Source organism: Carassius gibelio, chromosome B5 (assembly GCF_023724105.1).
Source record: "Carassius gibelio isolate Cgi1373 ecotype wild population from Czech Republic chromosome B5, carGib1.2-hapl.c, whole genome shotgun sequence".
NCBI classification, from domain to species: domain Eukaryota; kingdom Metazoa; phylum Chordata; class Actinopteri; order Cypriniformes; family Cyprinidae; genus Carassius; species Carassius gibelio.
This window is the reverse complement of record NC_068400.1, coordinates 2,474,858-2,619,036: the sequence shown is the minus strand read 5'-3', so window position 1 is coordinate 2,619,036 and position 144,179 is coordinate 2,474,858. Positions and strand designations below refer to the sequence as shown.

Here is a 144,179-nt window from a genome sequence, read left to right as displayed (position 1 = left end):
GATTTCAGCCCTTTCAAGGAGAGCGTCACCTTGTCGGAGCTTTGCCTCGAGTCTCTCTCGGGTTTCTCTCTCCAAATGTTCTCTTTGGTCTGTGTCCAGACGAAGATTCTCCAGGGCATTTTGAAGTCTTTCCACTTCTTTCTGTAGTTCTGGATCTGTAGCGTTCTCTTTCTCGTGCTGGTCTTGGGTCTCGAGAAGTAGCTTATCTAGACGACTCTGGGTGTGGGCCTGATGCTGTAGGGCTTCCTCCACTCGAAGTCTCAGAGCCGCGGCTTCCTGCTCCAAGTCGTGGTTGCTCCTTTCGCTGATCCGTGCCTGGGCGATGAGGAGGTGAGCTAGGGTCCCTGTGATCCTGGCGAGTTCTTTGTGGGTGTAACTCTGCGTCGGATCGTTCGCCATCAGCTGGTCCATCTCAGTATCCAGTTGTCCCTGGCTCAAGTGCTGCAGGTCACTGGTGTCCTTTGGCAGGAAGGAGGTCGTCATCGTCTCCAGCCATGTCGCTAGCTGATCCCAAGGGACTGCGGGACTGGATGCACGCGACATCTTGGCTCACTGCGGACAAGAGAAGCACAACACACACACAAAGAGGCCAATGCAAGTTCGTTCTCTGGTTAACGAGCTATCGTACGGCTATGCCGTCTATAAGAATTTTGGCTAACTGATGCAGACAGTTAGACAGGGAGGCGGGTCCAATTAGGGTCGGCCCAAAATAGAGACTTGACAGGGGATAGCCTCGTGGGTCACCTGGTGACACCGGCTGCTCGGTTGTCGCTCTACTACTTAGCTCTCCTTGGGGTCTCTCGGTGAACTGCAAGAAACAGAATCACAACAGCATGCAAAAAGGTGAAGATAGGAAAGAGCACCGTGAAAACAAAACACCAAATAAATTGGTCTGCAATGAAATGGAATGAATAAGAACGCTAGAAGTGTTAGGTAGAGAATAAAAAAACTAAGCCTGCTGCTTTTCACAAGAGTTTCTGCTAGGGGCCTACAGCACGTGCGGCTAGGGGAGTAAGAGACCTAGGAAAAGGGGTGTGGCTTACAGAGGAAAATGGACCAAACACTTAACATAAATATCAGGGGGAATATCTAATATTCTGCGCCTTATAATAAGTGGATAGGTTTTATCACTTTTGGTTCACCTGGTGGAATCCAGCGGCACGGTCAGCCTCCCTGGCGCTCCCAAACACTCAACCGCAGTGTCCCTGGCCCTCCGTTACTCTGACGTTGCGCCCTCTCAAACAGCTTGTGACTTTTAACACAACCGGCAACACCAAGATGTCAACCGCCAGACAGCACTACAAAATTGGGCTGTTCCCCAGAACCCTCTCTTTAGAAAAGAAAGTGGGCCCCGATTTAGCCCCCGGTTTAGGTACTGGTCCCAGAGATTGCGTCGTGTGTCAGCTGGACTGATTGATCACCGTTGGAGTGCCAAATTGCTGATGTCTTCCACTGCGTGGCGCAAACGAACAGAGATAAGAGGGACCGAGTTTCACTCACGGCCAGTGTTGGCAACGCCGGTTGGCCCCCTTGCTCACTGGAAACCTGAGATGACTGTCCTATCACCAAAGGAGTTCTACAATCAAATACACAAAGGATGAACAAAGGAAACTTAAAGTGAATTAAGGTTTGGTTTGTTTAATCATCAACTGAGTAAATATATATGTAGAAATGAGAGGTAAACAGCTTTACCTAATGATGATAAAACAAAAACAAAAGCTTATGATAATGATGGTAATTATCAAAATAATCTAAGCAAAAAGAGAGAGGAAAGATAAAAACAAAAAGGGCTATATAGAATAAAATAAAATAAAAAGTTGAATAAAACTATAAAAAAAATAATAATAATAATAATAAAAATTAATAATAAAAAAAAATTAAAGAGGAAAAAAAATAAAAAATAATAATAATAATAATAATAATAAAACAAAAAATAATAATAATAATAATAAAATAAATAACAAAAGACAGGAATGAGCACGGGAGAAGAAGAAGCTGGTTTTCACCACAAAGGGGCGTATTCACTCTCTGTGGCTTAACCTGGTGGGCAGAAAACTTAATTCAAATTAAAAATTCAAAACTGGTTTAAATCTAAATTTAAAATAAGCAGGTGAGAAGAATTAATTGGAAAAATCGGAATAAATGCCCTATAATACCCAACGATAACAGTAATGTATCATTAATAATTATGAAATTAATCAGAAAGGGTAAAAGTAGATGAAGCAATTCAAAACAGAACCGAAAAGAAAGAGATCAGAGAGATGCAAGCTGTGAACTGACTTAACAGGTTACTGCCACTAGATGGCTTGCTCCCTTCTAAATGGGTTAATCAGTGGTTGGGCTGAGACACTTAATTTGCACTATTAAACAATTAAATTCTAATTCAAATCATGTTTGAACCAAATTCAAAGTAAATGTGAACAAAAACAGGCAAAAATTGTCTAATGCTGAAATAATATTCGCACGAGCAAAGCTGTTAATGCAAATAATTATTGATAATTTAGACAGCTAATTCAATAAATCACAGAGAGAAATAGAGGTTAGTAATTCGAGAGCCTTATCTGAAACGGCCAGAGATGGCACTCATGCAAGCTGGAATCAGAAGACAGGGCAACTTGAAACGTCTAAAATTCCCTCTGGTGTTTAGATAGCGGAATGACAGTCAGTTACACTATGATCTAATCTCTGTGCGCTCATCAGCGCTGATTCTCTGCATCAAAATCGCAACTCACAAACAGACAAAGGTTTTATGACCCTTGAGGTGCTAAATTAAACAGCGCGTGAGGCCGGAGCTTTTCTCTAACCAACACAAGACTGTTAATAACAGATTTTGTCCATCTGTTTTACCTCCCATAAACATTTAACAAAACAGCACTTATGATTTAAATGTTTTAGGTTTAAAATCGGGTAGCTAAGCCAATTTAGACCAGGAGTTTTTATCGTTTAAATTTTGAATATCACTGTGGCTCACCATGAAATTCAATAACGATACTTAATATGCAAGGCCTTTTTAACTGAATCAGAGGAACATCGCTCAGGTTCAGATTTACATATTACAATTAATAAAAGATTTCTTCATCTTTTAATTATTCATATGAAAATGTTGGTCTTCTCTTGACAGGAGACTTTTAACATTTACTGCAGTTTACTTTTATTAAAATAACAGTGACTATAGGTATTTTTAGAAACTGTTAGGCTGCTGTGCTGAACAGTTGCCTTTGTGCCAAATGAGTTCGCTCGAAGCGTGACTTAACTCACAATTCAAAAATGCGCATACATAATATTAACATCCAAAAATGCTCGTGAAAATGAAAATGAATATTGCTCACAAAAACAAAGTTTGAACGCTGCCCAAATTTAACTCCACCATTTAATGTAGCAACAATCACTTTCTGGGGAATAATTAACTCAAATGAAGTGAATATTCATGAGTCTATGAATATAACGTGCTTATTGCTTACAAATATTAAATTACCCAAAGAGGGAATATTTAATCATTTAAAGGTAACCTTTACTAGAATTAATTTAAGTTACTCTAGACAATCTGTTCGTCCAGCGAACTGGAAGCTAGACTTCCTTATCAAAATTCAATAAAAATACCCTTCTTACAAACTCCAAGAAATATTAATCTTCTGATCAGGAAAAAACAATATTTTCTGTGTCTGTACTACTAAGATTACTGAAAATTAATTCATATAAAACAAAGCTCGTAGCTAGATCACACGATTCAGGGACTTCGATCTCAATGAGCAATAAAACAATTCAATTCAAGCAAATTATAGGATTTAATAAAAACAGACTAAAGAGTACATAACTACAATTCACACGGAGTAAATATGAGTATATAGCAAAACGAAAATACAATTTAAACAAGGTAAATGAACAAGAATAATAATGAGATAAATGAGAGAGAGAGATAAATGAGAGAGAGAGAGAGAGGGGGAGAGAAAGTGAAAGTGAAAAGCAATCTCAGCGTGGCAATTTCAAACAGTTAACTTTGCAAGAGACCCCAAGTCATTGAATGATTTCACAAACATGGAATAGCCTAGACAACCTTAAACAGCAATTTTAGTTGCGATATAAGAAAGTACTTGCTTTGATCTGGCTCTTGTGCGTAGCTGCGCTCAAATTGTCCGGTCTGTGCGGCCTCAGCGTGGTTCTTTCCAGAGCAGATGATACGCGAGCTCGATGGTTAACGCGAAGGTAAACTTTGCCAAAAGATGACTAGACTTAAGTTCGTTTGGCTCGTGAAGGCAATTGAACGAAGTCAAATATCAGCAGACAATAAAGAAAAACTAGAATGAAACGAAAAGTAAAGAAGAATAACGGAGAACTTCTTGAAGTCCGGTTGCAAAGCTGGGAATCCTCTTTTCTCTCTGGCGGAATGCCCAGAATACAGGTTTCCCTGAGCTTTTAAGTAACTCTAGGTTTACACCTATTTTTTTAGTATGAGCCAATGAAGTGTAAACAAACTAAGGCGGGAAAAATCTTCTTTGTTTGCTGATCTCCGCCCACTGGTCTAATTTATGGCGATGTCAAAGTTACACATTTTCCTTAACCCTTTCGAGTCGATTAACGCATATATGCGTTTTGAGTCATTTTCACCTGATAACCCCGAAAAGAACTTAAATTACACTCTCAGTTTTAATCGTACAGATAAGAGCAATACATCAATCGAATCTGTAAAGGGTCTAGTTTTTTTTGGATACAGACATAATAACAAAAAACCTTTGTGCACTTATAAAATAAAGATAACAAACAAGGTGCGCTGTCTACAGTCTTTGTCTCCGCTGATCGTCATGTACAAACATTTCATTAAAATGAACTGTAACTCCGTGAATACTTAACGAAGAGACATGAGAGAGATATCTATAGAAAGCCTGGAATGTCTACTTTTAAACTAAACAAGTGCTGCCGAAAACAAATATTCTGAGATAAAGTAATCCATATGAAAACAGCGCAATGTCTGTTTTTCATATCTCCGCTCATTATATCTAATGTGACCACGCCCCCGCGCTTAACGCGCTATTCAGATTCAAACTGAAGCGCGCGGCTTGAATACGCCCACACAGAAGAAAAAGCAGCCAGACTATTCTTCAAGTTTTTATTTTATTTTACTGTTTGCTTCGCGATGAGAGGACTAAGACATAATTCACCCCAAAAAGATGTGATGTGGTTGAGGATTTGAGAAATGGATTTCCTCAGGATTTCCTCAGAAAAAAGAATGAAGCACTTTATTCAGCAGAGATCAAAAACATGAGTAAGTCTCTTTTTATTTATTTGTACTAGTTTTCACATAACGTGTAAACATTTTACTAGTTAGACTTTTTCCAAATACTTTTTCCAAACTATAATTCCTGACTAAATGTATAATCAAGTGAAACATTATGAAGTTTCAATAACAATATACAATACTATACCATTCAAAAGCTTGATGTAAATAATATAAATGTGACAAATAGAGATAACTCTAACAAATGTAAAAACAATGCAGTTCTTTCGATTTATTCCCCCTAAAAAAAACTGAAAAATATTATCAGCTCTTTTCAACATTAATAATAATAATAATAATAATAATAATGATGATAATAAATGGGGTTTATTTGGTAGAAAATAAGATTGTTAAAAGGATTTCTGAAGGATTGTGTGACTAGAGAAAGGATGCCAAAAAATTTGAATGTCAGCTTTGATTGTTCCTAATAAACTGTTTAACTGCTCCCCCAAGTGGATATTAAATTATGTTGTGGGATAATTAAATATATTCTTAATAAACTACAAACATAAAATTATATACTTTTATTTTGTTCTCTTTCTTGTAAGTCCTCCCTCACAGTGGCACAGTTGAATGAGAGGCTCATTATGCAGCTCATTATGCGGGCCTTTGTCTTCTCAGGTGTAAATCACAATGATATTCATGATAGTTGACGCCTACTCGCATATGACTTTTACCAACAAAAAGTGTTTTAGAAAATTTAAATCAATATATTGTTTTCTGTGAGTGAGTAAACAAGATGATTTTCACATCATTCAGAAAGAAAAATTCTAGGCTACAAGCTCCAGTTCTCAACTTTTCCGGCAACCAATTTTATGTATGTGTTTTATTGCCTTATTCAAGTGATTTAACATTTTTAGTTTTTCACTAACCATGCATAACATTTTTTTTCTCAAAAATACAATCATGTACATGCATGGGTTTCACATATTATTATAGCCCAGTTTGTGCTGATTACAGTGATATTAGACTTTACCCATTTAGATATTTATAAGAAACTGAAAAAAGCACAAATGTCAGGGCATGACAAAACTTCTCAAGGCCCCAAAAATACCCTTAGACTCCAGAGGGTTAAGCAAGATCGTTCCTCTGAAACAATGCATCTTTTTGTAATTTACTATCAAGATTCGTTAAAGTCGTGTTTTTACGATTATCCAGACACTAAGAACTATGATTTTACCAGTCCCGTATCCAACGATACAGACTTACTATTAACTAAATGCATCTAAAGTTTGCATTAAACACACAGTAACATTCATATATTCCACTATGCCGCATACATACATTTGAGCACAAGAAGGGAGACATTAAAATACATTTAGAGGTAGTTTAAGTAAAATAAGGTCCGTGGGCCAGCAAAAATGCTTGTGCCTGTTTTTGAGTGTATGTGCGTCTGTTTCACTGGAATGTGCGATCAAGAAGGGGGGTTGTTTGTCTTCCCTTTTGAAGTTCGATATCGCATCTCTGGATAGTCTCCAAGGTGTTATAACTCTCATCCCCGCCAGGACATTGCCGTCATGGCGGCGCCCAGGGTGGTGAGTTATGTCGTAAGAGGGTTGTAAAACGAAAGTCCTTGTTTTTTCTTTAACTCACGTTCTGGTCTTTGAGTGTAGAATGTGTCAACAGGGTCAAGATTCACTAACATGGAACAGATGGTTGAATACTATCCGCTCATTGGTGTTACAACCAATTTTACGAAAAAGGCTATAACTCGGGAACAAAATAAGATATCTTCACCAAACTCAGAACTCATATGCATGAACAAAAACTTTAGTCAAATTATTATTTTTTTTCCATATCTGCCACTTGGTGGCGCTACAGGATGAAAAAAAATCAAATGGCTATAACTAAGCAACCGTTGATCCAATCAACTTGAAAATTGATATGGCCCAATGTGGCACAAGTGCTCTATGAGGAATTTCACTTATCTTAAAAAACATGGCCGCCGTTGGCCAAACAACTTTAAGCACCTATTTGACAAGGTTAATGGAAGTCGATCGGAACGAAACTCGGTGGGCATGTTCGACTCATTGCCCTAAAGGTCTGTAAGTATTTTGAAAGAAATTGCCCACAACATTGTCACCTCCCACAGAACACAACAAAGCGATCTGATTACAGCGCCACCTATTTTCCAAAAATGATAATGCATCATTTTACTGGAGTTTTACTGGCTGTTTCAAATACACTCTTCCAATAATTGCTTTTCTTACTTGTTGCATTTGGTCTGATGCTCCATGCCATGCTTAGCTCCTCGCTGTGGAACTTTTATTAACGATTTCAGCCATTTCAATTACAATCATGCAATTATTAATTTCATTATTCATTGTTGCATTTGGTCTGATGCTACATATGCTTAGCTCCTGATGTTGCCGCTGGAATGCTTGGCCCCGTGATTGCTGCTTGCAGCTATATTTATTAGGGGCCAAGCACCGAAGGTGCGAAGGCACCTATTGTGTTCGTTGGCGTTATTAGGGGCCAAGCACCGAAGGTGCGAGGCACCTATTGTTTTTGTTCCGGTTCTTATTATTATTATTATTAGGGGCCAAGCACCGAAGGTGCGTAGGCACCTATTGTTTTCGTTGGCGTTATTAGGGGCCAAGCACCGAAGGTGCGTAGGACCCTCTTGTTTTTGTTGGCGTTCTTATTATTATTATTATTATTCTTCCGACTGGGCGTCTATGGCAGCCCATAGAACCGAATGCGGGAAAGTTTTAATGGCTTGACATTCTGATAGAGGACAGTGCCAACATTAAGTACACCAATTTTGGTGTGTCTAAGTCAATCCCTCTAGCGCCACCAACTGTCGAAAATTTCACTTTAATTTTGTTAATAACTTTTTAACCCTAAGGCCAATCAACGAAATTCTTTTTTCCTCTAATTTCTGAGCTCATGCCGATTCGATTGCACCCTACGAAGTCATTTCCGTCATAGAAATATGACCGCCATTTTGAATTTCTTTAAAAACCTACTTTTTCGAACTCGTCCTAGACGGTTTGTCCGATTCACACGAAAATTGAACCATATCATCCTCAGGCAGTGCTGACCAAAAGTTATGCAAATCAAATTGATTCGTCAAACCGTTTTCGATAAACGCTCTAACAAATTTTATGTAGTGCTTACAAAAACAGTCGTAAGGCTGTATCTCGGCAACGACTTATCCTATTCAGACCAAACTTGGTACATGTCATAACAAGCATGACCTGAGGCAACATGCTGTGATTGGGCGCAGCGCCACCTACTGATCCGGAGATATGAAAAACTGCTATTTTTGCTTATAACTTCTGAACAGTTTGTCCAAAAATCATAACATTGGTCTTGTTAGATTCAGGGCAACATGCCGAGTCGACTGATATCCAATTTGACCATTTCGGCCATTTTGACTGTCGGCCATTTTGAATTTTGTGCTAAAATGCTGTATTTTAAGAACGCATCAGCAGATTGTTACGAAACTTGGTATGGTTCATCAGCACAATGTCCTGAAGGAGCGTGAGAAGTTTCAAAACAGCGCCACCTAGTGGTGATCTTCTTTTTTTAAATGCTTATAACTTTGGGTGTGGTTGACTTATTTTCACGAGACTCATCAAATTGGACTCCGGAAACCTTACCGAGTCCTATGATACCAAACATGCTAGGTTTTGCCTTTCGGTTTGTGTAGCGTTGTGATTTAGCGCTTAAAAAACATTTGGCTATATCTTCGAAACCGCTTGTCTGATCGAGACGAAACCACCGTCAGAAGTTCGGAAACATAGGTCGATAGCTATACGCCAATGCCCAAATGCCAAAATATTGATAGTAAGGGGTAGTAATATTCAATCAAAGTCAAGAGTCAGTCATTTTTTACGTGCTTTTTCATATAAATGTCTATAACTCTGAAGTGAATTGAGATATTTTCACCAAAATTGACACACATATGTATGGGCTCACTCTGAGCACACATAAAAAAAATGGTGGGACTGAGCCTCTTGGTGGCGCTATAATAGAACAAAACATGAAATTCTCATTGACTTCAATACAGTTTTGTGAAATAAAATGCTATACTAAACAAATGCATTGGTGTAATATTACGAAACTCAGAATGTGCCAACAACACCATCCCCTGAAGGTACTCAAAATATTTTGAAACAGCGCCACCTAGTGGTCAAAAGTTATAACTCAATTTACATAAAGGCTAATAACTTTTGAATAAATCTGGCTATTGACATGACGCTGGTCTTTGTAGATTTCCTTGGGTCAAGTCGAGAACATAGATACAAAGTTTTCCTTATTTGGCTGAACTTCCTGTCCGCCATTTTGATTAATGTTGAAAACCTACTTTTTCGAACTCCTCCTAGACCGTTTGTCAGATTTTCACCAAATTTGACGTGGCTCATCTTCAGAACATGCTGGCAAAAAGTTATGGATTTCGTGTCGACATACGAAACGGTTCTCATTTAACGCATCAACAAATCTGCTTGAAAGGTGCCAAAATGCATTTGAGGCTGTATCTCTGCAAAGCTTTGACATATTTGCACCAAACTGTGTATGTGTCATCGACACCTCACACTGACCGTTCCAAACTAATTTGGTAACAGCACCACCTATTGGTTACACGTGATAAGCCAATAAATCCTATTACTAGTTGTTGTGTTGATTGTTTTCAAGCCATTTTGCCTAAAATAATCTTAAAACTGTCTTAATTACTCATTCCTGCCGTTCGTCTGAAGCTTGCTTCTGTAGTGCTTGGCCCCGTTATTGCTGCTTGCAGCTATATTTATTATTATTCTTCTTCTTCTTCCGCCGCAAGTCTATGGCAGCCCATAGAACCGTTTGCGGGAAAGTTGTATAATTTGGCACACTGATAGAGGACAGTCCCAACATTAACTATAGCAAATTTGAAGCCTCTAACTCCTACTCTCTAGCGCCACCACTTGTCCAAACTTTCAATGTTTGTATGCTAATAACTTTTGAACCGTAAGCCAGAAAATGGAAATTCTTTTTTCCTCTGAATCCTTGGCTCAGGCCAAGTCGAATGAACCCTAAAATTCAAAAATCGCAAGGTTTAGTTTTTTCGCTATTTTCAATTATTCGAAAAACCTACTTTTTCGAACTCGTCCTAGACGGTTAGTCCGATTGCCACGAAAATTGGCTCAGATCATCTTCAGACCATGCTGGCAAAAAGTTATGGAATTCAAGTTGATTCGTCCAACTGTTGTCGAATGACACGTAAACAAATTTGACGAAAAGCACGCAAACATGCACGTGAGGCTATATCCCGGCAACGGTTTCTCATATTGAGACCAAACTTGGCGTGTGTTATAACAAGCATGAACTGAGACTACCTGCTGTGTTTCGAAACAGCGCCACCTAGTGGTCAGGAGATATGAAAAATGCATATTTTGACTTATAACTACTGAATGGTTTGGCCAAAAATCACACAACTGGTCTCTTTAGATTCAGTGAGTCATGTCGAGTCGAATGATATCCAATTTTCCTGTGTCGGCCATTTTAGGCGTCGGCCATTTTGAATTATGTTTCAAAATGCTGTATTTTTTGAACGCAGCATCGTATCGTTTCGCAAATAATTACAAAAATATTCGGCTCCATGCCCTGAAGGTACTCAAAAAGTTTGGTGGCAGCGCCACCTTGTGGCCAATAGTTATAATGAAATATCACATAAACGCTAATAACTTTTGAATAAATTAGTCTATTAAAATTAAAATGGTCTCGCTATATTCTGTGGGTCATGCCGAGAGTATTGATACCAATAATGTGAAAATTGGCCTTACTTCCTGTCCGCCATTTTGCTTAATGTTGAAAACCTACTTTTTCGAACTCCTCCTAGACCGTTGCTCAGATTTTCACCAAATTTGACGTGAATCATCTTCAGACCATGCTGGCAAAAAGTTATGGATTTTGTGTCGATATACGTAACGGTTCTCATTTAGCGCATCAACGAATTTGCTGGAAGGGTGCCAAAATGCATTTGAGGCTGTATCTCTGCAACACTTTGACATATTTGCACCAAACTTTGTATGTGTCATCGCCACCTCACACTGACCATGCCACATAAATTTGGTAACAGCGCCACCTATTGGTCAAGAGTAATAAACCATTCATTATCCATGAGTAATTACACTTTTTAAAATGCTAATAACTTTTTAGTCCATTAGCCTATTGCAACGAAACTGGGCTCAAAATATTCCCTGGCTTATGCCGATAACATAGATACCAAATATGCCAGTGTTTACTGAAGTTCCGGTCCACCATTTTGATTTATGTGGAAAACCTACTTTTTCGAACTCCTCATGAACCGAATGTCCAATTTTCACCAAATTCGAATCAGATGATCTTCAGACTATGTTGACACAAAGTTATGGTTTTTGTGTCGATAGACAAAACCGTTTTCGCATACCAAAGCGACGAAGTTGAAACACAATGACAAAATGACACTTGAGGCTGCATCTCTGGAATGCTGTGGCATATTAACACCAAACTTTGTGTGTGTCATTGAAAAGTCAAACAGAGTACACCAAATTGATTTCATAACAGTGCCACCTATTGGACAAACTTTATAAGCCAAGTAATCATGCTACTAGAGGTGGTATTATGATTTTTTTTTTTGCCATTTCAATTACAATAATTCCAAAATTACTGTTATTGCTCATTAATGTATTTGGTGTGATGCTTCATGCCATGCTTAGCTCCTACATTTGCCGTTGGAGTGCTTGGCCCCGTAATTGCTGCTTGCAGCTATATTTATTCTTCTTCTTCTTCTTCTTCTTCTTCTTCCGCCGCAAGTCTATGGCAGCCCATAGAACCGATTGCGGGAAAGTTGTATAATTTGGCACACTGATAGAGGACAGTCCCAACATTAACTATAGCAAATTTGAAGTCTCTATCTCCTACTCTCTAGCGCCACCACTTGTCCAAACTTTCAATGTTTGTATGCTAATAACTTTTGAACCGTAAGCCAGAAAATGGAAATTCTTTTTTCCTCTGAATCCTTGGCTCATGCCAAGTCGAATGAACCCCAAAATTCAAAAATCGCAAGGTTTAGTTTTTTCGCTATTTTCAATTATTCGAAAAACCTACTTTTTCGAACTCGTCCTAGATGGTTAGTCCGATTGCCACGAAAATTGGCTCAGATCATCTTCAGACCATGTTGGCAAAAAGTTATGGAATTCAAGTTGATTCGTCCAACTGTTGTCGAATGACACGTAAACAAATTTGACGAAAAGCACGCAAACATGCACGTGAGGCTATATCCCGGCAACGGTTTGTCATATTGAGACCAAACTTGGCGTGTGTTATAACAAGCATGAACTGAGACTACCTGCAGTGTTTCGACACAGCGCCACCTAGTGGTCAGGAGATATGAAAAATGCATATTTTGGCTTATAACTACTGAATGGTTTGGCCAAAAATCACACAACTGGTCTCTTTAGATTCAGTGAGTCATGTCGAGTCAAATGATATCCAATTTTCCTGTGTCGGCCATTTTAGGCGTCGGCCATTTTGAATTATGATTTAAAATGCTGTATTTTTTGAACGCAGCATCGTATCGTTTCGCAAATAATTACAAAAATATTCGGCTCCATGCCCTGAAGGTACTCAAAAAGTTTGGTGGCAGCGCCACCTTGTGGCCAATAGTTATAATGAAATATCACATAAATGCTAATAACTTTTGAATAAATTAGTCTATTAAAATTAAAATGGTCTCGCTATATTCTGTGGGTCATGCCGAGAGTATTGATACCAATAATGTGAAAATTGGCCTTACTTCCTGTCCGCCATTTTGCTTAATGTTGAAAACCTACTTTTTCGAACTCCTCCTAGACCGTTAGCCCAATTTTCACCAAATTTGACGTGCATCATCTTCAGACCATGCTGGCAAAAAGTTATGGATTTTGTGTCGATATACGTAACGGTTCTCATTTAGCGCATCAACGAATTTGCTGGAAGGGTGCCAAAATGCATTTGAGGCTGTATCTCTGCAACACTTTGACATATTTGCACCAAACTTTGTATGTGTCATCGCCACCTCACACTGACCATGCCACATAAATTTGGTAACAGCGCCACCTATTGGTCAAGAGTAATAAACCATTCATTAACCATGAGTAATTACACTTTTTAAAATGCTAATAACTTGTTAATGCATTAGCCTATTTGAAGGAAACTGGGCTCAAAATATTCCCTGGCTTATGCCGATAACATAGATACCAAATATACCACGGTAAGCTGAACTTCCGGTCCGCCATTTTGATTTATGTTGAAAACATACTTTTTCGAACTCCTGATCAACCGTATGTCCGATTTTCACCAAATTCGAATCAAATGATCTTCAGGCTATACTGATTCAAAGTTATGGATTTTGAGTCGATAGACAAAACCGTTTTCGCATACCACATCGACGAATTTGAGGCACAATGAGAAAATGACACTTGAGGCTGTATCCCTGGAATGCTTTGGCATATTGACACCAAACTTTGTGTGTGTCATTGAAAAGACACACAGAGTACACCAAATTGATTTTATAACAGTGTCACCTATTGGTCAAGCTTGATAAACCAAGTAATCATGCTACTAGAGGTGGTATTGGTGTTTTTTTTTTTTTTTTTGCCATTTCAAATACAATAATTCCAAAATTGCTGTTATTGCTCATTAATGTATTTGGTGTGATGCTTTATGCGATGCTTAGCTACTACATTTGCCGTTGGAGTGCTTGGCCCCGTAATTGCTGCTTGCAGCTATATTTAGGGGCCAAGCACCGAAGGTGCGTAGGCACCTATTGTAATCGTTGGCGTTATTATTATTCTTCTTCTTCTTCTTCTTCTTCTTCTTCCGCCGCAAGTCTATGGCAGCCCATAGAACCGATTGCGGGAAAGTTGTATAATTTGGCACACTGATAGAGGACAGTCCCAACATTAACTATAGCAAATTTGAAGTCTCTATCTCCTACTCTCTAGCGCCACCACTTGTCCAAACTTTCAATGTTTGTATGCTAATAACTTTTGAACCGTAAGCCAGAAAATGGAAATTCTTTTTTCCTCTGAATCCTTGGCTCATGCCAAGTCGAATGATCCCCAAAATTCAAAAATCGCAAGGTTTAGTTTTTTCGCTATTTTCAATTATTCGAAAAACCTACTTTTTCGAACTCGTCCTAGACGGTTAGTCCGATTGCCACGAAAATTGGCTCAGATCATCTTCAGACCATGCTGGCAAAAAGTTATGGAATTCAAGTTGATTCGTCCAACTGTTGTCGAATGACACGTAAACAAATTTGACGAAAAGCACGCAAACATGCACGTGAGGCTATATCCCGGCAACGTTTTGTCATATTGAGACCAAACTTGGCGTGTGTTATAACAAGCATGAACTGAGACTACCTGCAGTGTTTCGACACAGCGCCACCTAGTGGTCAGGAGATATGAAAAATGCATATTTTGGCTTATAACTACTGAATGGTTTGGCCAAAAATCACACAACTGGTCTCTTTAGATTCAGTGAGTCATGTCGAGTCAAATGATATCCAATTTTCCTGTGTCGGCCATTTTAGGCGTCGGCCATTTTGAATTATGATTTAAAATGCTGTATTTTTTGAACGCAGCATCGTATCGTTTCGCAAATAATTACAAAAATATTCGGCTCCATGCCCTGAAGGTACTCAAAAAGTTTGGTGGCAGCGCCACCTTGTGGCCAATAGTTATAATGAAATATCACATAAATGCTAATAACTTTTGAATAAATTAGTCTATTAAAATTAAAATGGTCTCGCTATATTCTGTGGGTCATGCCGAGAGTATTGATACCAATAATGTGAAAATTGGCCTTACTTCCTGTCCGCCATTTTGCTTAATGTTGAAAACCTACTTTTTCGAACTCCTCCTAGACCGTTAGCCCAATTTTCACCAAATTTGACGTGCATCATCTTCAGACCATGCTGGCAAAAAGTTATGGATTTTGTGTCGATATACGTAACGGTTCTCATTTAGCGCATCAACAAATTTGCTGGAAGGGTGCCAAAATGCATTTGAGGCTGTATCTCTGCAACACTTTGACATATTTGCACCAAACTTTGTATGTGTCATCGCCACCTCACACTGACCATGCCACATAAATTTGGTAACAGCGCCACCTATTGGTCAAGAGTAATAAACCATTCATTAACCATGAGTAATTACACTTTTTAAAATGCTAATAACTTTTTAATGCATTAGCCTATTTGAAGGAAACTGGGCTCAAAATATTCCCTGGCTTATGCCGATAACATAGATACCAAATATACCACGGCAAGCTGAACTTCCGGTCCGCCATTTTGATTTATGTTGAAAACATACTTTTTCGAACTCCTGATCAACCGTATGTCCGATTTTCACCAAATTCGAATCAAATGATCTTCAGGCTATACTGATTCAAAGTTATGGATTTTGAGTCGATAGACAAAACCGTTTTCGCATACCACATCGACGAATTTGAGGCACAATGAGAAAATGACACTTGAGGCTGTATCCCTGGAATGCTTTGGCATATTGACACCAAACTTTGTGTGTGTCATTGAAAAGACACACAGAGTACACCAAATTGATTTTATAACAGTGTCACCTATTGGTCAAGCTTGATAAACCAAGTAATCATGCTACTAGAGGTGGTATTGGTGTTTTTTTTTTTTTTTTGCCATTTCAAATACAATAATTCCAAAATTGCTGTTATTGCTCATTAATGTATTTGGTGTGATGCTTTATGCGATGCTTAGCTACTACATTTGCCGTTGGAGTGCTTGGCCCCGTAATTGCTGCTTGCAGCTATATTTATTATTATTATTCTTCTTCTTCCACCCCAAGTCTATGGTAGCCCATAGAACCGATTGCGGGAAAGTTGTATAATTTGGCACACTAATAGAGGACTGTCTGAACATTAACGGTAGCAAATTTGAAGTCTCTAACTCAAACTCTCTAGCGCCACCAATTGTCTAAACTTTCAAAAACTTGATGCTAATAACTCTTGAACCGTAAGCCACAAAATGAAAATTCTTTTTTCCTGTGATTCCTTGGCTCATGCCGAGTCGAATGGACACCGAAATTCAAAAATCGCAAGGCTTAGTTTTTTCGCTATCGTCAATTGTTCGTAAAACCTACTTTTTCGAACTCGTCCTAGGCCGTTGCACCGATTGTCACGAAAATTGAATCAGATAATCTTCAGACCATGCTGGCAAAAAGTTATGGAATTCAAGTTGATTTCTCAAACCGTTTCCGAATAGCTCATGAACGAATTCTTCGAAAAGCACGCAAACGTGAACGTGAGGCTATATCTCCGCAACGGTTTGGCCTATTGAGACCAATCTTGGTGGGTCTTATAACAACCATTCCCTGGGACTACCTGCAGTGTTTCGGCGCTGTGCCCCCTAGTGGTCAGGAGATATGAAAAATGCATGTTTTTGCTCATAACTTCTGAACGGTTTTGCCAAAAATCACAAAAGTGGTGTCTTTAGATTCAGTGCATCATTCCGAGTCGAATGATACTGAATTTTCCCAATTCGGCCATTTTGGGCGTCGGCCATTTTGAATTTAGTTGTAAATTGCTGTATCTTAAGAATGAAGTTCCGTATCGTTTCGCAAATAATTACAAAAATGTCCGGCTCCATGCCCTGAATGTACACAAAAAAATTGGGGGCAGCGCCACCTTGTGGTCAATAGTTATAACGATTTTTTCGAAAAATGCTAATAACTTTTGCATACATTAGCCTATTGTAACAAAGCTGATGTTGATAGATTCCTTGGGTCATGCCGAGAACACCGATACCCCATTGGTCAATTTTGGCAAAATTTCCTGTCCGCCATTTTGATTCATGTTGAAAACCTACTTTTTCGAACTCCTCCTAGACCGTTGCTCAGATTTTCACCAAATTTGATTTGGATCATCTTCAGACCATGCTGGCAAAAAGTTATGGAATTTGTGTCGATACACGTAACCGTTTTCAATTAGCGTACCAACGAATTTGCTGGAAAGATGCCAAACTGCATCTGAGGCTGTATCTCTGCAAAGGTTGGAGATATTTACACAAAACTTAATATGTGACATTGTCACATCACATTGACCACGCCACATCATTTTGGTCACAGCGCCACCTATTGGTCAAGAGTAATAAACCAATCAATAACCGCTAATTATTACATTTCCAATAATGCTAATAACTTTTGATTGCATTAGCCTATTATCATGAAACATGTCTCAAAATGTTCCTTGGGACATGCCGACAACATGCATACCAATTATGTCATATTAAGCAAAACTTCCTGTCCGCCATTTTGATTCATGTTGAAAACCTTTTTTTTTAAACTCATCCTCAACCGTTTGTCCGATTTTCACCAAAATTGAATCAGATCATCTTCAGACCGTGCTGACAAAAAGTTATGGATTTCGTGTCAATAGACGAAACCGTTTTTGTACAGCGCTGCTTCAGATGTCAGGCATCTTCACAAAATGAGTCTGAGGCTATATCTCTGCAAAGCCCATTAGTGGTCTTCCAGTGACATCTAGTGGTCGTAAATGCAATTTATCATACAAGACTGTCTCTTTAACCTTTATAACTGTTATATGTTGTCTTAATTTCATTCCAAAGAAGCATACGCAATTTATGTATAATTTCACAGTCTAGATAATAGTACTGCACTGATTTTAAATAACCTAGATATGGCTGACAGTAAAAGAATAGAACAGAATTACAGACACACACAAACATGAAATGTTTAAACTAGTATATTAATACTCAATAAGCATGCTTAAACCCACACACAGATGCACACATTTTGTTATATATATAGATAATTAAAATAAATGATGGGTGATAAAACCTATTGCAAGTCTTCTGTTTTTATGGGCTTCTATGTCATTTTTCAGGTTTCATTGCAATCATAATCTGGCATAATTATAAACATTAGATATATCTGTATGAATAAATTGGTAAACTTTGACTCAATGTGATCTGAAATGCTTGAACAGTAATATTAAATAATAGTAATATACATTTTTTCTAGATGAATCCCTCAACAAGCCCATAAACTGTAATGTTTTAGTCTTTAGTGAGCTCATTAGTGGTCTTCCGGTGACATCTAGTGGTTATAATTGCAATTTTTTATTCAACACTGGGTTTTGAAGCTTTATAAATATTACAGTGTTCTTTTTTACCTAATCTCTGTTAAATTTTGCATGATTGTTTAGAAAAAATACAGATCTAATGCATGTGTGATTATATTACCCCCTTTTTTTTTTGCAGTTTAATGCCATTCACAACAGAAATCTTTTGTTTTTTAGGCCTGTTTAAATGTTATTTAACCAAAGGACAAAATACAACATATTTTTTCAAAGTTATTGATCTAGAGAGTCCTGAGAATATTACTGCAGTGGTTTGATCAAGACTGAACAAAAAACCAGGTGACCCAAAACATTCAAATTCGCGGACCAATTTTATGAAAAAGGCTATAACTCGGGAACAAAATGAGATATCTTCACCAAACTCAGAACTCATATGCATGAACAAAAACTTTAGTCAAATTATTATTTTTTCCATATCTGCCACTTGGTGGCGCTACAGGATGAAAAAAAAACTAAAATGGCTATAACTAAGCAACCGCTGATCCAATCAACTTGAAAATTGGTATGGCCCAATGTGGCATAAGTGCTCTATGAGGAATTTCACTTATCTTAAAAAACATGGCCGCCATTGGCCAAACAACTTTAAGCACCTATTTGACAAGGTTAATGGAAGTCGATCGGAACGAAACTCGGTGGGCATGTTCGACTCATTGCCCTAAAGGTCTGTAAGTATTTTGAAAGAAATTGCCCACAACATTGTCACCTCCCACAGAACACAACAAAGCGATTTGATTACAGCGCCAACTATTTTCCAAAAATGATAATGCATCATTTTACTGGAGTTTTACTGGCTGTTTCAATTACACTCTTCCAATAATTGCTTTTCTTACTCGTTGCATTTGGTCTGATGCTCCATGCCATGCTTAGCTCCTCGCTGTGGAACTTTTATTAACGATTTTCAGCCATTTCAATTACAATCATGCAATTATTAATTTCATTATTCATTGTTGCATTTGGTCTGATGCTACATATGCTTAGCTCCTGATGTTGCCGCTGGAATGCTTGGCCCCGTGATTGCTGCTTGCAGCTATATTTATTATTATTATTCTTCCGACTGGGAGTCTATGGCAGCCCATAGAACCGAATGCGGGAAAGTTGTTTTGGTTTGACATTCTGATAGAGGACAGTGCCAACATTAAGTACACCAATTTTGGTGTGTCTAAGACATTCCCTCTAGCGCCACCAACTGTCCGAAATTTCACTTTAATTTTGTTAATAACTTTTTAACCGTAAGGCCAATCAACAAAATTCTTTTTTCCTCTGATTTCTGAGCTCAAGCCAATTCGATTGCACCCTATACCGTCACTTTCCGTCATAGAAATATGGCCGCCATTTAGAATTTTTTTAAAAACCTACTTTTTCGAACTCGTCCTAGACGGTTTGTCCGATTCACACGAAAATTGAACCAGATCATCTTCAGGCAGTGCTGACCAAAAGTTATGCAAATCAAATTGATTCGTCAAACCGTTTTCGATAAACGCTCGAACAAATTTTACGTAACGCTTACAAAAAGAGACGTAAGGCTGTATCTCTGCAACGATTTATCGTATTCAGACCAAACCTGGTACATGTCATAACAAGCATGACTTGAGGCTACTTGCTGCGTTTCGGCGCAGCGCCACCTACTGGTCTGGAGATATGGAAAATTGCTATTTTTGCTTATAACTTCTAAACAGTTTGTCCAAAAATCATAACATTGGTCTTGTTAGATTCAGGGCAACATGCCGAGTCGACTGATATCCAATTTTACCATCTCGGCCATTTTGACTGTCGGCCATTTTGAATTTTGTGCTAAAATGCTGTATTTTCAGAACGCATCAACGGATTGTTACGAAACATGGTATGGGTCATCAGTACAATGTCCTGAAGGAGCGTGAGAAGTTTCGAAACAGCGCCACCTAGTGGTGATCATCCTTATTTAAATGCTTATAACCTTGGGTGTGGTCGACTTATTTTCTCGAGACTCACCAAATTGGACTCCTGAAACCTTACCGAGTCCAACGATACCAAACATTCTAGGTTTCGCCTTACGGTTTGTGTAGCGTTGTGATTTAGCGCTTAAAAAACATCTGGCTATATCTTTGAAACCGCTTGTCTGATCGAGACGAAACCACCGTCAGAAGTTCGGAAACATAGGTCGATAGCTATACGCCAATGCCCAAATGCCAAAATATTGATAGTAAGGGGTAGTAATAATCAATCAAAGTCAAGAGTCAGTCAATTTTTACATGCTTTTTCATATAAATGCCCATAACTCTGAAGTGAATTGAGATATTTTCACCAAAATTGACACACATATGTATGGGCTCACTCTGAGCAAACATTAAAAAAAATGGTGGGACTGAGCCTCTTGGTGGCGCTATAATAGAACGAAACATGAAATTCTCATTGACTTCAATACAGTTTTGTGAAATAAAATGCTATACTAAACGAACGCATTGGTGTAATATTATGAAACTCAGAATGTGCCAACAACACCATCCCCTGAAGGTACTCAAAATATTTTGAAACAGCGCCACCAAGTGGTTAAAAGTTATAACTCAATTTACATAAAGGCTAATAACTTTTGAATACATCTGGCTATTGACATGACACTGGTCTTTTTAGATTCTTTGGGTCAAGTCGAGAACATAGATATCAAGTTTTCCTTATTTGGCTGAACTTCCTGTCCGCCATATTGATTAATGTTGAAAACCTACTTTTTCGAACTCCTCCTAGACCGTTAGTCAGATTTTCACCAAATTTGATGTGGATCATCTTCAGACCATGCTGGCAAAATGTTATGGATTTTGTGTCGATATAAGAAACGGTTCTCATTAAGCGCATCAACAAATTTGCTGGAAGTTTGCCAAAATGCATTTGAGGCTGTATCTCTGCAAAGCTTTGACATATTTGCACCAAACTTTGTATGTCTCATCGACACCTCACACTGACCATTCCACACTAATTTGGTAACAGCGCCTACTATTGGTTACACGTGATAAGCCAATAAATCCTATTACTAGTTGTTGTGTATGTTGTTTTCAAGCCATTTTGCCTAAAATAATCTTAAAACTGTCTTAATTACTCATTCCTGCCGTTCGTCTGAAGCTTGCTTCCGTAGTGCTTGGCCCCGTTATTGCTGCTTGCAGCTATATTTATTATTATTATTCTTCCTCTTCTTCCACCCCAAGTCTATGGTAGCCCATAGAACCGATTGCGGGAAAGTTGTATAATTTGGCACACTAATAGAGGACTGTCTGAACATTAACCGTAGCAAATTTGAAGTCTCTAACTCAAACTCTCTAGCGCCACCAATTGTCTAAACTTTCAAAAACTTGATGCTAATAACTCTTGAACCGTAAGCCACAAAATGAAAATTCTTTTTTCCTGTGATTCCTTGGCTCATGCCGAGTCGAATGGACACCGAAATTCAAAAATCGCAAGGCTTAGTTTTTTCGCTATCGTCAATTGTTCGTAAAACCTACTTTTTCGAACTCGTCCTAGGCCGTTACACCGATTGTCACGAAAATTGAATCAGATAATCTTCAGACCATGCTGGCAAAAAGTTATGGAATTCAAGTTGATTTCTCAAACCGTTTCCGAATAGCTCATGAACGAATTCTTCGAAAAGCACGCAAACGTGAACGTGAGGCTATATCTCCGCAAGGGTTTGGCCTATTGAGACCAATCTTGGTGGGTCTTATTACAACCATTCCCTGGGACTACCTGCAGTGTTTCGGCGCTGTGCCCCCTAGTGGTCAGGAGATATGAAAAATGCATGTTTTTGCTCATAACTTCTGAACGGTTTTGCCAAAAATCACAAAAGTGGTGTCTTTAGATTCAGTGCATCATTCCGAGTCGAATGATACCGAATTTTCCCAATTCGGCCATTTTGGGCGTCGGCCATTTTGAATTTAGTTGTAAATTGCTGTATCTTAAGAATGAAGTTCCGTATCGTTTCGCAAATAATTACAAAAATGTCCGGCTCCATGCCCTGAATGTACACAAAAAAATTGGGGGCAGCGCCACCTTGTGGTCAATAGTTATAACGATTTTTCGAAAAATGCTAATAACTTTTGCATACATTAGCCTATTGTAACAAAACTGATGTTGATAGATTCCTTGGGTCATGCCGAGAACACCGATACCCCATTTGTCAATTTTGGCAAAATTTCCTGTCCGCCATTTTGATTCATGTTGAAAACCTACTTTTTCGAACTCCTCCTAGACCGTTGCTCAGATTTTCACCAAATTTGATTTGGATCATCTTCAGACCATGCTGGCAAAAAGTTATGGAATTTGTGTCGATACACGTAACCGTTTTCAATTAGCGTACCAACGAATTTGCTGGAAAGATGCCAAACTGCATCTGAGGCTGTATCTCTGCAAAGGTTGGAGATATTTACACAAAACTTAATATGTGACATTGTCACATCACATTGACCACGCCACATCATTTTGGTCACAGCGCCACCTACTGGTCAAGAGTAATAAACCAATCAATAACCGCTAATTATTACATTTCCAATAATGCTAATAACTTTTGATTGCATTAGCCTATTATCATGAAACATGTCTCAAAATGTTCCTTGGGACATGCCGACAACATACATATCAATTATGTCATATTAAGGAAAACTTCCTGTCCGCCATTTTGATTCATGTTGAAAACCTTTTTTTTTAAACTCATCCTCAACCGTTTGTCTGATTTTCACCAAAATTGAATCAGATCATCTTCAGACCGTGCTGACAAAAAGTTATGGATTTCGTGTCAATAGACGAAACCGTTTTTGTACAGCGCTGCTTCAGATGTCAGGCATCTTCACAAAATGAGTCTGAGGCTATATCTCTGCAAAGCTTTGTTGTAATTAAGCCAAACTTGTGTGTGCCATTGTCTAACATGGAGAATAGGCTCACAGACACTCACACACAGAAATGAAATGGTTCAACTATTATATGAATAATCAATAAGCATGATTACACACACACACACACAGAGAGAAGTACATGCCCACACATTTTGTTGTATGTAGATATTTGAAATAAATTATAGGTGACACACAACTCACAGAAAGACTTCTTTTCTTACATTTCTATGTCAGGTTTCATTGCATTCATATTCTGACATAATAGTAAACATTTGATATACATGCATGAATAAATTGTTGAACTTTCACTCAATGTGATCTTAAATGCTTGAACAGTAATATTAAATAATAGTAATATATATTTTTCTAGATGAATCAATCATCGAGACAATTAACTGTAATGTTTTAGTCTTTAGTGAGCCCATTAGTGGTCTTCCAGTGACATCTAGTGGTCGTAAATGCAATTTATCATACAACACTGTCTCTTTAACCTTTATAACTGTTATATGTTGTCTTAATTTCATTCCAAAGAAGCATACGCAATTTATGTATAATTTCACAGTCTAGATAATAGTACTGCACTGATTTTAAATAACCTAGATATGGCTGACAGTAAAAGAATAGAACAGAATTACAGACACACACAAACATGAAATGTTTAAACTACTATATTAATACTCAATAAGCATGCTTAAACCCACACACAGATGCACACATTTTGTTATATATATAGATAATTAAAATAAATGATGGGTGATAAAACCTATTGCAAGTCTTCTGTTTTTATGGGCTTCTATGTCATTTTTCAGGTTTCATTGCAATCATAATCTGGCATAATTATAAACATTAGATATATCTGTATGAATAAATTGGTAAACTTTGACTCAATGTGATCTGAAATGCTTGAACAGTAATATTAAATAATAGTAATATACATTTTTTCTAGATGAATCCCTCAACAAGCCCATAAACTGTAATGTTTTAGTCTTTAGTGAGCTCATTAGTGGTCTTCCGGTGACATCTAGTGGTTATAATTGCAATTTTTTATTCAACACTGGGTTTTGAAGCTTTATAAATATTACAGTGTTCTTTTTTACCTAATCTCTGTTAAATTTTGCATGATTGTTTAGAAAAAATACAGATCTAATGCATGTGTGATTATATTACCCCTTTTTTTTTTGCAGTTTAATGCCATTCACAACAGAAATCTTTTGTCTTTTAGGCCATTTTAACTGTTATAGCACCAGCTATTTTCTGATCTCAATGAAACTTTGCATGCTTGGTGGGTCATCTTTCACATGTTATAACCAAGTTTCATAAAGTTTTGAGTTTTTGTTTCAGTTTTATAGGCTTTAGGTTACATGTGGCCACGGCCCTTTCCTAAATGACCTCTTATAGCTAACCAAAGGACAAAATGCAACATATTTTTGAAAATTATTGATCTAGAGAGTCCAGAGAATATTACTGCAGTGGTTTGATCAAGACTGAACAAAAAACCAGGTGACCCAAAACATTCAAATTCGTGGACCAATTTTACGAAAAAGGCTATAACTCGGGAACAAAATGAGATATCTTCACCAAACTCAGAACTCATATGCATGAACAAAAACTTTAGTCAAATTATTATTTTTTTTCCATATCTGCCACTTGGTGGCGCTACAGGATGAAAAAAAATCAAATGGCTATAACTAAGCAACCGTTGATCCAATCAACTTGAAAATTGATATGGCCCAATGTGGCACAAGTGCTCTATGAGGAATTTCACTTATCTTAAAAAACATGGCCGCCATTGGCCAAACAACTTTAAGCACCTATTTGACAAGGTTAATGGAAGTCGATCGGAACGAAACTCGGTGGGCATGTTCGACTCATTGCCCTAAAGGTCTGTAAGTATTTTGAAAGAAATTGCCCACAACATTGTCACCTCCCACAGAACACAACAAAGCGATTTGATTACAGCGCCACCTATTTTCCAAAAATGATAATGCATCATTTTACTGGAGTTTTACTGGCTGTTTCAATTACACTCTTCCAATAATTGCTTTTCTTACTCGTTGCATTTGGTCTGACGCTCCATGCCATGCTTAGCTCCTCGCTGTGGAACTTTTATTAACGATTTTCAGCCATTTCAATTACAATCATGCAATTATTAATTTCATTATTCATTGTTGCATTTGGTCTGATGCTACATATGCTTAGCTCCTGATGTTGCCGCTGGAATGCTTGGCCCCGTGATTGCTGCTTGCAGCTATATTTAGGGGCCAAGCACCGAAGGTGCGTAGGCACCTATTGTAATCGTTGGCGTTATTATTATTAGGGGCCAAGCACCGAAGGTGCGTAGGCACCTATTGTTTCTGTTGGCGTTATTATTATTCTTCTTCTTCTTCTTCTTCTTCCGCCGCAAGTCTATGGCAGCCCATAGAACCGATTGCGGGAAAGTTGTATAATTTGGCACACTGATAGAGGACAGTCCCAACATTAACTATAGCAAATTTGAAGTCTCTATCTCCTACTCTCTAGCGCCACCACTTGTCCAAACTTTCAATGTTTGTATGCTAATAACTTTTGAACCGTAAGCCAGAAAATGGAAATTCTTTTTTCCTCTGAATCCTTGGCTCATGCCAAGTCGAATGAACCCCAAAATTCAAAAATTATTCGAAAAACCTACTTTTTCGAACTCGTCCTAGACGGTTAGTCCGATTGCCACGAAAATTGGCTCAGATCATCTTCAGACCATGCTGGCAAAAAGTTATGGAATTCAAGTTGATTCGTCCAACTGTTGTCGAATGACACGTAAACAAATTTGACGAAAAGCACGCAAACATGCACGTGAGGCTATATCCCGGCAACGGTTTGTCATATTGAGACCAAACTTGGCGTGTGTTATAACAAGCATGAACTGAGACTACCTGCAGTGTTTCGACACAGCGCCACCTAGTGGTCAGGAGATATGAAAAATGCATATTTTGGCTTATAACTACTGAATGGTTTGGCCAAAAATCACACAACTGGTCTCTTTAGATTCAGTGAGTCATGTCGAGTCAAATGATATCCAATTTTCCTGTGTCGGCCATTTTAGGCGTCGGCCATTTTGAATTATGATTTAAAATGCTGTATTTTTTGAACGCAGCATCGTATCGTTTCGCAAATAATTACAAAAATATTCGGCTCCATGCCCTGAAGGTACTCAAAAAGTTTGGTGGCAGCGCCACCTTGTGGCCAATAGTTATAATGAAATATCACATAAATGCTAATAACTTTTGAATAAATTACTCTATTAAAATTAAAATGGTCTCGCTATATTCTGTGGGTCATGCCGAGAGTATTGATACCAATAATGTGAAAATTGGCCTTACTTCCTGTCCGCCATTTTGCTTAATGTTGAAAACCTACTTTTTCGAACTCCTCCTAGACCGTTAGCCCAATTTTCACCAAATTTGACGTGCATCATCTTCAGACCATGTTGGCAAAAAGTTATGGATTTTGTGTCGATATACGTAACGGTTCTCATTTAGCGCATCAACGAATTTGCTGGAAGGGTGCCAAAATGCATTTGAGGCTGTATCTCTGCAACACTTTGACATATTTGCACCAAACTTTGTATGTGTCATCGCCACCTCACACTGACCATGCCACATAAATTTGGTAACAGTGCCACCTATTGGTCAAGAGTAATAAACCATTCATTAACCATGAGTAATTACACTTTTTAAAATGCTAATAACTTTTTAATGCATTAGCCTATTTGAAGGAAACTGGGCTCAAAATATTCCCTGGCTTATGCCGATAACATAGATACCAAATATACCACGGTAAGCTGAACTTCCGGTCCGCCATTTTGATTTATGTTGAAAACATACTTTTTCGAACTCCTCATCAACCGTATGTCCGATTTTCACCAAATTCGAATCAAATGATCTTCAGGCTATACTGATTCAAAGTTATGGATTTTGAGTCGATAGACAAAACCGTTTTCGCATACCACATCGACGAATTTGAGGCACAATGAAAAAATGACACTTGAGGCTGTATCCCTTGAATGCTTTGGCATATTGACACCAAACTTTGTGTGTGTCATTGAAAAGTCACACAGAGTACACCAAATTGATTTTATAACAGTGTCACCTATTGGTCAAGCTTGATAAACCAAGTAATCATGCTACTAGAGGTGGTATTGGTGTTTTTTTTTTTTGCCATTTCAAATACAATAATTCCAAAATTGCTGTTATTGCTCATTAATGTATTTGGTGTGATGCTTTATGCGATGCTTAGCTACTACATTTGCCGTTGGAGTGCTTGGCCCCGTAATTGCTGCTTGCAGCTATATTTAGGGGCCAAGCACCGAAGGTGCGAAGGCACCTATTGTGTTCGTTGGCGTTATTATTATTATTATTATTATTCTTCTTCTTCCACCCCAAGTCTATGGTAGCCCATAGAACCGATTGCGGGAAAGTTGTATAATTTGGCACACTAATAGAGGACTGTCTGACCATTAACCGTAGCAAATTTGAAGTCTCTAACTCAAACTCTCTAGCGCCACCAATTGTCTAAACTTTCAAAAACTTGATGCTAATAACTCTTGAACCGTAAGCCACAAAATGAAAATTCTTTTTTCCTGTGATTCCTTGGCTCATGCCGAGTCGAATGGACACCGAAATTCAAAAATCGCAAGGCTTAGTTTTTTCGCTATCGTCAATTGTTCGTAAAACCTGCTTTTTCGAACTCGTCCTAGGCCGTTGCACCGATTGTCACGAAAATTGAATCAGATAATCTTCAGACCATGCTGGCAAAAAGTTATGGAACTCAAGTTGATTTCTCAAACCGTTTCCGAATAGCTCATGAACGAATTCTTCGAAAAGCACGCAAACGTGAACGTGAGGCTATATCTCCGCAACGGTTTGGCCTATTGAGACCAATCTTGGTGGGTCTTATAACAACCATTCCCTGGGACTACCTGCAGTGTTTCGGCGCTGTGCCCCCTAGTGGTCAGGAGATACGAAAAATGCATGTTTTTGCTCATAACTTCTGAACGGTTTTGCCAAAAATCACAAAAGTGGTGTCTTTAGATTCAGTGCATCATTCCGAGTCGAATGATACCAAATTTTCCCAATTCGGCCATTTTGGGCGTCGGCCATTTTGGATTTAGTTGTAAATTGCTGTATCTTAAGAATGAAGTTCCGTATCATTTCGCAAATAATTACAAAAATGTCCGGCTCCATGCCCTGAATGTACACAAAAAAATTGGGGGCAGCGCCACCTTGTGGTCAATAGTTATAACGATTTTTTCGAAAAATGCTAATAACTTTTGCATACATTAGCCTATTGTAACAAAGCTGATGTTGATAGATTCCTTGGGTCATGCCGAGAACACCGATACCCCATTTGTCAATTTTGGCAAAATTTCCTGTCCGCCATTTTGATTCATGTTGAAAACCTACTTTATCGAACTCCTCCTAGACCGTTGCTCAGATTTTCACCAAATTTGATTTGGATCATCTTCAGACCATGCTGGCAAAAAGTTATGGAATTTGTGTCGATACACATAACCGTTTTCAATTAGCGTACCAACTAATTTGCTGGAAAGATGCCAAACTGCATCTGAGGCTGTATCTCTACAAAGGTTGGAGATATTTACACAAAACTTAATATGTGACATTGTCACATCACATTGACCACGCCACATCATTTTGGTCACAGCGCCACCTATTGGTCAAGAGTAATAAACCAATCAATAACCGCTAATTATTACATTTCCAATAATGCTAATAACTTTTAATTGCATTAGCCTATTATCATGAAACATGTCTCAAAATGTTCCTTGGGACATGCCGACAACATGCATACCAATTATGTCATATTAAGCAAAACTTCCTGTCCGCCATTTTGATTCATGTTGAAAACCTTTTTTTTTAAACTCATCCTCAACCGTTTGTCCGATTTTCACCAAAATTGAATCAGATCATCTTCAGACCGTGCTGACAAAAAGTTATGGATTTCGTGTCAATAGACGAAACCGTTTTTGTACAGCGCTGCTTCAGATGTCAGGCATCTTCACAAAATGAGTCTGAGGCTATATCTCTGCAAAGCCCATTAGTGGTCTTCCAGTGACATCTAGTGGTCGTAAATGCAATTTATCATACAAGACTGTCTCTTTAACCTTTATAACTGTTATATGTTGTCTTAATTTCATTCCAAAGAAGCATACGCAATTTATGTATAATTTCACAGTCTAGATAATAGTACTGCACTGATTTTAAATAACCTAGATATGGCTGACAGTAAAAGAATAGAACAGAATTACAGACACACACAAACATGAAATGTTTAAACTAGTATATTAATACTCAATAAGCATGCTTAAACCCACACACAGATGCACACATTTTGTTATATATATAGATAATTAAAATAAATGATGGGTGATAAAACCTATTGCAAGTCTTCTGTTTTTATGGGCTTCTATGTCTTTTTCCAGGTTTCATTGCAATCATAATCTGGCATAATTATAAACATTAGATATATCTGTATGAATAAATTGGTAAACTTTGACTCAATGTGATCTGAAATGCTTGAACAGTAATATTAAATAATAGTAATATACATTTTTTCTAGATGAATCCCTCAACAAGCCCATAAACTGTAATGTTTTAGTCTTTAGTGAGCTCATTAGTGGTCTTCCGGTGACATCTAGTGGTTATAATTGCAATTTTTTATTCAACACTGGGTTTTGAAGCTTTATAAATATTACAGTGTTCTTTTTTACCTAATCTCTGTTAAATTTTGCATGATTGTTTAGAAAAAATACAGATCTAATGCATGTGTGATTATATTACCCCTTTTTTTTGCAGTTTAATGCTATTCACAACAGAAATCTTTTGTTTTTTAGGCCATTTTAACTGTTATAGCAACAGCTATTTTCTGATCTTAATGAAACTTTGCATGCTTGGTGGGTCATCTTTCACATGTTATAACCAAGTTTCATAAAGTTTTGAGTTTTTGTTTCAGTTTTATAGGCTTTAGGTTACATGTGGCCACGGCCCTTTCCTAAATGACCTCTTATAGCTAACCAAAGGACAAAATGCAACACATTTTTGAAAATTATTGATCTAGAGAGTCCAGAGAATATTATTGCAGTGGTTTGATCAAGACTGAACAAAAAACCAGGTGACCCAAAACATTCAAATTCGTGGACCAATTTTACGAAAAAGGCTATAACTCGGGAACAAAATGAGATATCTTCACCAAACTCAGAACTCATATGCATGAACAAAAACTTTAGTCAAATTATTATTTTTTTTCCATATCTGCCACTTGGTGGCGCTACAGGATGAAAAAAAATCAAATGGCTATAACTAAGCAACCGTTGATCCAATCAACTTGAAAATTGATATGGCCCAATGTGGCACAAGTGCTCTATGAGGAATTTCACTTATCTTAAAAAACATGGCCGCCATTGGCCAAACAACTTTAAGCACCTATTTGACAAGGTTAATGGAAGTCGATCGGAACGAAACTCGGTGGGCATGTTCGACTCATTGCCCTAAAGGTCTGTAAGTATTTTGAAAGAAATTGCCCACAACATTGTCACCTCCCACATAGCACAACAAAGCGATTTGATTACAGCGCCACCTATTTTCCAAAAATGATAATGCATCATTTTACTGGAGTTTTACTGGCTGTTTCAATTACACTCTTCCAATAATTGCTTTTCTTACTCGTTGCATTTGGTCTGATGCTCCATGCCATGCTTAGCTCCTCGCTGTGGAACTTTTATTAACGATTTTCAGCCATTTCAATTACAATCATGCAATTATTAATTTCATTATTCATTGTTGCATTTGGTCTGCTTAGCTCCTGATGTTGCCGCTGGAATGCTTGGCCCCGTGATTGCTGCTTGCAGCTATATTTCTTCTTCTTCTTCTTCTTCTTCTTCCGCCGCAAGTCTATGGCAGCCCATAGAACCGATTGCGGGAAAGTTGTATAATTTGGCACACTGATAGAGGACAGTCCCAACATTAACTATAGCAAATTTGAAGTCTCTATCTCCTACTCTCTAGCGCCACCACTTGTCCAAACTTTCAATGTTTGTATGCTAATAACTTTTGAACCGTAAGCCAGAAAATGGAAATTCTTTTTTCCTCTGAATCCTTGGCTCATGCCAAGTCGAATGAACCCCAAAATTCAAAAATCGCAAGGTTTAGTTTTTTCGCTATTTTCAATTATTCGAAAAACCTACTTTTTCGAACTCGTCCTAGACGGTTAGTCCGATTGCCACGAAAATTGGCTCAGATCATCTTCAGACCATGCTGGCAAAAAGTTATGGAATTCAAGTTGATTCGTCCAACTGTTGTCGAATGACACGTAAACAAATTTGACGAAAAGCACGCAAACATGCACGTGAGGCTATATCCCGGCAACGGTTTGTCATATTGAGACCAAACTTGGCGTGTGTTATAACAAGCATGAACTGAGACTACCTGCAGTGTTTCGACAAAGCGCCACCTAGTGGTCAGGAGATATGAAAAATGCATATTTTGGCTTATAACTACTGAATGGTTTGGCCAAAAATCACACAACTGGTCTCTTTAGATTCAGTGAGTCATGTCGAGTCAAATGATATCCAATTTTCCTGTGTCGGCCATTTTAGGCGTCGGCCATTTTGAATTATGGTTTAAAATGCTGTATTTTTTGAACGCAGCATCGTATCGTTTCGCAAATAATTACAAAAATATTCGGCTCCATGCCCTGAAGGTACTCAAAAAGTTTGGTGGCAGCGCCACCTTGTGGCCAATAGTTATAATGAAATATCACATAAATGCTAATAACTTTTGAATAAATTAGTCTATTAAAATTAAAATGGTCTCGCTATATTCTGTGGGTCATGCCGAGAGTATTGATACCAATAATGTGAAAATTGGCCTTACTTCCTGTCCGCCATTTTGCTTAATGTTGAAAACCTACTTTTTCGAACTCCTCCTAGACCGTTAGCCCAATTTTCACCAAATTTGACGTGCATCATCTTCAGACCATGCTGGCAAAAAGTTATGGATTTTGTGTCGATATACGTAACGGTTCTCATTTAGCGCATCAACGAATTTGCTGGAAGGGTGCCAAAATGCATTTGAGGCTGTATCTCTGCAACACTTTGACATATTTGCACCAAACTTTGTATGTGTCATCGCCACCTCACACTGACCATGCCACATAAATTTGGTAACAGCGCCACCTATTGGTCAAGAGTAATAAACCATTCATTAACCATGAGTAATTACACTTTTTAAAATGCTAATAACTTTTTAATGCATTAGCCTATTTGAAGGAAACTGGGCTCAAAATATTCCCTGGCTTATGCCGATAACATAGATACCAAATATACCACGGTAAGCTGAACTTCCGGTCCGCCATTTTGATTTATGTTGAAAACATACTTTTTCGAACTCCTGATCAACCGTATGTCCGATTTTCACCAAATTCGAATCAAATGATCTTCAGGCTATACTGATTCAAAGTTATGGATTTTGAGTCGATAGACAAAACCGTTTTCGCATACCACATCGACGAATTTGAGGCACAATGAGAAAATGACACTTGAGGCTGTATCCCTGGAATGCTTTGGCATATTGACACCAAACTTTGTGTGTGTCATTGAAAAGACACACAGAGTACACCAAATTGATTTTATAACAGTGTCACCTATTGGTCAAGCTTGATAAACCAAGTAATCATGCTACTAGAGGTGGTATTGGTGTTTTTTTTTTTTTGCCATTTCAAATACAATAATTCCAAAATTGCTGTTATTGCTCATTAATGTATTTGGTGTGATGCTTTATGCGATGCTTAGCTACTACATTTGCCGTTGGAGTGCTTGGCCCCGTAATTGCTGCTTGCAGCTATATTTATTATTATTCTTCCTCTTCTTCCACCCCAAGTCTATGGTAGCCCATAGAACCGATTGCGGGAAACTTGTATAATTTGGCACACTAATAGAGGACTGTCTGAACATTAACCGTAGCAAATTTGAAGTCTCTAACTCAAACTCTCTAGCGCCACCAATTGTCTAAACTTTCAAAAACTTGATGCTAATAACTCTTGAACCGTAAGCCACAAAATGAAAATTCTTTTTTCCTGTGATTCCTTGGCTCATGCCGAGTCGAATGGACACCGAAATTCAAAAATCGCAAGGCTTAGTTTTTTCGCTATCGTCAATTGTTCGTAAAACCTACTTTTTCGAACTCGTCCTAGGCCGTTGCACCGATTGTCACGAAAATTGAATCAGATAATCTTCAGACCATGCTGGCAAAAAGTTATGGAATTCAAGTTGATTTCTCAAAGCGTTTCCGAATAGCTCATGAACGAATTCTTCGAAAAGCACGCAAGCGTGAACGTGAGGCTATATCTCCGCAACGGTTTGGCCTATTGAGACCAATCTTGGTGGGTCTTATAACAACCATTCCCTGGGACTACCTGCAGTGTTTCGGCGCTGTGCCCCCTAGTGGTCAGGAGATATGAAAAATGCATGTTTTTGCTCATAACTTCTGAACGGTTTTGCCAAAAATCACAAAAGTGGTTTCTTTAGATTCAGTGCATCATTCCGAGTCGAATGATACCGAATTTTCCCAATTCGGCAATTTTGGGCGTCGGCCATTTTGGATTTAGTTGTAAATTGCTGTATCTTAAGAATGAAGTTCCGTATCGTTTCGCAAATAATTACAAAAATGTCCGGCTCCATGCCCTGAATGTACACAAAAAAATTGGGGGCAGCGCCACCTTGTGGTCAATAGTTATAACGATTTTTTCGAAAAATGCTAATAACTTTTGCATACATTAGCCTATTGTAACAAAGCTGATGTTGATAGATTCCTTGGGTCATGCCGAGAACACCGATACCCCATTTGTCAATTTTGGCAAAATTTCCTGTCCGCCATTTTGATTCATGTTGAAAACCTACTTTTTCGAACTCCTCCTAGACCGTTGCTCAGATTTTCACCAAATTTGATTTGGATCATCTTCAGACCATGCTGGCAAAAAGTTATGGAATTTGTGTCGATACACGTAACCGTTTTCAATTAGCGTACCAACGAATTTGCTGGAAAGATGCCAAACTGCATCTGAGGCTGTATCTCTGCAAAGGTTGGAGATATTTACACAAAACTTAATATGTGACATTGTCACATCACATTGACCACGCCACATCATTTTGGTCACAGCGCCACCTATTGGTCAAGAGTAATAAACCAATCAATAACCGCTAATTATTACATTTCCAATAATGCTAATAACTTTTGATTGCATTAGCCTATTATCATGAAACATGTCTCAAAATGTTCCTTGGGACATGCCGACAACATGCATACCAATTATGTCATATTAAGCAAAACTTCCTGTCCGCCATTTTGATTCATGTTGAAAACCTTTTTTTTTAAACTCATCCTCAACCGTTTGTCCGATTTTCACCAAAATTGAATCAGATCATCTTCAGACCGTGCTGACAAAAAGTTATGGATTTCGTGTCAATAGACGAAACCGTTTTTGTACAGCGCTGCTTCAGATGTCAGGCATCTTCACAAAATGAGTCTGAGGCTATATCTCTGCAAAGCCCATTAGTGGTCTTCCAGTGACATCTAGTGGTCGTAAATGCAATTTATCATACAACACTGTCTCTTTAACCTTTATAACTGTTATATGTTGTCTTAATTTCATTCCAAAGAAGCATACGCAATTTATGTATAATTTCACAGTCTAGATAATAGTACTGCACTGATTTTAAATAACCTAGATATGGCTGACAGTAAAAGAATAGAACAGAATTACAGACACACACAAACATGAAATGTTTAAACTAGTATATTAATACCCAATAAGCATGCTTAAACCCACACACAGATGCACACATTTTGTTATATATATAGATAATTAAAATAAATGATGGGTGATAAAACCTATTGCAAGTCTTCTGTTTTTATGGGCTTCTATGTCATTTTTCAGGTTTCATTGCAATCATAATCTGGCATAATTATAAACATTAGATATATCTGTATGAATAAATTGGTAAACTTTGACTCAATGTGATCTGAAATGCTTGAACAGTAATATTAAATAATAGTAATATACATTTTTTCTAGATGAATCCCTCAACAAGCCCATAAACTGTAATGTTTTAGTCTTTAGTGAGCTCATTAGTGGTCTTCCGGTGACATCTAGTGGTTATAATTGCAATTTTTTATTCAACACTGGGTTTTGAAGCTTTATAAATATTACAGTGTTCTTTTTTACCTAATCTCTGTTAAATTTTGCATGATTGTTTAGAAAAAATACAGATCTAATGCATGTGTGATTATATTACCCCTTTTTTTTTGCAGTTTAATGCCATTCACAACAGAAATCTTTTGTTTTTCAGGCCTGTTTAAATGTTATCTAACCAAAGGACAAAATACAACATATTTTTTCAAAGTTATTGATCTAGAGAGTCCTGAGAATATTACTGCAGTGGTTTGATCAAGACTGAACAAAAAACCAGGTGACCCAAAACATTCAAATTCGTGGACCAATTTTATGAAAAAGGCAATAACTCGGGAACAAAATGAGATATCTTCACCAAACTCAGAACTCATATGCATGAACAAAAACTTTAGTCAAATTATATTTTTTTCCATATCTGCCACTTGGTGGCGCTACAGGATGAAAAAAAAACTAAAATGGCTATTACTAAGCAACCGCTGATCCAATCAACTTGAAAATTGGTATGGCCCAATGTGGCATAAGTGTCTATGAGGAATTTCACTTATCTTAAAAAACATGGCCGCCATTGGCCAAACAACTTTAAGCACCTATTTGACAAGGTTAATGGAAGTCAATCGGAATGAAACTCGGTGGGCATGTTCGACTCATTGCCCTAAAGGTCTGTAAGTATTTTGAAAGAAATTGACCACAACATTGTCACCTCCCACAGAACACAACAAAGCGATTTGATTACAGCGCCACCTATTTTCCAAAAATGATAACGCATCATTTTACTGGAGTTTTACTGGCTGTTTCAATTACACTCTTCCAATAATTGCTTTTCTTACTCGTTGCATTTGGTCTGATGCTCCATGCCATGCTTAGCTCCTCGCTGTGGAACTTTTATTAACGATTTTCAGCCATTTCAATTACAATCATGCAATTATTAATTTCATTATTCATTGTTGCATTTGGTCTGATGCTACATATGCTTAGCTCCTGATGTTGCCGCTGGAATGCTTGGCCCCGTGATTGCTGCTTGCAGCTATATTTAGGGGCCAAGCACCGAAGGTGCGAAGGCACCTATTGTGTTTGTTGGCGTTATTAGGGGCCAAGCACCGAAGGTGCGAAGGCACCTATTGTGTTTGTTGGCGTTATTATTATTAGGGGCCAAGCACCGAAGGTGCGAAGGCACCTATTGTGTTCGTTGGCGTTATTATTATTATTATTCTTCCTCTTCTTCCACCCCAAGTCTATGGTAGCCCATAGAACCGATTGCGGGAAAGTTGTATAATTTGGCACACTAATAGAGGACTGTCTGAACATTAACCGTAGCAAATTTGAAGTCTCTAACTCAAACTCTCTAGCGCCACCAATTGTCTAAACTTTCAAAAACTTGATGCTAATAACTCTTGAACCGTAAGCCACAAAATGAAAATTCTTTTTTCCTGTGATTCCTTGGCTCATGCCGAGTCGAATGGACGCCGAAATCCAAAAATCGCAAGGTTTAGTTTTTTCGCTATCGTCAATTGTTCGTAAAACCTACTTTTTCGAACTCGTCCTAGGCCGTTGCACCGATTGTCACGAAAATTGAATCAGATAATCTTCAGACCATGCTGGCAAAAAGTTATGGAATTCAAGTTGATTTCTCAAACCGTTTCCGAATAGCTCATGAACGAATTCTTCGAAAAGCACGCAAATGTGAACGTGAGGCTATATCTCCGCAACGGTTTGGCCTATTGAGACCAATCTTGGTGGGTCTTATAACAACCATTCCCTGGGACTACTTGCAGTGTTTCGGCGCTGTGCCCCCTAGTGGTCAGGAGATATGAAAAATGCATGTTTTTGCTCATAACTTCTGAACGGTTTTGCCAAAAATCACAAAAGTGGTGTCTTTAGATTCAGTGCATCATTCCGAGTCGAATGATACCGAATTTTCCCAATTCGGCTATTTTGGGCGTCGGCCATTTTGAATTTAGATGTAAATTGCTGTATCTTAAGAATGAAGTTCCGTATCGTTTCGCAAATAATTACAAAAATGTCCGTCTCCATGCCCTGAATGTACACAAAAAAATTGGGGGCAGCGCCACCTTGTGGTCAATAGTTATAACGATTTTTCGAAAAATGCTAATAACTTTTGCATACATTAGCCTATTGTAACAAAACTGATGTTGATAGATTCCTTGGGTCATGCCGAGAACACCGATACCCCATTTGTCAATTTTGGCAAAATTTCCTGTCCGCCATTTTGATTCATGTTGAAAACCTACTTTTTCGAACTCCTCCTAGACCGTTGCTCAGATTTTCACCAAATTTGATTTGGATCATCTTCAGACCATGCTGGCAAAAAGTTATGGAATTTGTGTCGATACACGTAACCGTTTTCAATTAGCGTACCAACGAATTTGCTGGAAAGATGCCAAACTGCATCTGAGGCTGTATCTCTGCAAAGGTTGGAGATATTTACACAAAACTTAATATGTGACATCGTCACATCACATTGACCACGCCACATCATTTTGGTCACAGCGCCACCTATTGGTCAAGAGTAATAAACCAATCAATAACTGCTAATTATTACATTTCCAATAATGCTAATAACTTTTGATTGCATTAGCCTATTATCATGAAACATGTCTCAAAATGTTCCTTGGGACATGCCGACAACATACATACCAATTATGTCATATTAAGCAAAACTTCCTGTCCGCCATTTTGATTCATGTTGAAAACCTTTTTTTTTAAACTCATCCTCAACCGTTTGTCTGATTTTCACCAAAATTGAATCAGATCATCTTCAGACTGTGCTGACAAAATGTTATGGATTTCGTGTCAATAGACGAAACCGTTTTTGTACAGCGCTGCTTCAGATGTCAGGCATCTTCACAAAATGAGTCTGAGGCTATATCTCTGCAAAGCTTTGTTGTAATTTAGCCAAACTTGTGTGTGCCATTGTCTAACATGGAGAATAGGCTCACAGACACTCACACACAGAAATGAGATGGTTCAACTATTATATGAATAATCAATAAGCATGATTACACACACACACACACACACACACACACACACACACAGAGAGAAGTACATGCCCACACATTTTGTTGTATGTAGATATTTGAAATAAATTATAGGTGACACACAACTCACAGAAAGACTTCTTTTCTTACATTTCTATGTCAGGTTTCATTGCATTCATATTCTGACATAATAGTAAACATTTGATATACATGTATGAATAAATTGTTGAACTTTCACTCAATGTGATCTTAAATGCTTGAACAGTAATATTAAATAATAGTAATATATATTTTTCTAGATGAATCAATCATCGAGACAATGAACTGTAATGTTTTAGTCTTTAGTGAGCCCATTAGTGGTCTTCCAGTGACATCAATCAATCAATCACCTTTATTTATATAGTGCTTTAAACAAAATACATTGCGCCAAAGCACTGAACAACATTAATTTGGAAAACAGTGTCTCAATAATGCAAAATGATAGTTAAAGGCAGTTCATCATTGAATTCATTGATGTCATCTCTGTTCAGTTGAAATAGTGTCTGTTTTAATTTGCAATCAAGTCAACGATATCGCTGTAGATGAAGTGACCCCAACTAAGCAAGCCAGAGGCGACAGCGGCAAGGAACCGAAACTCCATCGGTGACAGAATGGAGAAAAAAAAACCTTGGGAGAAACCAGGCTCAGTTGGGGGGCCAGTTCTCCTCTGACCAGACGAAACCAGTAGTTCAATTCCAGGCTGCAGCAAAGTCAGATTGTGCAGAAGAATCATCTGTTTCCTGTGGTCTTGTCTTGGTGCTCCTCTGAGACAAGGTCTTTACAGGGGATCTGTATCTGGGGCTCTAGTTGTCCTGGTCTCCGCTGTCTTTCAGGGCAGTAGAGGTCCTTTCTAGGTGCTGATCCACCATCTGGTCTGGATACGTACTGGATCCGGGTGACTGCAGTGACCCTCTGATCTGGACACAGACTGGATCTGGTGGCCACGGTGACCTCGGAACAAGAGAGAAACAGACAAATATTAGCGTAGATGCCATTCTTCTAATGATGTAGAAAGTACGGTGTTATGTGAAGTGTTCCGGTTCCAGTTTACCTAATTAATGCAGCCTAAAAATCCTTTAACGGATTTGGATATTAAAAGCATATTAGTATGTTATGTGTATGCCAGGTTAAAGAGATGGGTCTTTAATCTAGATTTAAACTGCAAGAGTGTGTCTGCCTCCCGAACAATGTTAGGTAGGTTATTCCAGAGTTTAGGCGCCAAATAGGAAAAGGATCTGCCGCCCGCAGTTGATTTTGATATTCTAGGTATTATCAAATTGCCTGAGTTTTGAGAACGTAGCGGACGTAGAGGAGTATAATGTAAAAGGAGCTCATTCAAATACTGAGGTGCTAAACCATTTAGGGCTTTATAAGTAATAAGCAATATTTTAAAATCTATACGATGTTTGATAGGGAGCCAGTGCAGTGTGGACAGGACCGGGCTAATATGGTCATACTTCCTGGTTCTAGTAAGAACTCTTGCTGCTGCATTTTGGACTAGCTGTAGTTTGTTTACCAAGCGTGCAGAACAACCACCCAATAAAGCATTACAGTAGTCTAACCTTGAAGTCATAAATGCATGGATTAACATTTCTGCATTTGACATTGAGAGCATAGGCCGTAATTTAGATATATTTTTGAGATGGAAAAATGCAGTTTTACAAATGCTAGAAACGTGGCTTTCTAAGGAAAGATTGCGATCAAGTAGCACACCTAGGTTCCTAACTGATGACGAAGAATTGACAGAGCAACCATCAAGTCTTAGACAGTGTTCTAGGTTATTACAAGTAGAGTTTTTAGGCCCTATGATTAACACCTCTGTTTTTTCTGAATTTAGCAGTAAGAAATTACTCGTCATCCAATTTTTTATATCGACTATGCATTCCATTAGTTTTTCAAATTGGTGTGTTTCACCGGGCTGCGAGGAAATATAGAGCTGCGTATCATCAGCATAACAGTGAAAGCTAACACCATGTTTCCTGATGATATCTCCCAAGGGTAACATATAAAGCGTGAAGAGTAGCGGCCCTAGAACTGAGCCTTGAGGTACTCCATACTGCACTTGTGATCGATATGATACATCTTCATTCACTGCTACGAACTGATGGCGGTCATATAAGTACGATTTAAACCATGCTAATGCACTTCCACTGATGCCAACAAAGTGTTCAAGTCTATGCAAAAGAATGTTGTGGTCAATTGTGTCAAACGCAGCACTAAGATCCAATAAAACTAATAGAGAGATACACCCACGATCAGATGATAAGAGCAGATCATTTGTAACTCTAAGGAGAGCAGTTTCAGTACTATGATATGGTCTAAATCCTGACTGGAAATCCTCACATATACCATTTTTCTCTAAGAAGGAATATAATTGTGAGGATACCACCTTTTCTAGTATCTTGGACAGAAAAGGGAGATTCGAGATTGGTCTATAATTAACTAGTTCTCTGGGGTCAAGTTGTGGCTTTTTTATGAGAGGCTTAATAACAGCCAGTTTGAAGGTTTTGGGGACATGTCCTAATAACAATGAGGAATTAATAATAGTCAGAAGAGGACCTATGACTTCTGGAAGCACCTCTTTTAAGAGCTTAGATGGTATAGGGTCTAACATACATGTTGTAAGTTTAGATGATTTAACAAGTTTATACAATTCTTCCTCTCCTATAGTAGAGAATGAGTGGAACTGTTCCTCAGGGGGTCTATAGTGCACTGTCTGATGCGAAACTGTAGCTGACGGCTGAATGGTTGCAATTTTATCTCTAATAGTATCGATTTTAGAAGTAAAGTAGTTCATAAAGTCATTACTGCTGTGGTGTTGGGAAATGTCAACACTTGTTGAGGCTTTATTTTTCGTTAATTTAGCCACTGTATTGAATAAATACCTGGGGTTATGTTTGTTTTCTTCTAAAAGAGAAGAAAAGTAATCAGATCTAGCAGTTTTTAATGCTTTTCGGTAGGATATGCTACTTTCCCGCCAAGCAATACGAAATACCTCTAGTTTTGTTTTCCTCCAGCTGCGCTCCATTTTTCGGGCTGCTCTCTTTAGGGTGCGAGTATGCTCATTATACCATGGTGTCAAACTGTTTTCCTTAACCTTCCTTAAGCGTAAAGGAGCAACTGTATTTAAAGTGCTAGAAAAGAGAGAGTCCATAGTTTCTGTTACATCATCAAGTTGTTCTGAGGTTTTGGATATGCTAAGGAAATCGGATACATCAGGAAGATAACTTAAAAAGCTGTCTTTTGTGGTAGAAGTGATGGTGATGGTGGACATCTAGTGGTCGTAAATGCAATTTATCATACAACACTGTCTCTTTAACCTTTATAACTGTTATATGTTGTCTTAATTTCATTCCAAAGAAGCATACGCAATTTATGTATAATTTCACAGTCTAGATAATAGTACTGCACTGATTTTAAATAACCTAGATATGGCTGACAGTAAAAGAATAGAACAGAATTACAGACACACACAAACATGAAATGTTTAAACTACTATATTAATACTCAATAAGCATGCTTAAACCACACACAGATGCACACATTTTCTTATATATATAGATAATTAAAATAAATGATGGGTGATAAAACCTATTGCAAGTCTTCTGTTTTTATGGGCTTCTATGTCATTTTTCAGGTTTCATTGCAATCATAATCTGGCATAATTATAAACATTAGATATATCTGTATGAATAAATTGGTAAACTTTGACTCAATGTGATCTGAAATGCTTGAATAGTAATATTAAATAATAGTAATATACATTTTTTCTAGATGAATCCCTCAACAAGCCCATAAACTGTAATGTTTTAGTCTTTAGTGAGCTCATTAGTGGTCTTCCGGTGACATCTAGTGGTTATAATTGCAATTTTTTATTCAACACTGGGTTTTGAAGCTTTATAAATATTACAGTGTTCTTTTTTACCTAATCTCTGTTAAATTTTGCATGATTGTTTAGAAAAAATACAGATCTAATGCATGTGTGATTATATTACCCCTTTTTTTTGCAGTTTAATGCCATTCACAACAGAAATCTTTTGTTTTTTAGGCCATTTTAACTGTTATAGCACCAGCTATTTTCTGATCTTAATGAAACTTTGCATGCTTGGTGGGTCATCTTTCACATGTTATAACCAAGTTTCATAACATTTTGAGTTTTTGTTTCAGTTTTATAGGCTTTAGGTTACATGTGGCCACGGCCCTTTCCTAAATGACCTCTTATAGCTAACCAAAGGACAAAATGCAACATATTTTTGAAAATTATTGATCTAGAGAGTCCAGAGAATATTATTGCAGTGGTTTGATCAAGACTGAACAAAAAACCAGGTGACCCAAAACATTAAAATTCGTGGACCAATTTTACGAAAAAGGCTATAACTCGGGAACAAAATGAGATATCTTCACCAAACTCAGAACTCATATGCATGAACAAAAACTTTAGTCAAATTATTATTATTTTTTCCATATCTGTCACTTGGTGGCGCTACAGGATGAAAAAAAATCAAATGGCTATAACTAAGCAACCGTTGATCCAATCAACTTGAAAATTGATATGGCCCAATGTGGCACAAGTGCTCTATGAGGAATTTCACTTATCTTAAAAAACATGGCCGCCATTGGCCAAACAACTTTAAGCACCTATTTGACAAGGTTAATGGAAGTCGATCGGAACGAAACTCGGTGGGCATGTTCGACTCATTGCCCTAAAGGTCTGTAAGTATTTTGAAAGAAATTGCCCACAACATTGTCACCTCCCACAGAACACAACAAAGCGATTTGATTACAGCGCCAACTATTTTCCAAAAATGATAATGCATCGTTTTACTGGAGTTTTACTGGCTGTTTCAATTACACTCTTCCAATAATTGCTTTTCTTACTCGTTGCATTTGGTCTGATGCTCCATGCCATGCTTAGCTCCTCGCTGTGGAACTTTTATTAACGATTTTCAGCCATTTCAATTACAATCATGCGATTATTAATTTCATTATTCATTGTTGCATTTGGTCTGATGCTACATATGCTTAGCTCCTGATGTTGCCGCTGGACTGCTTGGCCCCGTGATTGCTGCTTGCAGCTATATTTATTATTCTTCTTCTTCCACCCCAAGTCTATGGTAGCCCATAGAACCGATTGCGGGAAAGTTGTATAATTTGGCACACTAATAGAGGACTGTCTGAACATTAACCGTAGCAAATTTGAAGTCTCTAACTCAAACTCTCTAGCGCCACCAATTGTCTAAACTTTCAAAAACTTGATGCTAATAACTCTTGAACCGTAAGCCACAAAATGAAAATTCTTTTTTCCTGTGATTCCTTGGCTCATGCCGAGTCGAATGGACACCGAAATTCAAAAATCGCAAGGCTTAGTTTTTTCGCTATCGTCAATTGTTCGTAAAACCTACTTTTTCGAACTCGTCCTAGGCCGTTGCACCGATTGTCACGAAAATTGAATCAGATAATCTTCAGACCATGCTGGCAAAAAGTTATGGAATTCAAGTTGATTTCTCAAAGCGTTTCCGAATAGCTCATGAACGAATTCTTCGAAAAGCACGCAAGCGTGAACGTGAGGCTATATCTCCGCAACGGTTTGGCCTATTGAGACCAATCTTGGTGGGTCTTATAACAACCATTCCCTGGGACTACCTGCAGTGTTTCGGCGCTGTGCCCCCTAGTGGTCAGGAGATATGAAAAATGCATGTTTTTGCTCATAACTTCTGAACGGTTTTGCCAAAAATCACAAAAGTGGTTTCTTTAGATTCAGTGCATCATTCCGAGTCGAATGATACCGAATTTTCCCAATTCGGCCATTTTGGGCGTCGGCCATTTTGGATTTAGTTGTAAATTGCTGTATCTTAAGAATGAAGTTCCGTATCGTTTCGCAAATAATTACAAAAATGTCCGGCTCCATGCCCTGAATGTACACAAAAAAATTGGGGGCAGCGCCACCTTGTGGTCAATAGTTATAACGATTTTTTCGAAAAATGCTAATAACTTTTGCATACATTAGCCTATTGTAACAAAGCTGATGTTGATAGATTCCTTGGGTCATGCCGAGAACACCGATACCCCATTTGTCAATTTTGGCAAAATTTCCTGTCCGCCATTTTGATTCATGTTGAAAACCTACTTTTTCGAACTCCTCCTAGACCGTTGCTCAGATTTTCACCAAATTTGATTTGGATCATCTTCAGACCATGCTGGCAAAAAGTTATGGAATTTGTGTCGATACACGTAACCGTTTTCAATTAGCGTACCAACGAATTTGCTGGAAAGATGCCAAACTGCATCTGAGGCTGTATCTCTGCAAAGGTTGGAGATATTTACACAAAACTTAATATGTGACATTGTCACATCACATTGACCACGCCACATCATTTTGGTCACAGCGCCACCTATTGGTCAAGAGTAATAAACCAATCAATAACCGCTAATTATTACATTTCCAATAATGCTAATAACTTTTGATTGCATTAGCCTATTATCATGAAACATGTCTCAAAATGTTCCTTGGGACATGCCGACAACATGCATACCAATTATGTCATATTAAGCAAAACTTCCTGTCCGCCATTTTGATTCATGTTGAAAACCTTTTTTTTTAAACTCATCCTCAACCGTTTGTCCGATTTTCACCAAAATTGAATCAGATCATCTTCAGACCGTGCTGACAAAAAGTTATGGATTTCGTGTCAATAGACGAAACCGTTTTTGTACAGCGCTGCTTCAGATGTCAGGCATCTTCACAAAATGAGTCTGAGGCTATATCTCTGCAAAGCCCATTAGTGGTCTTCCAGTGACATCTAGTGGTCGTAAATGCAATTTATCATACAACACTGTCTCTTTAACCTTTATAACTGTTATATGTTGTCTTAATTTCATTCCAAAGAAGCATACGCAATTTATGTATAATTTCACAGTCTAGATAATAGTACTGCACTGATTTTAAATAACCTAGATATGGCTGACAGTAAAAGAATAGAACAGAATTACAGACACACACAAACATGAAATGTTTAAACTAGTATATTAATACCCAATAAGCATGCTTAAACCCACACACAGATGCACACATTTTGTTATATATATAGATAATTAAAATAAATGATGGGTGATAAAACCTATTGCAAGTCTTCTGTTTTTATGGGCTTCTATGTCATTTTTCAGGTTTCATTGCAATCATAATCTGGCATAATTATAAACATTAGATATATCTGTATGAATAAATTGGTAAACTTTGACTCAATGTGATCTGAAATGCTTGAACAGTAATATTAAATAATAGTAATATACATTTTTTCTAGATGAATCCCTCAACAAGCCCATAAACTGTAATGTTTTAGTCTTTAGTGAGCTCATTAGTGGTCTTCCGGTGACATCTAGTGGTTATAATAGCAATTTTTTATTCAACACTGGGTTTTGAAGCTTTATAAATATTACAGTGTTCTTTTTTACCTAATCTCTGTTAAATTTTGCATGATTGTTTAGAAAAAATACAGATCTAATGCATGTGTGATTATATTACCCCTTTTTTTTTTGCAGTTTAATGCCATTCACAACAGAAATCTTTTGTTTTTCAGGCCTGTTTAAATGTTATCTAACCAAAGGACAAAATACAACATATTTTTTCAAAGTTATTGATCTAGAGAGTCCTGAGAATATTACTGCAGTGGTTTGATCAAGACTGAACAAAAAACCAGGTGACCCAAAACATTCAAATTCGTGGACCAATTTTATGAAAAAGGCAATAACTCGGGAACAAAATGAGATATCTTCACCAAACTCAGAACTCATATGCATGAACAAAAACTTTAGTCAAATTATATTTTTTTCCATATCTGCCACTTGGTGGCGCTACAGGATGAAAAAAAAACTAAAATGGCTATTACTAAGCAACCGCTGATCCAATCAACTTGAAAATTGGTATGGCCCAATGTGGCATAAGTGTCTATGAGGAATTTCACTTATCTTAAAAAACATGGCCGCCATTGGCCAAACAACTTTAAGCACCTATTTGACAAGGTTAATGGAAGTCAATCGGAATGAAACTCGGTGGGCATGTTCGACTCATTGCCCTAAAGGTCTGTAAGTATTTTGAAAGAAATTGACCACAACATTGTCACCTCCCACAGAACACAACAAAGCGATTTGATTACAGCGCCACCTATTTTCCAAAAATGATAACGCATCATTTTACTGGAGTTTTACTGGCTGTTTCAATTACACTCTTCCAATAATTGCTTTTCTTACTCGTTGCATTTGGTCTGATGCTCCATGCCATGCTTAGCTCCTCGCTGTGGAACTTTTATTAACGATTTTCAGCCATTTCAATTACAATCATGCAATTATTAATTTCATTATTCATTGTTGCATTTGGTCTGATGCTACATATGCTTAGCTCCTGATGTTGCCGCTGGAATGCTTGGCCCCGTGATTGCTGCTTGCAGCTATATTTAGGGGCCAAGCACCGAAGGTGCGAAGGCACCTATTGTGTTTGTTGGCGTTATTATTATTCTTCTTCTTCTTCTTCCGCCGCAAGTCTATGGCAGCCCATAGAACCGATTGCGGGAAAGTTGTATAATTTGGAACACTGATAGAGGACAGTCCCAACATTAACTATAGCAAATTTGAAGTCTCTATCTCCTACTCTCTAGCGCCACCACTTGTCCAAACTTTCAATGTTTGTATGCTAATAACTTTTGAACCGTAAGCCAGAAAATGGAAATTCTTTTTTCCTCTGAATCCTTGGCTCATGCCAAGTCGAATGAACCCCAAAATTCAAAAATCGCAAGGTTTAGTTTTTTCGCTATTTTCAATTATTCGAAAAACCTACTTTTTCGAACTCGTCCTAGACGGTTAGTCCGATTGCCACGAAAATTGGCTCAGATCATCTTCAGACCATGTTGGCAAAAAGTTATGGAATTCAAGTTGATTCGTCCAACTGTTGTCGAATGACACGTAAACAAATTTGACAAAAAGCACGCAAACATGCACGTGAGGCTATATCCCGGCAACGGTTTGTCATATTGAGACCAAACTTGGTGTGTGTTATAACAAGCATGAACTGAGACTACCTGCAGTGTTTCGACACAGCGCCACCTAGTGGTCAGGAGATATGAAAAATGCATATTTTGGCTTATAACTACTGAATGGTTTGGCCAAAAATCACACAACTGGTCTCTTTAGATTCAGTGAGTCATGTCGAGTCAAATGATATCCAATTTTCCTGTGTCGGCCATTTTAGGCGTCGGCCATTTTGAATTATGATTTAAAATGCTGTATTTTTTGAACGCAGCATCGTATCGTTTCGCAAATAATTACAAAAATATTCGGCTCCATGCCCTGAAGGTACTCAAAAAGTTTGGTGCCAGCGCCACCTTGTGGCCAATAGTTATAATGAAATATCACATAAATGCTAATAACTTTTGAATAAATTAGTCTATTAAAATTAAAATGGTCTCGCTATATTCTGTGGGTCATGCCGAGAGTATTGATACCAATAATGTGAAAATTGGCCTTACTTCCTGTCCGCCATTTTGCTTAATGTTGAAAACCTACTTTTTCGAACTCCTCCTACACCGTTAGCCCAATTTTCACCAAATTTGACGTGCATCATCTTCAGACCATGCTGGCAAAAAGTTATGGATTTTGTGTCGATATACGTAACGGTTCTCATTTAGCGCATCAACGAATTTGCTGGAAGGGTGCCAAAATGCATTTGAGGCTGTATCTCTGCAACACTTTGACATATTTGCACCAAACTTTGTATGTGTCATCGCCACCTCACACTGACCATGCCACATAAATTTGGTAACAGCGCCACCTATTGGTCAAGAGTAATAAACCATTAATTAACCATGAGTAATTAAACTTTTTAAAATGCTAATAACTTTTTAATGCATTAGCCTATTTGAAGGAAACTGGGCTCAAAATATTCCCTGGCTTATGCCGATAACATAGATACCAAATATACCACGGTAAGCTGAACATCCGGTCCGCCATTTTGATTTATGTTGAAAACATACTTTTTCGAACTCCTGATCAACCGTATGTCTGATTTTCACCAAATTCGAGTCAAATGATCTTCAGGCTATACTGATTCAAAGTTATGGATTTTGAGTCGATAGACAAAACCGTTTTCGCATACCACATCGACGAATTTGAGGCACAATGAGAAAATGACACTTGAGGCTGTATCCCTGGAATGCTTTGGCATATTGACACCAAACTTTGTGTGTGTCATTGAAAAGACACACAGAGTACACCAAATTGATTTTATAACAGTGTCACCTATTGGTCAAGCTTGATAAACCAAGTAATCATGCTACTAGAGGTGGTATTGGTGTTTTTTTTTTTTTGCCATTTCAAATACAATAATTCCAAAATTGCTGTTATTGCTCATTAATGTATTTGGTGTGATGCTTTATGCGATGCTTAGCTACTACATTTGCCGTTGGAGTGCTTGGCCCCGTAATTGCTGCTTGCAGCTATATTTAGGGGCCAAGCACCGAAGGTGCGTAGGCACCTATTGTTTTCGTTGGCGTTATTATTATTCTTCTTCTTCTTCTTCTTCTTCTTCCGCCGCAAGTCTATGGCAGCCCATAGAACCGATTGCGGGAAAGTTGTATAATTTGGCACACTGATAGAGGACAGTCCCAACATTAACTATAGCAAATTTGAAGTCTCTATCTCCTACTCTCTAGCGCCACCACTTGTCCAAACTTTCAATGTTTGTATGCTAATAACTTTTGAACCGTAAGCCAGAAAATGGAAATTCTTTTTTCCTCTGAATCCTTGGCTCATGCCGAGTCGAATGGACACCAAAATTCAAAAATCGCAAGGTTTAGTTTTTTCGCTATTTTCAATTATTCGAAAAACCTACTTTTTCGAACTCGTCCTAGACGGTTAGTCCGATTGCCACGAAAATTGGCTCAGATCATCTTCAGACCATGCTGGCAAAAAGTTATGGAATTCAAGTTGATTCGTCCAACTGTTGTCGAATGACACGTAAACAAATTTGACGAAAAGCACGCAAACATGCACGTGAGGCTATATCCCGGCAACGGTTTGTCATATTGAGACCAAACTTGGCGTGTGTTATAACAAGCATGAACTGAGACTACCTGCAGTGTTTCGACACAGCGCCACCTAGTGGTCAGGAGATATGAAAAATGCATATTTTGGCTTATAACTACTGAATGGTTTGGCAAAAAATCACACGACTGGTCTCTTTAGATTCAGTGCGTCATGTCGAGTCAAATGATATCCAATTTTCCTGTGTCGGCCATTTTAGGCGTCGGCCATTTTGAATTATGATTTAAAATGCTGTATTTTTTGAACGCAGCATCGTATCGTTTCGCAAATAATTACAAAAATATTCGGCTCCATGCCCTGAAGGTACTCAAAAAGTTTGGTGGCAGCGCCACCTTGTGGCCAATAGTTATAATGAAATATCACATAAATGCTAATAACTTTTGAATAAATTAGTCTATTAAAATTAAAATGGTCTCGCTATATTCTGTGGGTCATGCCGAGAGTATTGATACCAATAATGTGAAAATTGGCCTTACTTCCTGTCCGCCATTTTGCTTAATGTTGAAAACCTACTTTTTCGAACTCCTCCTAGACCGTTAGCCCAATTTTCACCAAATTTGACGTGCATCATCTTCAGACCATGCTGGCAAAAAGTTATGGATTTTGTGTCGATATACGTAACGGTTCTCATTTAGCGCATCAACGAATTTGCTGGAAGGGTGCCAAAATGCATTTGAGGCTGTATCTCTGCAACACTTTGACATATTTGCACCAAACTTTGTATGTGTCATCGCCACCTCACACTGACCATGCCACATAAATTTGGTAACAGCGCCACCTATTGGTCAAGAGTAATAAACCATTCATTAACCATGAGTAATTACACTTTTTAAAATGCTAATAACTTTTTAATGCATTAGCCTATTTGAAGGAAACTGGGCTCAAAATATTCCCTGGCTTATGCCGATAACATAGATACCAAATATACCACGGTAAGCTGAACTTCCGGTCCGCCATTTTGATTTATGTTGAAAACATACTTTTTCGAACTCCTCATCAACCGTATGTCCGATTTTCACCAAATTCGAATCAAATGATCTTCAGGCTATACTGATTCAAAGTTATGGATTTTGAGTCGATAGACAAAACCGTCTTCGCATACCACATCGACGAATTTGAGGCACAATGAGAAAATGACACTTGAGGCTGTATCCCTGGAATGCTTTGGCATATTGACACCAAACTTTGTGTGTGTCATTGAAAAGTCACACAGAGTACACCAAATTGATTTTATAACAGTGTCACCTATTGGTCAAGCTTGATAAACCAAGTAATCATGCTACTAGAGGTGGTATTGGTGTTTTTTTTTTTTTGCCATTTCAAATACAATAATTCCAAAATTGCTGTTATTGCTCATTAATGTATTTGGTGTGAAGCTTTATGCGATGCTTAGCTACTACATTTGCCGTTGGAGTGCTTGGCCCCGTAATTGCTGCTTGCAGCTATATTTATTAGGGGCCAAGCACCGAAGGTGCGAAGGCACCTATTGTGTTCGTTGGCGTTATTATTATTATTATTATTATTCTTCTTCTTCCACCCCAAGTCTATGGTAGCCCATAGAACCGATTGCGGGAAAGTTGTATAATTTGGCACACTAATAGAGGACTGTCTGAACATTAACCGTAGCAAATTTGAAGTCTCTAACTCAAACTCTCTAGCGCCACCAATTGTCTAAACTTTCAAAAACTTGATGCTAATAACTCTTGAACCGTAAGCCACAAAATGAAAATTCTTTTTTCCTGTGATTCCTTGGCTCATGCCGAGTCGAATGGACACCGAAATTCAAAAATCGCAAGGCTTAGTTTTTTCGCTATCGTCAATTGTTCGTAAAACCTACTTTTTCTAACTCTTCCTAGGCCGTTGCACCGATTGTCACGAAAATTGAATCAGATAATCTTCAGACCATGCTGGCAAAAAGTTATGGAATTCAAGTTGATTTCTCAAACCGTTTCCGAATAGCTCATGAACGAATTCTTCGAAAAGCACGCAAACGTGAACGTGAGGCTATATCTCCGCAACGGTTTGGCCTATTGAGACCAATCTTGGTGGGTCTTATAACAACCATTCCCTGGGACTACCTGCAGTGTTTCGGCGCTGTGCCCCCTAGTGGTCAGGAGATATGAAAAATGCATGTTTTTGCTCATAACTTCTGAACGGTTTTGCCAAAAATCACAAAAGTGGTGTCTTTAGATTCAGTGCATCATTCCGAGTCGAATGATACCAAATTTTCCCAATTCGGCCATTTTGGGCGTCGGCCATTTTGGATTTAGTTGTAAATTGCTGTATCTTAAGAATGAAGTTCCGTATCGTTTCGCAAATAATTACAAAAATGTCCGGCTCCATGCCCTGAATGTACACAAAAAAATTGGGGGCAGCGCCACCTTGTGGTCAATAGTTATAACGATTTTTTCGAAAAATGCTAATAACTTTTGCATACATTAGCCTATTGTAACAAAGCTGATGTTGATAGATTCCTTGGGTCATGCCGAAAACACCGATACCCCATTTGTCAATTTTGGCAAAATTTCCTGTCCGCCATTTTGATTCATGTTGAAAACCTACTTTTTCGAACTCCTCCTAGACCGTTGCTGAGATTTTCACCAAATTTGATTTGGATCATCTTCAGACCATGCTGGCAAAAAGTTATGGAATTTGTGTCGATACACGTAACCGTTTTCAATTAGCGTACCAACGAATTTGCTGGAAAGATGCCAAACTGCATCTGAGGCTGTATCTCTGCAAAGGTTGGAGATATTTACACAAAACTTAATATGTGACATTGTCACATCACATTGACCACGCCACATCATTTTGGTCACAGCGCCACCTATTGGTCAAGAGTAATAAACCAATCAATAACCGCTAATTATTACATTTCCAATAATGCTAATAACTTTTGATTGCATTAGCCTATTATCATGAAACATGTCTCAAAATGTTCCTTGGGACATGCCGACAACATACATACCAATTATGTCATATTAAGCAAAACTTCCTGTCCGCCATTTTGATTCATGTTGAAAACCTTTTTTTTTAAACTCATCCTCAACCGTTTGTCTGATTTTCACCAAAATTGAATCAGATCATCTTCAGACCGTGCTGACAAAAAGTTATGGATTTCGTGTCAATAGACGAAACCGTTTTTGTACAGCGCTGCTTCAGATGTCAGGCATCTTCACAAAATGAGTCTGAGGCTATATCTCTGCAAAGCCCATTAGTGGTCTTCCAGTGACATCTAGTGGTCGTAAATGCAATTTATCATACAACACTGTCTCTTTAACCTTTATAACTGTTATATGTTGTCTTAATTTCATTCCAAAGAAGCATACGCAATTTATGTATAATTTCACAGTCTAGATAATAGTACTGCACTGATTTTAAATAACATAGATATGGCTGACAGTAAAAGAATAGAACAGAATTACAGACACACACAAACATGAAATGTTTAAACTAGTATATTAATACTCAATAAGCATGCTTAAACCCACACACAGATGCACACATTTTGTTATATATATAGATAATTAAAATAAATGATGGGTGATAAAACCTATTGCAAGTCTTCTGTTTTTATGGGCTTCTATGTCATTTTTCAGGTTTCATTGCAATCATAATCTGGCATAATTATAAAGATTAGATATATCTGTATGAATAAATTGGTAAACTTTGACTCAATGTGATCTGAAATGCTTGAACAGTAATATTAAATAATAGTAATATACATTTTTTCTAGATGAATCCCTCAACAAGCCCATAAACTGTAATGTTTTAGTCTTTACTGAGCTCATTAGTGGTCTTCCGGTGACATCTAGTGGTTATAATTGCAATTTTTTATTCAACACTGGGTTTTGAAGCTTTATAAATATTACAGTGTTCTTTTTTACCTAATATCTGTTAAATTTTGCATGATTGTTTAGAAAAAATACAGATCTAATGCATGTGTGATTATATTACCCCTTTTTTTTTGGGGTTTAATGCCATTCACAACAGAAATCTTTTGTTTTTTAGGCCATTTTAACTGTTATAGCACCAGCTATTTTCTGATCTTAATGAAACTTTGCATGCTTGGTGGGTCATCTTTCACATGTTATAACCAAGTTTCATAAAGTTTTGAGTTTTTGTTTCAGTTTTATAGGCTTTTGGTTACATGTGGCCACGGCCCTTTCCTAAATGACCTCTTATAGCTAACCAAAGGACAAAATGCAACATATTTTTGAAAATTATTGATCTAGAGAGTTCAGAGAATATTATTGCAGTGGTTTGATCAAGACTGAACAAAAAACCAGGTGACCCAAAACATTGAAATTCGTGGACCAATTTTACGAAAAAGGCTATAACTCGGGAACAAAATGAGATATCTTCACCAAACTCAGAACTCATATGCATCAACAAAAACTTTAGTCAAATTATTTTTTTTTTTCCATATCTGCCACTGGGTGGCGCTACAGGATGAAAAAAAAATCAAATGGCTATAACTAAGCAACCGTTGATCCAATCAACTTGAAAATTGATATGGCCCAATGTGGCACAAGTGCTCTATGAGGAATTTCACTTATCTTAAAAAACATGGCCGCCATTGGCCAAACAATTTTAAGCACCTATTTGACAAGGTTAATGGAAGTCGATCGGAACGAAACTCGGTGGTCATGTTCGACTCATTGCCCTAAAGGTCTGTAAGTATTTTGAAAGAAATTGCCCAAACATTGTCACCTCCCACAGAACACAACAAAGCGATTTGATTACAGCGCCACCTATTTTCCAAAAATGATAATGCATCATTTTACTGGAGTTTTACTGGCTGTTTCAATTACACTCTTCCAATAATTGCTTTTCTTACTCGTTGCATTTGGTCTGATGCTCCATGCCATGCTTAGCTCCTCGCTGTGGAACTTTTATTAACGATTTTCAGCCATTTCAATTACAATCATGCAATTATTAATTTCATTATTCATTGTTGCATTTGGTCTGATGCTACATATGCTTAGCTCCTGATGTTGCCGCTGGAGTGCTTGGCCCCGTGATTGCTGCTTGCAGCTATATTTATTATTCTTCTTCTTCTTCCGCCGCAAGTCTATGGCAGCCCATAGAACCGTTTGCGGGAAAGTTGTATAATTTGGCACACTGATAGAGGACAGTCCCAACATTAACTATAGCAAATTTGAAGCCTCTAACTCCTACTCTCTAGCGCCACCACTTGTCCAAACTTTCAATGTTTGTATGCTAATAACTTTTGAACCGTAAGCCAGAAAATGGAAATTCTTTTTTCCTCTGAATCCTTGGCTCAGGCCAAGTCGAATGAACCCTAAAATTCAAAAATCGCAAGGTTTAGTTTTTTCGCTATTTTCAATTATTCGAAAAACCTACTTTTTCGAACTCGTCCTAGACGGTTAGTCCGATTGCCACGAAAATTGGCTCAGATCATCTTCAGACCATGCTGGCAAAAAGTTATGGAATTCAAGTTGATTCGTCCAACTGTTGTCGAATGACATGTAAACAAATTTGACAAAAAGCACGCAAACATGCACGTGAGGCTATATCCCGGCAACGGTTTGTCATATTGAGACCAAACTTGGCGTGTGTTATAACAAGCATGAACTGAGACTACCTGCAGTGTTTCGACACAGCGCCACCTAGTGGTCAGGAGATATGAAAAATGCATATTTTGGCTTATAACTACTGAATGGTTTGGCCAAAAATCACACAACTGGTCTCTTTAGATTCAGTGAGTCATGTCGAGTCGAATGATATCCAATTTTCCTGTGTCGGCCATTTTAGGCGTCGGCCATTTTGAATTATGTTTCAAAATGCTGTATTTTTTGAACGCAGCATCGTATCGTTTCGCAAATAATTACAAAAATATTCGGCTCCATGCCCTGAAGGTACTCAAAAAGTTTGGTGGCAGTGCCACCTTGTGGCCAATAGTTATAAAGAAATATCACATAAATGCTAATAACTTTTGAATAAATTAGTCTATTAAAATTAAAATGGTCTCGCTATATTCTGTGGGTCATGCCGAGAGTATTGATACCAATAATGTGAAAATTGGCCTTACTTCCTGTCCGCCATTTTGCTTAATGTTGAAAACCTACTTTTTCGAACTCCTCCTAGACCGTTAGCCCAATTTTCACCAAATTTGACGTGAATCATCTTCAGACCATGCTGGCAAAAAGTTATGGATTTTGTGTCGATATACGTAACGGTTCTCATTTAGCGCATCAACGAATTTGCTGGAAGGGTGCCAAAATGCATTTGAGGCTGTATCTCTGCAACACTTTGACATATTTGCACCAAACTTTGTATGTGTCATCGCCACCTCACACTGACCATGCCACATAAATTTGGTAACAGCGCCACCTATTGGTCAAGAGTAATAAACCATTCATTAACCATGAGTAATTACACTTTTTAAAATGCTAATAACTTTTTAATGCATTAGCCTATTTGAAGGAAACTGGGCTCAAAATATTCCCTGGCTTATGCCGATAACATAGATACCAAATATACCACGGTAAGCTGAACTTCCGGTCCGCCATTTTGATATATGTTGAAAACATACTTTTTCGAACTCCTCATCAACCGTATGTCCGATTTTCACCAAATTCGAATCAAATGATCTTCAGGCTATACTGATTCAAAGTTATGGATTTTGAGTCGATAGACAAAACCGTTGACGCATACCACATCGACGAATTTGAGGCACAATGAGAAAATGACACTTGAGGCTGTATCCCTGGAATGCTTTGGCATATTGACACCAAACTTTGTGTGTGTCATTGAAAAGTCACACAGAGTACACCAAATAGATTTTATAACAGTGTCACCTATTGGTCAAGCTTGATAAACCAAGTAATCATGCTACTAGAGGTGGTATTGGTGTTTTTTTTTTTTGCCATTTCAAATACAATAATTCCAAAATTGCTGTTATTGCTCATTAATGTATTTGGTGTGATGCTTTATGCGATGCTTAGCTACTACATTTGCCGTTGGAGTGCTTGGCCCCGTAATTGCTGCTTGCAGCTATATTTATTATTCTTCTTCTTCCACCCCAAGTCTATGGTAGCCCATAGAACCGATTGCGGGAAAGTTGTATAATTTGGCACACTGATAGAGGACTGTCTGAACATTAACCGTAGCAAATTTGAAGTCTCTAACTCAAACTCTCTAGCGCCACCAATTGTCTAAACTTTCAAAAACTTGATGCTAATAACTCTTGAACCGTAAGCCACAAAATGAAAATTCTTTTTTCCTGTGATTCCTTGGCTCATGCCGAGTCGAATGGACACCGAAATTCAAAAATCGCTAGGTTTAGTTTTTTCGCTATCGTCAATTGTTCGTAAAACCTACTTTTTCGAACTCGTCCTAGGCCGTTGCACCGATTGTCACGAAAATTGAATCAGATAATCTTCAGACCATGCTGGCAAAAAGTTATGGAATTCAAGTTGATTTCTCAAACCGTTTCCGAATAGCTCATGAACGAATTCTTCGAAAAGCACGCAAACGTGAACGTGAGGCTATATCTCCGCAACGGTTTGGCCTATTGAGACCAATCTTGGTGGGTCTTATAACAACCATTCCCTGGGACTACCTGCAGTGTTTCGGCGCTGTGCCCCCTAGTGGTCAGGAGATATGAAAAATGCATGTTTTTGCTCATAACTTCTGAACGGTTTTGCCAAAAATCACAAAAGTGGTGTCTTTAGATTCAGTGTATCATTCCGAGTCGAATGATACCGAATTTTCCCAATTCGACCATTTTGGGCGTCGGCCATTTTGGATTTAGTTGTAAATTGCTGTATCTTAAGAATGAAGTTCCGTATCGTTTCGCAAATAATTACAAAAATGTCCGGCTCCATGCCCTGAATGTACACAAAAAAATTGGGGGCAGCGCCATCTTGTGGTCAATAGTTATAACGATTTTTTAAAAAATGCTAATAACTTTTGCATACATTAGCCTATTGTAACAAAACCGATGTTGATAGATTCCTTGGGTCATGCCGAGAACAACGATACCCCATTTGTCAATTTTGGCAAAATTTCCTGTCCGCCATTTTGATTCATGTTGAAAACCTACTTTTTCGAACTCCTCCTAGACCGTTGCTCAGATTTTCACCAAATTTGATTTGGATCATCTTCAGACCATGCTGGCAAAAAGTTATGGAATTTGTGTCGATACACGGAACCGTTTTCAATTAGCGTACCAACGAATTTGCTGGAAAGATGCCAAACTGCATCTGAGGCTGTATCTCTGCAAAGGTTGGAGATATTTACACAAAACTTAATATGTGACATTGTCACATCACATTGACCACGCCACATCATTTTGGTCACAGCGCCACCTATTAGTCAAGAGTAATAAACCAATCAATAACCGCTAATTATTACATTTCCAATAATGCTAATAACTTTTGATTGCATTAGCCTATTATCATGAAACATGTCTCAAAATGTTCCTTGGGACATGCCGACAACATACTAACCAATTATGTCATATTAAGCAAAACTTCCTGTCCGCCATTTTGATTCATGTTGAAAACCTTTTTTTTTAAACTCATCCTCAACCGTTTGTCTGATTTTCACCAAAATTGAATCAGATCATCTTCAGACCGTGCTGACAAAAAGTTATGGATTTCGTGTCAATAGATGAAACCGTTTTTGTACAGCGCTGCTTCAGATGTCAGGCATCTTCACAAAATGAGTCTGAGGCTATATCTCTGCAAAGCTTTGTTGTAATTAAGCCAAACTTGTGTGTGCCATTGTCTAACATGGAGAATAGGCTCACAGACACTCACACACAGAAATGAAATGGTTCAACTATTATATGAATAATCAATAAGCATGATTACACACACACACACACACACACACAGAGAAGTACATGCCCACACATTTTGTTATATGTAGATATTTGAAATAAATTATAGGTGACACACAACTCACAGAAAGACTTCTTTTCTTACATTTCTATGTCAGGTTTCATTGCATTCATATTCTGACATAATAGTAAACATTTGATATACATGTATGAATAAATGATTGAACTTTCACTCAATGTGATCTTAAATGCTTGAACAGTAATATTAAATAATAGTAATATATATTTTTCTAGATGAATCAATCATCGAGACAATGAACTGTAATGTTTTAGTCTTTAGTGAGCCCATTAGTGGTCTTCCAGTGACATCTAGTGGTCGTAAATTCAATTTATCATACAACACTGTCTCTTTAACCTTTATAACTGTTATATGTTGTCTTAATTTCATTCCAAAGAAGCATACGCAATTTATGTATAATTTCACAGTCTAGATAATAGTACTGCACTGATTTTAAATAACCTAGATATGGCTGACAGTAAAAGAATAGAACAGAATTACAGACACACACAAACATGAAATGTTTAAACTACTATATTAATACTCAATAAGCATGCTTAAACCCACACACAGATGCACACATTTTGTTATATATATAGATAATTAAAATAAATGATGGGTGATAAAACCTATTGCAAGTCTTCTGTTTTTATGGGCTTCTATGTCATTTTTCAGGTTTCATTGCAATCATAATCTGGCATAATTATAAACATTAGATATATCTGTATGAATAAATTGGTAAACTTTGACTCAATGTGATCTGAAATGCTTGAACAGTAATATTAAATAATAGTAATATACATTTTTTCTAGATGAATCCCTCAACAAGCCCATAAACTGTAATGTTTTAGTCTTTAGTGAGCTCATTAGTGGTCTTCCGGTGACATCTAGTGGTTATAATTGCAATTTTTTATTCAACACTGGGTTTTGAAGCTTTATAAATATTACAGTGTTCTTTTTTACCTAATCTCTGTTAAATTTTGCATGATTGTTTAGAAAAAATACAGATCTAATGCATGTGTGATTATATTACCCCTTTTTTTTTTGCAGTTTAATGCCATTCACAACAGAAATCTTTTGTTTTTTAGGCCATTTTAACTGTTATAGCACCAGCTATTTTCTGATCTTAATGAAACTTTGCATGCTTGGTGGGTCATCTTTCACATGTTATAACCAAGTTTCATAAAGTTTTGAGTTTTTGTTTCAGTTTTATAGGCTTTAGGTTACATGTGGCCACGGCCCTTTCCTAAATGACCTCTTATAGCTAACCAAAGGACAAAATGCAACATATTTTTGAAAATTATTGATCTAGAGAGTCCAGAGAATATTATTGCAGTGGTTTGATCAAGACTGAACAAAAAACCAGGTGACCCAAAACATTCAAATTCGTGGACCAATTTTACGAAAAAGGCTATAACTCGGGAACAAAATGAGATATCTTCACCAAACTCAGAACTCATATGCATGAACAAAAACTTTAGTCAAATTATTATTTTTTTTCCATATCTGCCACTTGGTGGCGCTACAGGATGAAAAAAAATCAAATGGCTATAACTAAGCAACCGTTGATCCAATCAACTTGAAAATTGATATGGCCCAATGTGGCACAAGTGCTCTATGAGGAATTTCACTTATCTTAAAAAACATGGCCGCCATTGGCCAAACAACTTTAAGCACCTATTTGACAAGGTTAATGGAAGTCGATCGGAACGAAACTCGGTGGGCATGTTCGACTCATTGCCCTAAAGGTCTGTAAGTATTTTGAAAGAAATTGCCCACAACATTGTCACCTCCCACAGAACACAACAAAGCGATTTGATTACAGCGCCACCTATTTTCCAAAAATGATAATGCATCATTTTACTGGAGTTTTACTGGCTGTTTCAATTACACTCTTCCAATAATTGCTTTTCTTACTCGTTGCATTTGGTCTGATGCTCCATGCCATGCTTAGCTCCTCGCTGTGGAACTTTTATTAACGATTTTCAGCCATTTCAATTACAATCATGCAATTATTAATTTCATTATTCATTGTTGCATTTGGTCTGATGCTACATATGCTTAGCTCCTGATGTTGCCGCTGGAATGCTTGGCCCCGTGATTGCTGCTTGCAGCTATATTTAGGGGCCAAGCACCGAAGGTGCGTAGGCACCTATTGTTTTCGTTGGCGTTATTAGGGGCCAAGCACCGAAGGTGCGTAGGCACCTATTGTTTTCGTTGGCGTTATTAGGGGCCAAGCACCGAAGGTGCGTAGGCACCTATTGTAATCGTTGGCGTTATTATTATTCTTCTTCTTCTTCTTCTTCTTCTTCTTCCGCCGCAAGTCTATGGCAGCCCATAGAACCGATTGCGGGAAAGTTGTATAATTTGGCACACTGATAGAGGACAGTCCCAACATTAACTATAGCAAATTTGAAGTCTCTATCTCCTACTATCTAGCGCCACCACTTGTCCAAACTTTCAATGTTTGTATGCTAATAACTTTTGAACCGTAAGCCAGAAAATGGAAATTCTTTTTTCCTCTGAATCCTTGGCTCATGCCAAGTCGAATGAACCCCAAAATTCAAAAATCGCAAGGTTTAGTTTTTTCGCTATTTTCAATTATTCGAAAAACCTACTTTTTCGAACTCGTCCTAGACGGTTAGTCCGATTGCCACGAAAATTGGCTCAGATCATCTTCAGACCATGCTGGCAAAAAGTTATGGAATTCAAGTTGATTCGTCCAACTGTTGTCGAATGACACGTAAACAAATTTGACGAAAAGCACGCAAACATGCACGTGAGGCTATATCCCGGCAACGGTTTGTCATATTGAGACCAAACTTGGCGTGTGTTATAACAAGCATGAACTGAGACTAACTGCAGTGTTTCGACACAGCGCCACCTAGTGGTCAGGAGATATGAAAAATGCATATTTTGGCTTATAACTACTGAATGGTTTGGCCAAAAATCACACAACTGGTCTCTTTAGATTCAGTGAGTCATGTCGAGTCAAATGATATCCAATTTTCCTGTGTCGGCCATTTTAGGCGTCGGCCATTTTGAATTATGATTTAAAATGCTGTATTTTTTGAACGCAGCATCGTATCGTTTCGCAAATAATTACAAAAATATTCGGCTCCATGCCCTGAAGGTACTCAAAAAGTTTGGTGGCAGCGCCACCTTGTGGCCAATAGTTATAATGAAATATCACATAAATGCTAATAACTTTTGAATAAATTAGTCTATTAAAATTAAAATGGTCTCGCTATATTCTGTGGGTCATGCCGAGAGTATTGATACCAATAATGTGAAAATTGGCCTTACTTCCTGTCCGCCATTTTGCTTAATGTTGAAAACCTACTTTTTCGAACTCCTCCTAGACCGTTAGCCCAATTTTCACCAAATTTGACGTGCATCATCTTCAGACCATGCTGGCAAAAAGTTATGGATTTTGTGTCGATATACGTAACGGTTCTCATTTAGCGCATCAACGAATTTGCTGGAAGGGTGCCAAAATGCATTTGAGGCTGTATCTCTGCAACACTTTGACATATTTGCACCAAACTTTGTATGTGTCATCGCCACCTCACACTGACCATGCCACATAAATTTGGTAACAGCGCCACCTATTGGTCAAGAGTAATAAACCATTCATTAACCATGAGTAATTACACTTTTTAAAATGCTAATAACTTTTTAATGCATTAGCCTATTTGAAGGAAACTGGGCTCAAAATATTCCCTGGCTTATGCCGATAACATAGATACCAAATATACCACGGTAAGCTGAACTTCCGGTCCGCCATTTTGATTTATGTTGAAAACATACTTTTTCGAACTCCTGATCAACCGTATGTCCGATTTTCACCAAATTCGAATCAAATGATCTTCAGGCTATACTGATTCAAAGTTATGGATTTTGAGTCGATAGACAAAACCGTTTTCGCATACCACATCGACGAATTTGAGGCACAATGAGAAAATGACACTTGAGGCTGTATCCCTGGAATGCTTTGGCATATTGACACCAAACTTTGTGTGTGTCATTGAAAAGACACACAGAGTACACCAAATTGATTTTATAACAGTGTCACCTATTGGTCAAGCTTGATAAACCAAGTAATCATGCTACTAGAGGTGGTATTGGTGTTTTTTTTTTTTTGCCATTTCAAATACAATAATTCCAAAATTGCTGTTATTGCTCATTAATGTATTTGGTGTGATGCTTTATGCGATGCTTAGCTACTACATTTGCCGTTGGAGTGCTTGGCCCCGTAATTGCTGCTTGCAGCTATATTTATTCTTCTTCTTCTTCTTCTTCTTCTTCTTCCGCCGCAAGTCTATGGCAGCCCATAGAACCGTTTGCGGGAAAGTTGTATAATTTGGCACACTGATAGAGGACAGTCCCAACATTAACTATAGCAAATTTGAAGCCTCTAACTCCTACTCTCTAGCGCCACCACTTGTCCAAACTTTCAATGTTTGTATGCTAATAACTTTTGAACCGTAAGCCAGAAAATGGAAATTCTTTTTTCCTCTGAATCCTTGGCTCAGGCCAAGTCGAATGAACCCTAAAATTCAAAAATCGCAAGGTTTAGTTTTTTCGCTATTTTCAATTATTCGAAAAACCTACTTTTTCGAACTCGTCCTAGACGGTTAGTCCGATTGCCACGAAAATTGGCTCAGATCATCTTCAGACCATGCTGGCAAAAAGTTATGGAATTCAAGTTGATTCGTCCAACTGTTGTCGAATGACATGTAAACAAATTTGACGAAAAGCACGCAAACATGCACGTGAGGCTATATCCCGGCAACGGTTTGTCATATTGAGACCAAACTTGGCGTGTGTTATAACAAGCATGAACTGAGACTACCTGCTGTGTTTCGACACAGCGCCACCTAGTGGTCAGGAGATATGAAAAATGCATATTTTGGCTTATAACTACTGAATGGTTTGGCCAAAAATCACACAACTGGTCTCTTTAGATTCAGTGAGTCATGTCGAGTCGAATGATATCCAATTTTCCTGTGTCGGCCATTTTAGGCGTCGGCCATTTTGAATTATGTTTCAAAATGCTGTATTTTTTGAACGCAGCATCGTATCGTTTCGCAAATAATTACAAAAATATTCGGCTCCATGCCCTGAAGGTACTCAAAAAGTTTGGTGGCAGCGCCACCTTGTGGCCAATAGTTATAATGAAATATCACATAAACGCTAATAACTTTTGAATAAATTAGTCTATTAAAATTAAAATGGTCTCGCTATATTCTGTGGGTCATGCCGAGAGTATTGATACCAATAATGTGAAAATTGGCCTTACTTCCTGTCCGCCATTTTGCTTAATGTTGAAAACCTACTTTTTCGAACTCCTCCTAGACCGTTAGCCCAATTTTCACCAAATTTGACGTGAATCATCTTCAGACCATGCTGGCAAAAAGTTATGGATTTTGTGTCGATATACGTAACGGTTCTCATTTAGCGCTTCAACGAATTTGCTGGAAGGGTGCCAAAATGCATTTGAGGCTGTATCTCTGCAACACTTTGACATATTTGCACCAAACTTTGTATGTGTCATCGCCACCTCACACTGACCATGCCACATAAATTTGGTAACAGCGCCACCTATTGGTCAAGAGTAATAAACCATTCATTAACCATGAGTAATTACACTTTTTAAAATGCTAATAACTTTTTAGTCCATTAGCCTATTTGAAGGAAACTGGGCTCAAAATATTCCCTGGCTTATGCCGATAACATAGATACCAAATATACCACGGTAAGCTGAACTTCCGGTCCACCATTTTGATTTATGTTGAAAACATACTTTTTCGAACTCCTCATCAACCGTATGTCCGATTTTCACCAAATTCGAATCAAATGATCTTCAGGCTATACTGATTCAAAGTTATGGATTTTGAGTCGATAGACAAAACCGTTTTCGCATACCACATCGACGAATTTGAGGCACAATGAGAAAATGACACTTGAGGCTGTATCCCTGGAATGCTTTGGCATATTGACACCAAACTTTGTGTGTGTCATTGAAAAGTCACACAGAGTACACCAAATTGATTTTATAACAGTGTCACCTATTGGTCAAGCTTGATAAACCAAGTAATCATGCTACTAGAGGTGGTATTGGTGTTTTTTTTTTTTTTTTGCCATTTCAAATACAATAATTCCAAAATTGCTGTTATTGCTCATTAATGTATTTGGTGTGATGCTTTATGCGATGCTTAGCTACTACATTTGCCGTTGGAGTGCTTGGCCCCGTAATTGCTGCTTGCAGCTATATTTAGGGGCCAAGCACCGAAGGTGCGTAGGCACCTATTGTTTTCGTTGGCGTTATTAGGGGCCAAGCACCGAAGGTGCGAGGCACCTATTGTTTTTGTTCCGGTTCTTATTATTATTATTATTATTATTATTATTCTTCCGACTGGGAGTCTATGGCAGCCCATAGAACCGAATGCGGGAAAGTTGTTTTGGTTTGACATTCTGATAGAGGACAGTGCCAACATTTAGTACACCAATTTTGGTGTGTCTAAGAAATTCCCTCTAGCGCCACCAACTGTCCGAAATTTCACTTTAATTTTGTTAATAACTTTTTAACCGTAAGTCCAATCAACAAAATTCTTGTTTCCTCTGATTTCTGAGCTCATGCCAATTCGATTGCACCCTATGCCGTCATTTTCCGTCATAGAAATATGGCCGCCATTTTGAATTCTTTGAAAAACCTACTTTTTCGAACTCGTCCTAGACGGTTTGTCCGATTCACACGAAAATTGAACCAGATCATCTTCAGGCAGTGCTGACCAAAAGTTATGCAAATCAAATTGATTCGTCAAACCGTTTTCGAAAAACGCTCAAACAAATTTTACGAAACGCTTAGAAAAACAGTCGTAAGGCTGTATCTCTGCAACGATTTATCGTATTCAGACCAAACCTGGTACATGTCATAACAAGCATGACCTGAGGCTACTTGCTGCGTTTCGGCGCAGCGCCACCTACTGGTCCGGAGATATGAAAAATTGCTATTTTTGCTTATAACTTCTAAACAGTTTGTCCAAAAATCATAACATTGGTCTTGTTAGATTCAGGGCAACATGCCGAGTCGACTGATATCAAATTTTACAATTTCGGCCATTTTGTCTGTCGGCCATTTTGAATTTTGTGCTAAAATGCTGTATTTTCAGAACGCATCAACGGATTGTTACGAAACATGGTATGGGTCATCAGCACAATGTCCTGAAGGAGTGTGAGAAGTTTCGAAACAGCGCCACCTAGTGGTGATCATCCTTTTTTAAATGCTTATAACCTTGTGTGTGGTCGACTTATTTTCTCGAGACTCACCAAATTAGACTCCTGAAACCTTACAGAGTCCTACGATACCAAACATGCTAGGTTTCGCCTTACGGTTTGTGTAGCGTTGTGATTTAGCGCTTAAAAAACATCTGGCTATATCTTCGAAACCACTTGTCTGATCGAGACGAAACCACCGTCAGAAGTTCGGAAACATAGGTCGATAGCTATACGCCAATGCCCAAATGCCAAAATATTGATGGTAAGGTGTAGTAATATTCAATCAAAGTCAAGAGTCAGTCATTTTTTACGTGCTTTTTCATATAAATGTCTATAACTCTGAAGTGAATTGAGATATTTTCACCAAAATTGGCACACATATGTATGGGCTCACTCTGAGCACACATAAAAAGAAATGGTGGGCCTGAGCCTCTTGGTGGCGCTATAATAGAACAAAATATGAAATTCTCATTGACTTCAATACAGTTTTGTAAAAATAAAATGCAATACTAAACAAATGCATTGATGTAATATTACGAAACTCAGAATGTGCCAACAACACCATCCCCTGAAGGTACTCAAAATATTTTGAAACACCGCCACCTAGTGGTCAACAGTTATATCTCAATTTAAATAAAGGCTAATAACTTTCGAATAAATCTGGCTATTGACATGACGCTGGTCTTTTTAGATTCCTTGGGTCAAGTCGAGAACATAGATACAAAGTTTTCCTTATTTGGCTGAACTTCCTGTCCGTCATTTTGATTAATGTTGAAAACTTACTTTTTCGAACTCCTCCTAGACCGTTAGTCAGATTTTCACCAAATTTGACGTGGATCATCTTCAGACCATGCTGGCAAAATGTTATGGATTTCGTTTCGATATACGAAACTGTTCTCATTTAGCGCATCAACGAAGCTGCTGGAAGGGTTCCAAAATGCATTTGAGGCTGTATCTCAGCAAAGCTTTGACATATTTGCACCAAACTTTGTATGTGTCATCGTCACCTCACACTGACCATTCCAAACTAATTTGGTAAAAGCGCCACCTATTGGTTACACGTGATAAGCAAATAAATCCTATTACTAGTTGTTGTGTTTATTGTTTTCAAGCCATTTTGCCTAAAATAATCTTAAAACTTTCTTAATTACTCATTCCTGCAGTTCGTCTGAAGCTTGCTTCTGTAGTGCTTGGCCCCGTTATTGCTGCTTGCAGCTATATTTATTCTTCTTCTTCTTCTTCTTCTTCCGCCGCAAGTCTATGGCAGCCCATAGAACCGATTGCGGGAAAGTTGTATAATTTGGCACACTGATAGAGGACAGTCCCAACATTAACTATAGCAAATTTGAAGTCTCTATCTCCTACTCTCTAGCGCCACCACTTGTCCAAACTTTCAATGTTTGTATGCTAATAACTTTTGAACCGTAAGCCAGAAAATGGAAATTCTTTTTTCCTCTGAATCCTTGGCTCATGCCAAGTCGAATGAACCCCAAAATTCAAAAATCGCAAGGTTTAGTTTTTTCGCTATTTTCAATTATTCGAAAAACCTACTTTTTCGAACTCGTCCTAGACGGTTAGTCCGATTGCCACGAAAATTGGCTCAGATCATCTTCAGACCATGCTGGCAAAAAGTTATGGAATTCAAGTTGATTCGTCCAACTGTTGTCGAATGACACGTAAACAAATTTGACGAAAAGCACGCAAACATGCACGTGAGGCTATATCCCGGCAACGGTTTGTCATATTGAGACCAAACTTGGCGTGTGTTATAACAAGCATGAACTGAGACTACCTGCAGTGTTTCGACACAGCGCCACCTAGTGGTCAGGAGATATGAAAAATGTATATTTTGGCTTATAACTACTGAATGGTTTGGCCAAAAATCACACAACTGGTCTCTTTAGATTCAGTGAGTCATGTCGAGTCAAATGATATCCAATTTTCCTGTGTCGGCCATTTTAGGCGTCGGCCATTTTGAATTATGATTTAAAATGCTGTATTTTTTGAACGCAGCATCGTATCGTTTCGCAAATAATTACAAAAATATTCGGCTCCATGCCCTGAAGGCACTCAAAAAGTTTGGTGGCAGCGCCATCTTGTGGCCAATAGTTATAATGAAATATCACATAAATGCTAATAACTTTTGAATAAATTAGTCTATTAAAATTAAAATGGTCTCACTATATTCTGTGGGTCATGCCGAGAGTATTGATACCAATAATGTGAAAATTGGCATTACTTCCTGTCCGCCATTTTGCTTAATGTTGAAAACCTACTTTTTCGAACTCCTCCTAGACCGTTAGCCCAATTTTCACCAAATTTGACGTGAATCATCTTCAGACCATGCTGGCAAAAAGTTATGGATTTTGTGTCGATATACGTAACGGTTCTCATTTAGCGCATCAACGAATTTGCTGGAAGGGTGCCAAAATGCATTTGAGGCTGTATCTCTGCAACACTTTGACATATTTGCACCAAACTTTGTATGTGTCATCGCCACCTCACACTGACCATGCCACATAAATTTGGTAACAGCGCCACCTATTGGTCAAGAGTAATAAACCATTCATTAACCATGAGTAATTACACTTTTTAAAATGCTAATAACTTTTTAATGCATTAGCCTATTTGAAGGAAACTGGGCTCAAAATATTCCCTGGCTTATGCCGATAACATAGATACCAAATATACCACGGTAAGCTGAACTTCCGGTCCGCCATTTTGATTTATGTTGAAAACATACTTTTTCGAACTCCTGATCAACCGTATGTCCGATTTTCACCAAATTCGAATCAAATGATCTTCAGGCTATACTGATTCAAAGTTATGGATTTTGAGTCGATAGACAAAACCGTTTTCGCATACCACATCGACGAATTTGAGGCACAATGAGAAAATGACACTTGAGGCTGTATCCCTGGAATGCTTTGGCATATTGACACCAAACTTTGTGTGTGTCATTGAAAAGTCACACAGAGTACACCAAATTGATTTTATAACAGTGTCACCTATTGGTCAAGCTTGATAAACCAAGTAATCATGCTACTAGAGGTGGTATTGGTGTTTTTTTTTTTTTGCCATTTCAAATAAAATAATTCCAAAATTGCTGTTATTGCTCATTAATGTATTTGGTGTGATGCTTTATGCGATACTTAGCTACTACATTTGCCGTTGGAGTGCTTGGCCCCGTAATTGCTGCTTGCAGCTATATTTAGGGGCCAAGCACCGAAGGTGCGAAGGCACCTATTGTGTTTGTTGGCGTTATTAGGGGCCAAGCACCGAAGGTGCGTAGGCACCTATTGTTTTCGTTGGCGTTATTATTATTCTTCTTCTTCTTCTTCTTCTTCTTCCGCCGCAAGTCTATGGCAGCCCATAGAACCGTTTGCGGGAAAGTTGTATAATTTGGCACACTGATAGAGGACAGTCCCAACATTAACTATAGCAAATTTGAAGCCTCTAACTCCTACTCTCTAGCGCCACCACTTGTCCAAACTTTCAATGTTTGTATGCTAATAACTTTTGAACCGTAAGCCAGAAAATGGAAATTCTTTTTTCCTCTGAATCCTTGGCTCAGGCCAAGTCGAATGAACCCTAAAATTCAACAATCGCAAGGTTTAGTTTTTTCGCTATTTTCAATTATTCGAAAAACCTACTTTTTCGAACTCGTCCTAGACGGTTAGTCCGATTGCCACGAAAATTGGCTCAGATCATCTTCAGACCATGCTGGCAAAAAGTTATGGAATTCAAGTTGATTCGTCCAACTGTTGTCGAATGACACGTAAACAAATTTGACGAAAAGCACGCAAACATGCACATGAGGCTATATCCCGGCAACGGTTTGTCATATTGAGACCAAACTTGGCGTGTGTTATAACAAGCGTGAACTGAGACTACCTGCTGTGTTTCGACACAGCGCCACCTAGTGGTCAGGAGATATGAAAAATGCATATTTTGGCTTATAACTACTGAATGGTTTGGCCAAAAATCACACAACTGGTCTCTTTAGATTCAGTGAGTCATGTCGAGTCGAATGATATCCAATTTTCCTGTGTCGGCCATTTTAGGCGTCGGCCATTTTGAATTATGTTTCAAAATGCTGTATTTTTTGAACGCAGCATCGTATCGTTTCGCAAATAATTACAAAAATATTCGGCTCCATGCCCTGAAGGTACTCAAAAAGTTTGGTGGCAGCGCCACCTTGTGGCCAATAGTTATAATGAAATATCACATAAACGCTAATAACTTTTGAATAAATTAGTCTATTAAAATTAAAATGGTCTCGCTATATTCTGTGGGTCATGCCGAGAGTATTGATACCAATAATGTGAAAATTGGCCTTACTTCCTGTCCGCCATTTTGCTTAATGTTGAAAACCTACTTTTTCGAACTCCTCCTAGACCGTTAGCCCAATTTTCACCAAATTTGACGTGAATCATCTTCAGACCATGCTGGCAAAAAGTTATGGATTTTGTGTCGATATACGTAACGGTTCTCATTAAGCGCATCAACGAATTTGCTGGAAGGGTGCCAAAATGCATTTGAGGCTGTATCTCTGCAACACTTTGACATATTTGCACCAAACTTTGTATGTGTCATCGCCACCTCACACTGACCATGCCACATAAATTTGGTAACAGCGCCACCTATTGGTCAAGAGTAATAAACCATTCATTAACTATGAGTAATTACACTTTTTAAAATGCTAATAACTTTTTAGTCCATTAGCCTATTGCAAAGAAACTGGGCTCAAGATATTCCCTGGCTTATGCCGATAACATAGATACCAAATATGCCAGTGTTTACTGAAGTTCCGGTCCACCATTTTGATTTATGTGGAAAACCTACTTTTTCAAACTCCTCATGAACCGTATGTCCAATTTTCACCAAATTCGAATCAGATGATCTTCAGACTATGTTGACACAAAGTTATTGATTTTGTGTCGATAGACAAAACCGTTTTCGCATACCAAAGCGACGAAGTTGAAACACAATGACAAAATGACACTTGAGGCTGCATCTCTGGAATGCTGTGGCATATTAACACCAAACTTTGTGTGTGTCATTGAAAAGTCAAACAGAGTACACCAAATTGATTTCATAACAGTGCCACCTATTGGTCAAACTTTATAAGCCAAGTAATCATGCTACTAGAGGTGGTATTATGATTTTTTTTTGCCATTTCAATTACAATAATTCCAAAATTACTGTTATTGCTCATTAATGTATTTGGTGTGATGCTTCATGCCATGCTTAGCTCCTACATTTGCCGTTGGAGTGCTTGGCCCCGTAATTGCTGCTTGCAGCTATATTTAGGGGCCAAGCACCGAAGGTGCGAAGGCACCTATTGTGTTCGTTGGCGTTATTAGGGGCCAAGCACCGAAGGTGCGAGGCACCTATTGTTTTTGTTCCGGTTCTTATTATTATTATTATTATTATTATTATTCTTCCGACTGGGAGTCTATGGCAGCCCATAGAACCGAATGCGGGAAAGTTGTTTTGGTTTGACATTCTGATAGAGGACAGTGCCAACATTTAGTACACCAATTTTGGTGTGTCTAAGACATTCCCTCTAGCGCCACCAACTGTCCGAAATTTCACTTTAATTTTGTTAATAACTTTTTAACCGTAAGTCCAATCAACAAAATTCTTTTTTCCTCTGATTTCTGAGCTCATGCCGATTCGATTGCACCATATGCCGTCATTTTCCGTCATAGAAATTTGGCCGCCATTTTGAATTCTTTGAAAAACCTACTTTTTCGAACTCGTCCTAGACGGTTTGTCCGATTCACACGAAAATTGAACCAGATCATCTTCAGGCAGTGCTGACCAAAAGTTATGCAAATCAAATTGATTCGTCAAACCGTTTTTGAAAAACGCTCAAACAAATTTTACGAAACGCTTAGAAAAACAGTCGTAAGGCTGTATCTCTGCAACGATTTATCGTATTCAGACCAAACCTGGTACATGTCATAACAAGCATGACCTGAGGCTACTTGCTGCGTTTCGGCGCAGCGCCACCTACTGGTCCGGAGATATGAAAAATTGCTATTTTTGCTTATAACTTCTAAACAGTTTGTCCAAAAATCATAACATTGGTCTTGTTAGATTCAGGGCAACATGCCGAGTCGACTGATATCAAATTTTACCATTTCGGCCATTTTGTCTGTCGGCCATTTTGAATTTTGTGCTAAAATGCTGTATTTTCAGAACGCATCAACGGATTGTTACGAAACATGGTATGGGTCATCAGCACAATGTCCTGAAGGAGTGTGAGAAGTTTCGAAACAGCGCCACCTAGTGGTGATCATCCTTTTTTAAATGCTTATAACCTTGGGTGTGGTCGACTTATTTTCTCGAGACTCACCAAATTAGACTCCTGAAACCTTACAGAGTCCTACGATACCAAACATGCTAGGTTTCGCCTTACGGTTTGTGTAGCGTTGTGATTTAGCGCTTAAAAAACATCTGGCTATATCTTCGAAACCACTTGTCTGATCGAGACGAAACCACCGTCAGAAGTTCGGAAACATAGGTCGATAGCTATATGCCAATGCCCAAATGCCAAAATATTGATGGTAAGGTGTAGTAATATTCAATCAAAGTCAAGAGTCAGTCATTTTTTACGTGCTTTTTCATATAAATGTCTATAACTCTGAAGTGAATTGAGATATTTTCACCAAAATTGACACACATATGTATGGGCTCACTCTGAGCACACATAAAAAGAAATGGTGGGACTGAGCCTCTTGGTGGCGCTATAATAGAACAAAATATGAAATTATCATTGACTTCAATACAGTTTTGTGAAATAAAATGCAATACTAAACAAATGCATTGATGTAATATTACGAAACTCAGAATGTGCCAACAACACCATCCCCTGAAGGTACTCAAAATATTTTGAAACACCGCCACCTAGTGGTCAACAGTTATAACTCAATTTAAATAAAGGCTAATAACTTTTGAATAAATCTGGCTATTGACATGACGCTGGTCTTTTTAGATTCCTTGGGTCAAGTCGAGAACATAGATACAAAGTTTTCCTTATTTGGCTGAACTTCCTGTCCGCCATTTTGATTAATGTTGAAAACTTACTTTTTCGAACTCCTCCTAGACCGTTAGTCAGATTTTCACCAAATTTGACGTGGATCATCTTCAGACCATGCTGGCAAAATGTTATGGATTTCGTTTCGATATACGAAACTGTTCTCATTTAGCGCATCAACGAAGCTGCTGGAAGGGTTCCAAAATGCATTTGAGGGTGTATCTCAGCAAAGCTTTGACATATTTGCACCAAACTTTGTATGTGTCATCGTCACCTCACACTGACCATTCCAAACTAATTTGGTAACAGCGCCACCTATTGGTTACACGTGATAAGCAAATAAATCCTATTACTAGTTGTTGTGTTTATAGTTTTCAAGCCATTTTGCCTAAAATAATCTTAAAACTGTCTTAATTACTCATTCCTGCCGTTCGTCTGAAGCTTGCTTCTGTAGTGCTTGGCCCCGTTATTGCTGCTTGCAGCTATATTTATTAGGGGCCAAGCACCGAAGGTGCGAAGGCACCTATTGTGTTTGTTGGCGTTATTATTATTCTTCCTCTTCTTCTTCCACCCCAAGTCTATGGTAGCCCATAGAACCGATTGCGGGAAAGTTGTATAATTTGGCACACTAATAGAGGACTGTCTGAACATTAACCGTAGCAAATTTGAAGTCTCTAACTCAAACTCTCTAGCGCCACCAATTGTCTAAACTTTCAAAAACTTGATGCTAATAACTCTTGAACCGTAAGCCACAAAATGAAAATTCTTTTTTCCTGTGATTCCTTGGCTCATGCCGAGTCGAATGGACACCGAAATTCAAAAATCGCAAGGCTTAGTTTTTTCGCTATCGTCAATTGTTCGTAAAACCTACTTTTTCGAACTCGTCCTAGGCCGTTGCACCGATTGTCACGAAAATTGAATCAGATAATCTTCAGACCATGCTGGCAAAAAGTTATGGAATTCAAGTTGATTTCTCAAACCGTTTCCGAATAGCTCATGAACGAATTCTTCGGAAAGCACGCAAACGTGAACGTGAGGCTATATCTCCGCAACGGTTTGGCCTATTGAGACCAATCTTGGTGGGTCTTATAACAACCATTCCCTGGGACTACCTGCAGTGTTTCGGCGCTGTGCCCCCTAGTGGTCAGGAGATATGAAAAATGCATGTTTTTGCTCATAACTTCTGAACGGTTTTGCCAAAAATCACAAAAGTGGTGTCTTTAGATTCAGTGCATCATTCCGAGTCGAATGATACCGAATTTTCCCAATTCGGCCATTTTGGGCGTCGGCCATTTTGAATTTAGTTGTAAATTGCTGTATCTTAAGAATGAAGTTCCGTATCGTTTCGCAAATAATTACAAAAATGTCCGGCTCCATGCCCTGAATGTACACAAAAAAATTGGGGGCAGCGCCACCTTGTGGTCAATAGTTATAACGATTTTTCGAAAAATGCTAATAACTTTTGCATACATTAGCCTATTGTAACAAAGCTGATGTTGTTAGATTCCTTGGGTCATGCCGAGAACACCGATACCCCATTTGTCAATTTTGACAAAATTTCCTGTCCGTCATTTTGATTCATGTTGAAAACCTACTTTTTCGAACTCCTCCTAGACCGTTGCTCAGATTTTCACCAAATTTGATTTGGATCATCTTCAGACCATGCTGGCAAAAAGTTATGGAATTTGTGTCGATACACGTAACTGTTTTCAATTAGCGTACCAACGAATTTGCTGGAAAGATGCCAAACTGCATCTGAGGCTGTATCTCTGCAAAGGTTGGAGATATTTACACAAAACTTAATATGTGACATTGTCACATCACATTGACCACGCCACCTCATTTTGGTCACAGCGCCACCTATTGGTCAAGAGTAATAAACCAATCAATAACCGCTAATTATTACATTTCCAATAATGCTAATAACTTTTGATTGCATTAGCCTATTATCATGAAACATGTCTCAAAATGTTCCTTGGGACATGCCGACAACATACATACCAATTATGTCATATTAAGCAAAACTTCCTGTCCGCCATTTTGATTCATGTTGAAAACCTTTTTTTTTAAACTCATCCTCAACCGTTTGTCTGATTTTCACCAAAATTGAATCAGATCATCTTCAGACCGTGCTGACAAAAAGTTATGGATTTCGTGTCAATAGACGAAACCGTTTTTGTACAGCGCTGCTTCAGATGTCAGGCATCTTCACAAAATGAGTCTGAGGCTATATCTCTGCAAAGCCCATTAGTGGTCTTCCAGTGACATCTAGTGGTCGTAAATGCAATTTATCATACAACACTGTCTCTTTAACCTTTATAACTGTTATATGTTGTCTTAATTTCATTCCAAAGAAGCATACGCAATTTATGTATAATTTCACAGTCTAGATAATAGTACTGCACTGATTTTAAATAACCTAGATATGGCTGACAGTAAAAGAATAGAACAGAATTACAGACACACACAAACATGAAATGTTTAAACTAGTATATTAATACTCAATAAGCATGCTTAAACCCACACACAGATGCACACATTTTGTTATATATATAGATAATTAAAATAAATGATGGGTGATAAAACCTATTGCAAGTCTTCTGTTTTTATGGGCTTCTATGTCATTTTTCAGGTTTCATTGCAATCATAATCTGGCATAATTATAAACATTAGATATATCTGTATGAATAAATTGGTAAACTTTGACTCAATGTGATCTGAAATGCTTGAACAGTAATATTAAATAATAGTAATATACATTTTTTCTAGATGAATCCCTCAACAAGCCCATAAACTGTAATGTTTTAGTCTTTAGTGAGCTCATTAGTGGTCTTCCGGTGACATCTAGTGGTTATAATTGCAATTTTTTATTCAACACTGGGTTTTGAAGCTTTATAAATATTACAGTGTTCTTTTTTACCTAATCTCTGTTAAATTTTGCATGATTGTTTAGAAAAAATACAGATCTAATGCATGTGTGATTATATTACCCCTTTTTTTTTTGCATGCAGTTTAATGCCATTCACAACAGAAATCTTTTGTTTTTTAGGCCATTTTAACTGTTATAGCACCAGCTATTTTCTGATCTTAATGAAACTTTGCATGCTTGGTGGGTCATCTTTCACATGTTATAACCAAGTTTCATAAAGTTTTGAGTTTTTGTTTCAGTTGTATAGGCTTTAGGTTACATGTGGCCACGGCCCTTTCCTAAATGACCTCTTATAGCTAACCAAAGGACAAAATGCAACATATTTTTGAAAATTATTGATCTAGAGAGTCCAGAGAATATTATTGCAGTGGTTTGATCAAGACTGAACAAAAAACCAGGTGACCCAAAACATTCAAATTCGTGGACCAATTTTACGAAAAAGGCTATAACTCGGGAACAAAATGAGATATCTTCACCAAACTCAGAACTCATATGCATGAACAAAAACTTTAGTCAAATTATTATTTTTTTTCCATATCTGCCACTTGGTGGCGCTACAGGATGAAAAAAAATCTAATGGCTATAACTAAGCAACCGTTGATCCAATCAACTTGAAAATTGATATGGCCCAATGTGGCACAAGTGCTCTATGAGGAATTTCACTTATCTTAAAAAACATGGCCGCCATTGGCCAAACAACTTTAAGCACCTATTTGACAAGGTTAATGGAAGTCGATCGGAACGAAACTCGGTGGGCATGTTCGACTCATTGCCCTAAAGGTCTGTAAGTATTTTGAAAGAAATTGCCCACAACATTGTCACCTCCCACAGAACACAACAAAGCGATTTGATTACAGCGCCACCTATTTTCCAAAAATGATAATGCATCATTTTACTGGAGTTTTACTGGCTGTTTCAATTACACTCTTCCAATAATTGCTTTTCTTACTCGTTGCATTTGGTCTGATGCTCCATGCCATGCTTAGCTCCTCGCTATGGAACTTTTATTAACGATTTTCAGCCATTTCAATTACAATCATGCAATTATTAATTTCATTATTCATTGTTGCATTTGGTCTGATGCTACATATGCTTAGCTCCTGATGTTGCCGCTGGAATGCTTGGCCCCGTGATTGCTGCTTGCAGCTATATTTATTCTTCCTCTTCTTCCACCCCAAGTCTATGGTAGCCCATAGAACCGATTGCGGGAAAGTTGTATAATTTGGCACACTAATAGAGGACTGTCTGAACATTAACCGTAGCAAATTTGAAGTCTCTAACTCAAACTCTCTAGCGCCACCAATTGTCTAAACTTTCAAAAACTTGATGCTAATAACTCTTGAACCGTAAGCCACAAAATGAAAATTCTTTTTTCCTGTGATTCCTTGGCTCATGCTGAGTCGAATGGACACCGAAATTCAAAAATCGCAAGGCTTAGTTTTTTCGCTATCGTCAATTGTTCGTAAAACCTACTTTTTCGAACTCGTCCTAGGCCGTTGCACCGATTGTCACGAAAATTGAATCAGATAATCTTCAGACTATGCTGGCAAAAAGTTATGGAATTCAAGTTGATTTCTCAAACCGTTTCCGAATAGCTCATGAACGAATTCTTCGAAAAGCACGCAAACGTGAACGTGAGGCCATATCTCCGCAACGGTTTGGCCTATTGAGACCAATCTTGGTGGGTCTTATAACAACCATTCCCTGGGACTACCTGCAGTGTTTCGGCGCTGTGCCCCCTAGTGGTCAGGAGATATGAAAAATGCATGTTTTTGCTCATAACTTCTGAACGGTCTTGCCAAAAATCACAAAAGTGGTGTCTTTAGATTCAGTGCATCATTCCGAGTCGAATGATACCGAATTTTCCCAATTCGGACATTTTGGGCGTCGGCCATTTTGGATTTAGTTGTAAATTGCTGTATCTTAAGAATGAAGTTCCGTATCGTTTCGCAAATAATTACAAAAATGTCCGGCTCCATGCCCTGAATGTACACAAAAAAATTGGGGGCAGCGCCACCTTGTGGTCAATAGTTATAACGATTTTTTCGAAAAATGCTAATAACTTTTGCATACATTAGCCTATTGTAACAAAGCTGATGTTGATAGATTCCTTGGGTCATGCCGAGAACACCGATACCCAATTTGTCAATTTTGGCAAAATTTCCTGTCCGCCATTTTGATTCATGTTGAAAACTTACTTTTTCGAACTCCTCCTAGACCGTTACTCAGATTTTCACCAAATTTGATTTGGATCATCTTCAGACCATGCTGGCAAAAAGTTATGGAATTTGTGTCGATACACGTAACCGTTTCCAATTAGCGTACCAACGAATTTGCTGTAAAGATGCCAAACTGCATCTGAGGCTGTATCTCTGCAAAGGTTGGAGATATTTACACAAAACTTAATATGTGACATTGTCACATCACATTGACCACGCCACATCATTTTGGTCACAGCGCCACCTATTGGTCAAGAGTAATAAACCAATCAATAACCGCTAATTATTACATTTCCAATAATGCTAATAACTTTTGATTGCATTAGCCTATTATCATGAAACATGTCTCAAAATGTTCCTTGGGACATGCCGACAACATACATACCAATTATGTCATATTAAGCAAAACTTCCTGTCCGCCATTTTGATTCATGTTGAAAACCTTTTTTTTTAAACTCATCCTCAACCGTCTGTCTGATTTTCACCAAAATTGAATCAGATCATCTTCAGACCGTGCTGACAAAAAGTTATGGATTTCGTGTCAATAGACGAAACCGTTTTTGTACAGCGCTGCTTCAGATGTCAGGCATCTTCACAAAATGAGTCTGAGGCTATATCTCTGCAAAGCCCATTAGTGGTCTTCCAGTGACATCTAGTGGTCGTAAATGCAATTTATCATACAACACTGTCTCTTTAACCTTTATAACTGTTATATGTTGTCTTAATTACAGTCCAAAGAAGCATACGCAATTTATGTATAATTTCACAGTCTAGATAATAGTACTGCACTGATTTTAAATAACCTAGATATGGCTGACAGTAAAAGAATAGAACAGAATTACAGACACACACAAACATGAAATGTTTAAACTACTATATTAATACTCAATAAGCATGCTTAAACCCACACACAGATGCACACATTTTGTTATATATATAGATAATTAAAATAAATGATGGGTGATAAAACCTATTGCAAGTCTTCTGTTTTATGGGCTTCTATGTCATTTTTCAGGTTTCATTGCAATCATAATCTGGCATAATTATAAACATTAGATATATCTGTATGAATAAATTGTTAAACTTTGACTCAATGTGATCTGAAATGCTTGAACAGTAATATTAAATAATAGTAATATACATTTTTTCTAGATGAATCCCTCAACAAGCCCATAAACTGTAATGTTTTAGTCTTTAGTGAGCTCATTAGTGGTCTTCCGGTGACATCTAGTGGTTATAATTGCAATTTTTTATTCAACACTGGGTTTTGAAGCTTTATAAATATTACAGTGTTCTTTTTTACCTAATATCTGTTAAATTTTGCATGATTGTTTAGAAAAAATACAGATCAAATGCATGTGTGATTATATTACCCCTTTTCTTTTTGCACTTTAATGCCATTCACAACAGAAATCTTTAGTTTTTTAGGCCATTTTAACTGTTATAGCACCAGCTATTTTCTGATCTTAATGAAACTTTGCATGCTTGGTGGGTCATCTTTCACATGTTATAACCAAGTTTCATAAAGTTTTGAGTTTTTGTTTCAGTTTTATAGGCTTTAGGTTACATGTGGCCACGGCCCTTTCCTAAATGACCTCTTATAGCTAACCAAAGGACAAAATGCAACATATTTTTGAAAATTATTGATCTAGAGAGTCCAGAGAATATTATTGCAGTGGTTTGATCAAGACTGAACAAAAAACCAGGTGACCCAAAACATTCAAATTCGTGGACCAATTTTACGAAAAAGGCTATAACTCGGGAACAAAATGAGATTTCTTCACCAAACTCAGAACTCATATGCATGAACAAAAACTTTAGTCAAATTATTATTTTTTTTTCCATATCTGCCACTTGGTGGCGCTACAGGATGAAAAAAAATCAAATGGCTATAACTAAGCAACCGTTGATCCAATCAACTTGAAAATTGATATGGCCCAATGTGGCACAAGTGCTCTATGAGGAATTTCACTTATCTTAAAAAACATGGCCGCCATTGGCCAAACAACTTTAAGCACCTATTTGACAAGGTTAATGGAAGTCGATCGGAACGAAACTCGGTGGGCATGTTCGACTCATTGCCCTAAAGGTCTGTAAGTACTTTGAAAGAAATTGCCCACAACATTGTCACCTCCCACAGAACACAACAAAGCGATTTGATTACAGCGCCACCTATTTTCCAAAAATGATAATGCATCATTTTACTGGAGTTTTACTGGCTGTTTCAATTACACTTGTCGATATACGTAACGGTTCTCATTTAGCGCATCAACGAATTTGCTGGAAGGGTGCCAAAATGCATTTGAGGCTGTATCTCTGCAACACTTTGACATATTTGCACCAAACTTTGTATGTGTCATCGCCACCTCACACTGACCATGCCACATAAATTTGGTAACAGCGCCACCTATTGGTCAAGAGTAATAAACCATTCATTAACCATGAGTAATTACACTTTTTAAAATGCTAATAACTTTTTAATGCATTAGCCTATTTGAAGGAAACTGGGCTCAAAATATTCCCTGGCTTATGCCGATAACATAGATACCAAATATACCACGGTAAGCTGAACTTCCGGTCCGCCATTTTGATTTATGTTGAAAACATACTTTTTCGAACTCCTGATCAACCGTATGTCCGATTTTCACCAAATTCGAATCAAATGATCTTCAGGCTATACTGATTCAAAGTTATGGATTTTGAATCGATAGACAAAACCGTTTTCGCATACCACATCGACGAATTTGAGGCACAATGAGAAAATGACACTTGAGGCTGTATCCCTGGAATGCTTTGGCATATTGACACCAAACTTTGTGTGTGTCATTGAAAAGACACACAGAGTACACCAAATTGATTTTATAACAGTGTCACCTATTGGTCAAGCTTGATAAACCAAGTAATCATGCTACTAGAGGTGGTATTGGTGTTTTTTTTTTTTGCCATTTCAAATACAATAATTCCAAAATTGTTGTTATTGCTCATTAATGTATTTGGTGTGATGCTTTATGCGATGCTTAGCTACTACATTTGCCGTTGGAGTGCTTGGCCCCGTAATTGCTGCTTGCAGCTATATTTATTCTTCTTCTTCTTCTTCTTCTTCCGCCGCAAGTCTATGGCAGCCTATAGAACCGATTGCGGGAAAGTTGTATAATTTGGCACACTGATAGAGGACAGTCCCAACATTAACTATAGCAAATTTGAAGTCTCTAACTCCAACTCTCTAGCGCCACCACTTGTCCAAATTTTCAATGTTTGTATGCTAATAACTTTTGAACCGTAAGCCAGAAAATGGAAATTCTTTTTTCCTCTGAATCCTTGGCTCATGCCAAGTCGAATGAACCCCAAAATTCAAAAATCGCAAGGTTTAGTTTTTTCGCTATTTTCAATTATTCGAAAAACCTACTTTTTCGAACTCGTCCTAGACGGTTAGTCCGATTGCCACGAAAATTGGCTCAGATCATCTTCAGACCATGCTGGCAAAAAGTTATGGAATTCAAGTTGATTCGTCCAACTGTTGTCGAATGACACGTAAACAAATTTGACGAAAAGCACGCAAACATGCACGTGAGGCTATATCCCGGCAACGGTTTATCATATTGAGACCAAACTTGGCGTGTGTTATAACAAGCATGAACTGAGACTACCTGCAGTGTTTCGACACAGCGCCACCTAGTGGTCAGGAGATATGAAAAATGCATATTTTGGCTTATAACTACTGAATGGTTTGGCCAAAAATCACACAACTGGTCTCTTTAGATTCAGTGAGTCATGTCGAGTCAAATGATATCCAATTTTCCTGTGTCGGCCATTTTAGGCGTCGGCCATTTTGAATTATGATTTAAAATGCTGTATTTTTTGAACGCAGCATCGTATCGTTTCGCAAATAATTACAAAAATATTCGGCTCCATGCCCTGAAGGTACTCAAAAACTTTGGTGGCAGCGCCACCTTGTGGCCAATAGTTATAATGAAATATCACATAAATGCTAATAACTTTTGAATAAATTAGTCTATTAAAATTAAAATGGTCTCGCTATATTCTGTGGGTCATGCCGAGAGTATTGATACCAATAATGTGAAAATTGGCCTTACTTCCTGTCCGCCATTTTGCTTAATGTTGAAAACCTACTTTTTCGAACTCCTCCTAGACCGTTAGCCCAATTTTCACCAAATTTGACGTGCATCATCTTCAGACCATGCTGGCAAAAAGTTATGGATTTTGTGTCGATATACGTAACGGTTCTCATTTAGCGCATCAACGAATTTGCTGGAAGGGTGCCAAAATGCATTTGAGGCTGTATCTCTGCAACACTTTGACATATTTGCACCAAACTTTGTATGTGTCATCGCCACCTCACACTGACCATGCCACATAAATTTGGTAACAGCGCCACCTATTGGTCAAGAGTAATAAACCATTCATTAACCATGAGTAATTACACTTTTTAAAATGCTAATAACTTTTTAATGCATTAGCCTATTTGAAGGAAACTGGGCTCAAAATATTCCCTGGCTTATGCCGATAACATAGATACCAAATATACCACGGTAAGCTGAACTTCCGGTCCGCCATTTTGATTTATGTTGAAAACATACTTTTTCGAACTCCTGATCAACCGTATGTCCGATTTTCACCAAATTCGAATCAAATGATCTTCAGGCTATACTGATTCAAAGTTATGGATTTTGTGTCGATAGACAAAACCGTTTTCGCATACCACATCGACGAATTTGAGGCACAATGAGAAAATGACACTTGAGGCTGTATCCCTGGAATGCTTTGGCATATTGACACCAAACTTTGTGTGTGTCATTGAAAAGACACACAGAGTACACCAAATTGATTTTATAACAGTGTCACCTATTGGTCAAGCTTGATAAACCAAGTAATCATGCTACTAGAGGTGGTATTGGTGTTTTTTTTTTTTTGCCATTTCAAATACAATAATTCCAAAATTGCTGTTATTGCTCATTAATGTATTTGGTGTGATGCTTTATGCGATGCTTAGCTACTACATTTGCCGTTGGAGTGCTTGGCCCCGTAATTGCTGCTTGCAGCTATATTTAGGGGCCAAGCACCGAAGGTGCGAAGGCACCTATTGTGTTTGTTGGCGTTATTATTATTCTTCTTCTTCCGCCGCAAGTCTATGGCAGCCCATAGAACCGATTGCGGGAAAGTTGTATAATTTGGCACACTGATAGAGGACAGTCCCAACATTAACTATAGCAAATTTGAAGTCTCTATCTCCTACTCTCTAGCGCCACCACTTGTCCAAACTTTCAATGTTTGTATGCTAATAACTTTTGAACCGTAAGCCAGAAAATGGAAATTCTTTTTTCCTCTGAATCCTTGGCTCATGCCAAGTCGAATGAACCCCAAAATTCAAAAATCGCAAGGTTTAGTTTTTTCGCTATTTTCAATTATTCGAAAAACCTACTTTTTCGAACTCGTCCTAGACGGTTAGTCCGATTGCCACAAAAATTGGCTCAGATCATCTTCAGACCATGCTGGCAAAAAGTTATGGAATTCAAGTTGATTCGTCCAACTGTTGTCGAATGACATGTAAACAAATTTGACGAAAAGCACGCAAACATGCACGTGAGGCTATATCCCGGCAACGGTTTGTCATATTGAGACCAAACTTGGCGTGTGTTATAACAAGCATGAACTGAGACTACCTGCAGTGTTTCGACACAGCGCCACCTAGTGGTCAGGAGATATGAAAAATGCATATTTTGGCTTATAACTACTGAATGGTTTGGCCAAAAATCACACAACTGGTCTCTTTAGATTCAGTGAGTCATGTCGAGTCGAATGATATCCAATTTTTCTGTGTCGGCCATTTTAGGCGTCGGCCATTTTGAATTATATTTTAAAATGCTGTATTTTTTGAACGCAGCATCGTATCGTTTCGCAAATAATTACAAAAATATTCGGCTCCATGCCCTGAAGGTACTCAAAAAGTTTGGTGGCAGCGCCACCTTGTGGCCAATAGTTATAAGGAAATATCTCATAAATGCTAATAACTTTTGAATAAATTAGTCTATTAAAATTAAAATGGTCTCACTATATTCTGTGGGTCATGCCGAGAGTATTGATACCAATAATGTGAAAATTGGCCATACTTCCTGTCCGCCATTTTGCTTAATGTTGAAAACCTACTTTTTCGAACTCCTCCTAGACCGTTAGCCCAATTTTCACCAAATTTGACGTGAATCATCTTCAAACCATGCTGGCAAAAAGTTATGGATTTCGTGTCGATATACGTAACGGTTCTCATTTAGCGCATCAACAAATTTGCTGGAAGGGTGCCAAAATGCATTTGAGGCTGTATCTCTGCAACACTTTGACATATTTGCACCAAACTTTTTATGTGTCATCGCCACCTCACACTGACCATGCCACATAAATTTGGTAACAGCGCCACCTATTGGTCAAGAGTAATAAACCATTCATTAACCATGAGTAATTACACTTTTTAAAATGCTAATAACTTTTTATTACATTAGCCTATTTGAAGGAAACTGGGCTCAAAATATTCCCTGGCTTATGCCGATAACATAGATACCAAATATACCACAGTAAGCTGAACTTCCGGTCCGCCATTTTGATTTATGTTGAAAACATACTTTTTCGAACTCCTCATCAACCGTATGTCCGATTTTCACCAATTTCGAATCAAATGATCTTCAGACTATACTGATTCAAAGTTATGGATTTTGAGTCGATAGACAAAACCGTTTTCGCATACCACATCGACGAATTTGAGGCACAATGAGAAAATGACACTTGAGGCTGTATCCCTGGAATGCTTTGGCATATTGACACCAAACTTTGTGTGTGTCATTGAAAAGTCACACAGAGTACACCAAATTGATTTTATAACAGTGCCACCTATTGGTCAAGCTTGATAAGCCAAGTAATCATGCTACTAGAGGTGGTATTGTTTTTTTTTTTTTTTTTTTGCCATTTCAAATACAATAATTCCAAAATTGCAGTTATTGCTCATTAATGTATTTGGTGTGATGCTTCATGCGATGCTTAGCTCCTACATTTGCCGTTGGAGTGCTTGGCCCCGTAATTGCTGCTTGCAGCTATATTTAGGGGCCAAGCACCGAAGGTGCGTAGGCACCTATTGTTTCCGTTGGCGTTATTAGGGGCCAAGCACCGAAGGTGCGTAGGCACCTATTGTTTTCGTTGGCGTTATTATTATTATTCTTCTTCTTCTTCCGCCGCAAGTCTATGGCAGCCCATAGAACCGTTTGCGGGAAAGTTTTATAATTTGGCACACTGATAGAGGACAGTCCCAACATTAACTATAGCAAATTTGAAGCCTCTAACTCCTACTCTCTAGCGCCACCACTTGTCCAAACTTTCAATGTTTGTATGCTAATAACTTTTGAACCGTAAGCCAGAAAATGGAAATTCTTTTTTCCTCTGAATCCTTGGCTCAGGCCAAGTCGAATGAACCCTAAAATTCAAAAATCGCAAGGTTTAGTTTTTTCGCTATTTTCAATTATTCGAAAAACCTACTTTTTCGAACTCGTCCTAGACGGTTAGTCCGATTGCCACGAAAATTGGCTCAGATCATCTTCAGACCATGCTGGCAAAAAGTTATGGAATTCAAGTTGATTCGTCCAACTGTTGTCGAATGACACGTAAACAAATTTGACGAAAAGCACGCAAACATGCACGTGAGGCTATATCCCGGCAACGGTTTGTCATATTGAGACCAAACTTGGCGTGTGTTATAACAAGCATGAACTGAGACTACCTGCTGTGTTTCGACACAGCGCCACCTAGTGGTCAGGAGATATGAAAAATGCATATTTTGGCTTATAACTACTGAATGGTTTGGCCAAAAATCAAACAACTGGTCTCTTTAGATTCAGTGAGTCATGTCGAGTCGAATGATATCCAATTTTCCTGTGTCGGCCATTTTAGGCGTCGGCCATTTTGAATTATGTTTCAAAATGCTGTATTTTTTGAACGCAGCATCGTATCGTTTCGCAAATAATTACAAAAATATTCGGCTCCATGCCCTGAAGGTACTCAAAAAGTTTGGTGGCAGCGCCACCTTGTGGCCAATAGTTATAATGAAATATCACATAAACGCTAATAACTTTTGAATAAATTAGTCTATTAAAATTAAAATGGTCTCGCTATATTCTGTGGGTCATGCCGAGAGTATTGATACCAATAATGTGAAAATTGGCCTTACTTCCTGTCCGCCATTTTGCTTAATGTTGAAAACCTACTTTTTCGAACTCCTCCTAGACCGTTAGCCCAATTTTCACCAAATTTGACGTGAATCATCTTCAGACCATGCTGGCAAAAAGTTATGGATTTTGTGTCGATATACGTAACGGTTCTCATTTAGCGCATCAACGAATTTGCTGGAAGGGTGCCAAAATGCATTTGAGGCTGTATCTCTGCAACACTTTGACATATTTGCACCAAACTTTGTATGTGTCATCGCCACCTCACACTGACCATGCCACATAAATTTGGTAACAGCGCCACCTATTGGTCAAGAGTAATAAACCATTCATTAACCATGAGTAATTACACTTTTTAAAATGCTAATAACTTTTTAGTCCATTAGCCTATTGCAACGAAACTGGGCTCAAAATATTCCCTGGCTTATGCCGATAACATAGATACCAAATATGCCAGTGTTTACTGAAGTTCCGGTCCACCATTTTGATTTATGTGGAAAACCTACTTTTTCGAACTCCTCATGAACCGTATGTCCAATTTTCACCAAATTCGAATCAGATGATCTTCAGACTATGTTGACATAAAGTTATGGATTTTGTGTCGATAGACAAAATCGTTTTCGCATACCAAAGCGACGAAGTTGAAACACAATGACAAAATGACACTTGAGGCTGCATCTCTGGAATGCTGTGGCATATTAACACCAAACTTTGTGTGTGTCATTGAAAAGTCAAACAGAGTACACCAAATTGATTTCATAACAGTGCCACCTATTGGTCAAACTTTATAAGCCAAGTAATCATGCTACTAGAGGTGGTATTATGATTTTTTTTTTGCCATTTCAATTACAATAATTCCAAAATTACTGTTATTGCTCATTAATGTATTTGGTGTGATGCTTCATGCCATGCTTAGCTCCTACATTTGCCGTTGGAGTGCTTGGCCCCGTAATTGCTGCTTGCAGCTATATTTATTATTATTATTCTTCTTCTTCCACCCCAAGTCTATGGTAGCCCATAGAACCGATTGCGGGAAAGTTGTATAATTTGGCACACTAATAGAGGACTGTCTGAACATTAACCGTAGCAAATTTGAAGTCTCTAACTCAAACTCTCTAGCGCCACCAATTGTCTAAACTTTCAAAAACTTGATGCTAATAACTCTTGAACCGTAAGCCACAAAATGAAAATTCTTTTTTCCTGTGATTCCTTGGCTCATGCCGAGTCGAATGGACACCGAAATTCAAAAATCGCAAGGCTTAGTTTTTTCGCTATCGTCAATTGTTCGTAAAACCTACTTTTTCGAACTCGTCCTAGGCCGTTGCACCGATTGTCACGAAAATTGAATCAGATAATCTTCAGACCATGCTGGCAAAAAGTTATGGAATTCAAGTTGATTTCTCAAACCGTTTCCGAATAGCTCATGAACGAATTCTTCGAAAAGCACGCAAACGTGAACGTGAGGCTATATCTCCGCAACGGTTTGGCCTATTGAGACCAATCTTGGTGGGTCTTATAACAACCATTCCCTGGGACTACCTGCAGTGTTTCGGCGCTGTGCCCCCTAGTGGTCAGGAGATATGAAAAATGCATGTTTTTGCTCATAACTTCTGAACGGTTTTGCCAAAAATCACAAAAGTGGTGTCTTTAGATTCAGTGCATCATTCCGAGTCGAATGATACCGAATTTTCCTAATTCGGCCATTTTGGGCGTCGGCCATTTTGGATTTAGTTGTAAATTGCTGTATCTTAAGAATGAAGTTCCGTATCGTTTCGCAAATAATTACAAAAATGTCCGGCTCCATGCCCTGAATGTACACAAAAAAATTGGGGGCAGCGCCACCTTGTGGTCAATAGTTATAACGATTTTTTCGAAAAATGCTAATAACTTTTGCATACATTAGCCTATTGTAACAAAGCTGATGTTGATAGATTCCTTGGGTCATGCCGAGAACACCGATACCCCATTTGTCAATTTTGGCAAAATTTCCTGTCCGCCATTTTGATTCATGTTGAAAACCTACTTTTTCGAACTCCTCCTAGACCGTTGCTCAGATTTTCACCAAATTTGATTTGGATCATCTTCAGACCATGCTGACAAAAAGTTATGGAATTTGTGTCGATACACGTAACCGTTTTCAATTAGCGTACCAACGAATTTGCTGGAAAGATGCCAAACTGCATCTGAGGCTGTATCTCTGCAAAGGTTGGAGATATTTACACAAAACTTAATATGTGACATTGTCACATCACATTGACCACGCCACATCATTTTGGTCACAGCGCCACCTATTGGTCAAGAGTAATAAACCAATCAATAACCGCTAATTATTACATTTCCAATAATGCTAATAACTTTTGATTGCATTAGCCTATTATCATGAAACATGTCTCAAAATGTTCCTTGGGACATGCCGACAACATACATACCAATTATGTCATATTAAGCAAAACTTCCTGTCCGCCATTTTGATTCATGTTGAAAACCTTTTTTTTTAAACTCATCCTCAACCGTTTGTCTGATTTTCACCAAAATTGAATCAGATCATCTTCAGACCGTGCTGACAAAAAGTTATGGATTTCGTGTCAATAGACGAAACCGTTTTTGTACAGCGCTGCTTCAGATGTCAGGCATCTTCACAAAATGAGTCTGAGGCTATATCTCTGCAAAGCCCATTAGTGGTCTTCCAGTGACATCTAGTGGTCGTAAATGCAATTTATCATACAACACTGTCTCTTTAACCTTTATAACTGTTATATGTTGTCTTAATTACATTCCAAAGAAGCATACGCAATTCATGTATAATTTCACAGTCTAGATAATAGTACTGCACTCATTTTAAATAACCTAGATATGGCTGACATTAAAAGAATAGAACAGAATTACAGACACACACAAACATGAAATGTTTAAACTAGTATATTAATACTCAATAAGCATGCTTAAACCCACACACAGATGCACACATTTTGTTATATATATAGATAATTAAAATAAATGATGGGTGATAAAACCTATTGCAAGTCTTCTGTTTTTATGGGCTTCTATGTCATTTTTCAGGTTTCATTGCAATCATAATCTGGCATAATTATAAACATTTGATATATATGTATGAATAAATTGGTAAACTTTGACTCAATGTGATCTGAAATGCTTGAACAGTAATATTAAATAATAGTAATATACATTTTTTCTAGATGGATCCCTCAACAAGCCCATAAACTGTAATGTTTTAGTCTTTAGTGAGCTCATTAGTGGTCTTCCGGTGACATCTAGTGGTTATAATTGCAATTTTTTATTCAACACTGGGTTTTGAAGCTTTATAAATATTACAGTGTTCTTTTTTACCTAATATCTGTTAAATTTTGCATGATTGTTTAGAAAAAATACAGATCTAATGCATGTGTGATTATATTACCCCTTTTTTTTTGCAGTTTAATGCCATTCACAACAGAAATCTTTAGTTTTTTAGGCCATTTTAACTGTTATAGCACCAGCTATTTTCTGATCTTAATGAAACTTTGCATGCTTGGTGGGTCATCTTTCACATGTTAGAACCAAGTTTCATAAAGTTTTGAGTTTTTGTTTCAGTTTTATAGGCTTTAGGTTACATGTGGCCACGGCCCTTTCCTAAATGACCTCTTATAGCTAACCAAAGGACAAAATGCAACATATTTTTGAAAATTATTGATCTAGAGAGTCCAGAGAATATTATTGCAGTGGTTTGATCAAGACTGAACAAAAAAACAGGTGACCCAAAACATTCAAATTCGTGGACCAATATTACGAAAAAGGCTATAACTCGGGAACAAAATGAGATTTCTTCACCAAACTCAGAACTCATATGCATGAACAAAAACTTTAGTCAAATTATTTTTTTTTTCCATATCTGCCACTTGGTGGCGCTACAGGATGAAAAAAAATCAAATGGCTATAACTAAGCAACCGTTGATCCAATCAACTTGAAAATTGATATGGCCCAATGTGGCACAAGTGCTCTATGAGGAATTTCACTTATCTTAAAAAACATGGCCGCCATTGGCCAAACAACTTTAAGCACCTATTTGACAAGGTTAATGGAAGTCGATCGGAACGAAACTCGGTGGGCATGTTCGACTCATTGCCCTAAAGGTCTGTAAGTACTTTGAAAGAAATTGCCCACAACATTGTCACCTCCCACAGAACACAACAAAGCGATTTGATTACAGCGCCACCTATTTTCCAAAAATGATAATGCATCATTTTACTGGAGTTTTACTGGCTGTTTCAATTACACTCTTCCAATAATTGCTTTTCTTACTCGTTGCATTTGGTCTGATGCTCCATGCCATGCTTAGCTCCTCGCTGTGGAACTTTTATTAACGATTTTCAGCCATTTCAATTACAATCATGCAATTATTAATTTCATTATTCATTGTTGCATTTGGTCTGATGCTACATATGCTTAGCTCCTGATGTTGCCGCTGGAATGCTTGGCCCCGTGATTGCTGCTTGCAGCTATATTTATTATTAGGGGCCAAGCACCGAAGGTGCGAAGGCACCTATTGTGTTCGTTGGCGTTATTATTATTATTATTATTATTCTTCTTCTTCCACCCCAAGTCTATGGTAGCCCATAGAACCGATTGCGGGAAAGTTGTATAATTTGGCACACTAATAGAGGACTGTCTGAACATTAACCGTAGCAAATTTGAAGTCTCTAACTCAAACTCTCTAGCGCCACCAATTGTCTAAACTTTCAAAAACTTGATGCTAATAACTCTTGAACCGTAAGCCACAAAATGAAAATTCTTTTTTCCTGTGATTCCTTGGCTCATGCCGAGTCGAATGGACACCAAAATTCAAAAATCGCAAGGCTTAGTTTTTTCGCTATCGTCAATTGTTCGTAAAACCTACTTTTTCGAACTCGTCCTAGGCCGTTGCACCGATTGTCACAAAAATTGAATCAGATAATCTTCAGACCATGCTGGCAAAAAGTTATGGAATTCAAGTTGATTTCTCAAACCGTTTCCGAATAGCTCATGAACGAATTCTTCGAAAAGCACGCAAACGTGAACGTGAGGCTATATCTCCGCAACGGTTTGGCCTATTGAGACCAATCTTGGTGGGTCTTATAACAACCATTCCCTGGGACTACCTGCAGTGTTTCGGCGCTGTGCCCCCTAGTGGTCAGGAGATATGAAAAATGCATGTTTTTGCTCATAACTTCTGAACGGTTTTGCCAAAAATCACAAAAGTGGTGTCTTTAGATTCAGTGCATCATTCCGAGTCGAATGATACCGAATTTTTCCAATTCGGCCATTTTGGGCGTCGGCCATTTTGGATTTAGTTGTAAATTGCTGTATCTTAAGAATGAAGTTCCGTATCGTTTCGCAAATAATTACAAAAATGTCCGGCTCCATGCCCTGAATGTACACAAAAAAAATTGGGGGCAGCGCCACCTTGTGGTCAATAGTTATAACGATTTTTTCGAAAAATGCTAATAACTTTTGCATACATTAGCCTATTGTAACAAAGCTGATGTTGATAGATTCCTTGGGTCATGCCGAGAACACCGATACCTCATTTGTCAATTTTGGCAAAATTTCCTGTCCGCCATTTTGATTCATGTTGAAAACCTACTTTTTCGAACTCCTCCTAGACCGTTGCTCAGATTTTCACCAAATTTGATTTGGATCATCTTCAGACCATGCTGGCAAAAAGTTATGGAATTTGTGTCGATACACGTAACCGTTTTCAATTAGCGTACCAACGAATTTGCTGGAAAGATGCCAAACTGCATCTGAGGCTGTATCTCTGCAAAGGTTGGAGATATTTACACAAAACTTAATATGTGACATTGTCACATCACATTGACCACGCCACATCATTTTGGTCACAGCGCCACCTATTGGTCAAGAGTAATAAACCAATCAATAACCGCTAATTATTACATTTCCAATAATGCTAATAACTTTTGATTGCATTAGCCTATTATCATGAAACATGTCTCAAAATGTTCCTTGGGACATGCCGACAACATGCATACCAATTATGTCATATTAAGCAAAACTTCCTGTCCGCCATTTTGATTCATGTTGAAAACCTTTTTTTTTAAACTCATCCTCAACCGTTTGTCCGATTTTCACCAAAATTGAATCAGATCATCTTCAGACCGTGCTGACAAAAAGTTATGGATTTCGTGTCAATAGACAAAACCGTTTTTGTACAGCGCTGCTTCAGATGTCAGGCATCTTCACAAAATGAGTCTGAGGCTATATCTCTGCAAAGCCCATTAGTGGTCTTCCAGTGACATCTAGTGGTCGTGAATGCAATTTATCATACAACACTGTCTCTTTAACCTTTATAACTGTTATATGTTGTCTTAATTTAATTCCAAAGAAGCATACGCAATTTATGTATAATTTCACAGTCTAGATAATAGTACTGCACTGATTTTAAATAACCTAGATATGGCTGACAGTAAAAGAATAGAACAGAATTACAGACACACACAAACATGAAATGTTTAAACTAGTATATTAATACTCAATAAGCATGCTTAAACCCACACACAGATGCACACATTTTGTTATATATATAGATAATTAAAATAAATGATGGGTGATAAAACCTATTGCAAGTCTTCTGTTTTTATGGGCTTCTATGTCATTTTTCAGGTTTCATTGCAATCATAATCTGGCATAATTATAAACATTAGATATATCTGTATGAATAAATTGGTAAACTTTGACTCAATGTGATCTGAAATGCTTGAACAGTAATATTAAATAATAGTAATATACATTTTTTCTAGATGAATCCCTCAACAAGCCCATAAACTGTAATGTTTTAGTCTTTAGTGAGCTCATTAGTGGTCTTCCGGTGACATCTAGTGGTTCTAATTGCAATTTTTTATTCAACACTGGGTTTTGAAGCTTTATAAATATTACAGTGTTCTTTTTTACCTAATCTCTGTTAAATTTTGCATGATTGTTTAGAAAAAATACAGATCTAATGCACGTGTGATTATATTACCCCTTTTTTTTTTTGCAGTTTAATGCCATTCACAACAGAAATCTTTTGTTTTTTAGGCCTGTTTAAATGTTATCTAACCAAAGGACAAAATACAACATATTTTTTCAAAGTTATTGATCTAGAGAGTCCTGAGAATATTACTGCAGTGGTTTGATCAAGACTGAACAAAAAACCAGGTGACCCAGAACATTCAAATTCGTGGACCAATTTAATGAAAAAGGCTATAACTCGGGAACAAAATGAGATATCTTCACCAAACTCAGAACTCATATGCATGAACAAAAACTTTAGTCAAATAATTTTTTTTCCCATATCTGCCACTTGGTGGCGCTACAGGATGAAAAAAAACTAAAATGGCTATAACTAAGCAACCGCTGATCCAATCAACTTGAAAATTGGTATGGCCCAATGTGGCATAAGTGTCTATGAGGAATTTCACTTATCTTAAAAAACATGGCCGCCATTGGCCAAACAAATTTAAGCACCTATTTGACAAGGTTAATGGAAGTCGATCGGAACGAAACTCGGTGGGCATGTTCGACTCATTGCCCTAAAGGTCTGTAAGTATTTTGAAAGAAATTGCCCACAACATTGTCACCTCCCACAGAACACAACAAAGCGATTTGATTACAGCGCCAAACTATTTTCCAAAAATGATAATGCATCATTTTACTGGAGTTTTACTGGCTGTTTCAATTACACTCTTCCAATAATTGCTTTTCTTACTCGTTGCATTTGGTCTGATGCTCCATGCCATGCTTAGCTCCTCGCTGTGGAACTTTTATTAACGATTTTCAGCCATTTCAATTACAATCATGCAATTATTAATTTCATTATTCATTGTTGCATTTGGTCTGATGCTACATATGCTAAGCTCCTGATGTTGCCGCTGGAATGCTTGGCCCCGTGATTGCTGCTTGCAGCTATATTTATTCTTCTTCTTCTTCCGCCGCAAGTCTATGGCAGCCCATAGAACCGTTTGCGGGAAAGTTGTATAATTTGGCACACTGATAGAGGACAGTCCCAACATTAACTATAGCAAATTTGAAGCCTCTAACTCCTACTCTCTAGCGCCACCACTTGTCCAAACTTTCAATGTTTGTATGCTAATAACTTTTGAACCGTAAGCCAGAAAATGGAAATTCTTTTTTCCTCTGAATCCTTGGCTCAGGCCAAGTCGAATGAACCCTAAAATTCAAAAATCGCAAGGTTTAGTTTTTTCGCTATTTTCAATTATTCGAAAAACCTACTTTTTCGAACTCGTCCTAGACGGTTAGTCCGATTGCCACGAAAATTGGCTCAGATCATCTTCAGACCATGCTGGCAAAATGTTATGGAATTCAAGTTGATTCGTCCAAACGTTGTCGAATGACACGTAAACAAATTTGACGAAAAGCACGCAAAAATGCACGTGAGGCTATATCTCGGCAACGGTTTGTCATATTGAGACCAAACTTGGTGTGAGTTATAACAAGCATGAACTGAGACTACCTGCAGTGTTTCGACACAGCGCCACCTAGTGGTCAGGAGATATGAAAAATGCATATTTTGGCTTATAACTTGTGAATGGTTTGGCCAAAAATCACACAACTGGTCTCTTTAGATTCAGTGAGTCATGTCGAGTCGCAAGATATGCAAATTTCCCCTGTCAGCCATTTTAGGCGTCGGCCATTTTGAATTATGTTTTAAAATGCTGTATTTTTTGAACGCAGCATCGTATCGTTTCGCAAATAATCACAAAAATATTCGGCTCCATGCCCTGAAGGTACTCAAAAAGTTTGGTAGCAGCGCCACCTTGTGGCCATTAGTTATATTGAAATATCACAAAAATGCTAATAACTTTTGAATAAATTAGACTATTAAAATTAAAATGGTCTCTGTATATTCTCTGGGTCATGCCGAGAGCATTGATACCAATTATGCAAAAATTGGCCATACTTCCTGTCCGCCATTTTGATTAATGTTGAAAACCTACTTTTTCGAACTCCTCCTAGACCGTTAGTCCGATTTTCACCAAATTTGACGTGAATCATCTTCAGACCCCACTGGCCAAAAGTTATGGATTTCGTTTCGATATACGAAACGGTTCTCATTTTGCGCATCAACGAATTTGCTGGAAGGGTGCCAAAATGCATTTGAGGCTGTATCTCTGCAACGCTTTGAAATTCTTGCACCAAACTTTGTATGTGTCATCACCACCTCACACTGACCATGCCACATAAATTTGGTAACAGCGCCACCTATTGGTCAAGAGTAATAAACAGTTCATTAACCATGAGTAATTACACATTTTAAAATGCTAATAACTTTTTATTGCATTTGCCTATTTGAATGAAACTGGGCTCAAAATATTCCCTGGCTTATGCCGATAACATAGATACCAAATATGCCAGTGTATGCTGAACTTCCGGTCCGCCATTTTTATTTATGTTGAAAACCTACTTTTTCGAACTCCTCATCAACCGTAGGTCCGAATTTCACCAAACTCGAATCAGATGATCTTCAGACTATGCTAACACAAAGTTATGGATTTTGTGTTGATAGACATAACCGTTTTCGCATACCAAAGCGACAAATTTGAGGCACAATGACAAAATGACACTTGAGGCTGTATGTCTGGAATGCTTTGGCATATTAACACCAAACTTTGTGTGTGTCATTGAAAAGTCACACAGAGTACACCAAATTGATTTGATTACAGCACCACCTGTTGGTCAAAAGTGATAGGCCATTTAATCTTATAACTAGTGGTTGTCTTTATTATTTTTCAGCCATTTCAATTACAATCATCCTAAAATTGGTTTAATTGCTCATTTTTGCACTTCGTGTGATTCTCCATGCCATGCTTAGCTCCTACATTTGCCGTTGGAGTGCTTGGCCCCGTAATTGCTGCTTGCAGCTATATTTATTATTATTCTGCTTCTTCTTCTTCTTCTTCCGCCGCAAGTCTATGGCAGCCCATAGAACCGATTGCGGGAAAGTTGTATAATTTGGCACACTGATAGAGGACAGTCCCAGCATTAACTATAGCAAATTTGAAGTCTCTAACTCCAACTCTCTAGCGCCACCACTTGTTTTTTCTTCTGAATCCTTGGCTCATGCCAAGTCGAATGAACCCCAAAATTCAAAAATCGCAAGGTTTAGTTTTTTCGCTATTTTCAATTATTCGACAAACCTACTTTTTCGAACTCGTCCTAGACGGTTAGTCTGATTGCCACGAAAATTGTCTCAGATCATCTTCAGACCAGGCCGGCAAAAAGTTATGGAATTCAAGTTGATTCGTCCAACCGTTGTCGAATGACACGTAAACTAATTTGACGAAATGCACGCAAAAATGCACGTGAGGCTATATCTCGGCAACAGTTTGTCATATTGAGACCAAACTTGGTGTGTGTTTTAACAAGCATGAACTGAGACTACCTGCAGTGTTTCGACACAGCGCCACCTAGTGGTCAGGAGATATGAAAAATGCATATTTTGGCTTATAACTTCTGAATGGTTTGGCCAAAAATCACACAACTGGTCTCTTTAGATTCAGTGAGTCATCTCGAGTCGAATGACATCCAATTTTCCCGTGTCGGCCATTTTAGGCGTCGGCCATTTTGAATTATGTGTTAAAATGCTGTATTTTTTGAACGCAGCATCGTATCGTTTCGCAAATAATTACAAAAATATTCGGCTCCATGCCCTGAAGGTACTCAAAAAGTTTGGTGGCAGCGCCACCTTGTGGCCAATAGTTATAATGAAATATCACATAAATGCTAATAACTTTTGAATAATTTAGACTATTAAAATTAAAATGGTCTCGCTATATTCTGTGGGTCATGCCGAGAGCATTGATACCAATTATGTGAAAATTGGCCATACTTCCTGTCCGCCATTTTGCTTAATGTTGAAAACCTACTTTTTCGAACTCCTCCTAGACCGTTAGTCCAATTTTCACCAAATTTGACGTGAATCATCTTCAGACCATGCTGGCAAAAAGTTATGGATTTCGTGTCGATATACGAAACAGTTCTCATTTAGCGCATCAACGAATTTGCTGGAAGGGTGCCAAAATGCATTTGAGGCTGTATCTCTGCAACGCTTTGACATATTTGCACCAAATTTTGTATGTGTCATCGCCACCTCACACTGACCATGCCACAGAAATTTGGTGACAGCGCCACCTATTGGTCAAGAGTAATAAACCATTCATTAACCATGAATAATTACACTTGTAAAAATGCTAATAACTTTTTATTGCATTAGCCCATTCGAATGGAACTGGGCTCAAAATATTCCCTGGTTTATGCCGATAACATAGATACCAAATATACCATAGTAAGCTGAACTTCCGGTCCGCCATTTTGATTTATGTTGAAAACCTACTTTGTCGAACTCCTCATCAACCGTAGGTCCGATTTTCACCAAATTCGAATCAAATGATCTTCAGACTATGCTGACTCAAAGTTATGGCTTTTGAGTCGATAGACAAAACCGTTTTCGCATACCACATCGACGAATTTGAGGCACAATGAGAAAATGACACTTGAGGCTGTATCCCTGGAATGCTTTGGCATATTGACACCAAACTTTGTGTGTGTCATTGAAAAGTCACACAGAGTACACCAAATTGATTTTATAACAGTGCCACCTATTGGTCAAGCTTGATAAGCCAAGTAATCATGCTACTAGAGGTGGTATTATGATTTTTTTTTGCCATTTCAATTACAATAATTCCAAAATTGCTGTTATTGCTCATTAATGAATTTGGTGTGATGCTTCATGCGATGCTTAGCTCCTGATGTTGCCGCTGGAATGCTTGGCCCCGTGATTGCTGCTTGCAGCTATATTTATTATTATTCTTCTTCTTCCACCCCAAGTCTATGGTAGCCCATAGAACCGATTGCGGGAAAGTTGTATAATTTGGCACACTAATAGAGGACTGTCTGAACATTAACCGTAGCAAATTTGAAGTCTCTAACTCAAACTCTCTAGCGCCACCAATTGTCTAAACTTTCAAAAACTTGATGCTAATAACTCTTGAACCGTAAGCCACAAAATGAAAATTCTTTTTTCCTGTGATTCCTTGGCTCATGCCGAGTCGAATGGACACCGAAATTCAAAAATCGCAAGGCTTAGTTTTTTCGCTATCGTCAATTGTTCGTAAAACCTACTTTTTCGAACTCGTCCTAGGCCGTTGCACCGATTGTCACGAAAATTGAATCAGAAAATCTTCAGACCATGCTGGCAAAAAGTTATGGAATTCAAGTTGATTTCTCAAACCGTTTCCGAATAGCTCATGAACGAATTCTTCGAAAAGCACGCAAACGTGAACGTGAGGCTATATCTCCGCAACGGTTTGGCCTATTGAGACCAATCTTGGTGGGTCTTATAACAACCATTCCCTGGGACTACCTGCAGTGTTTCGGCGCTGTGCCCCCTAGTGGTCAGGAGATATGAAAAATGCATGTTTTTGCTCATAACTTCTGAACGGTTTTGTGTCAAAAATCACAAAAGTGGTGTCTTTAGATTCAGTGCATCATTCCGAGTCGAATGATACCGAATTTTCCCAATTTGGCCATTTTGGGCGTCGGCCATTTTGAATTTAGTTGTAAATTGCTGTATCTTAAGAATGAAGTTCCGTATCGTTTCGCAAATAATTACAAAAATGTCCGGCTCCATGCCCTGAATGTACACAAAAAAATTGGGGGCAGCGCCACCTTGTGGTCAATAGTTATAACGATTTTTTCGAAAAATGCTAATAACTTTTGCATACATTAGCCTATTGTAACAAAGCTGATGTTGATAGATTCCTTGGGTCATGCCGAGAACACCGATACCCCATTTGTCAATTTTGGCAAAATTTCCTGTCCGCCATTTTGATTCATGTTGAAAACCTACTTTTTCGAACTCCTCCTAGACCGTTGCTCAGATTTTCACCAAATTTGATTTGGATCATCTTCAGACCATGCTGGCAAAAAGTTATGGAATTTGTGTCGATACACGTAACCGTTTTCAATTAGCGTACCAACGAATTTGCTGGAAAGATGCCAAACTGCATCTGAGGCTGTATCTCTGCAAAGGTTGGAGATATTTACACAAAACTTAATATGTGACATTGTCACATCACATTGACCACGCCACATCATTTTGGTCACAGCGCCACCTATTGGTCAAGAGTAATAAACCAATCAATAACCGCTAATTATTACATTTCCAATAATGCTAATAACTTTTGATTGCATTAGCCTATTATCATGAAACATGTCTCAAAATGTTCCTTGGGACATGCCGACAACATACATACCAATTATGTCATATTAAGCAAAACTTCCTGTCCGCCATTTTGATTCATGTTGAAAACCTTTTTTTTTAAACTCATCCTCAACCGTTTGTCTGATTTTCACCAAAATTGAATCAGATCATCTTCAGACCGTGCTGACAAAAAGTTATGGATTTCGTGTCAATAGACGAAACCGTTTTTGTACAGCGCTGCTTCAGATGTCAGGCATCTTCACAAAATGAGTCTGAGGCTATATCTCTGCAAAGCTTTGTTGTAATTAAGCCAAACTTGTGTGTGCCATTGTCTAACATGGAGAATAGGCTCACAGACACTCACACACAGAAATGAAATGGTTCAACTATTATATGAATAATCAATAAGCATGATTACACACACACACACACACACACACAGAGAGAAGTACATGCCCACACATTTTGTTGTATGTAGATATTTGAAATAAATTATAGGTGACACACAACTCACAGAAAGACTTCTTTTCTTACATTTCTATGTCAGGTTTCATTGCATTCATATTCTGACATAATAGTAAACATTTGATATACATGTATGAATAAATTGTTGAACTTTCACTCAATGTGATCTTAAATGCTTGAACAGTAATATTAAATAATAGTAATATATATTTTTCTAGATGAATCAATCATCGAGACAATGAACTGTAATGTTTTAGTCTTTAGTGAGCCCATTAGTGGTCTTCCAGTGACATCTAGTGGTCGTAAATGCAATTTATCATACAACACTGTCTCTTTAACCTTTATAACTGTTATATGTTGTCTTAATTTCATTCCAAAGAAGCATACGCAATTTATGTATAATTTCACAGTCTAGATAATAGTACTGCACTGATTTTAAATAACCTAGATATGGCTGACAGTAAAAGAATAGAACAGAATTACAGACACACACAAACATGAAATGTTTAAACTACTATATTAATACTCAATAAGCATGCTTAAACCCACACACAGATGCACACATTTTGTTATATATATATAGATAATTAAAATAAATGATGGGTGATAAAACCTATTGCAAGTCTTCTGTTTTTATGGGCTTCTATGTCATTTTTCAGGTTTCATTGCAATCATAATCTGGCATAATTATAAACATTAGATATATCTGTATGAATAAATTGGTAAACTTTGACTCAATGTGATCTGAAATGCTTGAACAGTAATATTAAATAATAGTAATATACATTTTTTCTAGATGAATCCCTCAACAAGCCCATAAACTGTAATGTTTTAGTCTTTAGTGAGCTCATTAGTGGTCTTCCGGTGACATCTAGTGGTTATAATTGCAATTTTTTATTCAACACTGGGTTTTGAAGCTTTATAAATATTACAGTGTTCTTTTTTACCTAATCTCTGTTAAATTTTGCATGATTGTTTAGAAAAAATACAGATCTAATGCATGTGTGATTATATTACCCCCTTTTTTTTTGCAGTTTAATGCCATTCACAACAGAAATCTTTTGTTTTTTAGGCCTGTTTAAATGTTATCTAACCAAAGGACAAAATACAACATATTTTTTCAAAGTTATTGATCTAGAGAGTCCTGAGAATATTACTGCAGTGGTTTGATCAAGACTGAACAAAAAACCAGGTGACCCAAAACATTCAAATTCGTGGACCAATTTTATGAAAAAGGCTATAACTCGGGAACAAAATGAGATATCTTCACCAAACTCAGAACTCATATGCATGAACAAAAACTTTAGTCAAATTTTTTTTTTCCATATCTGCCACTTGGTGGCGCTACAGGATGAAAAAAAAACTAAAATGGCTATAACTAAGCAACCGCTGATCCAATCAACTTGAAAATTGGTATGGCCCAATGTGGCATAAGTGTCTATGAGGAATTTCACTTATCTTAAAAAACATGGCCGCCATTGGCCAAACAACTTTAAGCACCTATTTGACAAGGTTAATGGAAGTCGATCGGAACGAAACTCGGTGGGCATGTTCGACTCATTGCCCTAAAGGTCTGTAAGTATTTTGAAAGAAATTGCCCACAACATTGTCACCTCCCACAGAACACAACAAAGCGATTTGATTACAGCGCCCACTATTTTCCAAAAATGATAATGCATCATTTTACTGGAATTTTACTGGCTGTTTCAATTACACTCTTCCAATAATTGCTTTTCTTACTCGTTGCATTTGGTCTGATGCTCCATGCCATGCTTAGCTCCTCGCTGTGGAACTTTTATTAACGATTTTCAGCCATTTCAATTACAATCATGCAATTATTAATTTCATTATTCATTGTTGCATTTGGTCTGATGCTACATATGCTTAGCTCCTGATGTTGCCGCTGGAATGCTTGGCCCCGTGATTGCTGCTTGCAGCTATATTTAGGGGCCAAGCACCGAAGGTGCGAAGGCACCTATTGTGTTTGTTGGCGTTATTATTAGGGGCCAAGCACCGAAGGTGCGAAGGCACCTATTGTGTTTGTTGGCGTTATTAGGGGCCAAGCACCGAAGGTGCGTAGGCACCTATTGTAATCGTTGGCGTTATTATTAGGGGCCAAGCACCGAAGGTGCGTAGGCACCTATTGTAATCGTTGGCGTTATTATTAGGGGCCAAGCACCGAAGGTGCGTAGGCACCTATTGTTTTCGTTGGCGTTATTATTATTATTCTTCTTCTTCTTCCGCCGCAAGTCTATGGCAGCCCATAGAACCGTTTGCGGGAAAGTTGTATAATTTGGCACACTGATAGAGGACAGTCCCAACATTAACTATAGCAAATTTGAAGCCTCTAACTCCTACTCTCTAGCGCCACCACTTGTCCAAACTTTCAATGTTTGTATGCTAATAACTTTTGAACCGTAAACCAGAAAATGGAAATTCTTTTTTCCTCTGAATCCTTGGCTCAGGCCAAGTCGAATGAACCCTAAAATTCAAAAATCGCAAGGTTTAGTTTTTTCGCTATTTTCAATTATTCGAAAAACCTACTTTTTCGAACTCGTCCTAGACGGTTAGTCCGATTGCCACGAAAATTGGCTCAGATCATCTTCAGACCATGCTGGCAAAAAGTTATGGAATTCAAGTTGATTCGTCCAACTGTTGTCGAATGACACGTAAACAAATTTGACGAAAAGCACGCAAACATGCACGTGAGGCTATATCCCGGCAACGGTTTGTCATATTGAGACCAAACTTGGCGTGTGTTATAACAAGCATGAACTGAGACTACCTGCTGTGTTTCGACACAGCGCCACCTAGTGGTCAGGAGATATGAAAAATGCATATTTTGGCTTATAACTACTGAATGGTTTGGCCAAAAATCACACAACTGGTCTCTTTAGATTCAGTGAGTCATCTCGAGTCGAATGATATCCAATTTTCCCGTGTCGGCCATTTTAGGCGTCGGCCATTTTGAATTATGTGTTAAAATGCTGTATTTTTTGAACGCAGCATCGTATCGTTTCGCAAATAATTACAAAAATATTCGGCTCCATGCCCTGAAGGTACTCAAAAAGTTTGGTGGCAGCGCCACCTTGTGGCCAATAGTTATAATGAAATATCACATAAATGCTAATAACTTTTGAATAATTTAGACTATTAAAATTAAAATGGTCTCGCTATATTCTGTGGGTCATGCCGAGAGCATTGATACCAATTATGTGAAAATTGGCCATACTTCCTGTCCGCCATTTTGCTTAATGTTGAAAACCTACTTTTTCGAACTCCTCCTAGACCGTTTGTCCAATTTTCACCAAATTTGACGTGAATCATCTTCAGACCATGCTGGCAAAAAGTTATGGATTTCGTGTCGATATACGAAACAGTTCTCATTTAGCGCATCAACGAATTTGCTGGAAGGGTGCCAAAATGCATTTGAGGCTGTATCTCTGCAACGCTTTGACATATTTGCACCAAATTTTGTATGTGTCATCGCCACCTCACACTGACCATGCCACAGAAATTTGGTGACAGCGCCACCTATTGGTCAAGAGTAATAAACCATTCATTAACCATGAATAATTACACTTGTAAAAATGCTAATAACTTTTGATTGCATTAGCCCATTCGAATGGAACTGGGCTCAAAATATTCCCTGGTTTATGCCGATAACATAGATACCAAATATACCATAGTAAGCTGAACTTCCGGTCCGCCATTTTGATTTATGTTGAAAACCTACTTTGTCGAACTCCTCATCAACCGTAGGTCCGATTTTCACCAAATTCGAATCAAATGATCTTCAGACTATGCTGACTCAAAGTTATGGCTTTTGAGTCGATAGACAAAACCGTTTTCGCATACCACATCGACGAATTTGAGGCACAATGAGAAAATGACACTTGAGGCTGTATCCCTGGAATGCTTTGGCATATTGACACCAAACTTTGTGTGTGTCATTGAAAAGTCACACAGAGTACACCAAATTGATTTTATAACAGTGCCACCTATTGGTCAAGCTTGATAAGCCAAGTAATCATGCTACTAGAGGTGGTATTATAATTTTTTTTTGCCATTTCAATTACAATAATTCTAAAATTGCTGTTATTGCTCATTAATGAATTTGGTGTGATGCTTCATGCGATGCTTAGCTCCTACATTTGCCGTTGGAGTGCTTGGCCCCGTAATTGCTGCTTGCAGCTATATTTAGGGGCCAAGCACCGAAGGTGCGTAGGCACCTATTGTTTCCGTTGGCGTTATTATTAGGGGCCAAGCACCGAAGGTGCGTAGGCACCTATTGTTTTCGTTGGCGTTATTATTATTCTTCTTCTTCTTCTTCTTCTTCCGCCGCAAGTCTATGGCAGCCCATAGAACCGTTTGCGGGAAAGTTGTATAATTTGGCACACTGATAGAGGACAGTCCCAACATTAACTATAGCAAATTTGAAGCCTCTAACTCCTACTCTCTAGCGCCACCACTTGTCCAAACTTTCAATGTTTGTATGCTAATAACTTTTGAACCGTAAGCCAGAAAATGGAAATTCTTTTTTCCTCTGAATCCTTGGCTCAGGCCAAGTCGAATGAACCCTAAAATTCAAAAATCGCAAGGTTTAGTTTTTTCACTATTTTCAATTATTCGAAAAACCTACTTTTTCGAACTCGTCCTAGACGGTTAGTCCGATTGCCACGAAAATTGGCTCAGATCATCTTCAGACCATGCTGGCAAAAAGTTATGGAATTCAAGTTGATTCGTCCAACTGTTGTCGAATGACACGTAAACAAATTTGACGAAAAGCACGCAAACATGCACGTGAGGCTATATCCCGGCAACGGTTTGTCATATTGAGACCAAACTTGGCGTGTGTTATAACAAGCATGAACTGAGACTACCTGCTGTGTTTCGACACAGCGCCACCTAGTGGTCAGGAGATATGAAAAATGCATATTTTGGCTTATAACTACTGAATGGTTTGGCCAAAAATCACACAACTGGTCTCTTTAGATTCAGTGAGTCATCTCGAGTCGAATGATATCCAATTTTCCCGTGTCGGCCATTTTAGGCGTCGGCCATTTTGAATTATGTGTTAAAATGCTGTATTTTTTGAACGCAGCATCGTATCGTTTCGCAAATAATTACAAAAATATTCGGCTCCATGCCCTGAAGGTACTCAAAAAGTTTGGTGGCAGCGCCACCTTGTGGCCAATAGTTATAATGAAATATCACATAAATGCTAATAACTTTTGAATAATTTAGACTATTAAAATTAAAATGGTCTCGCTATATTCTGTGGGTCATGCCGAGAGCATTGATACCAATTATGTGAAAATTGGCCATACTTCCTGTCCGCCATTTTGCTTAATGTTGAAAACCTACTTTTTCGAACTCCTCCTAGACCGTTTGTCCAATTTTCACCAAATTTGACGTGAATCATCTTCAGACCATGCTGGCAAAAAGTTATGGATTTCGTGTCGATATACGAAACAGTTCTCATTTAGCGCATCAACGAATTTGCTGGAAGGGTGCCAAAATGCATTTGAGGCTGTATCTCTGCAACGCTTTGACATATTTGCACCAAATTTTGTATGTGTCATCGCCACCTCACACTGACCATGCCACAGAAATTTGGTGACAGCGCCACCTATTGGTCAAGAGTAATAAACCATTCATTAACCATGAATAATTACACTTGTAAAAATGCTAATAACTTTTGATTGCATTAGCCCATTCGAATGGAACTGGGCTCAAAATATTCCCTGGTTTATGCCGATAACATAGATACCAAATATACCATAGTAAGCTGAACTTCCGGTCCGCCATTTTGATTTATGTTGAAAACCTACTTTGTCGAACTCCTCATCAACCGTAGGTCCGATTTTCACCAAATTCGAATCAAATGATCTTCAGACTATGCTGACTCAAAGTTATGGCTTTTGAGTCGATAGACAAAACCGTTTTCGCATACCACATCGACGAATTTGAGGCACAATGAGAAAATGACACTTGAGGCTGTATCCCTGGAATGCTTTGGCATATTGACACCAAACTTTGTGTGTGTCATTGAAAAGTCACACAGAGTACACCAAATTGATTTTATAACAGTGCCACCTATTGGTCAAGCTTGATAAGCCAAGTAATCATGCTACTAGAGGTGGTATTATAATTTTTTTTTGCCATTTCAATTACAATAATTCTAAAATTGCTGTTATTGCTCATTAATGAATTTGGTGTGATGCTTCATGCGATGCTTAGCTCCTACATTTGCCGTTGGAGTGCTTGGCCCCGTAATTGCTGCTTGCAGCTATATTTAGGGGCCAAGCACCGAAGGTGCGTAGGCACCTATTGTTTCCGTTGGCGTTATTATTAGGGGCCAAGCACCGAAGGTGCGTAGGCACCTATTGTTTTCGTTGGCGTTATTATTATTCTTCTTCTTCTTCTTCTTCTTCCGCCGCAAGTCTATGGCAGCCCATAGAACCGTTTGCGGGAAAGTTGTATAATTTGGCACACTGATAGAGGACAGTCCCAACATTAACTATAGCAAATTTGAAGCCTCTAACTCCTACTCTCTAGCGCCACCACTTGTCCAAACTTTCAATGTTTGTATGCTAATAACTTTTGAACCGTAAGCCAGAAAATGGAAATTCTTTTTTCCTCTGAATCCTTGGCTCAGGCCAAGTCGAATGAACCCTAAAATTCAAAAATCGCAAGGTTTAGTTTTTTCGCTATTTTCAATTATTCGAAAAACCTACTTTTTCGAACTCGTCCTAGACGGTTAGTCCGATTGCCACGAAAATTGGCTCAGATCATCTTCAGACCATGCTGGCAAAAAGTTATGGAATTCAAGTTGATTCGTCCAACTGTTGTCGAATGACACGTAAACAAATTTGACGAAAAGCACGCAAACATGCACGTGAGGCTATATCCCGGCAACGGTTTGTCATATTGAGACCAAACTTGGCGTGTGTTATAACAAGCATGAACTGAGACTACCTGCTGTGTTTCGACACAGCGCCACCTAGTGGTCAGGAGATATGAAAAATGCATATTTTGGCTTATAACTACTGAATGGTTTGGCCAAAAATCACACAACTGGTCTCTTTAGATTCAGTGAGTCATGTCGAGTCGAATGATATCCAATTTTCCTGTGTCGGCCATTTTAGGCGTCGGCCATTTTGAATTATGTTTCAAAATGCTGTATTTTTTGAACGCAGCATCGTATCGTTTCGCAAATAATTACAAAAATATTCGGCTCCATGCCCTGAAGGTACTCAAAAAGTTTGGTGGCAGCGCCACCTTGTGGCCAATAGTTATAATGAAATATCACATAAACGCTAATAACTTTTGAATAAATTAGTCTATTAAAATTAAAATGGTCTCGCTATATTCTGTGGGTCATGCCGAGAGTATTGATACCAATAATGTGAAAATTGGCCTTACTTCCTGTCCGCCATTTTGCTTAATGTTGAAAACCTACTTTTTCGAACTCCTCCTAGACCGTTAGCCCAATTTTCACCAAATTTGACGTGAATCATCTTCAGACCATGCTGGCAAAAAGTTATGGATTTTGTGTCGATATACGTAACGGTTCTCATTTAGCGCATCAACGAATTTGCTGGAAGGGTGCCAAAATGCATTTGAGGCTGTATCTCTGCAACACTTTGACATATTTGCACCAAACTTTGTATGTGTCATCGCCACCTCACACTGACCATGCCACATAAATTTGGTAACAGCGCCACCTATTGGTCAAGAGTAATAAACCATTCATTAACCATGAGTAATTACACTTTTTAAAATGCTAATAACTTTTTAGTCCATTAGCCTATTGCAACGAAACTGGGCTCAAAATATTCCCTGGCTTATGCCGATAACATAGATACCAAATATGCCAGTGTTTACTGAAGTTCCGGTCCACCATTTTGATTTATGTGGAAAACCTACTTTTTCGAACTCCTCATGAACCGTATGTCCAATTTTCACCAAATTCGAATCAGATGATCTTCAGACTATGTTGACACAAAGTTATGGATTTTGTGTCGATAGACAAAACCGTTTTCGCATACCAAAGCGACGAAGTTGAAACACAATGACAAAATGACACTTGAGGCTGCATCTCTGAAATGCTGTGGCATATTAATACCAAACTTTGTGTGTGTCATTGAAAAGTCAAACAGAGTACACCAAATTGATTTCATAACAGTGCCACCTATTGGTCAAACTTTATAAGCCAAGTAATCATGCTACTAGAGGTGGTATTATGATTTTTTTTTTGCCATTTCAATTACAATAATTCCAAAATTACTGTTATTGCTCATTAATGTATTTGGTGTGATGCTTCATGCCATGCTTAGCTCCTACATTTGCCGTTGGAGTGCTTGGCCCCGTAATTGCTGCTTGCAGCTATATTTAGGGGCCAAGCACCGAAGGTGCGAAGGCACCTATTGTGTTCGTTGGCGTTATTATTATTATTATTATTATTCTTCTTCTTCCACCCCAAGTCTATGGTAGCCCATAGAACCGATTGCGGGAAAGTTGTATAATTTGGCACACTAATAGAGGACTGTCTGAACATTAACCGTAGCAAATTTGAAGTCTCTAACTCAAACTCTCTAGCGCCACCAATTGTCTAAACTTTCAAAAACTTGATGCTAATAACTCTTGAACCGTAAGCCACAAAATGAAAATTCTTTTTTCCTGTGATTCCTTGGCTCATGCCGAGTCGAATGGACACCGAAATTCAAAAATCGCAAGGCTTAGTTTTTTCGCTATCGTCAATTGTTCGTAAAACCTACTTTTTCTAACTCTTCCTAGGCCGTTGCACCGATTGTCACGAAAATTGAATCAGATAATCTTCAGACCATGCTGGCAAAAAGTTATGGAATTCAAGTTGATTTCTCAAACCGTTTCCGAATAGCTCATGAACGAATTCTTCGAAAAGCACGCAAACGTGAACGTGAGGCTATATCTCCGCAACGGTTTGGCCTATTGAGACCAATCTTGGTGGGTCTTATAACAACCATTCCCTGGGACTACCTGCAGTGTTTCGGCGCTGTGCCCCCTAGTGGTCAGGAGATATGAAAAATGCATGTTTTTGCTCATAACTTCTGAACGGTTTTGCCAAAAATCACAAAAGTGGTGTCTTTAGATTCAGTGCATCATTCCGAGTCGAATGATACCAAATTTTCCCAATTCGGCCATTTTGGGCGTCGGCCATTTTGGATTTAGTTGTAAATTGCTGTATCTTAAGAATGAAGTTCCGTATCGTTTCGCAAATAATTACAAAAATGTCCGGCTCCATGCCCTGAATGTACACAAAAAAATTGGGGGCAGCGCCACCTTGTGGTCAATAGTTATAACGATTTTTTCGAAAAATGCTAATAACTTTTGCATACATTAGCCTATTGTAACAAAGCTGATGTTGATAGATTCCTTGGGTCATGCCGAAAACACCGATACCCCATTTGTCAATTTTGGCAAAATTTCCTGTCCGCCATTTTGATTCATGTTGAAAACCTACTTTTTCGAACTCCTCCTAGACCGTTGCTGAGATTTTCACCAAATTTGATTTGGATCATCTTCAGACCATGCTGGCAAAAAGTTATGGAATTTGTGTCGATACACGTAACCGTTTTCAATTAGCGTACCAACGAATTTGCTGGAAAGATGCCAAACTGCATCTGAGGCTGTATCTCTGCAAAGGTTGGAGATATTTACACAAAACTTAATATGTGACATTGTCACATCACATTGACCACGCCACATCATTTTGGTCACAGCGCCACCTATTGGTCAAGAGTAATAAACCAATCAATAACCGCTAATTATTACATTTCCAATAATGCTAATAACTTTTGATTGCATTAGCCTATTATCATGAAACATGTCTCAAAATGTTCCTTGGGACATGCCGACAACATACATACCAATTATGTCATATTAAGCAAAACTTCCTGTCCGCCATTTTGATTCATGTTGAAAACCTTTTTTTTTAAACTCATCCTCAACCGTTTGTCTGATTTTCACCAAAATTGAATCAGATCATCTTCAGACCGTGCTGACAAAAAGTTATGGATTTCGTGTCAATAGACGAAACCGTTTTTGTACAGCGCTGCTTCAGATGTCAGGCATCTTCACAAAATGAGTCTGAGGCTATATCTCTGCAAAGCCCATTAGTGGTCTTCCAGTGACATCTAGTGGTCGTAAATGCAATTTATCATACAACACTGTCTCTTTAACCTTTATAACTGTTATATGTTGTCTTAATTTCATTCCAAAGAAGCATACGCAATTTATGTATAATTTCACAGTCTAGATAATAGTACTGCACTGATTTTAAATAACATAGATATGGCTGACAGTAAAAGAATAGAACAGAATTACAGACACACACAAACATGAAATGTTTAAACTAGTATATTAATACTCAATAAGCATGCTTAAACCCACACACAGATGCACACATTTTGTTATATATATAGATAATTAAAATAAATGATGGGTGATAAAACCTATTGCAAGTCTTCTGTTTTTATGGGCTTCTATGTCATTTTTCAGGTTTCATTGCAATCATAATCTGGCATAATTATAAAGATTAGATATATCTGTATGAATAAATTGGTAAACTTTGACTCAATGTGATCTGAAATGCTTGAACAGTAATATTAAATAATAGTAATATACATTTTTTCTAGATGAATCCCTCAACAAGCCCATAAACTGTAATGTTTTAGTCTTTACTGAGCTCATTAGTGGTCTTCCGGTGACATCTAGTGGTTATAATTGCAATTTTTTATTCAACACTGGGTTTTGAAGCTTTATAAATATTACAGTGTTCTTTTTTACCTAATATCTGTTAAATTTTGCATGATTGTTTAGAAAAAATACAGATCTAATGCATGTGTGATTATATTACCCCTTTTTTTTTGGGGTTTAATGCCATTCACAACAGAAATCTTTTGTTTTTTAGGCCATTTTAACTGTTATAGCACCAGCTATTTTCTGATCTTAATGAAACTTTGCATGCTTGGTGGGTCATCTTTCACATGTTATAACCAAGTTTCATAAAGTTTTGAGTTTTTGTTTCAGTTTTATAGGCTTTTGGTTACATGTGGCCACGGCCCTTTCCTAAATGACCTCTTATAGCTAACCAAAGGACAAAATGCAACATATTTTTGAAAATTATTGATCTAGAGAGTTCAGAGAATATTATTGCAGTGGTTTGATCAAGACTGAACAAAAAACCAGGTGACCCAAAACATTGAAATTCGTGGACCAATTTTACGAAAAAGGCTATAACTCGGGAACAAAATGAGATATCTTCACCAAACTCAGAACTCATATGCATCAACAAAAACTTTAGTCAAATTATTTTTTTTTTTCCATATCTGCCACTGGGTGGCGCTACAGGATGAAAAAAAAATCAAATGGCTATAACTAAGCAACCGTTGATCCAATCAACTTGAAAATTGATATGGCCCAATGTGGCACAAGTGCTCTATGAGGAATTTCACTTATCTTAAAAAACATGGCCGCCATTGGCCAAACAATTTTAAGCACCTATTTGACAAGGTTAATGGAAGTCGATCGGAACGAAACTCGGTGGTCATGTTCGACTCATTGCCCTAAAGGTCTGTAAGTATTTTGAAAGAAATTGCCCAAACATTGTCACCTCCCACAGAACACAACAAAGCGATTTGATTACAGCGCCACCTATTTTCCAAAAATGATAATGCATCATTTTACTGGAGTTTTACTGGCTGTTTCAATTACACTCTTCCAATAATTGCTTTTCTTACTCGTTGCATTTGGTCTGATGCTCCATGCCATGCTTAGCTCCTCGCTGTGGAACTTTTATTAACGATTTTCAGCCATTTCAATTACAATCATGCAATTATTAATTTCATTATTCATTGTTGCATTTGGTCTGATGCTACATATGCTTAGCTCCTGATGTTGCCGCTGGAGTGCTTGGCCCCGTGATTGCTGCTTGCAGCTATATTTAGGGGCCAAGCACCGAAGGTGCGAAGGCACCTATTGTGTTCGTTGGCGTTATTATTATTATTATTATTATTCTTCTTCTTCCACCCCAAGTCTATGGTAGCCCATAGAACCGATTGCGGGAAAGTTGTATAATTTGGCACACTAATAGAGGACTGTCTGAACATTAACCGTAGCAAATTTGAAGTCTCTAACTCAAACTCTCTAGCGCCACCAATTGTCTAAACTTTCAAAAACCTGATGCTAATAACTCTTGAACTGTTAGCCACAAAATGAAAATTCTTTTTTCCTGTGATTCCTTGGCTCATGCCGAGTCGAATGGACACCGAAATTCAAAAATCGCAATGCTTAGTTTTTTCGCTATCGTCAATTGTTCGTAAAACCTACTTTTTCGAACTCGTCCTAGGCCGTTGCACCGATTGTCACGAAAATTGAATCAGATAATCTTCAGACCCTGCTGGCAAAAAGTTATGGAATTCAAGTTGATTTCTCAAACCGTTTCCGAATAGCTCATGAACGAATTCTTCGAAAAGCACGCAAACGTGAACGTGAGGCTATATCTCCGCAACGGTTTGGCCTATTGAGACCAATCTTGGTGGGTCTTATAACAACCATTCCCTGGGACTACCTGCAGTGTTTCGGCGCTGTGCCCCCTAGTGGTCAGGAGATATGAAAAATGCATGTTTTTGCTCATAACTTCTGAACGGTTTTGCCAAAAATCACAAAAGTGGTGTCTTTAGATTCAGTGCATCATTCCGAGTCGAATGATACCGAATTTTCCCAATTCGGCCATTTTGGGCGTCGGCCATTTTGGATTTAGTTGTAAATTGCTGTATCTTAAGATTGAAGTTCCGTATCGTTTCGCAAATAATTACAAAAATGTCCGGCTCCATGCCCTGAATGTACACAAAAAAATTGGGGGCAGCGCCACCTTGTGGTCAATAGTTATAACGTTTTTTTCGAAAAATGCTAATAACTTTTGCATACATTAGCCTATTGTAACAAAGCTGATGTTGATAGATTCCTTGGGTCATGCCGAGAACACCGATACCCCATTTGTCAATTTTGGCAAAATTTCCTGTCCGCCATTTTGATTCATGTTGAAAACCTACTTTTTCGAACTCCTCCTAGACCATTGCTCAGATTTTCACCAAATTTGATTTGGACCATCTTCAGACCATGCTGGCAAAAAGTTATGGAATTTGTGTCGATACACGGAACCGTTTTCAATTAGCGTACCAACGAATTTGCTGGAAAGATGCCAAACTGCATCTGAGGCTGTATCTCTGCAAAGGTTGGAGATATTTACACAAAACTTAATATGTGACATTGTCACATCACATTGACCACGCCACATCATTTTGGTCACAGCGCCACCTATTGGTCAAGAGTAATAAACCAATCAATAACCGCTAATTATTAACTTTCCAATAATGCTAATAACTTTTGATTGCATTAGCCTATTATCATGAAACATGTCTCAAAATGTTCCTTGGGACATGCCGACAACATACATACCAATTATGTCATATTAAGCAAAACTTCCTGTCCGCCATTTTGATTCATGTTGAAAACCTTTTTTTTTAAACTCATCCTCAACCGTCTGTCTGATTTTCACCAAAATTGAATCAGATCATCTTCAGACCGTGCTGACAAAAAGTTATGGATTTCGTGTCAATAGACGAAACCGTTTTTGTACAGCGCTGCTTCAGATGTCAGGCATCTTCACAAAATGAGTCTGAGGCTATATCTCTGCAAAGCCCATTAGTGGTCTTCCAGTGACATCTAGTGGTCGTAAATGCACATTATCATACAACACTGTCTCTTTAACCTTTATAACTGTTATATGTTGTCTTAATTTCATTCCAAAGAAGCATACGCAATTTATGTATAATTTCACAGTCTAGATAATAGTACTGCACTGATTTTAAATAACCTAGATATGGCTGACAGTAAAAGAATAGAACAGAATTACAGACACACACAAACATGAAATGTTTAAACTAGTATATTAATACTCAATAAGCATGCTTAAACCCACACACAGATGCACACATTTTGTTATATATATAGATAATTAAAATAAATGATGGGTGATAAAACCTATTGCAAGTCTTCTGTTTTTATGGGCTTCTATGTCATTTTTCAGGTTTCATTGCAATCATAATCTGGCATAATTATAAACATTAGATATATCTGTATGAATAAATTGGTAAACTTTGACTCAATGTGATCTGAAATGCTTGAACAGTAATATTAAATAATAGTAATATACATTTTTTCTAGATGAATCCCTCAACAAGCCCATAAACTGTAATGTTTTAGTCTTTAGTGAGCTCATTAGTGGTCTTCCGGTGACATCTAGTGGTTATAATTGCAATTTTTTATTCAACACTGGGTTTTGAAGCTTTATAAATATTACAGTGTTCTTTTTTACCTAATCTCTGTTAAATTTTGCATGATTGTTTAGAAAAAATACAGATCTAATGCATGTGTGATTATATTACCCCCTTTTTTTTGCAGTTTAATGCCATTCACAACAGAAATCTTTTGTTTTTTAGGCCATTTTAACTGTTATAGCACCAGCTATTTTCTGATCTTAATGAAACTTTGCATGCTTGGTGGGTCATCTTTCACATGTTATAACCAAGTTTCATAAAGTTTTGAGTTTTTGTTTCAGTTTTATAGGCTTTAGGTTACATGTGGCCACGGCCCTTTCCTAAATGACCTCTTATAGCTAACCAAAGGACAAAATGCAACATATTTTTGAAAATTATTGATCTAGAGAGTCCAGAGAATATTATTGCAGTGGTTTGATCAAGACTGAACAAAAAACCAGGTGACCCAAAACATTCAAATTCGTGGACCAATTTTACGAAAAAGGCTATAACTCGGGAACAAAATGAGATATCTTCACCAAACTCAGAACTCCTATGCATGAACAAAAACTTTAGTCAAATTATTATTTTTTTTCCATATCTGCCACTTGGTGGCGCTACAGGATGAAAAAAAATCAAATGGCTATAACTAAGCAACCGTTGATCCAATCAACTTGAAAATTGATATGGCCCAATGTGGCACAAGTGCTCTATGAGGAATTTCACTTATCTTAAAAAACATGGCCGCCATTGGCCAAACAACTTTAAGCACCTATTTGACAAGGTTAATGGAAGTCGATCGGAACGAAACTCGGTGGGCATGTTCGACTCATTGCCCTAAAGGTCTGTAAGTATTTTGAAAGAAATTGCCCACAACATTGTCACCTCCCACAGAACACAACAAAGCGATTTGATTACAGCGCCACCTATTTTCCAAAAATGATAATGCATCATTTTACTGGAGTTTTACTGGCTGTTTCAATTACACTCTTCCAATAATTGCTTTTCTTACTCGTTGCATTTGGTCTGATGCTCCATGCCATGCTTAGCTCCTCGCTGTGGAACTTTTATTAACGATTTTCAGCCATTTCAATTACAATCATGCAATTATTAATTTCATTATTCATTGTTGCATTTGGTCTGATGCTACATATGCTTAGCTCCTGATGTTGCCGCTGGAATGCTTGGCCCCGTGATTGCTGCTTGCAGCTATATTTATTATTCTTCTTCTTCCACCACAAGTCTATGGTAGCCCATAGAACCGATTGCGGGAAAGTTGTATAATTTGGCACACTAATAGAGGACTGTCTGAACATTAACCGTAGCAAATTTGAAGTCTGTAACTCAAACTCTCTAGCGCCACCAATTGTCTAAACTTTCAAAAACTTGATGCTAATAACTCTTGAACCGTAAGCCACAAAATGAAAATTCTTTTTTCCTGTGATTCCTTGGCTCATGCCGAGTCGAATGGACACCGAAATTCAAAAATCGCAAGGCTTAGTTTTTTCGCTATCGTCAATTGTTCGTAAAACCTACTTTTTCGAACTCGTCCTAGGCCGTTGCACCGATTGTCACGAAAATTAAATCAGATAATCTTCAGACCATGCTGGCAAAAAGTTATGGAATTCAAGTTGATTTGTCAAACCGTTTCCGAATAGCTCATGAACGAATTCTTCGAAAAGCACGCAAACGTGAACGTGAGGCTATATCTCCGCAACGGTTTGGCCTATTGAGACCAATCTTGGTGGGTCTTATAACAACCATTCCCTGGGACTACCTGCAGTGTTTCGGCGCTGTGCCCCCTAGTGGTCAGGAGATATGAAAAATGCATGTTTTTGCTCATAACTTCTGAACGGTTTTGCCAAAAATCACAAAAGCGGTATCTTTAGATTCAGTCCATCATTCCGAGTCGAATGATACCGAATTTTCCCAATTCGGCCATTTTGGGCGTCGGCCATTTTGAATTTAGTTGTAAATTGCTGTATCTTAAGAATGAAGTTCCGTATCGTTTCGCAAATAATTACAAAAATGTCCGGCTCCATGCCCTGAATGTACACAAAAAAATTGGGGGCAGCGCCACCTTGTGGTCAATAGTTATAACGATTTTTCGAAAAATGCTAATAACTTTTGCATACATTAGCCTATTGTAACAAAACTGATGTTGATAGATTCCTTGGGTCATGCCGAGAACACCGATACCCCATTTGTCAATTTTGGCAAAATTTCCTGTCCGCCATTTTGATTCATGTTGAAAACCTACTTTTTCGAACTCCTCCTAGACCGTTGCTCAGATTTTCACCAAATTTGATTTGGATCATCTTCAGACCATGCTGGCAAAAAGTTATGGAATTTGTGTCGATACACGTAACCGTTTTCAATTAGCGTACCAACGAATTTGCTGGAAAGATGCCAAACTGCATCTGAGGCTGTATCTCTGCAAAGGTTGGAGATATTTACACAAAACTTAATGTGTGACATTGTCACATCACATTGACCACGCCACATCATTTTGGTCACAACGCCACCTATTGGTCAAGAGTAATAAACCAATCAATAACCGCTAATTATTACATTTCCAATAATGCTAATAACTTGTGATTGCATTAGCCTATTATCATGAAACATGTCTCAAAATGTTCCTTGGGACATGCCGACAACATACATACCAATTATGTTATATTAAGCAAAACTTCCTGTCCGCCATTTTGATTCATGTTGAAAACTTTTTTTTTAAACTCATCCTCAACCGTTTGTCTGATTTTCACCAAAATTGAATCAGATCATCTTCAGACCGTGCTGACAAAAAGTTATGGATTTCGTGTCAATAGACGAAACCGTTTTTGTACAGCGCTGCTTCAGATGTCAGGCATCTTCACAAAATGAGTCTGAGGCTATATCTCTGCAAAGCCCATTAGTGGTCTTCCAGTGACATCTAGTGGTCGTAAATGCAATTTATCATACAACACTGTCTCTTTAACCTTTATAACTGTTATATGTTGTCTTAATTTCATTCCAAAGAAGCATACGCAATTTATGTATAATTTCACAGTCTAGATAATAGTACTGCACTGATTTTAAATAACCTAGATATGGCTGACAGTAAAAGAATAGAACAGAATTACAGACACACACAAACATGAAATGTTTAAACTACTATATTAATACTCAATAAGCATGCTTAAACCCACACACAGATGCACACATTTTGTTATATATATAGATAATTAAAATAAATGATGGGTGATAAAACCTATTGCAAGTCTTCTGTTTTTATGGGCTTCTATGTCATTTTTCAGGTTTCATTGCAATCATAATCTGGCATAATTATAAACATTAGATATATCTGTATGAATAAATTGGTAAACTTTGACTCAATGTGATCTGAAATGCTTGAACAGTAATATTAAATAATAGTAATATACATTTTTTCTAGATGAATCCCTCAACAAGCCCATAAACTGTAATGTTTTAGTCTTTAGTGAGCTCATTAGTGGTCTTCCGGTGACATCTAGTGGTTATAATTGCAATTTTTTATTCAACACTGGGTTTTGAAGCTTTATAAATATTACAGTGTTCTTTTTTACCTAATCTCTGTTAAATTTTGCATGATTGTTTAGAAAAAATACAGATCTAATGCATGTGTGATTATATTACCCCCTTTTTTTTTTGCAGTTTAATGCCATTCACAACAGAAATCTTTTGTTTTTTTAGGCCATTTTAACTGTTATAGCACCAGCTATTTTCTGATCTTAATGAAACTTTGCATGCTTGGTGGGTCATCTTTCACATGTTATAACCAAGTTTCATAAAGTTTTGAGTTTTTGTTTCAGTTTTATAGGCTTTAGGTTACATGTGGCCACGGCCCTTTCCTAAATGACCTCTTATAGCTAACCAAAGGACAAAATGCAACATATTTTTGAAAATTATTGATCTAGAGAGTCCAGAGAATATTATTGCAGTGGTTTGATCAAGACTGAACAAAAAACCAGGTGACCCAAAACATTCAAATTCGTGGACCAATTTTACGAAAAAGGCTATAACTCGGGAACAAAATGAGATATCTTCACCAAACTCAGAACTCATATGCATGAACAAAAACTTTAGTCAAATTATTATTTTTTTTCCATATCTGCCACTTGGTGGCGCTACAGGATGAAAAAAAATCAAATGGCTATAACTAAGCAACCGTTGATCCAATCAACTTGAAAATTGATATGGCCCAATGTGGCACAAGTGCTCTATGAGGAATTTCACTTATCTTAAAAAACATGGCCGCCATTGGCCAAACAACTTTAAGCACCTATTTGACAAGGTTAATGGAAGTCGATCTGAACGAAACTCGGTGGGCATGTTCGACTCATTGCCCTAAAGGTCTGTAAGTATTTTGAAAGAAATTGCCCGCAACATTGTCACCTCCCACAGAACACAACAAAGCGATTTGATTACAGCGCCACCTATTTTCCAAAAATGATAATGCATCATTTTACTGGAGTTTTACTGGCTGTTTCAATTACACTCTTCCAATAATTGCTTTTCTTACTCGTTGCATTTGGTCTGATGCTCCATGCCATGCTTAGCTCCTCGCTGTGGAACTTTTATTAACGATTTTCAGCCATTTCAATTACAATCATGCAATTATTAATTTCATTATTCATTGTTGCATTTGGTCTGATGCTACATATGCTTAGCTCCTGATGTTGCCGCTGGAATGCTTGGCCCCGTGATTGCTGCTTGCAGCTATATTTATTCTTCTTCTTCTTCTTCTTCTTCTTCCGCCGCAAGTCTATGGCAGCCCATAGAACCGATTGCGGGAAAGTTGTATAATTTGGCACACTGATAGAGGACAGTCCCAACATTAACTATAGCAAATTTGAAGTCTCTATCTCCTACTCTCTAGCGCCACCACTTGTCCAAACTTTCAATGTTTGTATGCTAATAACTTTTGAACCGTAAGCCAGAAAATGGAAATTCTTTTTTCCTCTGAATCCTTGGCTCATGCCAAGTCGAATGAACCCCAAAATTCAAAAATCGCAAGGTTTAGTTTTTTCGCTATTTTCAATTATTCGAAAAACCTACTTTTTCGAACTCGTCCTAGACGGTTAGTCCGATTGCCACGAAAATTGGCTCAGATCATCTTCAGACCATGCTGGCAAAAAGTTATGGAATTCAAGTTGATTCGTCCAACTGTTGTCGAATGACACGTAAACAAATTTGACGAAAAGCACGCAAACATGCACGTGAGGCTATATCCCGGCAACGGTTTGTCATATTGAGACCAAACATGGCGTGTGTTATAACAAGCATGAACTGAGACTACCTGCAGTGTTTCGACACAGCGCCACCTAGTGGTCAGGAGATATGAAAAATGCATATTTTGGCTTATAACTACTGAATGGTTTGGCCAAAAATCACACAACTGGTCTCTTTAGATTCAGTGAGTCATGTCGAGTCAAATGATATCCAATTTTCCTGTGTCGGCCATTTTAGGCGTCGGCCATTTTGAATTATGATTTAAAATGCTGTATTTTTTGAACGCAGCATCGTATCGTTTCGCAAATAATTACAAAAATATTCGGCTCCATGCCCTGAAGGTACTCAAAAAGTTTGGTGGCAGCGCCACCTTGTGGCCAATAGTTATAATGAAATATCACATAAATGCTAATAACTTTTGAATAAATTAGTCTATTAAAATTAAAATGGTCTCGCTATATTCTGTGGGTCATGCCGAGAGTATTGATACCAATAATGTGAAAATTGGCCTTACTTCCTGTCCGCCATTTTGCTTAATGTTGAAAACCTACTTTTTCGAACTCCTCCTAGACCGTTAGCCCAATTTTCACCAAATTTGACGTGCATCATCTTCAGACCATGCTGGCAAAAAGTTATGGATTTTGTGTCGATATACGTAACGGTTCTCATTTAGCGCATCAACGAATTTGCTGGAAGGGTGCCAAAATGCATTTGAGGCTGTATCTCTGCAACACTTTGACATATTTGCACCAAACTTTGTATGTGTCATCGCCACCTCACACTGACCATGCCACATAAATTTGGTAACAGCGCCACCTATTGGTCAAGAGTAATAAACCATTCATTAACCATGAGTAATTACACTTTTTAAAATGCTAATAACTTTTTAATGCATTAGCCTATTTGAAGGAAACTGGGCTCAAAATATTCCCTGGCTTATGCCGATAACATAGATACCAAATATACCACGGTAAGCTGAACTTCCGGTCCGCCATTTTGATTTATGTTGAAAACATACTTTTTCGAACTCCTGATCAACCGTATGTCCGATTTTCACCAAATTCGAATCAAATGATCTTCAGGCTATACTGATTCAAAGTTATGGATTTTGAGTCGATAGACAAAACCGTTTTCGCATACCACATCGACGAATTTGAGGCACAATGAGAAAATGACACTTGAGGCTGTATCCCTGGAATGCTTTGGCATATTGACACCAAACTTTGTGTGTGTCATTGAAAAGACATACAGAGTACACCAAATTGATTTTATAACAGTGTCACCTATTGGTCAAGCTTGATAAACCAAGTAATCATGCTACTAGAGGTGGTATTGGTGTTTTTTTTTTTTGCCATTTCAAATACAATAATTCCAAAATTGCTGTTATTGCTCATTAATGTATTTGGTGTGATGCTTTATGCGATGCTTAGCTACTACATTTGCCGTTGGAGTGCTTGGCCCCGTAATTGCTGCTTGCAGCTATATTTATTCTTCTTCTTCTTCTTCTTCTTCTTCTTCCGCCGCAAGTCTATGGCAGCCCATAGAACCGATTGCGGGAAAGTTGTATAATTTGGCACACTGATAGAGGACAGTCCCAACATTAACTATAGCAAATTTGAAGTCTCTATCTCCTACTCTCTAGCGCCACCACTTGTCCAAACTTTCAATGTTTGTATGCTAATAACTTTTGAACCGTAAGCCAGAAAATGGAAATTCTTTTTTCCTCTGAATCCTTGGCTCATGCAAAGTCGAATGAACCCCAAAATTCAAAAATCGCAAGGTTTAGTTTTTTCGCTATTTTCAATTATTCGAAAAACCTACTTTTTCGAACTCGTCCTAGACGGTTAGTCCGATTGCCACGAAAATTGGCTCAGATCATCTTCAGACCATGCTGGCAAAAAGTTATGGAATTCAAGTTGATTCGTCCAACTGTTGTCGAATGACACGTAAACAAATTTGACGAAAAGCACGCAAACATGCACGTGAGGCTATATCCCGGCAACGGTTTGTCATATTGAGACCAAACTTGGCGTGTGTTATAACAAGCATGAACTGAGACAACCTGCAGTGTTTCGACACAGCGCCACCTAGTGGTCAGGAGATATGAAAAATGCATATTTTGGCTCATAACTACTGAATGGTTTGGCCAAAAATCACACAACTGGTCTCTTTAGATTCAGTGAGTCATGTCGAGTCAAATGATATCCAATTTTCCTGTGTCGGCCATTTTAGGCGTCGGCCATTTTGAATTATGATTTAAAATGCTGTATTTTTTGAACGCAGCATCGTATCGTTTCGCAAATAATTACAAAAATATTCGGCTCCATGCCCTGAAGGTACTCAAAAAGTTTGGTGGCAGCGCCACCTTGTGGCCAATAGTTATAATGAAATATCACATAAATGCTAATAACTTTTGAATAAATTAGTCTATTAAAATTAAAATGGGCTCGCTATATTCTGTGGGTCATGCCGAGAGTATTGATACCAATAATGTGAAAATTGGCCTTACTTCCTGTCCGCCATTTTGCTTAATGTTGAAAACCTACTTTTTCGAACTCCTCCTAGACCGTTAGCCCAATTTTCACCAAATTTGACGTGCATCATCTTCTGACCATGCTGGCAAAAAGTTATGGATTTTGTGTCGATATACGTAACGGTTCTCATTTAGCGCATCAACGAATTTGCTGGAAGGGTGCCAAAATGCATTTGAGGCTGTATCTCTGCAACACTTTGACATATTTGCACCAAACTTTGTATGTGTCATCGCCACCTCACACTGACCATGCCACATAAATTTGGTAACAGCGCCACCTATTGGTCAAGAGTAATAAACCATTCATTAACCATGAGTAATTACACTTTTTAAAATGCTAATAACTTTTTAATGCATTAGCCTATTTGAAGGAAACTGGGCTCAAAATATTCCCTGGCTTATGCCGATAACATAGATACCAAATATACCACGGTAAGCTGAACTTCCGGTCCGCCATTTTAATTTATGTTGAAAACATACTTTTTCGAACTCCTGATCAACCGTATGTCCGATTTTCACCAAATTCGAATCAAATGATCTTCAGGCTATACTGATTCAAAGTTATGGATTTTGAGTCGATAGACAAAACCGTTTTCGCATACCACATCGACGAATTTGAGGCACAATGAGAAAATGACACTTGAGGCTGTATCCCTGGAATGCTTTGGCATATTGACACCAAACTTTGTGTGTGTCATTGAAAAGACACACAGAGTACACCAAATTGATTTTATAACAGTGTCACCTATTGGTCAAGCTTGATAAACCAAGTAATCATGCTACTAGAGGTGGTATTGGTGTTTTTTTTTTTTTTGCCATTTCAAATACAATAATTCCAAAATTGCTGTTATTGCTCATTAATGTATTTGGTGTGATGCTTTATGCGATGCTTAGCTACTACATTTGCCGTTGGAGTGCTTGGCCCCGTAATTGCTGCTTGCAGCTATATTTATTCTTCTTCTTCTTCTTCTTCTTCCGCCGCAAGTCTATGGCAGCCCATAGAACCGATTGCGGGAAAGTTGTATAATTTGGCACACTGATAGAGGACAGTCCCAACATTAACTATAGCAAATTTGAAGTCTCTATCTCCTACTCTCTAGCGCCACCACTTGTCCAAACTTTCAATGTTTGTATGCTAATAACTTTTGAACCGTAAGCCAGAAAATGGAAATTCTTTTTTCCTCTGAATCCTTGGCTCATGCCAAGTCGAATGAACCCCAAAATTTAAAAATCGCAAGGTTTAGTTTTTTCGCTATTTTCAATTATTCGAAAAACCTACTTTTTCGAACTCGTCCTAGACGGTTAGTCCGATTGCCACGAAAATTGGCTCAGATCATCTTCAGGCCATGCTGGCAAAAAGTTATGGAATTCAAGTTGATTCGTCCAACTGTTGTCGAATGACACGTAAACAAATTTGACGAAAAGCACGCAAAAATGCACGTGAGGCTATATCCTGGCAACGGTTTGTCATATTGAGACCAAACTTGGTGTGTGTTATAACAAGCATGAACTGAGACGACCTGCAGTGTTTCGACACAGCGCCACCTAGTGGTCAGGAGATATGAAAAATGCATATTTTGGCTTATAACTTCTGAATGGTTTGGCCAAAAATCACACAACTGGTCTCTTTAGATTCAATGCGTCATGTCGAGTCACATGATATCCAATTTTCCTGTGTCGGCCATTTTAGGCGTCGGCCATTTTGAATTATGAATTAAAATGCTGTATTTTTTGAACGCAGCATCGTATCGTTTCGCAAATAATTACAAAAATATTCGGCTCCATGCCCTGAAGGTACTCAAAAAGTTTGGTGGCAGCGCCACCTTGTGGCCAATAGTTATAACGAAATATCACATAAATGCTAATAACTTTTGAATAAATTAGTCTATTAAAATTAAAATGGTCTCGCTATATTCTGTGGGTCATGCCGAGAGTATTGATACCAATAATGTGAAAATTGGCCTTACTTCCTGTCCGCCATTTTGCTTAATGTTGAAAACCTACTTTTTCAAACTCCTCCTAGACCGTTAGCCCAATTTTCACCAAATTTGACGTGAATCATCTTCAGACCATGCTGGCAAAAAGTTATGGATTTCGTGTCGATATACGAAACGGTTCTCATTTAGCGCATCAACGAATTTGCTGGAAGGGTGCCAAAATGCATTTGAGGCTGTATCTCTGCAACACTTTGACATATTTGCACCAAACTTTGTATGTGTCATCGCAACCTCACACTGACCATGCCACATAAATTTGGTAACAGCGCCACCTATTGGTCAAGAGTAATAAACCATTCATTAACCATGAATAATTAAACTATAAAAAATGTTAATAACTTTTTATTGCATTAGCCTATTGCAATGAAACTGGTCTCAAAATATTCCCTGGCTTATGCCGACAACATAGATACCAAATATGCCAGAGTAAGCCGAACTTCCTGTCCGCTATTTTGATTTATGTTGAAAACCTACTTTTTCGAACTGCTCATCAACCGTTAGTCCGATTTTCACCAAAATTGAATCAGATGATCTTCAGACTATGCTGACTCAAAGTTATGGATTTTGTGTCGATAGACAAAACCGTTTTCGCATACCACAGCGACGAATTTGAGGCACAATGAGAAAATGACACTTGAGGCTGTATCTCTGGAATGCTTTGGCATATTGACACCAAACTTTGTGTGTGTCATTGAAAAGTCACACAGAGTACACCAAATTGATTTTATAACAGTGCTGACTATTGGTCAAACTTGATAAGCCAAGTAATCATGCTAATAGAGGTTGTATTATGATTTTTATTTAGCCATTTCAATTACAATAATCCTAAAATTGCTGTTATTGCTCATTAATGTATTTGGTGTGATGAGCGTGCTGACAAAAAGTTATGGATTTCGTGTCAATAGACGAAACCGTTTTTGTACAGCGCTGCTTCAGATGTCAGGCATCTTCACAAAATGAGTCTGAGGCTATTTCTCTGCAAAGCTTTGTTGTAATTAAGCCAAACTTGTGTGTGCCATTGTCTAACATGGAGAATAGGCTCACAGACACTCACACACAGAAATGAAATGGTTCAACTATTATATGAATAATCAATAAGCATGATTACACACACACACACACACACACACACACACAGAGAGAAGTACATGCCCACACATTTTGTTGTATGTAGATATTTGAAATAAATTATAGGTGACACACAACTCACAGAAAGACTTCTTTTCTTACATTTCTATGTCAGGTTTCATTGCATTCATATTCTGACATAATAGTAAACATTTGATATACATGTATGAATAAATTGTTGAACTTTCACTCAATGTGATCTTAAATGCTTGAACAGTAATATTAAATAATAGTAATATATATTTTTCTAGATGAATCAATCATCGAGACAATGAACTGTAATGTTTTAGTCTTTAGTGAGCCCATAAGTGGTCTTCCGGTGACATCTAGTGGTCGTAAATGCAATTTATCATACAACACTGTCTCTTTAACCTTTATAACTGTTATATGTTGTCTTAATTTCATTCCAAAGAAGCATACGCAATTTATGTATAATTTCACAGTCTAGATAATAGTACTGCACTGATTTTAAATAACCTAGATATGGCTGACAGTAAAAGAATAGAACAGAATTACAGACACACACAAACATGAAATGTTTAAACTACTATATTAATACTCAATAAGCATGCTTAAACCCACACACAGATGCACACATTTTGTTATATATATAGATAATTAAAATAAATGATGGGTGATAAAACCTATTGCAAGTCTTCTGTTTTTATGGGCTTCTATGTCATTTTTCAGGTTTCATTGCAATCATAATCTGGCATAATTATAAACATTAGATATATCTGTATGAATAAATTAGTAAACTTTGACTCAATGTGATCTGAAATGCTTGAACAGTAATATTAAATAATAGTAATATACATTTTTTCTAGATGAATCCCTCAACAAGCCCATAAACTGTAATGTTTTAGTCTTTACTGAGCTCATTAGTGGTCTTCCGGTGACATCTAGTGGTTATAATTGCAATTTTTTATTCAACACTGGGTTTTGAAGCTTTATAAATATTACAGTGTTCTTTTTTTACCTAATCTCTGTTAAATTTTGCATGATTGTTTAGAAAAAATACAGATCTAATGCATGTGTGATTATATTACCCCTTTTTTTTTTGCAGTTTAATGCCATTCACAACAGAAATCTTTTCTTTTTTAGGCCATTTTAACTGTTATAGCACCAGCTATTTTCTGATCTTAATGAAACTTTGCATGCTTGGTGGGTCATCTTTCACATGTTATAACCAAGTTTCATAAAGTTTTGAGTTTTTGTTTCAGTTTTATAGGCTTTAGGTTACATGTGGCCACGGCCCTTTCCTAAATGACCTCTTATAGCTAACCAAAGGACAAAATGCAACATATTTTTGAAAATTATTGATCTAGAGAGTCCAGAGAATATTACTGCAGTGGTTTGATCAAGACTGAACAAAAAACCAGGTGACCCAAAACATTCAAATTCGTGGACCAATTTTACGAAAAAGGCTATAACTCGGGAACAAAATGAGATATCTTCACCAAACTCAGAACTCATATGCATGAACAAAAACTTTAGTCAAATTATTATTTTTTTTCCATATCTGCCACTTGGTGGCGCTACAGGATGAAAAAAAATCAAATGGCTATAACTAAGCAACCGTTGATCCAATCAACTTGAAAATTGATATGGCCCAATGTGGCACAAGTGCTCTATGAGGAATTTCACTTATCTTAAAAAACATGGCCGCCATTGGCCAAACAACTTTAAGCACCTATTTGACAAGGTCAATGGAAGTCGATCGGAACAAAACTCGGTGGGCATGTTCGACTCATTGCCCTAAAGGTCTGTAAGTATTTTGAAAGAAATTGCCCACAACATTGTCACCTCCCACAGAACACAACAAAGCGATTTGATTACAGCGCCACCTATTTTCCAAAAATGATAATGCATCATTTTACTGGAGTTTTACTGGCTGTTTCAATTACACTCTTCCAATAATTGCTTTTCTTACTCGTTGCATTTGTTCTGATGCTCCATGCCATGCTTAGCTCCTCGCTGTGGAACTTTTATTAACGATTTTCAGCCATTTCAATTACAATCATGCAATTATTAATTTCATTATTCATTGTTGCATTTGGTCTGATGCTACATATGCTTAGCTCCTGATGTTGCCGCTGGAATGCTTGGCCCCGTGATTGCTGCTTGCAGCTATATTTATTATTCTTCTTCTTCCACCCCAAGTCTATGGTAGCCCATAGAACCAATTGCGGGAAAGTTGTATAATTTGGCACACTAATAGAGGACTGTCTGAACATTAACCGTAGCAAATTTGAAGTCTCTAACTCAAACTCTCTAGCGCCACCAATTGTCTAAACTTTCAAAAACTTGATGCTAATAACTCTTGAACCGTAAGCCACAAAATGAAAATTCTTTTTTCCTGTGATTCCTTGGCTCATGCCGAGTCGAATGGACACCGAAATTCAAAAATCGCAAGGCTTAGTTTTTTCGCTATCGTCAATTGTTCGTAAAACCTACTTTTTCGAACTCGTCCTAGGCCGTTACACCGATTGTCACGAAAATTGAATCAGATAATCTTCAGACCATGCTGGCAAAAAGTTATGGAATTCAAGTTGATTTCTCAAACCGTTTCCGAATAGCTCATGAACGAATTCTTCGAAAAGCACGCAAACGTGAACGTGAGGCTATATCTCCGCAACGGTTTGGCCTATTGAGACCAATCTTGGTGGGTCTTATAACAACCATTCCCTGGGACTACCTGCAGTGTTTCGGCGCTGTGCCCCCTAGTGGTCAGGAGATATGAACAATTCATGTTTTTGCTCATAACTTCTGAACGGTTTTGCCAAAAATCACAAAAGTGGTGTCTTTAGATTCAGTGCATCATTCCGAGTCGAATGATACCGAATTTTCCCAATTCGGCCATTTTGGGCGTCGGCCATTTTGGATTTAGTTGTAAATTGCTGTATCTTAAGAATGAAGTTCCGTATCGTTTCGCAAATAATTACAAAAATGTCCGGCTCTATGCCCTGAATGTACACAAAAAAATTGGGGGCAGCGCCACCTTGTGGTCAATAGTTATAACGATTTTTTCGAAAAATGCTAATAACTTTTGCATACATTAGCCTATTGTAACAAAGCTGATGTTGATAGATTCCTTGGGTCATGCCGAGAACACCGATACCCCATTTGTCAATTTTGGCAAAATTTCCTGTCCGCCATTTTGATTCATGTTGAAAACCTACTTTTTCGAACTCCTCCTAGACCGTTGCTCAGATTTTCACCAAATTTGATTTGGATCATCTTCAGACCATGCTGGCAAAAAGTTATGGAATTTGTGTCGATACACGTAACCGTTTTCAATTAGCGTACCAACGAATATGCTGGAAAGATGCCAAACTGCATCTGAGGCTGTATCTCTGCAAAGGTTGGAGATATTTACACAAAACTTAATATGTGACATTGTCACATCACATTGACCACGCCACATCATTTTGGTCACAGCGCCACCTATTGGTCAAGAGTAATAAACCAATCAATAACCGCTAATTATTACATTTCCAATAATGCTAATAACTTTTGATTGCATTAGCCTATTATCATGAAACATGTCTCAAAATGTTCCTTGGGACATGCCGACAACATACATACCAATTATGTCATATTAAGCAAAACTTCCTGTCCGCCATTTTGATTCATGTTGAAAACCTTTTTTTTTAAACTCATCCTCAACCGTTTGTCTGATTTTCTCCAAAATTGAATCAGATCATCTTCAGACCGTGCTGACAAAAAGTTATGGATTTCGTGTCAATAGACGAAACCGTTTTTGTACAGCGCTGCTTCAGATGTCAGGCATCTTCACAAAATGAGTCTGAGGCTATATCTCTGCAAAGCTTTGTTGTAATTAAGCCAAACTTGTGTGTGCCATTGTCTAACATGGAGAATAGGCTCACAGACACTCACACACAGAAATGAAATGGTTCAACTATTATATGAATAATCAATAAGCATGATTACACACACACACAGAGAGAAGTACATGCCCACACATTTTGTTGTATGTAGATATTTGAAATAAATTATAGGTGACACACAACTCACAGAAAGACTTCTTTTCTTACATTTCTATGTCAGGTTTCATTGCATTCATATTCTGACATAATAGTAAACATTTGATATACATGTATGAATAAATTGTTGAACTTTCACTCAATGTGATCTTAAATGCTTGAACAGTAATATTAAATAATAGTAATATATATTTTTCTAGATGAATCAATCATCGAGACAATGAACTGTAATGTTTTAGTCTTTAGTGAGCCCATTAGTGGTCTTCCAGTGACATCTGGTGGTCGTAAATGCAATTTATCATACAACACTGTCTCTTTAACCTTTATAACTGTTATATGTTGTCTTAATTTCATTCCAAAGAAGCATACGCAATTTATGTATAATTTCACAGTCTAGATAATAGTACTGCACTGATTTTAAATAACCTAGATATGGCTGACAGTAAAAGAATAGAACAGAATTACAGACACACACAAACATGAAATGTTTAAACTACTATATTAATACTCAATAAGCATGCTTAAACCCACACACAGATGCACACATTTTGTTATATATATAGATAATTAAAATAAATGACGGGTGATAAAACCTATTGCAAGTCTTCTGTTTTTATGGGCTTCTATGTCATTTTTCAGGTTTCATTGCAATCATAATCTGGCATAATTATAAACATTAGATATATCTGTATGAATAAATTGGTAAACTTTGACTCAATGTGATCTGAAATGCTTGAACAGTAATATTAAATAATAGTAATATACATTTTTTCTAGATGAATCCCTCAACAAGCCCATAAACTGTAATGTTTTAGTCTTTAGTGAGCTCATTAGTGGTCTTCCGGTGACATCTAGTGGTTATAATTGCAATTTTTTATTCAACACTGGGTTTTGAAGCTTTATAAATATTACAGTGTTCTTTTTTACCTAATCTCTGTTAAATTTTGCATGATTGTTTAGAAAAAATACAGATCTAATGCATGTGTGATTATATTACCCCTTTTTTTTTGCAGTTTAATGCCATTCACAACAGAAATCTTTTGTTTTTTAGGCCTGTTTAACTGTTATAGCACCAGCTATTTTCTGATCTTAATGAAACTTTGCATGCTTGGTGGGTCATCTTTCACATGTTATAACCAAGTTTCATAAAGTTTTGAGTTTTTGTTTCAGTTTTATAGGCTTTAGGTTACATGTGGCCACGGCCCTTTCCTAAATGACCTCTTATAGCTAACCAAAGGACAAAATGCAACATATTTTTGAAAATTATTGATCTAGAGAGTCCAGAGAATATTATTGCAGTGGTTTGATCAAGACTGAACAAAAAACCAGGTGACCCGAAACATTCAAATTCGTGGACCAATTTTACGAAAAAGGCTATAACTCGGGAACAAAATGAGATATCTTCACCAAACTCAGAACTCATATGCATGAACAAAAACTTTAGTCAAATTATTATTATTTTTCCATATCTGCCACTTGGTGGCGCTACAGGATGAAAAAAAATCAAATGGCTATAACTAAGCAACCGTTGATCCAATCAACTTGAAAATTGATATGGCCCAATGTGGCACAAGTGCTCTATGAGGAATTTCACTTAAAAAACATGGCCGCCATTGGCCAAACAACTTTAAGCACCTATTTGACAAGGTTAATGGAAGTCGATCGGAACGAAACTCGGTGGGCATGTTCGACTCATTGCCCTAAAGGTCTGTAAGTATTTTGAAAGAAATTGCCCACAACATTGTCACCTCCCACAGAACACAACAAAGCGATTTGATTACAGCGCCACCTATTTTCCAAAAATGATAATGCATCATTTTACTGGAGTTTTACTGGCTGTTTCCATTACACTCTTCCAATAATTGCTTTTCTTACTCGTTGCATTTGGTCTGATGTTCCATGCCATGCTTAGCTCCTCGCTGTGGAACTTTTATTAACGATTTTCAGCCATTTCAATTACAATCATGCAATTATTAATTTCATTATTCATTGTTGCATTTGGTCTGATGCTACATATGCTTAGCTCCTGATGTTGCCGCTGGAATGCTTGGCCCCGTGATTGCTGCTTGCAGCTATATTTAGGGGCCAAGCACCGAAGGTGCGAAGGCACCTATTGTGTTTGTTGGCGTTATTAGGGGCCAAGCACCGAAGGTGCGTAGGCACCTATTGTAATCGTTGGCGTTATTATTAGGGGCCAAGCACCGAAGGTGCGTAGGCACCTATTGTTTTCGTTGGCGTTATTAGGGGCCAAGCACCGAAGGTGCGTAGGCACCTATTGTAATCGTTGGCGTTATTATTATTCTTCTTCTTCTTCTTCTTCTTCCGCCGCAAGTCTATGGCAGCCCATAGAACCGATTGCGGGAAAGTTGTATAATTTGGCACACTGATAGAGGACAGTCCCAACATTAACTATAGCAAATTTGAAGTCTCTATCTCCTACTCTCTAGCGCCACCACTTGTCCAAACTTTCAATGTTTGTATGCTAATAACTTTTGAACCGTAAGCCAGAAAATGGAAATTCTTTTTTCCTCTGAATCCTTGGCTCATGCCAAGTCGAATGAACCCCAAAATTCAAAAATCGCAAGGTTTAGTTTTTTCGCTATTTTCAATTATTCGAAAAACCTACTTTTTCGAACTCGTCCTAGACGGTTAGTCCGATTGCCACGAAAATTGGCACAGATCATCTTCAGACCATGCTGGCACAAAGTTATGGAATTCAAGTTGATTCGTACAACTGTTGTCGAATGACACGTAAACAAATTTGACGAAAAGCACGCAAACATGCACGTGAGGCTATATCCCGGCAACGGTTGGTCATATTGAGACCAAACTTGGCATGTGTTATAACCAGCATGAACTGAGACTACCTGCAGTGTTTCGACACAGCGCCACCTAGTGGTCAGGAGATATGAAAAATGCATATTTTGGCTTATAACTACTGAATGGTTTGGCCAAAAATCACACAACTGGTCTCTTTAGATTCAGTGAGTCATGTCGAGTCAAATGATATCCAATTTTCCTGTGTCGGCCATTTTAGGCGTCGGCCATTTTGAATTATGATTTAAAATGCTGTATTTTTTGAACGCAGCATCGTATCGTTTCGCAAACAATTACAAAAATATTCGGCTCCATGCCCTGAAGGTACTCAAAAAGTTTGGTGGCAGCGCCACCTTGTGGCCAATAGTTATAATGAAATATCACATAAATGCTAATAACTTTTGAATAAATTAGTCTATTAAAATTAAAATGGTCTCACTATATTCTGTGGGTCATGCCGAGAGTATTGATACCAATAATGTGAAAATTGGCCATACTTCCTGTCCGCCATTTTGCTTAATGTTGAAAACCTACTTTTTCGAACTCCTCCTAGACCGTTAGCCCAATTTTCACCAAATTTGACGTGAATCATCTTCAAACCATGCTGGCAAAAAGTTATGGATTTCGTGTCGATATACGTAACGGTTCTCATTTAGCGCATCAACGAATTTGCTGGAAGGGTGCCAAAATGCATTTGAGGCTGTATCTCTGCAACACTTTCACATATTTGCACCAAACTTTGTATGTGTCATCGCCACCTCACACTGACCATGCCACATAAATTTGGTAACAGCGCCACCTATTGGTCAAGAGTAATAAACCATTCATTAACCATGAGTAATTACACTTTTTAAAATGCTAATAACTTTTTATTGCATTAGCCTATTTGAAGGAAACTGGGCTCAAAATATTCCCTGGCTTATGCCGATAACATAGATACCAAATATACCACAGTAAGCTGAACTTCCGGTCCGCCATTTTGATTTATGTTGAAAACATACTTTTTCGAACTCCTCATCAACCGTATGTCCGATTTTCACCAAATTCGAATCAAATGATCTTCAGACTATACTGATTCAAAGTTATGGATTTTGAGTCGATAGACAAAACCGTTTTCGCATACCACATCGACGAATTTGAGGCACAATGAGAAAATGACACTTGAGGCTGTATCCCTGGAATGCTTTGGCATATTGACACCAAACTTTGTGTGTGTCATTGAAAAGTCACACAGAGTACACCAAATTGATTTTATAACAGTGCCACCTATTGGTCAAGCTTGATAAGCCAAGTAATCATGCTACTAGAGGTGGTATTGTTTTTTTTGTTTTTTTTTGCCATTTCAAATACAATAATTCCAAAATTGCAGTTATTGCTCATTAATGTATTTGGTGTGATGCTTCATGCGATGCTTAGCTCCTACATTTGCCGTTGGAGTGCTTGGCCCCGTAATTGCTGCTTGCAGCTATATTTAGGGGCCAAGCACCGAAGGTGCGTAGGCACCTATTGTAATCGTTGGCGTTATTATTATTCTTCTTCTTCTTCTTCTTCTTCCGCCGCAAGTCTATGGCAGCCCATAGAACCGTTTGCGGGAAAGTTGTATAATTTGGCACACTGATAGAGGACAGTCCCAACATTAACTATAGCAAATTTGAAGCCTCTAACTCCTACTCTCTAGCGCCACCACTTGTCCAAACTTTCAATGTTTGTATGCTAATAACTTTTGAACCGTAAGCCAGAAAATGGAAATTCTTTTTTCCTCTGAATCCTTGGCTCAGGCCAAGTCGAATGAACCCTAAAATTCAAAAATCGCAAGGTTTAGTTTTTTCGCTATTTTCAATTATTCGAAAAACCTACTTTTTCGAACTCGTCCTAGACGGTTAGTCCGATTGCCACGAAAATTGGCTCAGATCATCTTCAGACCATGCTGGCAAAAAGTTATGGAATTCAAGTTGATTCGTCCAACTGTTGTCGAATGACACGTAAACAAATTTGACGAAAAGCACGCAAACATGCACGTGAGGCTATATCCCGGCAACGGTTTCTCATATTGAGACCAAACTTGGCGTGTGTTATAACAAGCATGAACTGAGACTACCTGCTGTGTTTCGACACAGCGCCACCTAGTGGTCAGGAGATATGAAAAATGCATATTTTGACTTATAACTACTGAATGGTTTGGCCAAAAATCACACAACTGGTCTCTTTAGATTCAGTGAGTCATGTCGAGTCGAATGATATCCAATTTTCCTGTGTCGGCCATTTTAGGCGTCGGCCATTTTGAATTATGTTTCAAAATGCTGTATTTTTTGAACGCAGCATCGTATCGTTTCGCAAATAATTACAAAAATATTCGGCTCCATGCCCTGAAGGTACTCAAAAAGTTTGGTGGCAGCGCCACCTTGTGGCCAATAGTTATAATGAAATATCACATAAACGCTAATAACTTTTGAATAAATTAGTCTATTAAAATTAAAATGGTCTCGCTATATTCTGTGGGTCATGCCGAGAGTATTGATACCAATAATGTGAAAATTGGCCTTACTTCCTGTCCGCCATTTTGCTTAATGTTGAAAACCTACTTTTTCGAACTCCTCCTAGACCGTTGCTCAGATTTTCACCAAATTTGACGTGAATCATCTTCAGACCATGCTGGCAAAAAGTTATGGATTTTGTGTCGATATACGTAACGGTTCTCATTTAGCGCATCAACGAATTTGCTGGAAGGGTGCCAAAATGCATTTGAGGCTGTATCTCTGCAACACTTTGACATATTTGCACCAAACTTTGTATGTGTCATCGCCACCTCACACTGACCATGCCACATAAATTTGGTAACAGCGCCACCTATTGGTCAAGAGTAATAAACCATTCATTATCCATGAGTAATTACACTTTTTAAAATGCTAATAACTTTTTAGTCCATTAGCCTATTGCAACGAAACTGGGCTCAAAATATTCCCTGGCTTATGCCGATAACATAGATACCAAATATGCCAGTGTTTACTGAAGTTCCGGTCCACCATTTTGATTTATGTGGAAAACCTACTTTTTCGAACTCCTCATGAACCGAATGTCCAATTTTCACCAAATTCGAATCAGATGATCTTCAGACTATGTTGACACAAAGTTATGGTTTTTGTGTCGATAGACAAAACCGTTTTCGCATACCAAAGCGACGAAGTTGAAACACAATGACAAAATGACACTTGAGGCTGCATCTCTGGAATGCTGTGGCATATTAACACCAAACTTTGTGTGTGTCATTGAAAAGTCAAACAGAGTACACCAAATTGATTTCATAACAGTGCCACCTATTGGTCAAACTTTATAAGCCAAGTAATCATGCTACTAGAGGTGGTATTATGATTTTTTTTTTTGCCATTTCAATTACAATAATTCCAAAATTACTGTTATTGCTCATTAATGTATTTGGTGTGATGCTTCATGCCATGCTTAGCTCCTACATTTGCCGTTGGAGTGCTTGGCCCCGTAATTGCTGCTTGCAGCTATATTTATTCTTCTTCTTCTTCTTCTTCTTCTTCTTCCGCCGCAAGTCTATGGCAGCCCATAGAACCGATTGCGGGAAAGTTGTATAATTTGGCACACTGATAGAGGACAGTCCCAACATTAACTATAGCAAATTTGAAGTCTCTATCTCCTACTCTCTAGCGCCACCACTTGTCCAAACTTTCAATGTTTGTATGCTAATAACTTTTGAACCGTAAGCCAGTTTTTTCGCTATTTTCAATTATTCGAAAAACCTACTTTTTCGAACTCGTCCTAGATGGTTAGTCCGATTGCCACGAAAATTGGCTCAGATCATCTTCAGACCATGTTGGCAAAAAGTTATGGAATTCAAGTTGATTCGTCCAACTGTTGTCGAATGACACGTAAACAAATTTGACGAAAAGCACGCAAACATGCACGTGAGGCTATATCCCGGCAACGGTTTGTCATATTGAGACCAAACTTGGCGTGTGTTATAACAAGCATGAACTGAGACTACCTGCAGTGTTTCGACACAGCGCCACCTAGTGGTCAGGAGATATGAAAAATGCATATTTTGGCTTATAACTACTGAATGGTTTGGCCAAAAATCACACAACTGGTCTCTTTAGATTCAGTGAGTCATGTCGAGTCAAATGATATCCAATTTTCCTGTGTCGGCCATTTTAGGCGTCGGCCATTTTGAATTATGATTTAAAATGCTGTATTTTTTGAACGCAGCATCGTATCGTTTCGCAAATAATTACAAAAATATTCGGCTCCATGCCCTGAAGGTACTCAAAAAGTTTGGTGGCAGCGCCACCTTGTGGCCAATAGTTATAATGAAATATCACATAAATGCTAATAACTTTTGAATAAATTAGTCTATTAAAATTAAAATGGTCTCGCTATATTCTGTGGGTCATGCCGAGAGTATTGATACCAATAATGTGAAAATTGGCCTTACTTCCTGTCCGCCATTTTGCTTAATGTTGAAAACCTACTTTTTCGAACTCCTCCTAGACCGTTAGCCCAATTTTCACCAAATTTGACGTGCATCATCTTCAGACCATGCTGGCAAAAAGTTATGGATTTTGTGTCGATATACGTAACGGTTCTCATTTAGCGCATCAACGAATTTGCTGGAAGGGTGCCAAAATGCATTTGAGGCTGTATCTCTGCAACACTTTGACATATTTGCACCAAACTTTGTATGTGTCATCGCCACCTCACACTGACCATGCCACATAAATTTGGTAACAGCGCCACCTATTGGTCAAGAGTAATAAACCATTCATTAACCATGAGTAATTACACTTTTTAAAATGCTAATAACTTGTTAATGCATTAGCCTATTTGAAGGAAACTGGGCTCAAAATATTCCCTGGCTTATGCCGATAACATAGATACCAAATATACCACGGTAAGCTGAACTTCCGGTCCGCCATTTTGATTTATGTTGAAAACATACTTTTTCGAACTCCTGATCAACCGTATGTCCGATTTTCACCAAATTCGAATCAAATGATCTTCAGGCTATACTGATTCAAAGTTATGGATTTTGAGTCGATAGACAAAACCGTTTTCGCATACCACATCGACGAATTTGAGGCACAATGAGAAAATGACACTTGAGGCTGTATCCCTGGAATGCTTTGGCATATTGACACCAAACTTTGTGTGTGTCATTGAAAAGACACACAGAGTACACCAAATTGATTTTATAACAGTGTCACCTATTGGTCAAGCTTGATAAACCAAGTAATCATGCTACTAGAGGTGGTATTGGTGTTTTTTTTTTTTTTTTTGCCATTTCAAATACAATAATTCCAAAATTGCTGTTATTGCTCATTAATGTATTTGGTGTGATGCTTTATGCGATGCTTAGCTACTACATTTGCCGTTGGAGTGCTTGGCCCCGTAATTGCTGCTTGCAGCTATATTTAGGGGCCAAGCACCGAAGGTGCGTAGGCACCTATTGTAATCGTTGGCGTTATTATTATTCTTCTTCTTCTTCTTCTTCTTCTTCTTCCGCCGCAAGTCTATGGCAGCCCATAGAACCGATTGCGGGAAAGTTGTATAATTTGGCACACTGATAGAGGACAGTCCCAACATTAACTATAGCAAATTTGAAGTCTCTATCTCCTACTCTCTAGCGCCACCACTTGTCCAAACTTTCAATGTTTGTATGCTAATAACTTTTGAACCGTAAGCCAGAAAATGGAAATTCTTTTTTCCTCTGAATCCTTGGCTCATGCCAAGTCGAATGATCCCCAAAATTCAAAAATCGCAAGGTTTAGTTTTTTCGCTATTTTCAATTATTCGAAAAACCTACTTTTTCGAACTCGTCCTAGACGGTTAGTCCGATTGCCACGAAAATTGGCTCAGATCATCTTCAGACCATGCTGGCAAAAAGTTATGGAATTCAAGTTGATTCGTCCAACTGTTGTCGAATGACACGTAAACAAATTTGACGAAAAGCACGCAAACATGCACGTGAGGCTATATCCCGGCAACGTTTTGTCATATTGAGACCAAACTTGGCGTGTGTTATAACAAGCATGAACTGAGACTACCTGCAGTGTTTCGACACAGCGCCACCTAGTGGTCAGGAGATATGAAAAATGCATATTTTGGCTTATAACTACTGAATGGTTTGGCCAAAAATCACACAACTGGTCTCTTTAGATTCAGTGAGTCATGTCGAGTCAAATGATATCCAATTTTCCTGTGTCGGCCATTTTAGGCGTCGGCCATTTTGAATTATGATTTAAAATGCTGTATTTTTTGAACGCAGCATCGTATCGTTTCGCAAATAATTACAAAAATATTCGGCTCCATGCCCTGAAGGTACTCAAAAAGTTTGGTGGCAGCGCCACCTTGTGGCCAATAGTTATAATGAAATATCACATAAATGCTAATAACTTTTGAATAAATTAGTCTATTAAAATTAAAATGGTCTCGCTATATTCTGTGGGTCATGCCGAGAGTATTGATACCAATAATGTGAAAATTGGCCTTACTTCCTGTCCGCCATTTTGCTTAATGTTGAAAACCTACTTTTTCGAACTCCTCCTAGACCGTTAGCCCAATTTTCACCAAATTTGACGTGCATCATCTTCAGACCATGCTGGCAAAAAGTTATGGATTTTGTGTCGATATACGTAACGGTTCTCATTTAGCGCATCAACAAATTTGCTGGAAGGGTGCCAAAATGCATTTGAGGCTGTATCTCTGCAACACTTTGACATATTTGCACCAAACTTTGTATGTGTCATCGCCACCTCACACTGACCATGCCACATAAATTTGGTAACAGCGCCACCTATTGGTCAAGAGTAATAAACCATTCATTAACCATGAGTAATTACACTTTTTAAAATGCTAATAACTTTTTAATGCATTAGCCTATTTGAAGGAAACTGGGCTCAAAATATTCCCTGGCTTATGCCGATAACATAGATACCAAATATACCACGGCAAGCTGAACTTCCGGTCCGCCATTTTGATTTATGTTGAAAACATACTTTTTCGAACTCCTGATCAACCGTATGTCCGATTTTCACCAAATTCGAATCAAATGATCTTCAGGCTATACTGATTCAAAGTTATGGATTTTGAGTCGATAGACAAAACCGTTTTCGCATACCACATCGACGAATTTGAGGCACAATGAGAAAATGACACTTGAGGCTGTATCCCTGGAATGCTTTGGCATATTGACACCAAACTTTGTGTGTGTCATTGAAAAGACACACAGAGTACACCAAATTGATTTTATAACAGTGTCACCTATTGGTCAAGCTTGATAAACCAAGTAATCATGCTACTAGAGGTGGTATTGGTGTTTTTTTTTTTTTTTTGCCATTTCAAATACAATAATTCCAAAATTGCTGTTATTGCTCATTAATGTATTTGGTGTGATGCTTTATGCGATGCTTAGCTACTACATTTGCCGTTGGAGTGCTTGGCCCCGTAATTGCTGCTTGCAGCTATATTTAGGGGCCAAGCACCGAAGGTGCGAAGGCACCTATTGTGTTCGTTGGCGTTATTATTATTATTATTATTATTCTTCTTCTTCCACCCCAAGTCTATGGTAGCCCATAGAACCGATTGCGGGAAAGTTGTATAATTTGGCACACTAATAGAGGACTGTCTGAACATTAACCGTAGCAAATTTGAAGTCTCTAACTCAAACTCTCTAGCGCCACCAATTGTCTAAACTTTCAAAAACTTGATGCTAATAACTCTTGAACCGTAAGCCACAAAATGAAAATTATTTTTTCCTGTGATTCCTTGGCTCATGCCGAGTCGAATGGACACCGAAATTCAAAAATCGCAAGGCTTAGTTTTTTCGCTATCGTCAATTGTTCGTAAAACCTACTTTTTCGAACTCGTCCTAGGCCGTTGCACCGATTGTCACGAAAATTGAATCAGATAATCTTCAGACCATGCTGGCAAAATGTTATGGAATTCAAGTTGATTTCTCAAACCGTTTCCGAATAGCTCATGAACGAATTCTTCGAAAAGCACGCAAACGTGAACGTGAGGCTATATCTCCGCAACGGTTTGGCCTATTGAGACCAATCTTGGTGGGTCTTATAACAACCATTCCCTGGGACTACCTGCAGTGTTTCGGCGCTGTGCCCCCTAGTGGTCAGGAGATATGAAAAATGCATGTTTTTGCTCATAACTTCTGAACGGTTTTGCCAAAAATCACAAAAGTGGTGTCTTTAGATTCAGTGCATCATTCCGAGTCGAATGATACCGAATTTTCCCAATTCGGCCATTTTGGGCGTCGGCCATTTTGGATTTAGTTGTAAATTGCTGTATCTTAAGAATGAAGTTCCGTATCGTTTCGCAAATAATTACAAAAATGTCCGGCTCCATGCCCTGAATGTACACAAAAAAATTGGGGGCAGCGCCACCTTGTGGTCAATAGTTATAACGATTTTTTCGAAAAATGCTAATAACTTTTGCATACATTAGCCTATTGTAACAAAGCTGATGTTGATAGATTCCTTGGGTCATGCCGAGAACACCGATACCCCATTTGTCAATTTTGACAAAATTTCCTGTCCGCCATTTTGATTCATGTTGAAAACCTACTTTTTCGAACTCCTCCTAGACCGTTGCTCAGATTTTCACCAAATTTGATTTGGATCATCTTCAGACCATGCTGGCAAAAAGTTATGGAATTTGTGTCGATACACGTAACCGTTTTCAATTAGCGTACCAACGAATTTGCTGGAAAGATGCCAAACTGCATCTGAGGCTGTATCTCTGCAAAGGTTGGAGATATTTACACAAAACTTAATATGTGACATTGTCACATCACATTGACCACGCCACATCATTTTGGTCACAGCGCCACCTATTGGTCAAGAGTAATAAACCAATCAATAACCGCTAATTATTACATTTCCAATAATGCTAATAACTTTTGATTGCATTAGCCTATTATCATGAAACATGTCTCAAAATGTTCCTTGGGACATGCCGACAACATGCATACCAATTATGTCATATTAAGCAAAACTTCCTGTCCGCCATTTTGATTCATGTTGAAAACCTTTTTTTTTAAACTCATCCTCAACCGTTTGTCCGATTTTCACCAAAATTGAATCAGATCATCTTCAGACCGTGCTGACAAAAAGTTATGGATTTCGTGTCAATAGACGAAACCGTTTTTGTACAGCGCTGCTTCAGATGCCAGGCATCTTCACAAAATGAGTCTGAGGCTATATCTCTGCAAAGCCCATTAGTGGTCTTCCAGTGACATCTAGTGGTCGTAAATGCAATTTATCATACAAGACTGTCTCTTTAACCTTTATAACTGTTATATGTTGTCTTAATTTCATTCCAAAGAAGCATACGCAATTTATGTATAATTTCACAGTCTAGATAATAGTACTGCACTGATTTTAAATAACCTAGATATGGCTGACAGTAAAAGAATAGAACAGAATTACAGACACACACAAACATGAAATGTTTAAACTAGTATATTAATACTCAATAAGCATGCTTAAACCCACACACAGATGCACACATTTTGTTATATATATAGATAATTAAAATAAATGATGGGTGATAAAACCTATTGCAAGTCTTCTGTTTTTATGGGCTTCTATGTCATTTTTCAGGTTTCATTGCAATCATAATCTGGCATAATTATAAACATTAGATATATCTGTATGAATAAATTGGTAAACTTTGACTCAATGTGATCTGAAATGCTTGAACAGTAATATTAAATAATAGTAATATACATTTTTTCTAGATGAATCTCTCAACAAGCCCATAAACTGTAATGTTTTAGTCTTTAGTGAGCTCATTAGTGGTCTTCCGGTGACATCTAGTGGTTATAATTGCAATTTTTTAGTCAACACTGGGTTTTGAAGCTTTATAAATATTACAGTGTTCTTTTTTACCTAATCTCTGTTAAATTTTGCATGATTGTTTAGAAAAAATACAGATCTAATGCATGTGTGATTATATTACCCCCTTTTTTTTTTGCAGTTTAATGCCATTCACAACAGAAATCTTTTGTTTTTTAGGCCTGTTTAAATGTTATCTAACCAAAGGACAAAATACAACATATTTTTTCAAAGTTATTGATCTAGAGAGTCCTGAGAATATTACTGCAGTGGTTTGATCAAGACTGAACAAAAAACCAGGTGACCCAAAACATTCAAATTCGCGGACCAATTTTATGAAAAAGGCTATAACTCGGGAACAAAATGAGATATCTTCACCAAACTCAGAACTCATATGCATGAACAAAAACTTTAGTCAAATTATTATTTTTTCCATATCTGCCACTTGGTGGCGCTACAGGATGAAAAAAAAACTAAAATGGCTATAACTAAGCAACCGCTGATCCAATCAACTTGAAAATTGGTATGGCCCAATGTGGCATAAGTGCTCTATGAGGAATTTCACTTATCTTAAAAAACATGGCCGCCATTGGCCAAACAACTTTAAGCATCTATTTGACAAGGTTAATGGAAGTCGATCGGAACGAAACTCGGTGGGCATGTTCGACTCATTGCCCTAAAGGTCTGTAAGTATTTTGAAAGAAATTGCCCACAACATTGTCACCTCCCACAGAACACAACAAAGCGATTTGATTACAGCGCCAACTATTTTCCAAAAATGATAATGCATCATTTTACTGGAGTTTTACTGGCTGTTTCAATTACACTCTTCCAATAATTGCTTTTCTTACTCGTTGCATTTGGTCTGATGCTCCATGCCATGCTTAGCTCCTCGCTGTGGAACTTTTATTAACGATTTTCAGCCATTTCAATTACAATCATGCAATTATTAATTTCATTATTCATTGTTGCATTTGGTCTGATGCTACATATGCTTAGCTCCTGATGTTGCCGCTGGAATGCTTGGCCCCGTGATTGCTGCTTGCAGCTATATTTATTATTATTATTCTTCTTCTTCCACCCCAAGTCTATGGTAGCCCATAGAACCGATTGCGGGAAAGTTGTATAATTTGGCACACTAATAGAGGACTGTCTGAACATTAACGGTAGCAAATTTGAAGTCTCTAACTCAAACTCTCTAGCGCCACCAATTGTCTAAACTTTCAAAAACTTGATGCTAATAACTCTTGAACCGTAAGCCACAAAATGAAAATTCTTTTTTCCTGTGATTCCTTGGCTCATGCCGAGTCGAATGGACACCGAAATTCAAAAATCGCAAGGCTTAGTTTTTTCGCTATCGTCAATTGTTCGTAAAACCTACTTTTTCGAACTCGTCCTAGGCCGTTGCACCGATTGTCACGAAAATTGAATCAGATAATCTTCAGACCATGCTGGCAAAAAGTTATGGAATTCAAGTTGATTTCTCAAACCGTTTCCGAATAGCTCATGAACGAATTCTTCGAAAAGCACGCAAACGTGAACGTGAGGCTATATCTCCGCAACGGTTTGGCCTATTGAGACCAATCTTGGTGGGTCTTATAACAACCATTCCCTGGGACTACCTGCAGTGTTTCGGCGCTGTGCCCCCTAGTGGTCAGGAGATATGAAAAATGCATGTTTTTGCTCATAACTTCTGAACGGTTTTGCCAAAAATCACAAAAGTGGTGTCTTTAGATTCAGTGCATCATTCCGAGTCGAATGATACTGAATTTTCCCAATTCGGCCATTTTGGGCGTCGGCCATTTTGAATTTAGTTGTAAATTGCTGTATCTTAAGAATGAAGTTCCGTATCGTTTCGCAAATAATTACAAAAATGTCCGGCTCCATGCCCTGAATGTACACAAAAAAATTGGGGGCAGCGCCACCTTGTGGTCAATAGTTATAACGATTTTTTCGAAAAATGCTAATAACTTTTGCATACATTAGCCTATTGTAACAAAGCTGATGTTGATAGATTCCTTGGGTCATGCCGAGAACACCGATACCCCATTGGTCAATTTTGGCAAAATTTCCTGTCCGCCATTTTGATTCATGTTGAAAACCTACTTTTTCGAACTCCTCCTAGACCGTTGCTCAGATTTTCACCAAATTTGATTTGGATCATCTTCAGACCATGCTGGCAAAAAGTTATGGAATTTGTGTCGATACACGTAACCGTTTTCAATTAGCGTACCAACGAATTTGCTGGAAAGATGCCAAACTGCATCTGAGGCTGTATCTCTGCAAAGGTTGGAGATATT

At 37.9% G+C, this 144,179-nt stretch overlaps 1 long non-coding RNA gene across 2 annotated transcripts; it reads right to left on the bottom strand.

Moving 5' to 3' along the window:
- Window positions 1-54,650: 54,650 nt before the first annotated feature.
- On the bottom strand, window positions 54,651-135,069 carry LOC127958279 (uncharacterized). Of its 2 annotated transcripts, none has more exons than XR_008154005.1 (3): window positions 132,810-135,069; window positions 119,899-120,344; window positions 54,651-55,536 (listed from the first exon to the last, which is right to left on the bottom strand). It is a non-coding gene; the product is annotated as an uncharacterized LOC127958279 (long non-coding RNA). The 2 variants fall into 2 exon arrangements; XR_008154006.1 differs by lacking the exons at window positions 119,899-120,344; window positions 132,810-135,069 and adding exons at window positions 61,658-63,350; window positions 67,569-67,840.
- Window positions 135,070-144,179: the final 9,110 nt, after the last annotated feature.